Here is a 139,911-nt window from a genome sequence, read left to right on the forward strand (position 1 = left end):
AAGGTTACGTTTGGGTATCAGAGCTAAGCAATGCTTTAAAATGCATGCTCCTACCTGTTATTACAGCAATGTTATCCCAACCCCTCTCCCTCACCATTTAAAAAATATATAAATAAGAAATCTAGAACGAGTGTGCTATTCCTCTTACATCCACTGGGGGCAGAGTGTTGCTCGGGGTGTGTGCAGATGTACAAAAGACCTCGTGAAAGGGCAGGGCCCTGCCTGTAAACAGTATTGTTTTGGGGTGTTTTTGCAGTGGTTGGCAGGGATGGGGTTAATTTCCTGTGAGAATGTGACTGGAGCTGATTGAATAATTGATGATAATTAAGCTCCAGCTGATATAAAACTGAGGTACAGGGAGAGGGGAGAGAGAGGCTCTGCCACACAAAGAGAATGAAACACACTCTCAACACGATCACAGGGAGACGCACCCGACACTTAGAAACACATTATAAGAGACCCCCAGCACAGCACAGAGTAACTGATATAAAACTGAGGTACAGGGAGAGGGGAGAGAGAGGCTCTGCCACACAAAGAGAATGAAACACACTCTCAACACGATCACAGGGAGACGCACCCGACACTTAGAAACATGTCATAAGTCATTAACCCTGAACAAACCCTGATATGAATGCACTCGAGCTGTTTGTGTAGATGTTGCTGTGGTTGAACCATTTCGAATGCTTTGTGGTTGACTCTCCGAGTGCCAGATCTGCACTCTCAGCGGGCACAGGATTTGAGGACCTAGCTGGGTTCTGAATTGCAGCCGAGATCCTGTTTATAAATGTTATCCTGTGCCTAAAACACGCAGCACAGTTACAAAGTAAAAAAAACAAACAAACAAAAAAATATTACATTCATCCGTTTAGAAGCAGTAGTTCCTAAATACCGGTTTTTAACCATTCATATAGAACAAGTTTATTTTGGTGTTTCTAAATTTAACTCTGTTTGAGTGTTTTTCAGTTACCAGTGTATTTTGAGCCAGGAGGAGAAGAGAGAAGAGTTATATTTAAAAAAAAAAAAAAGCCATAAAAACTTCAAACCGAGAGGAAAAAGTTACTCCACGTTTTATAAAGTGTTTTAATATATTTTTTTAATGCTGCCATTAAACAATAATGAAGCTGGGTAATAGTTTCTCTATGAGAAAAGAGGCTTGGACTGTCAAAAAACCACACAGTGGAATACGAAGCACTTTGAGCTAAAAATACTGTTTTACTAACAGCTCATCCCTGGAGCAGTGTGATACAGCACAGTGTGATACAGCACCGTGAAAGCATGGTACAGCATAGGCAAGCATTATAAAGCCCAGAGAGGTATGGTAAAGCATTGTAAAGCACAGAAAGGCCTGGTAAAGCATAGAGAAGCATTGTAAAGCACAGAGAGGTCTGGTAAAGCATAGGGAAGCATTGTAAAGCACAAAGAGGTCTAGTAAAGCACAGGGAAGCATTGTAAAGCACAGAGAGGTGTGGTAAATCATAGGGAAGCATTGTAAAGCACAGAGAGGTCTGGTAAAGCATAGGGAAGCATTGTAAAGCACAGAGAGGTCTGGTAAAGCATAGAGAAGCATTGTAAAGCACAGAGAGGTCTGGTAAAGCATAGGGAAGCATTGTAAAGCACAGAGAGGTATGGTAAAGCATAGAGAAGCATTGTAAAGCACAGAGAGGTCTGGTAAAGCATAGGGAAGCATTGTAAAGCACAAAGAGGTCTGGTAAAGCACAGGGAAGCATTGTAAAGCACAGAGAGGTCTGGTAAAGCATAGGGAAGCATTGTAAAGCACAGAGAGGTCTGGTAAAGCATAGGGAAGCATTGTAAAGCACAGAGAGGTCTGGTAAAGCATAGAGAAGCATTGTAAAGCACAGAGAGGTCTGGTAAAGCATAGGGAAGCATTGTAAAGCACAGAGAGGTATGGTAAAGCATAGGGAAGCATTGTACGGTACAGAGAGTTCTAGTAAAGCATAGGAAAGCATTGTCAAGCACAGAGAGGTCTGGTAAAGCGTGTTTAAAATACAGGGTAAACTACAGTAAATGCACAGTATAACCATAGTTAAAGAGCTGCCCCCTACTTCCAGCTGCCTATCCCAGTCTGACAGGATGAGAAGCAGACCTCTCTCTCTCTCTCTCTCTCTCTCTCTCTCTCTCTCTCTCTCTCTCTCTCTCTCTCTCTCTCTCTCTCTCTCTCTCAATCTCTCCCCTCCTCTCAAGTGGCTCTCTCTCTCTTGCAGGGCGTTTAGTTTGAGAGTTTGGATGTCTCTTCGAAGCCATTCATCTCCACAGTGTTTATGTGAAACATACTTAACCCCAAGAGATCTTTAAACATTCAAATACCGAACAGTCCCGCCAGCGCCCACAGGTACTAGAGTTCTGCCAGGCTCTATTAAACTGGGACCCAAGTCACTTTTCATCCTAAAAATTGACCACAGATATTCTTGCATTGTAATTGTATAGATTTATCATGCTTTTTCCCATAGTTTTACCAGCCACTGACTCGCTGTGTGTGTGTAACCCTGAGCAAGTCACTTCACCTCCTTGTGCTCCGTCCCGCAGCTGAACGAGGTCCTATTGGAAGTGACTCTGCAAAGCAGCAGTTGTTGACGATGTAGAGTTCACCCCCCTGGTCTCTGTAAGTTGCTTTGGATAAAAGCGTCTGCTAAATTACTAATTAATAAAAATAATAATATACTGTGCATTTCTTGTAGTTTACCACGATAGTTAATCATGCTAGTCTATCCTCAAGTGTAGATCTGCCAGCCATCGATCGGGCAACAATGTAACCTCAACCTGCCATGGATACCAACCACATGGAAGCAACCCGCCTCCCACACTTCAAAGAGTGCTCCATTCTTTTTGGAAGAAAACGTAAACCACGAAACCACACAGCACAGGATAGTTAAACCACGTAAGTAAACAAAGAAGGTGTGAATTCCCCACCCCCCCCCCCCCCACCCCCCCCCCCCCCCCACCCCCCCCCCCCCCCCCCCCCCCCCCCCCCCCCCCCCCCCCCCCCCCCCCCCCAACCTAGCCCTCAGTGTGCCTCAGATCAGTGCTGCAGATCCTGGGGGTCTAGCTGGCTAGAAGGCTGGATTTTGGGATCTAAGTGGGTGGTAAAGACTGGAAGTGTCTTGAGAAACGGCAGTTGCGTTAAGTTTGGTGTCAGTTTGCCCGTGACTCATGAAAGAGAGGGTGGGGGGTGCTGGTTATGTAAATATGACCTCAGTGAGGCTGTCAAAGTTACAAATGCCAGAACTCCATTGTCTCCCCCTTATAAATGACTGCCATGACAGTTTTACGGTTATACTCTGCATTTACAATAGGTTATCCTGGTATGCCATGTTTTTAATATACTTTACCAGACCTCTATGTGCTGTACAATGCTTCCCTATGCTTTACTAGACCTCTCTGTGCTTTACAATGCTTCCCTATGCTTTACCAGACCTCTCTATGCTTTACAATGCTTCCCTATGCTTTACTAGACCTCTCTGTGCTTTACAATGCTTCCCTATGCTTTACCAGACCTCTCTGTGCTTTACAATGCTTCCCTATGCTTTACCAGACCTCTCTGTGCTTTACAATGCTTCCCTATGCTTTACCAGACCTCTCTGTGCTTTACAATGCCTCCCTATGCTTTACCAGACCTCTCTGTGCTTTACAATGCTTCCCTATGCTTTACCAGACCTCTCTGTGCTTTACAATGCTTCCCTATGCTTTACCAGACCTCTCTGTGCTTTACAATGCTTCCCTGTGCTTTACCAGACCTCTCTGTGCTTTACAATGCTTCCCTATGCTTTACCATATATGCAAATACAGGTTTTATTTTACTTGTTTACATTTTTTTGGTATGGTATAGGGTTGTCTATTCTGGTCTGTTCGTTTAAGCCATAGTGATTGTTGGTAAGCCTGCTGTGTATTTTGAACCACAAACACCTTTTTGTGCTTCTTCAAGTTTCTCCAATCAGCAGAGACGCACACACAGCTTGTCATTATGACTCAGCACAGCTATTATTTCTGCTCATGCCAAACACAGGAAAGAGGGACAGTTAGTTCAAGACACCAGAACAGGAAAACTATTCTGAGAGGGCAGTAAAAAAAAAAAAAGCGCGAAAGCATTTCAAACAGACGTCTACAATTCGTAAAAGCCGTTCCAAGAATTACTAACGTCAAGAGATATGTGAACTTGTCAAACACATGCTGAACTTGTCAACAACTCTACATCTGTATTGCAATTGTGTAATCACATGAGCTTCTGACCAAGCATAGATCTGTTTGCTCAATAAAGCCTACATCTGTGGTCATAAGCTTTGCATCATCCTGTAGAATTCAGTAAATTTTGCTTCATAAAGTCGAATGAAAGCTGCTGAATGATGTCACGTTAACATATTGAATTGCACACCGCTTGGTGGTTTTCCCATAGACTTAACAAAAAAAAAAACATTGACATTTCGAAATCAAACATTAAATGCTACTGTGCTGCTATTATGGCTTCCAGTAGACTTTTGCGACATCGTTTTGTAGTTTCTTTGATTACATGATGTTGAATAAAAAATATCTAAATTATGTTCATATAGTTCATATATAGGTTTAAAAGTTGTATTTGTGCTTCCTCAATAAATTCTATCCCATGAAAAGATTTGGACCTGGTCTTCATTGAAAGGGAATGGGAAGTTGGAAAAGAGCTCTTCTATAATCTCTGCCCCCCCAGCCCCCCTCCCAGCCCCACCTCTGTGCAGTTTACCGACAGGGTTTGATCCTGTCTCCCTGTCTGGATCATTCCAGCCACATTACAGGCAAACTCTGAATTGTCTTTCTTTTTTTCTTCTTTTTTTTTTTTTTTTAAAACTCAGTCGAACAGGAAATGAATAAAATAATGTTTGTCCACCACAACAAGAAGCCGACTCAGAGGCAGGGCTGGGTCCAGAAACCAGGCTGGGGGGCTGAGATGGCGGGAGGCTGTTCGGGGGGGTGGATGAAAAGGGATTTCAGGGCTATCTTTGAAAGTCATCTCCCACAATTGCCAGTCCCATCAGCACTGGAAACTATTAGCACCAATGACATTTCTAATGTACAGCTCTCTGTGCTTCACCAGACCTCTCTGTGCTTTACAATGCTTCTCTATGCTTTACCACACCTCTCTGTGCTTTACAATGCTTCCCTATGCTTTACCAGACCTCTCTGTGCTTTACAATGCTTCCCTATGCTTTACCATACCTCTCTGTGCTTTACAATGCTTCCCTATGCTTTACCAGACCTCTCTGTGCTTCACAATGCTTCCCTATGCTTTACTAGACCTCTCTGTGCTTTACAATGCTTCCCTATGCTTTACTAGACCTCTCTGTGCTTTACAATGCTTCCCTATGCTTTACCAGACCTCTCTGTGCTTTACAATGCTTCCCTATGCTTTACCAGACCTCTCTGTGCTTTACAATGCTTCCCTGTGCTTTACCAGACCTCTCTGTGCTTTACAATGCTTCCCTATGCTTTACCAGACCTCTCTGTGCTTTACAATGCTTCCCTATGCTTTACCAGACCTCTCTGTGCTTTACAATGCTTCCCTATGCTTTACCATACCTCTCTGTGCTTTACAATGCTTCCCTGTGCTTTACCATACCTCTCTGTGCTTTACAATGCTTCCCTATGCTTTACCAGACCTCTCTGTGCTTTACAATGCTTCCCTATGCTTTACCAGACCTCTCTGTGCTTTACAATGCTTCCCTATGCTTTACCAGACCTCTCTGTGCTTTACAATGCTTCCCTATGCTTTACCACACCTCTCTGTGCTTTACAATGCTTCCCTATGCTTTAGCAGACCTCTCTGTGCTTTACAATGCTTGCCTATGCTTTACCATACCTCTCTGTGCTTTACAATGCTTCCCTATGCTTTACCAGACCTCTCTGTGCTTTACAATGCTTCCCTATGCTTTACCATACCTCTCTGTGCTTTACAATGCTTCCCTATGCTTTACCAGACCTCTCTGTGCTTTACAATGCTTCCCTATGCTTTACCAGACCTCTCTGTGCTTTACAATGCTTCCCTATGCTTTACCAGACCTCTCTGTGCTTTACAATGCTTCCCTATGCTTTACCAGACCTCTCTGTGCTTTACAATGCTTCCCTATGCTTTACCAGACCTCTCTGTGCTTTACAATGCTTCCCTATGCTTTACCATACCTCTCTGTGCTTTACAATGCTTCCCTATGCTTTACCAGACCTCTCTGTGCTTTACAATGCTTCCCTATGCTTTACCAGACCTCTCTGTGCTTTACAATGCTTCCCTATGCTTTACCAGACCTCTCTGTGCTTTACAATGCTTCCCTATGCTTTACCAGACCTCTCTGTGCTTTACAATGCTTCCCTATGCTTTACCAGACCTCTCTGTGCTTTACAATGCTTCCCTATGCTTTACCAGACCTCTCTGTGCTTTACAATGCTTCCCTATGCTTTACCAGACCTCTCTGTGCTTTACAATGCTTCCCTATGCTTTACCAGACCTCTCTGTGCTTTACAATGCTTCCTTTATGCTTTATGCTTCCCTAGACCTCTCTGTGCTTTACAATGCTTCCCTATGCTTTACCAGACCTCTCTGTGCTTTACAATGCTTCCCTATGCTTTACCATACCTCTATGTGCTTTACAATGCTTCCCTATGCTTTACCACACTTCTCTGTGGTTTACAATGCTTCCCTATGCTTTACCAGACCTCTCTGTGCTTTACAATGCTTCCCTATGCTTTACCAGACCTCTCTGTGCTTTACAATGCTTCCCTATGCTTTACCATACCTCTCTGTGCTTTACAATGCTTCCCTATGCTTTACCAGACCTCTCTGTGCTTTACAATGCTTCCCTATGCTTTACCAGACCTCTCTGTGCTTTACAATGCTTCCCTATGCTTTACCAGACCTCTCTGTGCTTTACAATGCTTCCCTATGCTTTACCATACCTCTCTGTGCTTTACAATGCTTCCCTATGCTTTACCATACCTCTCTGTGCTTTACAATGCTTCCCTATGCTTTACCAGACCTCTCTGTGCTTTACAATGCTTCCCTATGCTTTACCAGACCTCTCTGTGCTTTACAATGCTTCCCTATGCTTTACCAGACCTCTCTGTGCTTTACAATGCTTCCCTATGCTTTACCAGACCTCTCTGTGCTTTACAATGCTTCCCTATGCTTTACCAGACCCCTCTGTGCTTTACAATGCTTGCCTATGCTTTACCAGACCTCTTTGTGCTTTACAATGCTTCCCTATGCTTTAACATGCTTTCACTGTGTTGTATCACACTGTTCTTTGCTGTGCTTTTACTATGGGACACTTTTATAAGCTTACACTCAGTATTTCTGGGCTGTGTGTTTGCTCATGACTCACCCCAGCGCTGAGTCACCTCTTTGCACTGACAAGCTGGTCTCTGACACGCACTGCTGTCCCATGAATCACTATGTGTCCAGACCCCATATTAAAAAAAAATAAAAACATAGTAAACTAACCCTTATAAAAGTGTCCCATAGTAAAAGCATAGCAAAGTGTAATACAGCACAGTGAAAGCATGGTAAAGTATAGACGAGCATTGTAATGCACAGAGAGGTATGGTGAAGCATTGTAAAGCACAGAGAGGTCTGGTAAAGCGTAGGGAAGCATTGTAAAGCACAGAGAGTTCTGGTAAAGCATAGGAAAGCATTGTAAAGCACAGATAGGTCTGGTAAAGCATAGGGAAGCATTGTAAAGCACAGAGAGGTCTGGTAAAGCATAGGGAAGCATTGTAAAGCACAGAGAGGTCTGGTAAAGCATAGGGAAGCATTGTAAAGCACAGAGAGGTCTGGTAAAGCATAGGAAAGCATTGTAAAGCACAGAGAGGTCTGGTAAAGCATAGGGAAGCATTGTAAAGCACAGAGAGGTCTGGTAAAGCATAGGGAAGCATTGTAAAGCACAGAGAGGTCTGGTAAAGCATAGGGAAGCATTGTAAAGCACAGAGAGGTCTGGTAAAGTATAGGGAAGCATTGTAAAGCACAGAGAGGTCTGGTAAAGCATAGGGAAGCATTGTAAAGCACAGAGAGGTCTGGTAAAGCATAGGGAAGCATTGTAAAGCACAGAGAGGTCTGGTAAAGCATAGGGAAGCATTGTAAAGCACAGAGAGGTCTGGTAAAGCATAGAGAAGCATTGTAAAGCACAGAGAGGTCTGGTAAAGCATAGGGAAGCATTGTAGAGCACAGAGAGGTCTGGTAAAGCATAGGGAAGCATTGTAAAGCACAGAGAGGTTTGGTAATGCATAGGAAAGCATTGTAAAGCACAGAGGGTAAGCATATTAAAAAACAAACCCTGATAAACTAACTTTGGAAATAGGAGGAAACACTTCCCTGGGAAAGAACACAGAAATAAGTTCACAGAGAAATAAAATAAACAGAAAACAGACAGATAAATATGAATAAATAAATATATAAATATAAATGAATGAATAAATGAATTAAAAATAGCTATGCGAGATCATGGCTTTGGTAGGCATACTGGAACTATATCTGGGCGTTTCTCCAACCGGGGAGACAAAACAGAAATATATTAGAGCATCAGACAAGAGGAAATGAAGACAAGCACTCAAACATAGTGGTTAGAGCTGAGGAGGGACTAGGATGGAGGGAAGCAGTGTGGCTCTAGTGGAGCTGAGGAGGGACTGGGAGGGAAGCAGTGTGGCTCTAGTGGAGCTGAGGAGGGACTGGGAGGGAGGGAAGCAGTGTGGCTCTAGTGGAGCTGAGGAGGGACTGGGAGGGAGGGAAGCAGTGTGGCTCTAGTGGAGCTGAGGAGGGACTGGGAGGGAGGGAAGCAGTGTGGCTCTAGTGGAGCTGAGGAGGGACTGGGGAGGGAAGCAGTGTGGCTCTAGTGGAGCTGAGGAGGGACTGGGAGGGAGGGAAGCAGTGTGGCTCTAGTGGAGCTGAGGAGGGACTGGGAGGGAGGGAAGGAGTGTGGCTCTAGTGGAGCTGAGGAGGGACTGGGAGGGAAAGCAGTGTGGCTCTAGTGGAGCTGAGGAGGGACTGGGAGGGAGGGAAGCAGTGTGGCTCTAGTGGAGCTGAGGAGGGACTGGGAGGGAGGGAAGCAGTGTGGCTCTAGTGGAGCTGAGGAGGGACTGGGAGAGAGGGAAGCAGTGTGGCTCTAGTGGTTAGAGGCACACCGTTGCTAACAGGAAGTGACATGTTATTTGGTGAACAGGAAGGCTAGCAATCACACGATAAAAACAGGAAGTACCTACGACACAGCATCCTGTTTACAACCTGTGTCTTTTCTGTTTCCTGATGTATTTTTCCCAAAAGAGAGTTTCAATTAAACTTTTTTTTTTTAATTTTGTACTAGACTGTATTAGCTGCTCTCAGATCCCCAGTACAGCACTGAGTTCTCTACACTAGACTGTATTGAATTAGCTGCTCTCAGATCCCCAGTACAGCATTGAGTTCTCTACACTAGACTGTATTGAATTAGCTGCTCTCAGATCCCCAGTACAGCACTGAGTTCTCTACACTAGACTGTATTGAATTAGCTGCTCTCAGATCCCCAGTACAGCACTGAGTTCTCTACACTAGACTGTATTGAATTAGCTGCTCTCAGATCCCCAGTACAGCACTGAGTTCTCTATACTAGACTGTATTGAATTAGCTGCTCTCAGATCCCCAGTACAGCACTGAGTTCTCTACACTAGACTGTATTGAATTAGCTGCTCTCAGATCCCCAGTACAGCACTGAGTTCTCTACACTAGACTGTATTGAATTAGCTGCTCTCAGATCCCCAGTACAGCACTGAGTTCTCTACACTAGACTGTATTGAATTAGCTGCTCTCAGATCCCCAGTACAGCACTGAGTTCTCTATACTAGACTGTATTGAATTAGCTGCTCTCAGATCCCCAGTACAGCACTGAGTTCTCTACACTAGACTGTATTGAATTAGCTGCTCTCAGATCCCCAGTACAGCACTGAGTTCTCTATACTAGACTGTATTGAATTAGCTGCTCTCAGATCCCCAGTACAGCACTGAGTTCTCTATACTAGACTGTATTGAATTAGCTGCTCTCAGATCCCCAGTACAGCACTGAGTTCTCTACACTAGACTGTATTGAATTAGCTGCTCTCAGATCCCCAGTACAGCACTGAGTTCTCTACACTAGACTGTATTGAATTAGCTGCTCTCAGATCCTCAGTACAGCACTGAGTTCTCTACATTAGACTGTATTGAATTTTGATGTCTCTTTGTGAGGAAGAGAGGGGGGGAGGGGAGAGAGGGAGAGGGGAGGAGGAGGGAGAGAAAAGAGAGCAGGGTAAGAGGTAGGAGAATAGGGAGACTTTAAAAACACAAGACAGAGAGACGAGAGAAAGAACAGGAGAGAGAAGAGAAAGACAAGGGGAAGGGATGGGCAGGAAGAGAAGAGGGAGAAGAAAGAGAGCGATAGAAACAAGCAAAATAAGGGGAGAGGGAAGCAGAGAGAGAGAGAGAGAGAGGGAGAGGGAGACAGAGCGAGAAAAAGAGTGAGTGAGTAAGACCGACATTAAAGACTTAATGACTCTCCTTCGTTATTGAGTAGATATTTGGCCTGCAGTTTACAGCTGCAAGTATGTTGTGCTGAACCCAGGAGCGCCGTTCGTTTAGTGTGGAGTGATTGGGGGCATTCCCGGATTATGGAAGGGGGGGGTAGGGGGGGGGTGGATACAGTTATTGCCACTATGAACCTGTTAGCAGCAACTACATTTCGCAAAAAACCTTTATCACTTTCACAAAGTCTTGACTAGACTATTATAATCATACACTTAAAAAAACTAAATAAATAAAAACAAACAAAAAAAAAACAACACAGGTATATTTCCCCTGTGCTTGCAGAAAGCACCTGATCATTGTGTCGGTTCTTAAAGCCAAAAGCTTCATTTTTATTCAACTAAAAATAACAATGACTGCCTCTCCCATGGAGAGAGGACATCTTGACACAGCTAAATTAATCCTTAAAAAAGCAAAAAAAAAAAAAAATATATATATATATATATATATATATATATATATATATATATATATATATATATACATACATACATACAGTGGGGTTTAATACAGCTAACATTGGCAGATTTGATTATTTTTGTGCTTCTTTTATTATTATGAAAACTTAAAACTGCAGCCAGCGCTTTTCTAGAGAAGATACAGGGAGAGTATGTAGGCAGAGTTTATCAAATGGTCTTATACAAGTTTCCCACAGTAAAAGCACAGCCAAGTGTAATAAGCACATAGAGGTAAAGCATAGGGAAGCACAGAGAGGTCTGGTAAAGCATAGGGAAGCATTGTAAAGCACAGAGAGGTCTGGTAAAGCATAGGGAAGCATTGTAAAGCACAGAGAGGTCTGGTAAAGCATAGGGAAGCATTGTAAAGCACAGAGAGGTCTGGTAAAGCATAGGGAAGCATTGTAAAGCACAGAGAGGTCTGGTAAAGCATAGGGAAGCATTGTAAAGCACAGAGAGGTCTGGTAAAGCATAGGGAAGCACTGTGAAGCACAGAGAGGTCTGGTAAAGCATAAGGAAGCACAGAGAGGTATGGTACAGCATTGTAAAGCACAGAGAGGTCTGCTGCAGCCGCTAATTGCTTTCAAATGAGGGTGTGACTTTATACTTGTTATGTTTCTGTGTATTCTTTACCCGGAGAGCAGGTGTGGGGTCTTTCGATTCCAGGCCTCATTGTCTGAGCTGCAGGTGTGACTGTCCTGCAGGTAGGGAGGGAGGGAGCATCAACAAAGTGCCAGCACAGCTGAACAAAAGAGGAGAAAAGCACCTTAGAAAAGAGCAGAAAACAAAAGGACAAGATAGCGATCTTGACTGTCCCAGAGAGAGAGAGAGAGATGAAAGGGGGAGAGGGATAGGGGTGGGATGAAACTGGCAGGGTCTCCTAACTTCAAAAGCTGAGCCCCAAACCCAACATCTACCCTGATAATGTTGCGTTTCCCATAGTTCAGCATTGTTTGTCATATTTATTGACATGCTTGTACTTTGCTGTGTTTTTACTGTGAGAAACTTTTATAAGGGTTAGTTTACTATGGTTTATGTTTTTAATATGCTTTACAACTCCTCTCTGTGCTTTACAATGCTTCCCTACGCTTTACCAGACCTCTCTGTGCTTTACAATGCTTCCCTATGCTTTACCAGACCTCTCTGTGCTTTACAATGCTTCCCTATGCTCTACCAGACCTCTCTGTACTTTACAATGCTTCCCTATGCTCTACCAGACCTCTCTGTGCTTTACAATGCTTCCCTGTGCTTTACCAGACCTCTCTGTGCTTTACAATGCTTCCCTATGCTTTACCAGACCTCTCTGTGCTTTACAATGCTTCTCTATGCTCTACCAGACCTCTCTGTGCTTTACAATGCTTCCCTGTGCTTTACCAGACCTCTCTGTGCTTTACAATGCTTCCCTATGCTCTACCAGACCTCTCTGTGCTTTACAATGCTTCCCTATGCTCTACCAGACCTCTCTGTGCTTTACAATGCTTCTCTATGCTTTCATTGTGCTGCGTCACTGTTACTGAGGGGGAGTTACTTGATTCATCCTCTTTGCTTCTTTAAACACCAAAAATGGAAACCAAAAGAATGTTGCATCCGAGATGTGAATCTATGCAAAGGGAAGCGCTTTGATTCTGAAAGTAAACAAACACAAACAGCCGTCCCGGAGAGGCAGGGAGTATCTCAGAATCTCAGCGCTGATCCAGGGAGGGGAATCCCGAATAGCACGGCCCGGAATTCTGCTCCTCCAATTCTGCTATCTCTTCCGTATAAACAGAGCGCCAGCCATGTGCCAACGCGATGACCTCATGCTGGGGGGGCGGGGGGGGGGGGCAAGACATGCCAAGGTTAACAGCCATAGTCCCCTTGGAAAAGTTTCCCTCAGTAAAAGCACAGCAAAATGTAGTACAGCACAGTGAAAGCATGGTGAACCACAGAGAGGTCTGGTAAAGCATAGGGAAGCATTGTAAAGCACAGAGAGGTCTGCTAAAGCATAGGGAGGCATTGTAAAGCACAGAGAGGTCTGGTAAAGCATAGGGAAGCATTGTAAAGCACAGAGAGGTCTGGTAAAGCATAGGGAAGCATTGTAAAGCACAGAGAGGTCTGGTAAAGCATAGGGAAGCATTGTAAAGCACAGAGAGGTCTGGTAAAGCATAGGGAAGCATTGTAAAGCACAGAGAGGTCTGGTAAAGCATAGGGAAGCATTGTAAAGCACAGAGAGGTCTGGTAAAGCATAGGGAAGCATTGTAAAGCACAGAGAGGTCTGGTAAAGCATAGGGAAGCATTGTAAAGCACAGAGAGGTCTGGCAAAGCATAGGGAAGCATTGTAAAGCACAGAGAGGTCTGGTAAAGCATAGGGAAGCATTGTAAAGCACAGAGAGGTCTGGTAAAGCATAGGGAAGCATTGTAAAGCACAGAGAGGTCTGGTAAAGCATAGGGAAGCATTGGAAAGCACAGAGAGGTCTGGTAAAGCATAGGGGATCATTGTAAAGCACAGAGAGGTCTGGTAAAGCATAGGGAAGCATTGTAAAGCACAGAGAGGTCTAGTACATGGTAAACTAACCCTTATAAAAGTCTCCCACAGTAAAAGCACAGCAAAGTGTATGCAGTATAACTGATCGATTCCAGTTCACTTATACATTTCTTTGTCATTGTTCTTGTTTTTGCAACCACTCTGTGACCCCATTTGTTTGAAAAATTAGTTCTGTTGTATGTTTTTGTATATTTCCCTGTGATTGATTATTGCTTGGTTATTTAGAACAGACACTGTAAACATGCTGATGGGGGTGCTTTCCCTGAGTCAGATCTGTGCCGAGTTCTTCACAAAACAGGAACGAGTCTGACCCCCCCTCCCCCTCCCCCTCTACCCAGCCAGTTAACATGAAAACCAGACTATAAATAGAAGCTATACAGAGACAAGGACATCTGGGTGCCTGCACTAATCGCTTCCCTTTCTGAGCACTAGTCGAACACAGTCCTATCTCAGCTCTCCAGCACTGTTATTACTCATAACATTAATAATAATGAGCTCTAGTCTACACACTCCACTCTCAGCTCATTAATAATAATGAGCGCTAGTCTACGCACGCCGCTCTCGGCTCATTAATAATAATGAGCGCTAGTCTACGCACGCCGCTCTCGGCTCATTAATAATAATGAGCTCTAGTCTACACACTCCACTCTCAGCTCATTAATAATAATGAGCTCTAGTCTACGCACTCCACTCTCGGCTCATTAATAATAATGAGCGCTAGTCTACACACTCCGCTCTCGGCTCATTAATAATAATGAGCTCTAGTCTACACACTCCACTCTCAGCTCATTAATAATAATGAGCGCTAGTCTACACACTCCACTCTCAGCTCATTAATAATAATGAGCGCTAGTCTACACACGCCACTCTCGGCTCATTAATAATAATGAGCTCTAGTCTACACACTCCACTCTCAGCTCATTAATAATAATGAGCGCTAGTCTACACACTCCACTCTCAGCTCATTAATAATAATGAGCGCTAGTCTACACACTCCGCTCTCGGCTCATTAATAATAATGAGCGCTAGTCTACACACGCCACTCTCGGCTCATTAATAATAATGAGCGCTAGTCTACACACTCCACTCTCGGCTCATTAATAATAATGAGCGCTAGTCTACACACTCCACTCTCAGCTCATTAATAATAATGAGCGCTAGTCTACACACTCCACTCTCTGCTCATTAATAATAATGAGCGCTAGTCTACGCACGCCGCTCTCGGCTCATTAATAATAATGAGCTAGTCTAGTCTGAGCGCTGGTCTACACACTCCACTCTCAGCTCATTAATAATAATGAGCGCTAGTCTACACACTCCACTCTCGGCTCATTAATAATAATGAGCGCTAGTCTACGCACGCCGCTCTCGGCTCATTAATAATAATGAGCGCTAGTCTACGCACGCCTCTCTCGGCTCATTAATAATAATGAGCGCTAGTCTACGCACGCCTCTCTCGGCTCATTAATAATAATGAGCGCTAGTCTACACACTCCTCTCTCGGCTCATTAATAATAATGAGCGCTAGTCTACACACGCCACTCTCGGCTCATTAATAATAATGAGCGCTAGTCTACGCACGCCGCTCTCGGCTCATTAATAATAATGAGCGCTAGTCTACACACTCCGCTCTCGGCTCATTAATAATAATGAGCGCTAGTCTACACACTCCACTCTCAGCTCATTAATAATAATGAGCGCTAGTCTACGCACTCCGCTCTCGGCTCATTAATAATAATGAGCGCTAGTCTACACACTCCGCTCTCGGCTCATTAATAATAATGAGCTCTAGTCTACGCACTCCACTCTCAGCTCATTAATAATAATGAGCGCTAGTCTACACACTCCACATTAATAATAATGAGCGCTAGTCTACGCACGCCTCTCTCGGCTCATTAATAATAATGAGCGCTAGTCTACGCACGCCTCTCTCGGCTCATTAATAATAATGAGCGCTAGTCTACGCACGCCTCTCTCGGCTCATTAATAATAATGAGCGCTAGTCTACGCACGCCTCTCTCGGCTCATTAATAATAATGAGCGCTAGTCTACGCACGCCTCTCTCGGCTCATTAATAATAATGAGCGCTAGTCTACGCACTCCACTCTCGGCTCATTAATAATAATGAGCGCTAGTCTACACATTAATAATAATGAGCGCTAGTCTACACATTCCACTCTCGGCTCATTAATAATAATGAGCGCTAGTCTACACACTCCACTCTCGGCTCATTAATAATAATGAGCGCTAGTCTACACTCTCTGCTCATTAATAATAATGAGCGCTAGTCTACACATTCCACTCTCTGCTCATTAATAATAATGAGCGCTAGTCTACACATTCCACTCTCTGCTCATTAATAATAATGAGCGCTAGTCTACACACGCCACTCTTGCTGTTCAGTGCTGTAACCTGAGCGCCGGCCCCCAGCGCAGCATTTTCATTTAAAAACAACTTTGATAAGCCTGACAGTTCACTTTCCCTCGAATGCCCGCGGTTTCGTGCAGCAGCACTGACCTCCCTGTCACCCCCCCACCCCACCCCCCTCACTGTGCAGATGGAACATTGTGATAGGAGAGCAGTAAATGCATGCTTTGTTAACTACCTGAGCCTCTGTCCAGCCCTGTATGGAAACAACTTCTCCTACATCATTGCAGCAAATATAACTCCCTTCGGAAAATGCAGGCTGCTATTTCAGTATCAGAAAGATATGCTAAGAAATGCTTGTCAGCTTGACTCTACTTTCAATAACACTGATGAAGGCACTAGAGCCCAAACACTGGTCTGGTTGACTCAGTTAATTTTAATAACACTGCTGAAGGCAGCAACAACAATAAATAATAATTCGTACTGTCAGGAGATCTAATTTGCTTTCTTGGAGACTGTGTTTTGATGACATTGTCCTTTCCAGCAGCCCTAAAACCAAGGTGTCTCATTATTATACCAAACTCTCTTCAAAGAGACTGGCCTGAATACAGTGGAGGAACCAGGGTGTTTGCATGGACAGGCCAGCCCTTCATTAAAGCAATTACACTCCAAAACTCAAATTGCTCTGCTCTTGGGTCAGGACTGAACTTGATCCTTCTCTGGGATGATGACTCACCTAGCGTCAGGTAAGAGAGTTTTGCTGTGGCCATAAGAATGTCGGGGAGGAAGAAGGCAAACAGACCGGGTTTGAAACTCCTGCAAAGAGTCCTGCTGCTGCACCTAGTCCTGGGGTTCAGAGCTCCCCTCAATGAAGCCTATCATTATTAATATTGAAATGATCAGGAGCCAGGAGTTTGAGCAGGGTTAGAAACTCACACTAGCCCTGCTGCTGCTGTACCCAGTCCTGGGGTTCAGAGCTCCCCTCAATGAAGTCTATTATTATTAATGTTGAAATGATCAGGAGGCAGGAGTTTGAGCAGGGTTAGAAACTCACACTAGCCCTGCTGCTGCTGCTGCACCCAGTCCTGGGGTTCAGAACTCCCCTCAATGAAGCCTATTATTATTAATATTGCAATGATCAGGAGGCAGGAGTTTGAGCAGGGTTAGAAACTCACACTAGCCCTGCTGCTGCTGCTGCACCCAGTCCTGGGGTTCAGAACTCCCCTCAATGAAGTCTATTATTATTAATATTGCAATGATCAGGAGCCAGGAGTTTGAGCAGGGTTAGAAACTCACACTAGCCCTGCTGCTGCTGCACCCAGTCCTGGGGTTCAGAGCTCCCCTCAATGAAGTCTATTATTATTAATATTGCAATGATCAGGAGCCAGGAGTTTGAGCAGGGTTAGAAACTCACACTAGCCCTGCTACTGCTGCTGCACCCAGTCCTGGGGTTCAGAGCTCCCCTCAATGAAGTCTATTATTATTAATATTGAAATGATCAGGAGGCAGGAGTTTCAGCAGGGTTAGAAACTCACTATCCCTGCTGCTGCTGCTGCACCCAGTCCTGGGGTTCAGAGCCCCCCTCAATGAAGTCTAGTATTATTAATATTGAAATGATCAGGAGCCAGGAGTTTGAGCAGGGTTAGAAACTCACACTAGCCCTGCTGCTGCTGCACCCAGTCCTGGGGTTCAGAGCTCCCCTCAATGAAGCCTATCATTATTAATATTGAATAAATGAGATAATGAACTACTTCAGGGTTTGGATGGAGGTTTAATTGGTTCAGAACTGGCCACCCCACCCCTGGTCTGCAGTCTTGATTTTGCAGCGATTGTCACCAGACATTTTACCAGAGTCCTCGCCCCCTGCAGATGTTTCTGACTTCGCTGGGCTACCATGCAATACATTTCACACCAATATTTGTAACCTTGCAGATACTGAGCGATTACAATTACACGACTATGAGGGCCCTGTGAGTGTGCCTGCTCTGGATATCATGCAGAATCCCATCTGGTACTGTGCAATAACAATGGGCGTATGTCTAGTGTCTCTACCTGCACAGAGTTAATAAGGCTGGTGGTGTGCAACAAAAGGTAGGCTATAGAGTCATACAATGAAACAATAGCACCTGTAATACAATACAGCAGTAACAGAGGACAGGTTACACCAGACGTGCATTTTAACACAGGTCCTGTAATCAAATGCAGCTCTCCGACTTCGTTCTTTATTTCAGGGATGGAAATGAGACTCCCGTTGCATTGTGGTTTGATCCGTTCCTGGTTTGGTAAGACTCACACACTGGGGCTGATCAAGCTCGTAGTAAAACCTGGAGTGGGTGAAATTGCTATGCAACAGGAGTCTTAAGCTGAGGGAACACAAAGTCACTTTGTGGCTTGGGACTTGGTTTCAGGTCACTGCACGGCACACCAGGGGATACTTGGGGTTTGATACAGCAACCTCAAACTAGGTCTCCCGGTGGTCTCCTGGAACCAGCTTTCAAGCCCATGTGGTTTCGTGTTCCCTCAGCTTTACTTCCATCCCTAGATTACTGAATGTGCAAAAGCTGCATTCCAGGCTGTAAGCAAACAGACCACAAGCACAGTGTTGAAAAATTCCCTTGTATTTCCTAATGGAAGCAGCAGTCAAATTAGCAATGAGGGTGAATAATAATCAAGCCAGCTGGAATGTTTTAAAAATAACGTTTTGTTTTACAATAACAATCTGAAACAACTAGGAATGTAATAATAAACTAATGTTATGATGCAGTGTCTGTCACGACACATGCAATGGTCTTGTATGAGGTACAATAAGATCAAGTTATCATTTTGTTAACCTGACAAAAATTAAGTGTGGATTCACACCAGCTGTAAAACGCACTTCATTCGATAACCGCTGTGTGAACTACAGAGAGCCGTGATCCTGTGTCACAATACACACCTCTATTAGAAATATGTAAAGAAGGCATCGCGACTCATCAATACAGTGAAACAATACACTCCTAGTTAGAACTACAGTTCCCAGCATGCCTGCTCACTGGCTGGCAATGGTGAGGCATGATGGGAGCTGTAGTTCTTTAGCAACAGCAATCTGTGCTGCTGTGGTCTAGCATCACAATACAAATGACAGAGACCCTTATTACAAAAAAAGCACCACATCAATGAATTAATTAATTAATTAATTTATTAATTAATTAATCAATCAAATAATTTGTATATAGCATCTTTCACGGCAAAGCCCTCTCAAAGCGCTTCACAATCAAATGCCAATTCAGAAACCGTCAATCCAGCCACATGCCTGCTGGATACCCACAGCTTCATCCGATAACAAATAATTAGGAAAAAACTAAACAAACCTTTCTTAAAAAAAAAAAAAAAGTGTTTATTTAAACATTACAAGTGAAAAAAACAACAGCAACAGAGACTTTTACATCAACTACCCCCACCAGCAGTATACAAGCAGTTCATCATGAAGTAATAAAATCTAATAATAATAATAAGAAGAAGAAGAAGAAGAAGAATACAAACATTAACAACGTGGTTTTGTTTTGACAGGGGAAAAAATGATGTTACACCACAATGACAGGTGCCTTGACAACAAGAAAGCCCTGACCTGTTCCCTCCCTCTCCCTTTCCCCTCTCCTCCCTGCATGTGTAGAAGGAGACACCATCATACCTCTCCCGTCCCTTCTCGGCACTGCCAGTTCACAGCCTCACTGCGTCAGTAAAAACATCAACGCCCCGGATGACAGGATAATCCGCTTCCAAATCAGCTTTTAAAACTCTCAGTGCTAAGTTAATTGCCATTGAGTAGGACCATTGTAAAGGTAAGTGGAGGACAGCTTTTCTTGTTTGGAAGTCCACACATTAACTTATTTAATACCTTCTGATAAAACACTTCTTAAAAAGGCAAATACAAGTATCAGAACACCTGTGGCCAACAGTTTTGCATCCCCCTAGAGAAAGAACTGATTTTCCGTCATTAAATTCGAATGAAACCTGCTGAAAAATGTTACATTGACATATTGAATTACACACCGCTTTGGAGTTTTCTCATATACTTAGAGAGAAAAAATTGAACAATGTGACATTTCGAAATCTAACAAGATAGCTGTTTTTTTTTTTTTTTTATAATTTTTTTTCTATTGTTTTTACTAAGCTTGTGCGGTTTCAGAACTCGTGGGATAAAGTCTTGCAGTCTCGCTGGGTCCGTCTGAAATCCTTCCACGTGCTTGCCCTCCGCTCCGGGTGGTTCACAGTGGTTCACCTTCGCTTTAATCCACGACATCAGTGAGAGTTATAAGATTCAGTGTCAGGATTATTAAATAGCTGGCATGTTGAAGTTCAGATCCTGCAGAAATAAGACTCTCACTGCATAGCGATTTGATCAATTCCTGGTTTTACTGTGTATTTAATAGTAAGTCACACCCAAGCTGGTTTCCTACACTCAATGCACCCCGCATCTTGGTTTTGCTGGGCAAAATAAAATGCACAGTTTAAAGGAACAGCGGGACACAGTGGTTCAACTGGCTGGGAGGAAATTTGTGGACTAAAAGTTAGCTCACACACACACACACAGACCCGTGGTAACATATCCAACAACAAACAAGACTTCTATTTAAACAAAACAAAACAAAAAACAAGTTTGACATCTGCTTTTGAGAAAAGCCATTCAGTCAGCCACTCAAGTTAAACCAAGTCAAGTCCACCGAATCACTAAATTGCAGGTTTGCAAACTTGAGTCCAGGCGTACCTGCAATGAAATCAATGGACCCATTTTTTCTCATGTTTTTTATAAATAAATAAGGATGCTAAATCTAGCCACCCCCTGCCCCGTGCAGTCTTTGGGGTGGGGTGTCCAGGGAGGGATTGGGGGGGAGGGGTTGCGGGTTCGAGCCCCCACTCTGTCGCTCTCTCAGCTGCACTTGCAAGACTTGACGACCATGTTAGACAGCTGCTCCACCTTGTGCTGTCTCCCCACGTAGTAGAGGATGGGGAGGGGCTCTAGGACCTGGGGGACGCAGCAGGGCTGGGCGGACGCTCCTGGGTTGTGATGGTTATAGAGAGACAGGATCTGGTGGGAGGAGAGAGAGAGGGGCGAGGTCACAGTCAGCACTCAGATCAGTGTCAGGATTCACTGATCAAACAGTACGATTGCACACGGCCTGTTGCAGTATGGATCTAATCTATCTATCTATCTATCTATCTATCTATCTATCTATCTATCTATCTATCTATCTATCTATCTATCTATCTAATGTATTATGCATTGTTTTGTTATTTTACTGTATCTTGTAAAGCACTTTGTGATGGTGGTCCACTATGAAAGGTGCTATATAAAATATAAAATAAATTATATATATATATATATATAATATATATACTTAGCACGTCCTGAACGCTAAATCCTCGCTCACGTGACTTAGCGATTTAACTGCTGCTCGACCGTCCTCAGTGAACGTTATCTTGAACACAAAAATGTTAGAGTACCTTTGTTAAATATATATATATATATATATATATATATATAGAGAGAGAGAGAGAGAGAGAGAGAGAGAGAGAGAGAGAGAGAGAGAGAGAGAGAGAGAGAGAGAGAGAGAAAGATAGATGGGCTTCAGTGAGTTACAGGAAAATAATTCCATCTAGGGTTCCTGGGATGTCATAAACTCCGAGAGCGAAGGCGGAGTCTCTAAACTGTCACAGAATCGTGAGATGGAATTGTTTTCCTGTAACTCACTGAAGAGCCCCGTCTGTTATTTTTTATAATCCACGGACACCCTTGTGATGCTGATATTAAAGAAGGCGAGGTTCAGCGGTACAGTTGGGTGTTTTTTTAAACATCGTGTTTCAGGGCTGTACAGACGTTCTGTCTCGTTATCTCTTAGCTCTTCAGCTTTATTTGGATGATTGCCTTTACCTTGTTTTAATTTCCCGTTCCTCTCCGGTTTCTCCGAGATACGAATGTACCAGCTTTACATCATTTTTTTTTTTTTTTTTTTTTTTTTTTTTTAACATATTCTCATTTTGTTGATCATTAATGAACATTTCTGCACTGCGGGTGTTTGCTGAGTGATTGCAAACGAGACATTTTGTGTTTGAATTGAAAGCGATGGTCTCGGAGTTGAATGGGTCACAGTTCAAGTATATTTTCCTCTAGAGGAATTATCACTTTGTGACATCACTACTGTGGCATAAATGGCTCTTATATATTCTGCATCGCAGTGTATCCTGAGTGACAGCATGGGAAGCCCCAGTGTGCTCTGTACAATCCTGCCCTACTGGGAATGCAAATTTTAATAGCAAATGAAACATTCTGGAAACTCCCCAAGTTACCAGCTAATGGATCAAGTTTTTTTTTTTTTTTTTTTTTTTTTTAAATATAAATATGAGTGGCATAGGGCGTCCCACGTGAACTCCTACAGTCCAGCATGGATTGATGTCTTTATCTTTATTTCTTTATACAGTAAAAGTTTCCCACAGTAAAGCACAGCAAAGTGTAATAAAGCACATGGAGGTAAAGCATAGGCAAGCATTGTAAAGCACAGAGAGGTCTGGTAAAGCATAGGGAAGCATTGTAAAGCACAGAGAGGTCTGGTAAAGCATAGGGAAGCATTGTAAAGCACAGAGAGGTCTGGTAAAGCATAGGGAAGCATTGTAAAGCACAGAGAGGTCTGGTAAAGAAGCATTGTAAAGCACAGAGAGGTCTGGTAAAGCATAGGGAAGCATTGTAAAGCACAGAGAGGTCTGGTAAAGCATAGGGAAGCATTGTAAAGCACAGAGAGGTCATGCTAAAGCACAGAGAGGTCTGGTAAAGCATAGGCAAGCATTGTAAAGCACAGAGAGGTCTGGTAAAGCATAGGGAAGCATTGTAAAGCACAGAGAGGTCTGGTAAAGCATAGGGAAGCATTGTAAAGCACAGAGAGGCCTGGTAAAGCATAGGGAAGCATTGTAAAGCACAGAGAGGTCTGGTAAAGCATAGGCAAGCATTGTAAAGCACAGAGAGGTCTGGTAAAGCATAGAGAAGCATTGTAAAGCACAGAGAGGTCTGGTAAAGCATAGGGAAGCATTGTAAAGCACAGAAAGTTATGCACTAGATAACAGACCACATGAGATAACATCTGTTATTGAGTAAGAGACACCCGACGTATTGATTTATGCATCAAGCTTCACCTCTGAGTCTCTGTACACACACGCATATACTGTACACACAAACATGTATTTACAGTATAATCTGGACCCTGCCCCTGTTACCTGTGAGTATCTGTTATCTGCGTTCCAGATGAAGGTACAGGGCCCCATGCAGAAGTTGGCGTAGTATCCTTTGGGCTCGTGAATCCACTTCCAGCCCAGATCCTTGCGGAAGTCGATGTAAAGAGGTTGCACACAGCAATTCTTCTCTGTGGAGCTGTGGGGGCAGACAGGAGTAAGTTTATATTGTGCATTTCCCAGGGTTCAACATGTCTTTGTTTTTTAATATGCTTTACCATACCTCTCTGTGCTTTACAATGCTTCCCTATGCTTTACCATGCCTCTTTGTGCTTTACAATGCTTCCCTATGCTTTACCATACCTCTCTGTGCTTTACAATGCTTCCCTATGCTTTACCAGACCTCTCTGTGCTTTACAATGCTTCCCTATGCTTTACCAGACCTCTCTGTGCTTTACAATGCTTCCCTATGCTTTACTAGTCCTCTCTGTGCTTTACCATGCCTCTGTGCTTTACAATGCTTCCCTATGCTTTACCATGCCTCTTTGTGCTTTACAATGCTTCCCTATGCTTTCCAAGACCTCTCTGTGCTTTACAATGCTTCCCTATGCTTTAGCATGCTGTCACTGTGCTGTATCACACTGTGCTGTATTACACTGTGCTGTGCTTTTACTGTGGGAAACGTTGAGAAGGGGTTACCCCAGGCAGGACTGTGACGCCACGTCTCGTTTGCTCCGGGACGATCCTGGTGATTCGGACCGATCCTGCGGGACTGACATGAGCAGGATGTGGGGGGTCTTATAATTCTGAATGGCGGCGATCGAGCGGCGGTCCCCGCGTACATTTTCAAGACCTGCGGAAAAATGTAACATCATATAAAAATAAAAAAGGGTCCTGCTTCAGTTCATCTCCATGACAAAGCCTCTTTATACCCAGGAACTCGAGAGTGGATGCCAGCGAGCTGTCGGCTTCTGGAGGACAAAGGCCAGCCCTGCAGGTGTCTGCTTTTGCGCTCACTGGGCAAGAACAGGAGAAACAGTCCTGAGAGTTTTGCCTCCCTAATCCCAGCTCCAGAGCTAATGCTCCCTGTGGAATCCCCAGCGAAGATCGCCGACTTCCTACAGACAGGGCGTGAACCAGCCATGACTGTGTGACTCCCCCTGCACACCACGCGCCTGTGCCTTTACAGTGGAGACCCTCGGGGACCCCTGCGCTGCCCTGACTGTGTGACTCCCTGTAAATAATAAAATCTAGAAATAGTGAAAGAAATACACAATAGAACTCACTGTAAAATGTGACTTTAAAGGTCTCAGCTTGAGCCCCACAAGGGCAGTGCAGTTTGAGCTCAAAGCCCTGCTCCTCCTCTGCAGGATGAACGAGAAACAAAGGTTACATTATTGGATGGCAGGAGACACATTATTGCATGACAAGAGATACATTATTGCATGGCAAGAGACACACTATTGCATGACAAGAGATACATTATTGCATGGCAAGAGACACACTATTGCATGACAAGAGACACACTATTGCATGACAAGAGATACATTATTGCATGACAAGAGATACATTATTGCATGGCAAGAGACACACTATTGCATGGCAAGTAACTGCAGCTAACAAAACAGTAACGCCGCTCACCGCTGCTCTGCATCCACTCCTTGACGGCTTTCGTCACATCGAAAGAAATCCACGAACTCAGGTCCTGCTGCGATACAAACCGAGAGTCAGGTACATCGCCCTCGATGCCCTGTGCACGGACCCTCGAGGGAGGGGGAGGGGGAGGGGGGGGGGGGGGGGGGGGGGGGGGGGGGGATACGAATTTTAAGTCCCTCCCAGTGCTATATATGCAGGTCGCGATACAATGTGTATCACGATAAATGTGACGGTTCTGACTGGCTACTTCTTCTATGATGCAAAATAAGATTATTATTTTTAATGACGGGGCTATTTTGTTAAAAGACAAACATTTTATGAGAGGGAGAGTTTGTATTCATATTATAAAACATGCTTTATTCAAGAACCGCTCTGTGAACTACAGTGAGCTGTGATCCTGTGTCACAAGACACACCTCTATTAGAAATATGTAAAGAAGGCACCACGACTCCTCAACACACAGTGAAACAATACTCTCCTAGCTAGAACTACAGTTCCCAGCATGCCCGCTCACCTGCTGGCAATGGTGAGGGATGATGGGAGCTGTAGTTCTTGTATCACAATACAAATGCTACAGACCTCTATTAGAGTCGGTACACTGCTAGTCAACACTGGCTTCAACAAGGCAGGGTCTAAAGTTTATAAAGTTATAAAAGTTTGGTCAGAGTGCTTGTTACACTTTACTGTGCTTTCATGTGACAATGTGACCTCTCAACTCTGGCAGCCCTGCCTCCTTTCTCTCTGTGGAAATACCGTGCAGGCTGGGCTGGCAGTGTTGGTATTGTAGTCGCATGTTTGTTGTCACAGAGAAATGGATTTTCCTTGCTGCTTAATACTTTTTCCACCCCCTCCCCCTCTGTTTATTATGAAGTTGTGTTGAAAATACCCCATCATTTAAGTAACACAAGCCAGTAGTTTTAAGGGGACAAATGCAAGTGGAAGGAAAATTGGAAGCAGATGTTATTCCACGGAGTGGAACAGTAATGTCACTTTTTGACCTCACTAAAGTGAATACACAAAGGCCTGGCTTCCCATTACAGCACAGGGGGTGTTCGACACAGTGTATGGTTTCAAATTGCAGCTGTTTTTCTCTTAGTCCCGGTCTCTTCTTAACCCTCCCAGTACCCCATTCTCCCCCACTCTCTACCCATTCTGTACCCCATTCTCCCCTTCTCTCTACCCCATTCTCCCCCACTCTCTACCCATTCTGTACCCCATTCTCCCCTTCTCTCTACCCCATTCTCCCCCACTCTCTACCCATTCTGTACCCCATTCTCCCCCACTCTCTACCCATTCTGTACCCCATTCTCCCCCACTCTCTACCCATTCTGTACCCCATTCTCCCCCACTCTCTACCCATTCTGTACCCCATTCTCCCCCACTCTCTACCCGTTCTGTACCCCATTCTCCCCCACTCTCTACCCATTCTGTACCCCATTCTCCCCCACTCTCTACCCATTCTGTACCCCATTCTCCCCTACTCTCTCCCATTTCCCCCACCCTCTCAAAATCAATCCCACTCTCTCAGTCCATTTTAGTCTCTCACACCCTCCCCCAAACCTGCTCAGCATTTCCCATTATCCCCCCTACTCGCCCCCATTCTTTCCCAGTCCCTCCCATTCTCTCCCAGTCTCCTCACCTTGTACAGCTCTATTCTCTGCTCCTTCTCAGGCTGCAAGGTGGACTGCTTCACGAACAGCCTCAGCTCTGCGTAGTGAATCAGGGCCTCGCTAGAGATGTTCCTCCTCATCTGAGACATGTTGAAGAATATCTGCTTGCAGACATCCAGATTCAACTGGTCTTCATGAACACTGACACCTAAACAGACACAACCGTAAAAACTGTGTTACTGAAACTAAACTGCGTCAAGCAGACCAGCATTTGGGCTCTAGTGCCTTCATTAGTGTTACTGAAACTAAACTGAGTCAAGCAGACCAGCGTTTGGGCTCTAGTGCCTTCATCAGTGTTACTGAAACTAAACTGAGTCGAGCAGACCAGCGTTTGGGCTCTAGTGCCTTCATTAGTGTTACTGAAACTAAACTGAGTCAAGCAGACCAGCGTTTGGGCTCTAGTGCCTTCATCAGTGTTACTGAAACTAAACTGAGTCAAGCAGACCAGCGTTTGGGCTCTAGTGCCTTCATCAGTGTTACTGAAACTAAACTGAGTCAAGCAGACCAGCGTTTGGGCTCTAGTGCCTTCATCAGTGTTATTGAAACTAAACTGAGTCAAGCAGACCAGCGTTTGGGCTCTAGTGCCTTCATCAGTGTTACTGAAACTAAACTGAGTCAAGCAGAGCAGCGTTTGGGCTCTAGTGCCTTCATCAGTGTTACTGAAACTAAACTGAGTCAAGCAGAGCAGCGTTTGGGCTCTAGTGCCTTCATCAGTGTTACTGAAACTAAACTGAGTCAAGCAGACCAGCGTTTGGGCTCTAGTGCCTTCATCAGTTTTACTGAAACTAAACTGAGTCAAGCAGAGCAGCGTTTGGGCTCTTCCACTTCTAATATTGGGCTGCACATTTTGATGCGACCTCGGTGCTGTTGTGAAGTTTTCACGGAGTAGTCAAAATGAAAGTTCGTCTCGTCTCCCAACCCGAGAAGGTGCAATGATTATAACCCGGACGGTGGTTAAAACTACGCTGAGCCACGACAGCACTTCCAAGTGGTCAAACTAAGTAAGTACTAACCCTCCTAGTCGTCGTGTGAACGTGGTCACGACATAAAGTACATATCTTCTTGGGACCTGACTAAGAGACATGATTGACACATTTTACTTCTCCCACGTGGTCGAGAGGAGTCCACAGTGGGTGTACAGGAGGGGGAAGAGCGGGGGGGGGGGGCAGGGGGTAGGGGGGAGGCTGGGTGTGTGCGCTTACAGAGCGGAATGTAAGATGACATTACGACCCCCATGGAGTTTCCTCTAATAAACTTATTGGAAGACAGAAAAAGAAAAAACAAGCAATGCCACACTTTTTTTTCTTTCTTCCTGGACTATAAAACTCGCAGTGGCCAATTATCTCTTATGTTGACAAGAGTAAAAACACAGCAAAGTGTAATAAAGCACAGTGAAAGCATTATAAAGCATGGAGAGATCTGGTAAAACATAGGGAAGCATTGTAAAGCACAGAGAGGTCTGGTAAAGCACAGATAAGCATTGTAAAGCACAGAGAGGTCTGGTAAAGCATAGGGAAGCATTGTAAAGCACAGAGAGGTCTGGTAAAGCATAGGGAAGCATTGTAAAGCACAGAGAGGTCTGGTAAAGCACAGGTAAGCATTGTAAAGCACAGAGAGGTCTGGTAAAGCATAGGAAAGCATTGTAAAGCACAGAGAGGTCTGGTAAAGCACACATAAGCATTGTAAAGCACAGAGAGGTCTGGTAAAGCATAGGGAAGCATTGTAAAGCACAGAGAGGTCTGATAAAGCACAGGTAAGCATTGTAAAGCACAGAGAGGTCTGGTAAAGCATAGGGAAGCATTGTAAAGCCCCTCAACATGTATTTGTGTGCTCCAGCCAGTGTGAAATTTTACTGGTCTGATTAAGGGCACATCTAACTTGACTGTCCTGAAAATTGGATGTTGGGAATATATGTTATAAATATGTCACTTTACACTTCTAAAAGATTGAATACTTTCAGAATGGTAGCACATTGATTTAGAATGTCTCAAATAAAAAGAAAAATACATTTTCTACTTAATGGGTTAAAAAAAAACAAAAAAAAACCCACAGCCAGCAGCCTGTAACTAAACCACCTCGAGTGACTTTTTTCAAAAAGGGAGAATCTTCCAAGCTATTTATGAAGTAAAACAATCCATGTTACTGTGTTTCAGACTGTGCTTTAAAAAAATAAAAAAATAAAAATAGAATGATTACATGTAATGGTTTGTTTTCTTTAATTACACTTGAATCTTGGCAACACTTCATAGACTGGAAAGAGGGAGTGGGAGAGGGGGAGGGAGAGAGGGAGACAGAGAGAAAGAGGGGGAGAGAACGAGAGGAGCGAGAGAGAGAGAGAGGGGTGTACAGAACACAAAACTTTTCTCTTTCTCTGTGATGCTGCGTTCCCAGACACTCTCCTCTGTGTTTACTGTTTCTGCTGTTAATCGCACATGGAGGGTGCAGCTGGTAAATTACACACAGAGAGAGGGAGGGCTGGGGAGCTAGGAGAGGGGATGAGGGGAGCAGGGAACGAGGGGAGTAGGGAAGGAGGGGAGCAGGGAACGAGGGGAGCAGGGAATGAGGGGAACAGGGAATAAGGAGAGTAGGGAGGCAGGGCAGCATGGAGGGAGGGGAGCGGGGAGGGAGGGGAGCAGGGAACGAGGGGAACAGGGAGGGAGGGGAGCTAGGAGAGGGGGTCAGGGGAGCAGAGAGGGCTGGGGAGCAGGAAGGGAGGGAGTAGGGAGGGCTGGAGTGCAGGAAGGGAGGGAAGCAGGGGGTGTGGAGTGGAAGTGGGGTACAAAAAAGGGCCTCCAGCCCTTATAAAAGTGTCTGATAGTAACAGCACAGCAAAGTGTAATACAGTACAGTGAAAGCATGGTAAAGGATAGGCAAACATTGTAAAGCACAGAGAGGTCTGGTAAAGGACAGGCAAGCATTGTAAAACACAGAGAGGTCTGGTAAAGCATAGGGAAGCATTGTAAAGCACAGAGAGGTCTGGTAAAGCATAGGGAAGCATTGTAAAGCACAGACAGGTCTGGTAAAGCTCATTTAAATTTTTTTTTTTAAATACATGGTAAACTACCCCTTGTAAATGTTTCCCATAGTAAAAGCATACCAAAGTGTAACAGAGCACAGTGAAAGCATGGTAACGCATAGGGAAGCATTGTGTGGTCGGACAGCCCTGCACACACACGCTTTCCAAGGCGTTTCCTCGCTTACATTAATTTCCACCTACATGTTCTCTCTGCCCTTACAGTGAAACAATGAATCTAGAAGCTCTTGTTGCAACAGGCAGGCAGGCAGGCAGGCAGGGCTATCATTTAATTGCAGGGAGGAGAGAGATCTGAATTCCTGGCGGTTTCTAAAACGCAGCGCTGTTATACCTATTGCGATCCCAGAGTCTCCAACATGATACGATATGTATCTATCACGATACGATATGTATCTATCACGATACGTGAGATGGTCCTGATGTACGAGGCACAGTAAGATCAACCAAGCACTTAACGACAACAACAAGCACTTTTCTTAAAACACCAGCTATATAAAGCACACTTCATTCAAGAACCGCTCGGTGAACTACAGAACTGAACTGTGAGGAATCGAATATTCAACTCGAATTTTTTATTCCCCCCCACCCCCCCCCCATGTCTTTTCCAGTGTCTTTTCTGTGCGTGAAAGGGTTAATCTCTGTGCAGTGTGTGCGTGAATCATTGGATTCAACAGAACAACGAGGGAAACGCAACTGTGTGTTAAACAGGACATTTTGAGACACAGCCAAGCCTTACAGCTGTGACAAAAAGTTTTGCATCACCTATAACTTTAGGGATTGAGACCTCATTAAAAAAATATATATATATATATATATATATATATATATATATATATATATATATATATATATATATATATATATATAATATTTTATTTAACATTGTGTAAACAATGTAAACCGAAAGAAAATGATGTCGCAAGTGTCTACCGGAAACCATACTAGCAGTAAAGTAGTACTTCATGTTAGATTTCGAAATGTCACATTTTTGTCAGTTTGTCAGTGTATGGAAAACTCCAAAGCGACGGTGTGTAGATCAATATGTTACCATGACATTATTCAACAGCTTTCATTCGACTTCATGAACCCAAATGGGCTATTTCGACAGGGGGGGGCTAAACTTTTAGCCAGAGCTGTGCAGCGTGCAGGAAATGAATCAGATGTAAGCTTAGCTGAACTTGCCCGCCATGAAACAACCAATGCAGGGCTGGATGACAGAGAGACCAACCATATATAAATCTAGGGTATGGGGATCTGAAAAGCCAGCTACAACAGATAAAAGTACCAGACCTCTCTGTGCTTTACAATGCTTCCCTGTGCTTTACCAGACCTCTCTGTGCTTTACAATGCTTCCCTATGCTTTACCAGACCTCTCTGTGCTTTACAATGCTTCCCTGTGCTTTACCAGACCTCTCTGTGCTTTACAATGCTTCCCTATGCTTTACCAGACCTCTCTGTGCTTCACAATGCTTCCCTATGCTTTACCATACCTCCCTATGCTTTACCAGACCTCTCTGTGCTTTACAATGCTTCCCTATGCTTTACCAGACCTCTCTGTGCTTTACAATGCTTCCCTATGCTTTACCAGACCTCTCTGTGCTTTACAATGCTTCCCTATGCTTTACCAGACCTCTCTGTGCTTTACAATGCTTGCCTATGCTTTACCAGACCTCTCTGTGCTTTACAATGCTTCCCTATGCTTTACCAGACCTCTCTGTGCTTTACAATGCTTCCCTATGCTTTACCAAGCTTTCGCTGTCCTTTATTACGTTTTGCTGTGCATTCACTGTGGGATGTTTTTATAATCAATCAATCTTTATTTTTATATAGCACCTTTCATAGTGGACCACCATCACAAAGCCCTTTACAAGATACGAGATTATAAGGTACCCTGGTTACAGACAACTATGTTAAGCAGGAAGTCCATGTGCCTGCATTTCATTTCAGCATACAAGGAAGGAAGGAGTGAATTCATTTTTAAAAGGGGAGATAACAGGACCATAAATAGCTACACAAACAAAACCCACCAGGGATTTTCTGTTGAGGTTAAAACGTTTTCCGCTCTTGCCTTGATCAGTGTTTTGCAGAAAGCAGAGACGACTGATAAATTCACAGTGAGGCACAATGCTTGGGAATTACATAATTACTGTGCAAAATTACCAGGGGAAACTTTGATGAAGGAATCGATGTGGCTCAGTTTCACAAACCTCTGGTAGCATTGGGCAGTGATATATAGATATATATAATTTAATAATTAACTAAGTAACAGGGGTAGAAACTAGCTCTGCTGCACCCAGTCCTGGGGTTCAGAACTCCCCTTAATGAAGTCTATTATTAATATTGAAATGATCAGGACCCAGGAGTTTGAGCAGGGTTAGAAATTTTCCCTGTGCTTTACAATGCTTCCATATGCTTTAACAGACCTCTCTGTGCTTTACAATGCTTCCCTATGCTTTACCAGACCTCTCTGTGCTTTACAATGCTTCCCTATGCTTTACCATACCTCTTTGTGCTTTACAAGGCTGTACCATGCTAGCATTGTGCTTTATTACACTTTGCTGTGCTTGTACTATGGGACACCTGTATAAGGGTACATACAAATACTAACCAAATAACTACATAAATTAAACAGAATAAGCAAACAAACTATTATCGTCTATTACAGTTTCAGCAGGGTTAAGAACAGAGAGAGAGACACAGAGAGACAGCGCACTTACCTCACACTAACTAATGCAGAGCTAGGTGTGTGTGTGATGAAATGAACTGATTTAAATCAAGCTTAGCATTCAAATTCTTTCTACACCCTATGCCACTGAAACGATCCGGGCGAGAGACTTACTTCTGGTCATGACGAACTTGTGCAGCTCCTTTGCAAAGTACTCCTCCTGGGGGTTCTCTCGAAAGGCGCTCTCCGTCTGTTCCCGGGCGCTCTCCTGCACCATGTCCAGGGTGCTGTTGTAGAGAGAGACGATCTCCTGGGGCACAGCTGGCTCCTCACTCTCGCTCCCGGGCTCCTTGGAGAACTTCAGCTTGCTGAGGATCTGGCCCCTGATCGCTTCTATCCTCTTCTTGCGCACCAGCTCCATGTCCAGGGTCTTGCAGGTGGACATGCAGAGAGTCCAGGGCAGGAACTGGAGGAGAGCCGAGCACAGGAGCAGAAAGCTCTTCAGCTCCATCTCTCTCTCTGTCTGTGTCTCTCCACTGGGTGTGTGTGTGTGTGTGTGTGTTTGTGTGTGTGGTGGGGAACGGAGATCACACAACTACTTAACCACTTGCTTCCTTAAGTTTTACAAGTTTTTACTTTTTGCAGTTCTAAGAAAACTGTCAAGACAGCTCCTTCCTTCCTTCCTTCCTTCCTTCCTTCCTTGTCTTAAAAAATGGATGGGATTCTAATAATGATGACGACGACAATGAGAACTGCTAAACCAAGTTTGAAAAATGTTTCTTTCGCCGTCCTCAAGTTGTATCTTTTCTTAGAAAAATAACGTGAGAAAATAATCAAGTGCCTTCGTGATATACAGAGAATTCTAATAATAATGATAATTACGAACAAAACAAAGCAGCAGACAGATTTCTTGAAATGATATGTATCCGTGGATTAAAACAAAACAAACACTACATACAGTTTTTATAATATATATTTATGTATTATTTTAATTCTATTCCCCCACCATCTAGAATAAGATTAATTAATAAAAAATGTATTATTAAAAGATGAAACACAAAATAGTCTTTTAAACTCTCCAAAACTAAACAGGTTACTGGATGTTGGAGCGATTGGGTATTCCTTCCAACAGCGTTCATTCATTCAGTGATCGCTGCCCAGCGCTGCAGAAACACCAAAATATTTAAAAGAAAAACACCAGAACGCAAATTAAAAAAAAGAAAGACTGATTCGTCTCTTACAGTAAAGTAAAAGCAGAACTGAATGGAAAAACAGAAGCTTGCAGCGTGATGTCTTCTGTTTCTACTTCCTCAGCCGCTAGCGTGTCCACAGACTGCAGCCTTTTCTTGTTTAAAGAAACAAACCACCCCCCCCCAAAAAAAACTCAATAACAAAATTAATGTAAATGAAAAGATAAAATTCACTTTTATAATCCCCTATTTCATAAATCTCATTTCATCCCAGATTTTCATTTACAAAGTTATAAAGTACACACACACACACACACACACACAGCATGTAATAATAAAAATAATAATAATAATAATACATAAATTCTGGTCCTTTAGTTTCTCTCTCTCTGTATAATTGTCAATTTTTAGAAGAAGAAAAAAAAGCTGCAAGCTAGAAAGTTTTTGAAACAGATCTCCATACACTCTCTCCAGTCTCTGAGACTGAAACGAACTTCCGAGTTTTATTGTGGTTTGGTTGTTAGCTAGCGAGCTAACTCCCTCCCTCTCCCTCCCTCTCTCTTGTTTCAGCTTGCTTCACTAACCCAAGGAGTCCTGTGTCCTCCTCCGCCTCCTGTGTGTGTGCGTGTGTGTGTGTGTGTTTTTCCAGCTCCTGTCCGTTTCGCCAGCTTGCTACATCTAACTGACAGGAACCAGGGGATGTTGATAGAACGATCAAACGGTCGTTCTTATCAGCAGCTACATTTTCAACAGCCCTTGAAACCTACTCACTGCCTGCCTGCCTGCCTGCCTGCCTGCCTGCCTGCTCTGTTTCTGTCAGTGGAACTTGTTATATCCTATTTCATGTTGTATTTCTACAATATTATTATGTGCACTTGCTGTAAACTACAGTGTTTTTAAATATCAATCTTGCATTGTAACCCTGTACTGCCCTGTGACACCTGCAAGTCGCCTTGGATAAAGCGGTCTGATAAACAGATAAGAAATCAAATGTAGAAATGTTGAACGCAGAAGGGAAGTAGGGAGGGATGATTAAGCATGAGGGAGGGGGAAAGGGAGTTAAGTTAAAAGCACTGGAATTTAAGAGTGCAGAATGTTTTTTTTTTTTTTTTTTTTTTTTAAATATGCAAGTTGTAAAATTGGGAAATATTTGAAATGCCATAGATCAAAGCAAACTGACGTTGAGGGGGGGTGGGTGGGGGGGGGGGGGGGGGGGGGGGGGGGGGGTGGGAGCTGTGACGTCTTTTATGGCATGCGAAAATCTACTTTGATAAGAGGGAAGAGAACAACGTCGCCTTCAGCCATTTTGGGGTTAGAGTTTTATGAGGACAGCTGTTTTTTGCTTTTTTTTTTTCTTTACAGATGAGTTAGACCATTATTGTTGCTTTTTCCGTAGATACGTTGTAATTATAACCAATGGGGGGCACTGGGTAATCTTTGTATCTGTACGAGAAACACATTTCCTTGTCAGGTTTATGGGTTTTTGTGGGTTTTTTTAAGGCGATTTGAAGTGCTTCAGGCTTAAAGCGCTTTTTTTTTTTTTCAAACACAGGTGTTGCTACAGTTATATCATGTGTAATTCTGCTCGCACAGCCCTGCAATTTTAAGTACAAAGCAGACTCCTCTAAGCTAGTTAAAGTGATGTTTATTAAGCATTCAGAAAATACTATCCACCAAAAATAGAAACTAAGCAAAACAGCAATTGTGTGAATGCCACATTGCCGTAGTATTTGTCTGGGAAACCACTGAATTAGAGATTTTTAAAAAATCAGCTAAGTGTCTTTCTGTCGCTATCTCTTTTATTACTTCTGTGACAGGATCGCAATCACTAGATTCTTTTTACAATCTAAACTATTTTAGTGTGAACTGTTCAGTGTTTCTTTTTATTGCCTACTTCTAAATACATAAATACTAAAAGTTAATAAATTCAACGGCAAGAAAACATTTCCACTAGAAGTCTTTCTCAGTGTCTTCAGTGTAAATTCAATGACTAACGTTTCGACTGGAAGTCTTTCTCAATATCTTCCTGCAACTAGCGTACACAATGCAATATTAAGGGAAAAACCAAGGGGGAAATTAATTCGATTTATGCAGTTAGAGCCATGTCCTAGACACACAGGATACCCATCTACACACACTCCCTCTACTGTGTGCTTAACAGTGAGGTAGAGAGATACAGATCTGATTTCAAAGGGGGGTTTGCAATAGGAGAGTACAGTTACAGTGGTACATTATTTATACCAAAAACTTAAAACTGAACAGCGTTTCCCTTGGGTTTTATTTTACATTAAACTGCAGCAGGATAATCCCAACGTAATGAATTGAAGTGTATACTGAGCTTCAAATGTCATCCTGACTTACTTGAAAAAGATACATTCAGACATCTTTTGTATTCCACGCACAAAGAGATACACAGTGAGAGCGGAGTTTAATACAAGGGCATTCCAAGTTCTTTACAGACGGACTGTAAAATTAGGCACACTTGTCATGAATTAAGAACACTTACTCCATGCTTAACACAAATATATATAATTTTTTTAATAAACACAGTACAAAAGTTGTACTTTTATACAAAAAAAAAAACACACACACACACACACACACACACACATAGGAATGTACAAAATGCTGATTCCTTTACAAACTAAGGAACACAAAGATAAATATAGCAAGCTTGTGAAATGTGCTACGCATCAATGTGTAACAGTAAAAAAACAAACATTATTTACATCATGAACTGGTAAAAAAAAACAACCTAGATTTGCATTGTCTTATAGGCCGTAGTGTTTGTACACTCTATCGAAACAGTGGCTAAAAACACTGACATTGTTTCAATATTAAATTATTTAATTTGCAGTATGCTTCCAAGTGTTGGGTGCATCTCCCTGTGATCGTGTTGGGAGTGTGTTTCATTCTCTTTGTGTGACAGAGCCTCTCTCTCCCCTCTCCCTGTACCTCAGTTTTATATCAGCTAATCTGTGCTGTGTTGGGGGTCTCTTATAATGTGTTTCTAAGTGTCGGGTGCATCTCCCTGTGATCGTGTTGAGAGTGTGTTTCATTCTCTTGCACTCTTTGCTGTGTCCGGGGGGGGGTTCTGTCATACAAAGAGAACGAAACACACTCTCAACACAATCACAGCAAGACACACCCGACACTTAGAAGAGACACCAGATCTGCTGTGGTTTAACCGTTTCGAATGCTTTATGGTTGACGCCCTGAGTGCCAGATCTGCACTCTCAACAAGATTATAATCCTAGCAGCTGCTAACTCGTTCCAGCGACGACCAGACTGGCTTCTGAAGTGCACCTGAGATCCTGTGCCTAAGTTACTTTTACAGACACACTGAAGGGTCTCGCTCACACACGTAGACGCTGTTAAGAGGCGACGGCTTTCTAGATGCTACTTTTTTTTAAGGGCTTGCCACTGTTTGGATGAAACGAACAGACCCTAGTAACTGTGACGTCAGTAAAAACAAAGCTGGGCTCAGACTGCCCTCTGCTGGTTCTGCGATGAAACTACAGCAGAATCCAAACAAGCATGTCACAAAACTGGGTCATTATTTTTCTGTACTATATTGTGCATTCTGTTGAGATTATATACATATATAATCACAATCATCAATAAAAATAACTATAATAATAATGAAGTTACCTATACACACTGGAGCTAATCAAGTTGGTAGTAAAACCTGGAATGGGTGAAGCTGCTGTGCAACAGGAGTCTTATTTCCAGCCCTGCGCTATCACACTGAATAGGGCTGGTCTATGCATGGCTCTGTCTCTCTACAGGGATGGAAATAAGTCTCCTGTTACAAAGCAGTGTGATCCACTCCTGGTTTTGCTAGGAGTTTAGTAACACACACCTGAGCTTGTTGGATTGAGACATCATTTTAAAAAAAAAAAAAAAAAAAAAAAAACAGTTTTTCGTTAAGTAGCTGGAAAACTCCAAAGCGGTGTGCAATTCAATATATTAACGTGACATTATTCAGCAGGTTTCACTCAACTTCATGAAGCAAAATGAGTTTATTCTACAGGGACACTCAAAACTTTTGGCCAGAGCTATAGACACACTGTGGCTAATCAAGCTGGTAGTAAAACCAGGACTGGGTGACGCAGCTGTGGAGTAGGAGTCTGATTCCCCTCCCTGCGCTGTCAGCACTCCACTCCGTACCTGTCAAAGTGCCTGAGAATGACCCCGAGCTGCAGGTGCACTATGCCCATGGCGGAGGTGTGCAGTCGGTAGCGGTCGGCCCCGCTGTAGATCAGGTCGTTGGTCTTGAGCTGGGGCCCCCCCCCGATGAAGAGCTGGGAGAGCTGGTCCTGCCACGTGCCCACGGGCCGCCACGTGACACACTGCAGCTCGTGGAGCCCCGGGCTGGACGGCACGTGGCAGAAGCCGTAGCCGTAGAGCTCACAGCGACCGAACGAGTCCTGGTGCCAAACCTGCAGGTGAAGCTTGGGCCAGCCTGGGGGAGACAGTGAGGGAGGGAAGCAAAGAGGAAGGAGCGGGACAGAGGGATAATTAATAAAGGCAAATATAAATTACTCTAGCAGCAGTGTCAAGGGCAGCGAGGAAAGGGCAGTAATTCGGGGACCCCTGCGCTCCCCTGACTGTCCGACTCCCCCTGCGCACCATGCGGCCGTGCCTTTACCAGGGGACACCCTCGGGGACCCCTGCCTCCCCTGTCTGTATGACTCACCCTGCACACCACACGGCCGTGCCTTTACCAGGGGAGAGCGTCGGGGACCCCAGCGTCTCCCCACCCAAAACACGGTAATTAAGGAGTACATAAGCACTGCCGACCTTGCAGTCCCTTGGTAGCGAAGTGGATGTCGATGGGGTGAGACCAGGAGGCCATCTCCTCGTTCTGGGGGTTATCTACCTGGGTCTGCCCCTCCCTCAGCCCCGACAGCAGCTTCCACGCGCCCCCTGGTGAGGAGAAAGAGCAACAACAAAGAGAAAAGTTTACAGGGCATAGAGGAGGGAGGGGGCGCACTGCAGGGATGGGAAAAGTCAGATAGAAAAGTGTCTGTAGTTAGTTTACCTGTGTGGACTCCCCACTTGCAGAAGAGACTGTGCTGAGGAAACCCGCTGGCTCCCACAATCTGCCCAATGACGTGAACCTCGGCCATCACCCTGCAATACAGACCACGAGAGAACACCACAACATTCACGAGTGAGAGGAAACCGAGCGGCCCATCTTCTTGCAGCTGACTGATGTCAGAACTTCAAGTCGGGTCTCAAAGGATCCCAGCGATTCAGCATCAACAACCCCTGGGAGCCCATGCCACCCCCTCCCCAGTTTCTCTGTGAAAAAGAGGTGTCTCCTTCCCCCTCTCTCCACTTCATTTCCACACTGCGTCCCCTCTAGTTCTGATTTCTGTGTCATGATTAGTATTGACTAGATGTTACTGAAAACTGATTAAAGCATATTGTGTAACATACTGCCCCACAGTACGTTATACAATACAGTAGAACAGTGCTTGCACCTTTATAAAAGTTGAACATGTCCCCAAGTGTTGCACATGCTTTCCCCATGCTTATATGCGAAGCATTCGTTTACTATGCTTCAGCTTTACCATGCTTTCACTGTGCTGTGCTTTTATGATGGCACCTGTTTTTTTACTATAACTATCTGTGCTTTACTATGCTTCCCTATACTTTACCATACCTCTCTGTGCTTTACAATGCTTCCCTATGCTTTACCAGACCTCTCTGTGCTTTACAATGCTTCCCTATGCTTTACCATACCTCTGTGCTTTACAATGCTTCCCTATGCTTTACCAGACCTCTCTGTGCTTTACAATGCTTCCCTATGCTTTACCAGACCTCTCTGTGCTTTACAATGCTTCCCTATGCTTTACCAGACCTCTCTGTGCTTTACAATGCTTCCCTATGCTTTACCACACCTCTCTGCTTTACCATGCTTCCCTATGCTTTACCAGACCTCTGTGCTTTACAATGCTATGCTTTACCTACCTCTCTGTGCTTTTATGCTTCCCATGCTTTACCACACCTCTCTGTGCTTTACAATGCTTCCAATACCAGCTTCTGTGCCAATGCTTCCCTATGCTTTCTGTGCTTTTACTGTGGAAAACGTTAAGGGGTTAAGGTTTGTATATACATATAATCTTTCAGTGGTAACGAATCATTAATATGTGGTTATAAAAATAAATAAAAAGCACACAAAAGCCGTTTTACGTAAATACATGTTTACATATAAACATATAAAACCCGACATCTACCCAAAATAAACGTGTACTCATTCTATCTGTAATGTGTAATTACAAATAATTACAATTTAAACTGCCCTGGCGTTCAAATAAACAGTCGTGTTCATTCCTACCTTCGATTTTTGTTTTTTCTAGTCAAAATAACACGTCTTTAATTTATTTAAAAGAAGTAAACAAACAAATTAAACAAAACGTCTTGCTCAGAACAGACGGTTGCTCCAGCGCCACTTCCTTAGCAACCCGACACCTCGCGATCCCATTGGCCGAGAGGAGTCACATGACCCAGGCTGCTTAAGGATTCTTAATCAGAACAGTAAACTAAAATTTGTATAGAATTTTTTTCCACACAAAATCACTGCACTTTAAACGAGTTTTCTCCAAATACTAAACTGGTGTTCATGTTAAATTATCCAGTTAATGGATTTACAATACTGTAACGTAATTTTGCGGTTAGGGTCTAATGTACTGAATACAGACTATTTCCAGTTTTTTCTGCAAAGCGTCTCAAACAGATGCATACTGATTCTCTCTCTCTCTCTCTGAAATTCAAATTTAAACAATGCTTTATTGGCGTGACATGTTCATTATAGTGTTGCCAAAGCTTTTACATTAAAAAAAAAACAAAAAAAAAAAAAAAACATACATACAATTCCATCGTTATAGCAATATTATAGGATAGAACTATAACTTTTTAATTTCTGTATATAATATCTATATATATATATATATATATATATATATATATATATATATATAGATATATATATATATATATATATTTCTGTCATTTTGTGATTCTCACGTTGTGACATGCAGTTATATATTGGGCAGCCAGTGTGGTACCAGAAAATGAGGCTTTCAAATTAAAACACGCACCCTTTCGAAACTGCACATTCCAAACACATGTTATGACTGGAAGGAATGTCTGTGGCCCTGTACGGTTAGCTGGAAGTAAAAGAAGGTCTCAACTTCGATAGAGGCTTTATATATATATTAATCTAGATGAATGCTGTAATTGTATTGTGCCTAAGCCCCATTTCTTCTCTTTCCAGACGCCTAGTCAATATGGCAGCTGGGTGCGCTCTCTCAGCATTATTCCACACCGCTGCAGCGGAGAGAGCATTTAAAATCCAATCCAATCAAATCAAAAACACGGTCAGACCTACGTTGCACTTTCAGCCTGCAATGCCCTGGTTTAAACCTTCCTGAGTCCTCAAATGCATTCTGAAAGCCTTTGTAAACACTAAATGCCTTTGTAATTACAGACCTTCGTTTAAACAGATATACGCAGGGGTGGACATAAGAATCCTGCTGCCTAGCAGTTTAATCCAGTCCTGGTTTCACTAGGAGTTTAATATTAAGACACACCTGAGCTTGTTAGCTAGACACACTGGGGCTGATCAAGCTGGTAGTAAAACCTGGACTGGGTGACACTGGGTGCAACAGGAGCCTTATATCCAGCCCCTCTGTGTCACAGTGAATAGGGCTGGTTTATGTGTGTCTCTGTGTCTCTCTACAGGGATGGGAATAAGACCCCTACCCCCCAAAAAAGGCCTCACTGTTAAGGACTGTTCTAGAGGAACATTTTACGAACATTAAGGACTGTTCTAGAAGAACGTTTGGCGAACGCTAAGGTCTGTTTTCTAGATATAATCGAATCCCCTTTTCAACAGTATTGTCAATAACTTTTTAACCAGAGAGAATGTTTTAAAACAGGCTTTAAAGTGAATCAATAAACTCAGTAATAAAATATTCATTACACCACATGTCCTGTCTGTGTATTTATTTTATAATGCGTAGATGTCCCCCCCCCCCCCCCCCCCCCCCCCCCCCCCCCCCCCCCCCCACAGTTTTCAAATTTCAAACCTGAACTCAGCAAGAAACTGAAACTTTTTAAAAATTATATTAATAGAAAATACATTTTTGAAATGGTAGGGCTGGGAGGTATTGACAAATAAATTATTAATAATAATAATAATAATAATAATAATAAATAATAATAATAATATTCACCAACAATCTGCATTCAACACTGCAATGCCTTGGCGTCTCAGCCCATTGGATGGCATGGAGAGGCAAGGGTTGGACCACACTCCCTGTGGCTCTGTAGTCAAGAGGTGACGTTATTTATAGTTTCCACTGCCAGGGTCTAGGAGAACAGGATCCTGCGCTGAGGGGTATAACCAGCCTGGCTGCTCCGTTCATCACTGAGATTCATCTTCAAATGATGAGGTTCAAATGTTTTGACTTTTATTTAACATCATATAATCACAGAAACTACAAAACGTTATCGCAGAAATCTGCCAGGATATTAGTGGTACAGTATTCCGAAATGACACATTATTCCATGCTAAGTCAGCTTGTCTTTAAGAAGATAGAAAACTATAAAGCGGTATATTCCTCAGCAAAACCTCAAGTTATCTTAATTGTTAAATTACCTCTAGTTGTACTTATCATCACCCTGTAGAATGAACTCATTTTGCTTCATGAAGTCGAATGAAAGCTGCTGAATGATGTCATGTTAACATATTGAATTGCACACCGCTTTGGAGTTTTCCAGAATCAAATTGAAAAATGTGACATTTCGAAATCTAACATGAAACACTGCACTACTATTAATGAGAAATAATTTTAAAAAATGAATGAATCAGCAGTACAGCACTTCACCAGTCAAGGACGTGAAATCGATGATTAGATTAATTAGTATTAGAACAGCTAAAATTAGACAATGCGACATATAGAAGAAGAAAAGAAAGTAAATGGACAAAATAGACTGACTCAACCAACAGAAAAGAATGAACTAATTAACTATAAATCTATAACGTTTAAATAAATAGATAAACAATTCAAAAGCTGTGCATGCCGATGCACTGGGGAGGCCAAATCAAGACTGATCCTCAGAGCCAGCATGATAATAGAAACACAAGTTTATATAAACTAATGTGAATTAGAATGAATACAGATTTAAAGATTGAAGTAAAAGTGATGTCACAGTATATAGATATAAATATATTTTAATGATGTCTCAATCCTAAAATTATAGGTGATGCTCCACTTTTGGACACAGCTGCAAATTTAAAGAAAGTTGGAGAACCCTTGCCCTAGAAGACAAAGCCCCCATAATCGAAGCTGCTGTCAAAGTCCTGCCCCCCCCCAGCGCTGGCCCCTCCCTCGAACTCAAAGCTGCTGTGCTGCTGGATGTCTGGCTCCTGGGTGCTCATGGCTGGATGGTACCCCAGTTCTTTGAAGTCGGGGGGCTGTATTCCGGAGGGCTGCCCCACACAGGCGGTGGCCGAGGTGATCGTGTACCCCAGAGTGGACCCCACTGCAGCGCCCCCCATCATCAGACACATGGCCTCAACGGCTCGCTGGGGGGCTGGAGGGCCGTGACAGAGGCAGTTAAATGAGGGCTTCCCTGCTTTGCCCCTGCGCTGAATCCCAGCTGTTGAGAGAGAGAGAGAGAGAGAGAGAGAGAGAGAGAGAGGAGGGGGTTGAAGCAGTGATTGATCTATCCAATTACCCCCCCCCCCCCCACCCGATGAGAGGAAAATTCACTTCCAATCAGCTTTTAAAACTCTCAGCACAGAAGTTAATTGCTGTTGGTTGGTAGTCGGTTGTAAAGGTGAGGGAAGGACAGCTTTTCTAGTTTTTAAATCCACACATTAATAAATGGATTTCTTGAATACCTGCTGACAAATGCTTCTGAAAACCAATTCTCCTAATTTGAAGCTAGTTTGAGGGATGCGATTTGAGGGGTGTATCTGGTACCTTCCTCCTGGTTGACTTTCTCTGGTGTTGGGGTCTCCCTCTGTCCGCGGCTGGGGGTTTGGGGCGCAGGTGTAAGGTGACGTTTGCAGCATCTCAGCGGGGCACATTGAGTGGCGCTCTGCAGAAGCAAAGAAGAATGAAAACAGCAATAAAGGAACAAGAAGACACTGAAACTGAAAAATAAACTACGGCAAACCAGTGTTTTTTAAACAGCACTGTCCACTGGAGACTCTTCAAAGCAGCTATACTTACAATGTCTCTGAGGGTGTAGACCTGCACTCAATGACATTAGTGATGCTTCTATACAAGCAGATCAAGAGAAGAAACAAACAACAACAACAACAACAACAAAAACAGACAAATAAAAGAAATGAAGAGCCATTGTGAAAATCTCACCTCTTTGACTTTGCGAAGCACGCTGAGCCACTGACTGAAATGAAAGACAAAACAAACCATCTTAGAGCAGCTCTCTAACTGAATAATCTGTCTCTCCCCTCTCCCCCTCTCCACTGTCCTCTCCCCCTCCCTCTTCTACTCCCCTCCCCCTCTCCCCTCTCCCCTCTCTTCACTCTCCCTCTCTCTCTCTCCCCTCCGCTCCCTCTCTCCTCTCATCTCCTCTCCCCTCTCCTCCCTCTCTCCCCTACCTCCTCACTCCCCTCTCCCCTCCCTACTCCCCTCTCCCCTCTTCCCTCTCTCCTCTCACCTGCACTGCTCCTTGTCTGTAGCTAGCAGCAGGAGGTACTCCCCCTCTCTCAGTATGAGAGCCAAGCAACTCTCTCTCTCTGCTCCCAGGGGCAGCCTGGGCAGGTCTATGATCTCTGTGCCCCTCAGAATGGCCTCACAGCTGGAGTGCAGCGGCACCTGGAAGTCTGGAGGAGACTCTGCATCCCGGCACACCAGCAGAGTGCCCTCTGCTGTCAGCAAAAGGAACTTCTCCTTCCACTTCTTAAACAGGAAGCCACCTGCAGGGGCCCAGAGAGCGGTTGAGAGACTTTTTTTTTATTTTATTTTTCATTTTTATTTAAAATCTAGTCAAATATGCAAGTAAAGTAATAACAGAAGCCACAAGACAGTGCAATTAAAAACATTAAAACAGCAGGATGATCTCATTATTATGTAATTCCTGACCAAAACTAAAACAAAACAGACAACGGTGGCATTTTGCCTTGCGTCTCTAATTACTGTGTATTTACTAGTAGTTACTTAGTAAATACATGTGTACTTACACATAATCACAAAGTTATTATGCACAGTTACAATGTAATATTTGTATCAGAAAAGGGTTAGGGTTAGGGTTAGAGTTTAGATTATTTACATATAGAGAAAGACTTTTTTGATGTTTAGAAGCTCTTTATTAAGAAATATATTAATACAGGCAAGTACCATCGAAACAAAATAGGGAAGCATTGTAAAGCACAGAGAGGTCTGGTAAAGCATAGGGAAGCACTGTAAAGCACAGAGAGGTCTGGTAAAGCATAGGGAAGCATTGTAAAGCACAGAGGCCTGGTAAAGCATAGGGAAGCATTGTAAAGCACAGAGAGGTCTGGTAAAGCATAGGGAAGCATTGTAAAGCACAGAGAGGTCTGGTAAAGCATAGGGAAGCATTGTAAAGCACAGAGAGGTCTGGTAAAGCATAGGGAAGCATTGTAAAGCACAGAGAGGTCTGGTAAAGCATAGGGAAGCATTGTAAAGCACAGAGAGGTCTGGTAAAGCACAGGGAAGCATTGTAAAGCACAGAGAGGTCTGGTAAAGCACAGGGAAGCATTGTAAAGCACAGAGAGGTCTGGTAAAGCATAGGGAAGCATTGTAAAGCACAGAGGTCTGGTAAAGCATAGGGAAGCATTGTAAAGCACAGAGAGGTCTGGTAAAGCATAGGGAAGCATTGTAAAGCACAGAGAGGTCTGGTAAAGCATAGGGAAGCATTGTAAAGCACAGAGAGGTCTGGTAAAGCATAGGGAAGCATTGTAAAGCACAGAGAGGTCTGGTAAAGCATAGGGAAGCATTGTAAAGCACAGAGAGGTCTGGTAAAGCATAGGGAAGCATTGTAAAGCACAGAGAGGTCTGGTAAAGCATAGGGAAGCATTGTAAAGCACAGAGAGGTCTGGTAAAGCATAGGGAAGCATTGTAAAGCACAGAGAGGTCTGGTAAAGCATAGGGAAGCATTGTAAAGCCCAGAGAGGGATGGTAAAGCATTTTTGTAGTAAATTAATAGTTTTTATAAAACTTGTGACAGAGAATGCACAAAGCTGCCCTGAATCCCTGGTTTGTGCAGAACAGAGCAGTGCTGTGCAGGTTACAGATATTCACAGGGAAAGGGGTTGAATGATCTTTTTTCCGAAGCTCAGTTCATCCTACCGTATTTCCTGAGGTAGCCTCTGTGTATTCCCGTGACATTCATGTTGCTGCCTGACTGCTGATGTGCAAAATGAGTGAGCTGGACAGGAGCGCTGAGTGAGAGGAGACGAGAGGAGAGGAGAGGAGAGCTGAGTGAGAGGAGACGAGAGGAGAGGAGAGGAGAGCTGAGTGAGAGGAGCGCTGAGTGAGAGGAGAGGAGAGGAGAGGAGAGGAGAGGCTGAGGAGAGGAGAGGAGAGGAGAGGATATGAGAGGAAGAGGATGAGGAGCTGAGTGAGAGGAGAGGAGAGGAGAGGAGAGGAGAGGAGAGGAGAGGAGAGGAGAGGAGAGCTGAGTGAGAGGAGAGAGAGGAGAGGAGAGGAGAGGGAGGAAGTATATGATAGGAGAGATAGGCTGCTGAGTGAGAGGATTGCTGATTGAGAGGAGTGCTGAGTGGAAGAGAGAGGAGGAGGAGAGGAGCTGAGCGATCTGAGTGCTGAGTGAGCGCTGTGAGTAAGAGGAGAGGAGAGGAAGGCGAGCTGACCTGAGAGGAGCGCTGGAGAGGAGAGGAGAGGAGAGGCTGAGTTGAGAGGATAGAAGTGAGAGGAGAGCTGAGTGAGAGGAGATCAGGCTGATCCTGAGTGAGAGGAGAGCTGAGTAGCTGAGTGAGAGGAGAGCTGAGTGAGAGGAGAGCTGAGTGAGAGGAGAGCTGAGTGAGAGGAGAGCTGAGTGAGAGGAGAGCTGAGTGAGAGGAGAGCTGAGTGAGAGGAGAGCTGAGTGAGAGGAAAGGAGAGTTGAGTGAGTGGACAGGAGAGCTGAGTGCTTCAGAGAGCGGGGGTTGGGGGGGGGGCATTATAACAATGATGAACAACCGTTAATCCACTAGCATCAGGAGGGGAAGAAATTACTGATCACACAAACACACTGAGACACACACGCACAGACACGCACACACAGCGAGACACAGACATGCACACACACACAGCACACTGTATAAAAATACAAAAAGCTACATGAAATTATATCAGGATTAAAATAATAATAACAACAATCATCATATTTCAAGGACACAGTGTTCAGATGGCAGCAGCACCCTCCCCCAGGCTGCTGGAAGAGATTTACTGGGTCTGATTTGGTTTTTAAATCTCTGATTATGTTTTCAACCCAAAAGCTGGTTTGGTCAATTGAGATAAAATATAAGGTTAACATGGCTTTCATTTGAAACATGGTTTATATATATATTTTTTCTCAATGTCGGATTATTGTATTAGTTATTGTTGTTGCAGGGAAAAGTCAGTGAGAGAGGGCAGGGGGTGTTAGATTTGTTATAGTTAATGTATCAGGCTGTGCAATGCTGTATAGGAAAGAGAACTCCACTCTCAACACTGCAGAGCTGTATAGAGGTCTATAGGAAAGAGAGCTCCACTCTCAACACTGCAGAACTGTATAGAGGTCTATAGGAAAGAGAACTCCACTCTCAACACTGCAGAGCTGTATAGAGGTCCATAGGAAAGAGAACTCTACTCTCAACACTGCAGAGCTGTATAGAGGTCTATAGGAAAGAGATCTCCACTCTCAACACTGCAGAGCTGTATAGAGGTCTATAGGAAAGAGATCTCCACTCTCAACACTGCAGAGCTGTATAGAGGTCTATAGGAAAGAGATCTCCACTCTCAACACTGCAGAGCTGTATAGAGGTCTATAGGAAAGAGATCTCCACTCTCAACACTGCAGAGCTGTATAGAGGTCTATAGGAAAGAGATCTCCACTCTCAACACTGCAGAGCTGTATAGAGGTCTATAGGAAAGAGAACTCCACTCTCAACACTGCAGAGCTGTATAGAGGTCTATAGGAAAGAGATCTCCACTCTCAACACTGCAGAGCTGTATAGAGGTCTATAGGAAAGAGATCTCCACTCTCAACACTGCAGAGCTGTATAGAGGTCTATAGGAAAGAGATCTCCACTCTCAACACTGCAGAGCTGTATAGAGGTCTATAGGAAAGAGAACTCCACTCTCAACACTGCAGAGCTGTATAGAGGTCTATAGGAAAGAGAACTCCACTCTCAACACTGCAGAGCTGTATAGAGGTCTATAGGAAAGAGAACTCCACTCTCAACACTGCAGAGCTGTATAGAGGTCTATAGGAAAGAGATCTCCACTCTCAACACTGCAGAGCTGTATAGAGGTCTATAGGAAAGAGATCTCCACTCTCAACACTGCAGAGCTGTATAGAGGTCTATAGGAAAGAGATCTCCACTCTCAACACTGCAGAGCTGTATAGAGGTCTATAGGAAAGAGATCTCCACTCTCAACACTGCAGAGCTGTATAGAGGTCTATAGGAAAGAGATCTCCACTCTCAACACTGCAGAGCTGTATAGAGGTCTATAGGAAAGAGATCTCCACTCTCAACACTGCAGAGCTGTATAGAGGTCTATAGGAAAGAGATCTCCACTCTCAACACTAGATGGAGCTAATTACTCAGTAACTAACCACAACGGTCCTTACAGACTTAGAGTATCCCCTCCAATCAAGTTGGTGTAACCGTTTCGAATGTTTTGTGTTTGAAGCAGCTGCTAACTCGTTCCAGCGAGGACAGGACATCGCATCTTGATCTCCTTTCCCTCTCTGTCGTTTCACACAGAATGCAACACACTTACTGGAGCGAGGCTGCGCTAATGATTCATAATCACGCTTGCGTTTCCATGGATTCACTGGGTGGGGGTCCCCAGCTCAGAAGCAGGGTGTAATGGGGAGAGGGAGGGGGCCCCAGTTGCTTGGGACTGTGCGCAGACACCCTGTCTCTCAGAAGCATGTCTGAAACAAGGGGGCCAGTGAGGAGTCAGGCTAAGAGAGGAGATAAGGGGGTTACAAGTTATCTGCAGTGTGAGAGAGAGGAACACACAAAGATTACTAGAGCTGCCCTGAGCTCTCCCAACCCTTCCTTGTTCATTCTCTCTCCCTCCCCCTTATTCTCTCCCTCTCCCCTCTCATGTGTGTGTGTGTGTGTGTGTGTGAGTGCGAGTGAGTGTGAGTCAGCCTGTGTGTCAGTGAGTCAGTGAGTCAATGGTTGCGGGTGAGTGCTGTTAGCTGCACGGTGCCTTCTCTCTGACTCACCGCATGCACCTGACTCCACCCCTCTCAGCTGACTTAACTCAATGAACACTTGCATAAAACACTTGGAGTTCATTAAAGTGTCCCATGAGATTAAGTGTCCTGCAGAAAGCAGCTTAACACTTTCAAGTGTCAAGATCCTAGTTAAGAGAAAATGCATCCTTCAATGTTATACTTCAATGTAATGCCTAAGGGATTCACAAAATCACAATGCCACTTAACCCCCAAGAAGACTCTGATATTGATGCAATTACAAACTCATCAGTGTTAATCGTCTGACAGGGGGTAGCATTCCTGCACAGGTGATGCATTCCTGAGGAATCGCTCAGCGTGACTCCCCGCCTTTCATCCACAATCCTGTCCAGTGAGTTTTTCCACCAACAGAACGCATTCAAACCCTTTCTAGTTTTCTAGATGAAGGTACTACAGCTGGTCTGCTTGACTCAGTTTAGTTTCAGTAACACTGATGAAGGCACTAGAGCCCAAACGCTGGTCTGCTTGCTAGTTTAAAAAGTCTCTCTTCTAGTCTTCATATATACGCAAATGCATGATGACCTCATATGAGCTGGATGCCATGTATTCCCTCATTTAAAGCAATGGGAAAAAATTGAGTACAGTTTCAATTAAAAATATATTTACTATGCATCCAAAACCAGCTATAGTCAATGTCATGCATGCAACATGTCATGCATGAAAGGGTTAAGCTTCACAGGAAAAATGAGTGTGTGGAATATACAAGTTCTGTGCAAGACACACACGCACCCTTGTGTTGGATTTCTAAAGTCTTGATGAGTCTCTCCTGATCCCCTTGTGTATTGATGTGTAATTAGTCTCTGCAACTGGCTTGGCTGCTCAGCCCATTAATGAGAAGAAAAGAGAGCCAGAAGCACAATGGGGACCATTTAAAATCTTCTCAAACACACACAGAGCTGGAATGCTACATGGGAACTGCAGCGATGGTCCTTGAGCCTGTCAGAGCAGCCTTGTGTAGACCAGCAGGGAGAAGGACTGCTCTGGTCTGATCACAACTCACTGACAGCCTGTCAAACTCTGTGTCAGCCGGGGCTCCCCAGAGACACCCCAGGCAGAGTGACGCTACGTGCAGCGAGATGTCTGAGGGAAGTTACAGTACATCTTGTAGTCCCCTGCACCCCTCTGCTATGCATTTTCCATGGTTCATGGTTTACCATGCTTTTGAATATAGTTTTCCATTCATCGTGGACTTTACAGAGCTTGCCTAATACACTTTGCTGGGCTTTCACAACGGGAAACTTTTATAAGGGTTTGTTTACTATGATTTACTGGCCTATGCTTTACCAGACCCCTCTGTGCTTTACAATGCTTCCCTATACTTTACCAGACCTCTCTGTGCTTTACAATGCTTCCCTATGCTTTACCAGACCTCTCTGTGCTTTACAATGCTTCCCTATGCTTTACCAGACCTCTCTGTGCTTTACAATGCTTCCCTATGCTTTACCAGACCTCTCTGTGCTTTACAATGCTTCCCTATGCTTTACCATACCTCTCTGTGCTTTACAATGCTTCCCTATGCTTTACCAGACCTCTCTGTGCTTTGTTTTACAATGCTTCCCTATGCTTTACCAGACCTCTCTGTGCTTTACAATGCTTCCCTATGCTTTACCAGACCTCTCTGTGCTTTACAATGCTTCCCTATGCTTTACCAGACCTCTCTGTGCTTTACAATGCTTCCCTATGCTTTACCAGACCTCTCTGTGCTTTACAATGCTTCCCTATGCTTTACCAGACCTCTCTGTGCTTTACAATGCTTCCCTATGCTTTACCTTCACCACGCTTTCACTATGCTCTATTACACTGCACTGTACTTTAATCATATTTAAATAGTGGCAGATCTATACAGCAACAGTCTTTACTAGAACAAAGAGGTGAAGTCACACACAGGGAGTCAGTGGCTAAGCTGGGATTTGAACAGATTTGAACAGAGGACCTCCTGGTTACAAGCCCGTTTCTTTAACCACTGGACGGACGGACGGACGGACGGACACACACACACACACACACACACACACACACACGGTTGTGGTGGTGGATGTTTTGGTACACACACACACACACACACACACACACACACACACACACACACACACACACACACCACACACACACACACACACACACACACACACACACACCTTGAGCGACAGTATTGCTTTAAATTTATACAAACGGTATTGAACTGCTGCGATTGTATTGTAATTGTGCTGGGCGCCTGTCTCTTTAAATAATCTTATTAACTCCGTGCATTCCGCGATAGCGAGAGGGAGGGAGAGAATGGAAGTACACTTGGGGTGGTATAATTGCCACCCCCGTGTGTAAAAAAAAAAAAAAAAACACTCATTTTAAAAGAGTGAGTGGTTGTGGCGGGGTTAAACCTCGCCTACCATGGACAGCACCCGCCCCCAATTTGGATGATGGTACGTTGTCTTGAAGCTACGGGATACAAGACAACCCTGCACCAGAACAGCGAGACTGTTGGAAACAGTTTTGAAAAAAAAAAAATTGAAGTTTTAGAAAGTTGAAGACGACGCGCTTTTTTGCTGCCGCCAAAAAAGAGTAAAACGACTTTTTTTTTAAAAAAATATAAAATTATATATTTTTTTTTTTTTTAAATTGAGAAAAAAGGTGTCTTTGAAAACTATAAACTTTTGATTTAAGTTTTCTTTATCGACTTCAAATAAATAAATAAAAAAAGAATAACAACAGAACGTAGTTTTCAATTCTGGAAAACGATTAAAAAAAAAAAAAAAAAAGAAAAGTTATCTAACATGGGAAGAAACGTGGGATACCTCGCCCTGACCGTTTTGCTTACCTGCACCTTTGTTTTGGGAAAAACTCTCGCCCAAAAAGGTAAGCGCTGTGTGTTTGGAAACACCGGGGTTTGAACGGTAAACTGCACAGTGTGCAGAATGCAATGCACATTGAATCTCGTTCCTTCTTTGAAAAAGCAACTCAGTTACACGAGCCTAGTCGGGACGCATCTGCTAGACAATTTACTGCAAGTTTGTGAGAAACGAGCGAATACCGTCACGGAAATACGCATTGGCTTTATGTAAATGTAGCGGTTAATATATAATCTATAGTTACCGCATTTCTGAGATAATTCCTGTGTATTGATTAAGTGTTCTGTTGCAAGAACTTCTGTTAGGTGTTAAAAGACATTAATCTGAAACCTTTTGAAGTATTGTTGATTTAATTATTAAGCAAAGGCAGTAGTTCTAGTAAGTGGAGAATGCAGTTCATTATTATTATTATTATTATTTATATTATTATTATTATGTCCATTTAATATGTGTCTTCTTTACCAATGAAAAACAAAAACACCTATATTTTCTTTGTAGTAGCCTACAAGCAGAACGAGCGAGTTGGATTATTCTGAATAGTCTATGGTTCATTGTGTGGTGTTTGGGTTCATTTTTCCTAGAGAGAAAATGCTTTAGCAGACCTCTCTGTGCATTGCTCCCCTATGCTTTACCAGACCTCTCTGTGCTTTACAATGCTTCCCTGTGCTTTACCAGACCTCTCTGTGCTTTACAATGCTTCCCTATGCTTTACCAGACCTCTCTGTGCTTTACAATGCTTCCCTATGCTTTACCAGACCTCTCTGTGCTTTACAATGCTTGCCTATGCTTTACCAGACCTCTCTGTGCTTTACCATGCCTCTCTGTGCTTTACAATGCTTCCCTGTGCTATGCTTTACCAGACCTCTCTGTGCTTTGCAATGCTTCCCTGTGCTTTACCAGACCTCTCTGTGCTTTACAATGCTTCCCTATGCTTTACCAGATCTCTCTGTGCTTTACAATGCTTCCCTGTGCTTTACCAGACCTCTCTGTGCTTTACAGTGCTTCCCTATGCTTTACCAGACCTCTCTGTGCTGCTAATACAATAATAATAATAATAATAATAATAATAATAATAATAATAATAATAATAAATCATTATAATATGTTATAAATCAGTGGGAACACAAACTCTGATCTGCTGACATTCTTTCTCAAAGAAAGTGTATTGAGTTGATCAGTCTGGGCGCTTTCTGAGAGAGAGAGCGAGAGAGAGAGAGAGAGATAGTCTGTGTTTCCGTTCGTATTTTCAAACATAATAAAGCCTGCGTGTTTGGTTCATGACCCCGCTTTCAAGTTCGTTCTCCTTTCGCGGGTTACCCCCCCCCCCCCCCCCCCCCCCCCCCCCCGAGTCCCGGCACACAAAGGTATCTTCAGTTATAACAGACAATTGAAAAACCTTCTGTGAGAAAGGATGGGGGGAGGAGAGAGAGAGAGAGAGAGTGAAGGGAAGGGGAGAGGGCGATAGACGGAGCAAAATAGGGGTCTGGGAGGGGAGTCATGCTTTTTTGCTCCAGTCTGGTGTTGACAATCTCACAGGGTGTGTCTGAATGCCGTTTGCAAGGGAATAATAACGTCAGGCTTTCAAAATGCTATTTTCTTTCAAAGTGTTATTGTCTTTAGAAGTGCTAAAAGTACCTTAATATATTTAATTACAAAAAAAATAACAGACATTGAGACACCAGCGTGGTTAAACACTCCATACTCCCGGAGGCCCTAAGAGGTGAGATAGATTCAGCGACAAGCGTTTCCACTAGAAGTGTTTCTCGGTGTCCTCAACGGAAACGCTCTCTTTTAAAAAGACTGAAAGAAAACAGAACAGACTTGGTTACAAAGGTTTCCACTGAAACTAAGAAACAGTGAATCCAACGAATTAAAAATCAGACTATTTGTTTTTGTCAGTAAAAAAGCAAGTTCATCCAGCCAGCCAGCAGTGAAACAATCAAAACTCAATAAAGAAAGACGTTGAATGGGATTTGAAGCCCTACCCTTTCAGTATGGATTTGACATCAAAAAAGGGGGCTAGGATGGGTTAGCTGGGGGCCACAGCGTGAGAAACAGAGCAGTCATTTCAGAAATGCAGCCCTCTCCCTCCGTGCCCCACCCCTCGCTGTGAGAGGGGGAGTGTGGGAGAGTTCTGCTCCCTTCTCCCATGGCGAGGAGCTAAAAACTGTACAAAAGTACTGATATTTGACGACGGGAGGAAACGTAAACAATTAAAAAATGAGTTTGTTGAGGTCAGTGCCTATCGGCTGTGTTAAGGAGCCCCCCTCGGTTGGTGTCCCGCAGGCTGGCAGTTCGTGGAGAGCCCTGGGAATGTGACCTCGTCTCTGGGGAAGCCCGTGAGACTGCGCTGCGGGATCCGGGGTTTCGGGGAGCCCCCAGAGATCATCTGGACGAGAGACGGGGAGCCCCTGGAAATGTCCGACACCAACCAGTTGACCCTGCACCTGGGGGAGGAGGAGGAGAAGATAATGTCAGTCAGCGAGCTGCGGTGCTGCCAGCCCCGAAAAGAGAAATCTGTCCAGTTCAGCGAGCTCTTGAAGTTTCGACCGAGAATGTGAGACAAAGAACCACGTTTTTCAACAAGAAGTGTTTGGCAAACAAGTTCAGTATGTTTTTACAATGCTTCCGTATGCTTTACCAGACCTCTCTGTGCTTTACAATGCTTCCCTATGCTTTACCAGACCTCTCTGTGCTTTACAATGCTTCCCTATGCTTTACCAGACCTCTCTGTGCTTTACAATGCTTCCCTATGCTTTACCACACCTCTCTGTGCTTTACAATGCTTCGCTATGCTTTACCATACCTTTCTGTGCTTTACAATTATTCCCTATACTTTACCAGGCCTCTCTATGTTTTACAATGCTTGCCCTTTCATTACCAGACCTCTCTGTGCTTTACAATGCTTCCCTATGCTTTACCAGACGTCTCTGTGCTTTACAATGTGCTTTACCAGACCTCTCTGTGCTTTACAATGCTTCCCTATGCTTTACCAGACCTCTCTGTGCTTTACAATGCTTCCCTATGCTTTACCAGACCTCTCTGTGCTTTACAATGCTTCCCTATGCATTGCCAGACCTCTCTGTGCTTTACAATGCTTCCCTATGCTTTACCAGACATCTCTGTGCTTTACCATGCTTCCCTATGCTTTACCATGCTTTCACTGTGTTTTATTACACTGTGCTGTGCATAGGAAAGTTTGTTCTCTTGTTGTTGTTCATTGCTTTCCTCTCCTTCCCAGGATCTCATCTGTCCAACTGTCTGACATGGGGGGGTACCGCTGTGCCCTGACAGAGGAGGAGGGAGAGCTCCTCTCTGAAGAGGGCTACCTGGAGCTGGAAGGTAGGGACCCCCAGCAGGACTCTCCTGTGATTCAGACACCCAAGAATTGGGTTTAAATATTTAAATGTTATCAGAGACATGAAGGCCAGTGGCAATTGCTCTAAAAGATTCCCCTTTTAAAAGCACAGCAAAGTGTAATAAAGCACAGTGAAAGCATTGTAAAGCACAGAGAGGTCTGGTAAAGCATAGGGAAGCATTGTAAAGCACAGAGAGGTCTGGTAAAGCATAGGGAAGCATTGTAAAGCACAGAGAGGTCTGGTAAAGCATTTATAGTAACACAGCAAACCAGGGTAAACTATGATAAACATACAGTGGGAGAACTGCAAAAATACAGGGGTCACTTTTTTATAAGGCTCCGAACTATCCTCTCTGTTTAAAGGATTACAGTTGCCTCCATGTGTGCAACAGACTCCCATTTACCTTAAAACAGTGTAGTTCCGCAAGCCCTCAGTATGGAAGTGTTGTGCTGCAGTATTCCATATAGGGAAGTGACTGGCTGCAGATGAAGAGGTGAACAGCGCCCCTCTCATTGGGCTGTTCTGTTTAGTCTGCCCGCGGCACAGAGAAGCAGTGGGAATAGGGGTCCGGTCAGGGAAAAAAAGTCCTGGCGGAAGTTTTGGAAAAGCATTCTTAGAAATTCTCAGTTGCAGTCTCCTTTATAAAAGTGTGCTGCAGTGATGAAGGCACGACAAATAACTAGCTTGGCTATACTTCTTGCTGTGGTTTAGAGTGTATATAATCAGGGTCTAGTGCTGTATATTATAAAGACATTTCACAGGGCTGGATCTCATCAATATCAGGGTCTACTGCTGTATATTATAAAGACATTTCAGAGGGCTGGGTCTCATCAATATCAGGGTCTAGTGCTGTATATTATAAAGACATTTCAGAGGGCTGGATCTCATCAATATCAGGGTCTACTGCTGTATATTATAAAGACATTTCAGAGGGCTGGATCTCATCAATATCAGGGTCTAGTGCTGTATATTATAAAGACTTTTCAGAGGTGCTGTGTCTCATCAATATCATGGTCTAGTGCTGTGTATTATAAAGAGGGCTGTGTCTCATCAATATCAGGGTCTAGTGCTGTATATTATAAAGACATTTCAGAGGGCTGGATCTCATCAATATCAGGGTCTAGTGCTGTATATTATAAAGACATTTCAGAGGGCTGTGTCTCATCAATATCAGGGTCTAGTGCTGTATATTATAAAGACATTTCAGAGGGCTGGATCTCATCAATATCAGGGTCTAGTGCTGTATATTATAAAGACATTTCAGAGGGCTGGGTCTCATCAATATCAGGGTCTAGTGCTGTATATTATAAAGACATTTCAGAGGGCTGTGTCTCATCAATATCAGGGTCTAGTGCTGTATATTATAAAGACATTTCAGAGGGCTGGATCTCATCAATATCAGGGTCTAGTGCTGTATATTATAAAGACATTTCAGAGGGCTGGATCTCATCAATATCAGGGTCTAGTGCTGTATATTATAAAGACATTTCAGAGGGATGGATCTCATCAATATCAGGGTCATACGTGCTGTATATTACACAGACATTTCAGAGGGCTGGACTCTCACAGATGGGGGGCTGATCTCCCAGAACGGGGTCATATCGAATGGCGCAGATAGCAAACTTGAAAGCGCGACAGACATAGGGCTGGATTCTTCCCAAATCTAGGGTGCCCAGGGCTATCCGAGAGCCACCTGATTTCCAGTGGTGGCTGGTGAACAAACACCTATCACTCATTGGACTGCCGAGCGTCGACACAGCCACTGTCGGAGCCATGTGAAACTGATCTGGCGCTGGCTGTCTCCCCGGGGGGCCCCCCAACCACCCCCACAGCCCGCACATTCTCCGAAACAGTTGTGTGACCCTGCGGACTCGCCCTGACAGGGTGACCTCAAACGCGCTCTCACTCAGGAGAGGTAACGACAGTCCTCCAATCTGTAAGACGCCCATTCCATCAGTTATAGAGATCGGGAGAAAGACATTCAGAGGGACTGTGGCCTCATCAAAAGATCCATAGTCCACTGAGTTCATAGCTCTACCACATTTATACTTGCTAAATTCTCCCGACACTGTCTGAGTAGGTAGTCCAAGCACGACATATAGGGCATGGATCTCACAGGGGGAATAGTAAGTTAACATCCAGATTGACGAAGTATTATTATAAATGCGGTGATCAGTCTCCCGGGCCTCAGTATGGTCTAGAAATCGACATATCAGTGATCTTCGGGACCTGTAGCTCTATATTCAGATCAATCGGCCATATAAGAGAGGATCTCAACTGGATCTCATCAATATCCAGGTCTAGTGCTGTATATTATAAAGACATTTCAGAGGGCTGTGTCTCATCAATCTCAGGGTTTAGTGCTGTATATTACAAAGACATTTCAGAGGGCTGGATCTCATCGATATCAGGGTCTGGTGCTGTATATTATAAAGACATTTCAGAGGGCTGGATCTCATCAATATCATGGTCTAATATGATAAAGTCTCCCGACCAAGATAGTTATAGGTCCGCAGATTCACTGATCATATAATATTAAACATGTAAAGTCTCGTGACTCGAGAGTAGTTATAGTCCCCAGATCACAGGAACTCTAATTATCTCGAGTCCAGACCAATTAGTGTATAGTCTTCATCATTTCAGAGGGCTGGATCTCATCAATATCAGGGTCTAGTGCTGTGTATTATAAAGACATTTCAGAGGGCTGGATCTCATCAATATCAGGGTCTAGTGCTGTATATTATAAAGACATTTCAGAGGGCTGTGTCTCATCAATATCAGGGTCTAGTGCTGTATATTATAAAGACATTTCAGAGGGCTGGATCTCATCAATATCAGGGTCTAGTGCTGTATATTATAAAGACATTTCAGAGGGCTGGATCTCATCAATATCAGTGTCTAGTGCTGTATATTATAAAGACATTTCAGAGGGCTGGATCTCATCAATATCATGGTCTAGTGCTGTATATTATAAAGACATTTCAGAGGGCTGGGTCTCATCAATATCAGGGTCTAATGCTGTATATTATAAAGACATTTCAGAGGGCGGGCTGTATTAAACATTATTAATGAAGGACAAAATAATACTCATCAAAACAATATAATCATATCTATATTCATACATAATGTCGGGATGTATAAAATAATCATAATAATTTAAATGTTACAGTAACTGGCAAAAACATCACTGTGAATCAGAACTCTTGAAATTAATACTTTTTTTTAAAAGATTTTTAATTGGAGGACGGTTTTTGATAAAGGATGATGCTTTTGTTGTTACTGAAATCAAGCAGTCAGATTTGTTAATTTATATAACTATATTATATATATCTCGGTGGCACTATATATATATATGATATACTATAGTAGTGTGTGTGTTTTAGAGAGGGTTTAAAGTTTTATTATTCAAGAGCTTTTACAGGAAAACAAAAAAACCCACCTTCCTTTTATAATGCCCAAAAGTTTTGCAAAAGTTTGTGATATTTCATAAGCATGTGTGTACAGTACAGTACCCCCCACCCTCCCCCTTCAGCGCCTGTAAATAAACAATACAAATCCTTATGAATAAGGATTCTAAAAAGGAGGACTAAGGGTTAGATTCAGCTTTAAAAAAAATAACATCCTGTCCCCTTCGTCAGCAGGCTTGCATCCTGAGCCATCTGCTTTCAATTCCAAACTTCAGGAAGAAAGAAAAGCTGGGTTTCTTTTCAAAAAAAAATATTGAACTTAAACAGTAACAGCACTTGTTCAGTTAGAGGAACTTCTGTGGTTTCAGTTTCCGTTGTGTTATTTAAACATACTTAAAACAAACGTCATATATTCAGTGATAGGCTTTTCCACTGGAAATCTTTCTCAAAGTCTCCAATAGAAACACAAAAGAAACTCCATGAATTCACATTCTTTAATAAAGCAGTTCTTAAAAAACAGTCCTTAGGGTTTTGTGAACAGGGTTCCTGAACTGAACTGAAGACTGCTTTAATATTGAGAGAGTGACTTGCTGTCTTTCGTCCTGTCCTGTTGTCTGTCTGTCTGCCTGTCTGACAGGGCTCAACAGGAGCAGTTCGTTCTCGTGTGAAGCTCACAACAGGAAAGGGGTGGCTACGTCCACGACGGGCACAGTCACAGGTAGGGTCCCTAACTTCTTGCTCTGCCAAGCTAGGGGCTCCCCAGAATTCAAGGGGCACACAGGGAAGGAAAGGCAATCTTACCCTTATGAAGGTGTCTCTGTAAAAGTACAGCAAAGTGTAATAAAGCTTTGGGAAGCATTGTAAAGCATAGAGAGGTCTGGTAAAGCATTGTAAAGCACAGAGGGGTCTGGTAAAGTATATTAATATACATGGTAGACCAGGGTAACCTATAGTAAATGCAGAGTATAACCGTGGGATGAGCACAGGGTAAAACCTGAAATTTGCGTGTGTTTTTGATTGTTCTTATTTTTTATGTCTGGAAGTTATCCCAGACAAACCTCAGAAACTCAAGCTACACTCAAGAACCAACCAGTCACTGGAGATCTCGTGGGAGCCTGGATTCGGAGGGGTGTACCCCATTACTGTGTACTCCATACAGGTAGGGCATCCTTCAGCACAGCTCTCAGTGTAGCGGGGCACAACAGCGACCGGCCTCTGTGTGTGTGTGTGTGTGTGTGTGTCTGTTTCTCTTTCTCCCTCCATCCCTTATGAATCCCTCGTTCTCTCTCTGTTTCTCTTTCTCTCGTTCTCTATCTTTTTCGCTCTCTCTTTCTCTGGCTCTGTTTCTCCATTTCTTTCTGTTTCTCTGTTCCTCTGGTTTTTTCCTCAAGCACTCTCCAGTACGTCTCCCAGTCTGTAGAGCAAAAAATAGGAACGGAGAGGATAGATGGTCTGGAGTAGCACACCTTGGTGTTTCGAGTGGTGTCTTCCTATGGGGAAGCTGGGCCTCGGGTTTAACCCTTCACAAGCCTGCCTGCTATTCTAATTCACTGCTGCAAAATGCTTTTTTTTTTTTTTGAAAGGTTAAAAAAAAAAAAAACTGTCATTTAAAAAAAAAAAAAAAAATTTGGAGAATATTTTTTAAATAAAAGTCCTTGCATAATATCTGCAAAAATCATCTACTCAAAAAATACTACTTGCATTTTTTCTCTTTACAATGCTTCCCTATGCTTTACCAGACCTCTCTGTGCTTTACAATGCCTCCCTATTCTTTACCAGACCTCTCTGTGCTTTACAATGCTTCCCTATGCTTTACCAGACCTCTCTGTGCTTTACAATGCTTCCCTATGCTTTACCAGACCTCTCTGTGCTTTACAATGCTTCCCTATGCTTTACCAGACCTCTCTGTGCTTTACAATGCTTGCCTATGCTTTACCAGACCTCTCTGTGCTTTACATTGCTTCCCTGTGCTGTGTTACACTTTGATGTGCTTTTACTGTTGGGAACTTTTACAAGGGGTTTTAAAAGCGTTTTACCTCGGAAATGAGCAATCCCTTTGGTACTGAACACCCAGCCCTTCATGCATCATGATCTCATTCATCAAACATCTCTGTTCTCTCTGTTCGGTTTCTTATGAAAAACAAAATGCCAGATTTGTGAGTCGCGCTGCTCTGGTCAGTGTTATGGGACGTCTTTGTTTCCTGAAGGTCGTGAGTCACTGTGCTTCTAAACTTTCAGGCACGCTGCAGTCACCTCTCCTTACACAAGTCTACCACAGTATAAGCACAGCAAAGCGTGTTGAAGCTCAATGAAATCATTGTAAAGAATAGGCAAGCATTGTAAAGCACAGAGAGGTCTGGTAAAGCATAGGGAAGCATTGTAAAGCACAGAGAGGTCTAGTAAAGCATAGGGAAGCATTGTAAAGCACAGAGGTCTGGTAAAGCATAGGGAAGCATTGTAAAGCACAGAGAGGTCTGGTAAAGCATAGGGAAGCATTGTAAAGCACAGAGAGGTCTGGTAAAGCATAGGGAAGCATTGTAAAGCACAGAGAGGTCGGGTAAAGCACAGGGAAGCATTGAAAGTATCTTTCTTCTTTTTTTTCCTCCTCCACAAAACCAAAACTTTTGCTACAAAAGATTTTTCCTCTAATTTCCGGTGGGTTTTAGATGAACAACGATTTTTTCTGTGTGTGTGTTTGAAACTGTGTTGTTAAATGCTTGAACCCCATACCTCTGTCCAAAACTGATTGATATTTTTCCACTGTCTCTCTCCTCTCTCTCTCCTCTCCTCTCTCTTAACAAAGCTTGGTTATTGGGGATCACACCTCTATAGGTCCACATAGGACACAATGGGCACACACACACACACACACACACACCACACACACACACACACACACACACACACACACACAGAGTCAGAATTTTTTACTGTTTGTCCGTTTCAACAGGAGTCTCTTTACCATCCCTGGTGTCTTAAAGGGTTACTTGTTCCTGAAATGTCACATCTAAACTAATCTCTTTATATTTTTGTAGATTAGACTCACTTTGTATAGCGTTTTCATAGACCTATGTACACCAGGGTGTAACCAATAACCTGACCCCCCTGCAACAATCTCCCCACTTGTAGTTTGGACACTTTGATTCACACAATGCTGCTGAGAGACAAGTGAGAGTTAAAGTCTGGCTGAGAAGTCATGCTGTTAAAGATTCATTCTGCATGTGCTGTTATTCATTGCTAACTCTGACTTCCACCTCTGGAAAACGTGACTCACGAACCAAAAACAGAAGTGAAACAACACTGTCTTTTTATTTTTTCTGCTTTGCTGGGAGATGAGGGCTGGCTGTGATCCAGAAGACACTCTGTTCAAATGCTCACAGCCCCCTTCCTCTTTTTCTCCTGCCACAGGCCTCCGAGCTATCGGCAGGTCACGTGATCTACAATCAGAACATCAAGGCCCCGCCCCCGCGTCACGTGATCCCGGGCCTGGTTCCGTTCACGGAGTACCGCGTCCGTCTGTCCTGCCTCAGCAGCGAGGGGGTCTCGGATTGGACAGACTGGGTGACCATGGCAACGCTGGAAGGAGGTGTGTCTTTTCTGCACGTTTGGAAGAAATAAAATGCAGAGAGAATTTGCCCTCTAGCTGATAATTTGCCCTCTAGTTGCATGTTGAACTTTGCCTCGCCATGTTGGAAGCTAAGGTTTGAACAGCAGCAGGACGTCTGATCTGCTTTTGGGGTGCAAAAATACCCCAGTCATTTTCTAACTTGCAGACATTGCATCCTAAAATATATAGTTTTCAGTAAGTTTTCGTCGTTCAGTTCATGGAAGAAGAAAGACTCTTTTTTTTTTTTTATTGTATAAAGAAATATGTTCAATTCTCGCCTGTTAGACAAAAAGATGCCGGATCTGAGCTCCGTGCCGATCCAATACAAGTCGATTCTTCATTCATCCTGAATCTCGGTTTCTTAGTGTCGGGTTACTCCTATTACAAATACATGTTAGAAATACATTTGAAGAAAAACAACAAAAAAAAGAATCTACCCTGAATGTTATGTGTTCCTTTGATAAAAGCCTCAGTTTAACTGCCTCCTGCCCCCTGACTCAGTTAGACTGTCTTTCCAATCCCCCAGCCCTCTCCAAATAAACAAGCAGACAAATACGCAAGCTCTCTGTGGGAACGGGAACTCAGGGGAGCTTCAAATTTAATATATATGTATTTTATATTCCCAGATCCTAGCCAGAGTTCTCAAGTTTTTTCCAAGCGGATACCCGTGTATGCGTGTATGGCTGGGGGGGGGGTGTGGGGGGGGGGGTGGGGTTGGGGATTGCCAAGGAATATCGCTACGGTCCTCCTAGTGTAAAGCGCACTTGACTTGGACAGTTTTCTCGGGGCGTCTGGTGAACAGAACCTCGTCTGTTTAACCGGTCCAGACGACTTGAAACTCCTCTAAGGCAGAAGGTCTCTCTCTCTCTCTCTATCTCTCTCTCTCTCTCTCTCTCTCTCTCTCTCTCTCTCTGTTGGAATAATCAGAAGAGGGTTTGCTTGAGTGGAGATGAAGGGGCGAGGTTCGTTGGATCAGACGCATGTGGAAACAGTTGAAGCCCAAACACTTCCTGATGTCATCGTCGCTAGCTGGAACACACGAGAAAGAGAAGGGGGGGGGGGGGGGGGGGGGGGGGGGGGGTATTATCTTTCATTTCTACCAGCGAAAACGTTGTCCGCTTTTGCACTCCCTTCTGACGGAAATCTCAATCTGTTTGTGAAATGTACAAAGATTCCTGCAGATTAGTGCGCATCGCGACACAAGCTCAGTATTCAAATTCTTTCAACTGAGCCTTCGTGTCTCTCTCTCTCTCTCTCTCTCTCTCTCTCTCGTGCTCGCTCATGTTAAGTTTGTTCACGCTCAAGCGAGGGCGGTTACAGTCGCACCCAAGTATGCCCGAGTTTCGCTCCCGCCAATGTCAGCGTGGAGTTCAACGGCAGCCTCGCTCTGGTGAAGTGGGAGGAGCCAGTGGGCCGGTTGAACGGAATTCTGAGAGGATATCGGCTGGCCTATTGGAGCCAGGAACCAGGAGAGGTGAGTTGCTGACTGTGAGAGCGCCTCTCTCCCTCTCGCTCTCCCTTCTCCTCTGCCATCTCCCTCTCTCCCTCAATCCTCTCACTCTCTACTCCTCATTCCTCTCTCTCTCGCTCTCTCTCCTCCTCCTTTCTCTCTCTCTCCCCCTCACTCCTCTCTTAGAGATAGCTCCTCATCTGGGGTCTCCGGTAGAGTCACTCCTCTCGCACGCTCTCTCTCTCCCTCTCTCACTTTCCCGACTGCCTCTAACTCCTACTGTGTACCATTTGCTAACGCCTCACTGAGATGACAGGGGCGCGGCTGGTGAAGGGCCTTCCCGGAGAGACACGCCCTCTCCCCACACGAGGGAGGCCTCTCTGTGCGGGTGTGTGCGGACCCCGTGGGCGGGAGTCCGCAGGAGGGCACTGGGCACCCACCGCCAGGGCCTCCTCCTCCCTCCAGCCATGTGAGTGGGCGCCATTCGGAGAGACTGAAAAAATGGTCGAATACCGTCACCCTCGTACAAGCTTCCTGTAATAAAAGCGACCAGGCGTCAGACAATGAAATCACAGACAACTGTTCTCTCTCTCTTTTTTTGTTCAAGCAGAGATGGGGGAGCTACAGTCTGGCGGTAAGAGCCCCCTAAGCCTCCCTCCTTTCTTTCTTTCTTTCTTTCTTTCTATAGATAGATGATGGCTCTTCACTACAAAGTATAACCAGGTCACTACTATGTTTCTGTGCTGCTTCACTTCTGCAGTTCAGCAGCACAATAAGCTGGCATTATGAAACACATCAGCGAGGGAGAATCGAGGTTTCTGAAACATCTTTTTATAAATGAACCTGCAGCACTAAAGTCACTCATACGTACGTTTGGGTATAGTGTTTGTGGGGACTTTGCGTTGACTCTCACTATATTTTTTAATTACTATGCCTAACTCCAGGGTGAAAGTCGACAACAAACAAATTTGGCCACTGTTTTAATTTGTTTTAAAAAAATAATAGACTGTTTAATGTGTTAAGGGACTCCTGTATCCTCATAAGATAGGTATAAATCTGCCCACACACATAGAGATATAAGAACACACACACACTGACATAACAGAACACACAGACACACAGAGACATGATAAAGGGGTTTCAGTTGCTAATTCAAGCTCTCTCGCTCTCTCCCCTTTCTCTCGCTCTCTCCCCTCTCTCTCTCTCTCTCTCTCTCTCTCCCCTTCTCTCTCTCTCTGACTGGGCCGACTCTGTAATGAGGTGCAGGATCTCTTTCTGTGAATCTGTTTTTCTGAGTCATTATTTTGTCGAGTGCTCTGTAATGATGTTTGCCTGCTTGTAAACTGAGTTTAGCTGATGTTTACAAGATGGTGAATACATTCTTTGAAGTTTTACTGAAGCCAAAAGCTTGAAAGGGAAAAAACTAAATACAGTTGCCTACTTTTCATCTATATATAGTGTCTTTACTTATTTATTTGTGTGTGTAAATATATATATATATATATATATATAATATATGTACAGCTGTGGTCATAATCTTATCATCCCTCTATAGAATGAACTCATTTTGCTTCATGAAGTCGAAAGAAAACTGCTGATTGATGTCACGTTAACATACTGAATTGCACACTGCTTTGGAGTTTTCCAGTTACTTAACAAAAAACTGACAATTATAAAAGGTGACATTTCGAAATCTGACAGGACATGTACTTTGCTGCATGACGTGACGATTCCCGAAGTCCTCCGAAGGACGTTATCATTTTGTACGTTTCTTTGGTTACACAATGTTAAATAAAAGATCTAAATTATGCTCATGCAGTTTTTTTTTTTTTTTAAATCCTATAATTCTAGGTGATGTGAAATGTTTGGCCAAGGTTGTGTGTGTGTGTCTATCTCTGTCTGTCTGTCTATGACATGTGTCTGTCTGTCTATCTCTATCTAATATTTCTTTCAATCTCATAACTTCTATCATTCTCTCTTGTACTTCAATCCCTTCCTCCTCTCTCTCACACTCTCTCTATCACTCTCTCATGTCACAGGGTTGCCAGTATCCCCGGGTGAGTTCTCCTGGCACTGGTGGTACGTTGTCATGGCTGTTTCCGTGGCGATCGCCTGCACGGTCATGGTCGCCGTGTACATTGCCCGACTCCACAAGAAAGAGGCGCAATACAAGTGAGTCCTAAAATCCAGACCCTGCACCCCTCGTAAACATCAACCACAGTAACAGCTCGGTGTGATGCAGTGAAAGCATTGTAAAGCACAGAGAGATGTGATGAATTACATTGCATATAGAAATAATTCGAATTAATTGAATTGAATTACATTGCATATAGAAATTATTTGAATGAATTACATTGCATGTAGAAATTACCTGAATTGAATAGAATTGCATTGCATGTAGAAGTGATTTGAATTGACCACGTCCTTCATGAATTAAACTGTCCTAAGACTGTCTCCTGACTCCCTGTGTCCCGTCTCTGTTCTCAGGGAAGCGTTCGAGCCGATGACGGAGAGAGGGGAGCTGGTGGTGCGCTACCGAGCGCGGCGTTCCTACAGCCGCAGAACCACAGAAGCCACGCGTGAGTACCGCTGGCAGAGCGGTCCAGACTTGCCTCCGCGCACTTCTCTGTGCTGTCACTAGGGGGAACCCCAGTACATCTTCGCAGGGATACCTCGTTTTGCACGATATAACCGGAAGAGCAAACCTAAACCGGACCGTGTTTTCTGATACAATTGTGTATTATTTTTATATATAACTGAAAAAAAGTCTTGCATTGTAATTGTGTACAGTCAGACAGTCATTATTACTGTCGGCGATACAGGCTGTACATTTTTTAAAAATGATTATTTATTTATTTATTTATTTATTTATTTATTTATTTATTTGTATGAAGGCTTGATTTGAACTCCGTTACGTTTTTAGCTTGGTTCCAAACCAGCTGAATGGATAGACTCTTCATTCACACTGCTTTAAGACGAGGGTTGCCATGCCGACCCACATTGAGACCCACCCCCCCCGTTTGCACATCACAAGGATTCTGGCAGGTCACCCATACCCCCCCCCCTTTACAGACAAGCTGTAACAATCCTGCATGTTAATTACAACTCATTAGATGGAGAGAGGCTTTGTTGCTTTTAGTTTCATGCAGTGGTTGGTTTGGAAATAAAACATTACCAGGCATTATGAGGGAAGAGGGATAGCATGTTTTTGTTGGAAGATCTTTTTTTTTTTTTTTTTACTAAGTAAATTTTCTAAGAAAGTAAGGTCATAGGGTTATTATGGAGGCAGACACAATGCCGTATCAGATTTTTAGAAACACACACACCCCCACTCGGAGAACGCTGTTCCAGAATGAACTCCTACAGCTGGAAACACTCGGATCCCTCCAGACGGCTACATGCGTTACTGTCTCCCTCTGGAGGCTATCGTGTAGTACTGCAACCTCTAGAGCCTGTGGTGAGATGCCGAGTCTGTATTTCTGTTGGGTGCTTGTGAGTTTCATGGGGTCAGCAGCAGGAACATCTACCCCTCAGTGTGGAACTGTAAAGGGTGAGGTTTTCTTGCTCTCCTTCCTTCCCTCTTCTTGTTTCTCTCTCCCTTCTCTCTTCCCTCTCCTATCTGTTTCTTCTCTCCCCATCCCTGTTCCCTCTCTCCCTTCTCTCCTCTCCCATCTCTCTCCTCTCCTTATCTCTCTTCCCTCTCTCCTTTTCCCTCTATCCTCTTCTCTCCCCATCTCTCTTATCTCTCTCTCTTTCACTGCAGCTGAGCTGAGTTTTTCTTTGTTTTTGTTGGCCGTGGCTCTGTGGAAAATGCGACTCAGATTTAAGAGAGGTCTGCGTTCCTGCTGATGTCACTCAGCTGGAGGAAAAGAAATAATGAGAGGGTTTGAGGCTCAGCAATGCTGGTGCAGATCCAAGTACACAGGCAATGACAATTCAACTGCTCCAATCACACAGGCAATGACAATTCAACTGCTCCAATCACACAGGCAATGACAATTCAACTGCTCCAATCACACAGGCAATGACAATTCAACTGCTCCAATCACACAGGCAATGACAATTCAACTGCTCCAATCACACAGGCAATGACAATTCAACTGCTCCAATCACACAGGCAATGACAATTCAACTGCTCCAATCACACAGGCAATGACAATTCAACTGCTCCAATCACACAGGCAATGACAATTCAACTGCTCCAATCACACAGGCAATGACAATTCAACTGCTCCAATCACACAGGCAATGACAATTCAGCTGGATTTTAAATGTTTTAGACTTTTTAAAATTATTCTATTTTTTTTTTTTTTTTTTTTTTTTTGAATTTTCACTGATTTCGCTGTCAGTTTACAGCCTCTCTACAGAGAAGTGGAAAATTCGCTTCTGATCAGCTTTTAAAACTAGGAAATGGATTGTCTGGTAAAGCATAGGGAAGCATTGTAAAGCACAGAGAGGTCTGGTAAAGCATAGGGAAACATTGTAAAGCACAGAGAGGTCTGGTAAAGCATATGGAAGCATTGTAAAGCACAGAGAGGTCTGGTAAAGCATAGGGAAACATTGTAAAGCACAGAGAGGTCTGGTACCTTGTAAACTAAAACCACCTTGTGTCCTTCGTCCCCAGACCATTTCGTATATTGTAACATTTCCATTGGGAACATTTTCAGTACTAACCCTTGTAAAAGTTTCCCACAGTAAAAACCCAGCTCTTTGTAATGTGACAGTGTATTCAGTGCTAACACTGTGTTCTCCTCCCTGTCTCGTCCTGGCTGCTGCAGTGAACACTCTGGGCATCAGCGATGACCTCAAAGAGAAGGTACTGCACGCTCCCTCCATCCCTCCCTCCCTCCATCCCTCTGAAACTCACACCAGCAGAGACTCTGGGAGAAGGTACTGCACGCTCCCTCCGTCCCTCCCTCCCTCCTGAAACTCACCACAGAGACTCTTGAGAATGTACTGCAACTCTCCCGTCTCCTCAGACTCCCTCCCTCTCTCTGAAACCTCACACACAGCAGAGACTCTGGAGTAAGTATGTGACACTCTCCATCCCATCCCTCCCCTCCAAGGTACTTGCAACTCGCTCCCTCCCTCCCTCTCTTCACAAGTACCCACCCAGCAGAGACTCTGGGAGAAGGTACTGCACGCTCCCTCCCTCCCTCTGAAACTCACACCAGCAGAGACTCTGGGAGAAGGTACTGCACGCTCCCTCCCTCCCTCTGAAACTCACACCAGCAGAGACTCTGGGAGAAGGTACTGCATGCTCCCTCCCTCCCTCTGAAACTCACACCAGCAGAGACTCTGGGAGAAGGTACTGCACGCTCCCTCCCTCCCTCTGAAACTCACACCAGCAGAGACTCTGGGAGAAGGTACTGCACGCTCCCTCCCTCGCCCTTGTTTCAAGAGTGTGTTCATAGTTTCTGTCGTTCTTTTTTTAGGAGAGTTTGGCTCTGTGATGGAAGGGCAGCTCAGTCAGGAGGACTACGTCCTCAAAGTTGCCGTGAAGACCATGAAAAGTGAGGAAGCATCAGCACTGCTGTAGTGTCTCTGTCTCTCTGTGTGTCTCTGTCTCTCTGTGTCTCTTTACAGCTGTGGCCAAAAGTTTAGCATCACCTATATATATATATATATATATATATATATATATATACTTGCACCATGTGTAGTTTATTAGGTGTGTGATGTCTCTCTCTCTCGCTGTCTCTCACTTTGTCTCTCTCTGCAGTAGTGAGTGTGTGATGTTAGTGTCTCGCTTTGTCTCTCTCTGCAGTAGTGAGTGTGTGATGTTAGTGTCTCGCTTTGTCTCTCTCTGCAGTAGTGAGTGTGTGATGTTAGTGTCTCGCTTTGTCTCTCTCTGCAGTAGTGAGTGTGTGATGTTATTGTCTCGCTTTGTCTCTCTCTGCAGTAGTGAGTGTGTGATGTTATTGTCTCGCTTTGTCTCTCTCTGCAGTAGTGAGTGTGTGATGTTAGTGTCTCGCTTTGTCTCTCTCTGCAGTAGTGAGTGTGTGATGTTAGTGTCTCGCTTTGTCTCTCTCTGCAGTAGTGAGTGTGTGATGTTAGTGTCTCACTTTGTCCCTCTCTCTGCAGTAGCTATCTGCACACACAGTGAGATGGAGGATTTTCTTCGGGAAGCTGCCTGCATGAAGGAGTTTGATCATAGCAACGTCATGAGACTGATCGGTGAGGGTGACCCTTCATTCTACAGCTGTGTGTCCAAGTGTGTGTTCAGAGAAGATAATGAACTAGCCCCTTCTCAAAGTGAAGCACAGAGAGGATAATGAACCAGCCCCTTCTCAAAGTGTAGTAAAGCACAGAGAAGAAAATGAACCAGTCCCCTTCTCAAAGTGAAGCACAGAGAAGATAATGAACCAGCCCCTTCTCAAAGTTGACTGCTTTGGTATCCCCCTGGTAAAAGCACAGCACAGTGTGGTAAAGCTGAATTTGAAGATGTCCCTTGTGGAATTTGTCAGGAATCTCATTAGAGAGTTGAACTGTGCATGTTAGAGCATGTATAGGCATGAGAATGGCCGCTCTAGAGCACTGAGAGCGTCGGGATTATCGCCTGCATTGTTAGCGATAACGATCCGTGATGTGGAACAGAACAGAAAAGCCAGAAAATCCCTTTTCCTGCAGTGATTTTAGAGGACGGATCTCAAACCAAGAGCACTAGAGCAGACATTTTCAAAAGAGCTCTGAAACAGACTTTAACGTCACAAGTGTAAAAAGTTATCAGGATTTTAACGGTGAAAAGAAAAACGACAGCAGGTCATTTAAACAGTTGTAGCAACGCGTGGGCAGCTCTGTATTTTTCAGAACCCACTACATGCTCTGTCATGAGCAGACAAACACCTGTAGTAGTGATGAGGCTACAGACAGGCATGGCTAAGCAAAGTCAAGGGTAATAATTCTGATAAAGGAGACAGACAGACTTCTCTTTGTAATACAGAGCTGGGTTAAATTGAAATAGGGAATTGAGACTGGGAACGAAGTCCAAGAGTGGAACCCCCCCTCTTACATCACTGCTTCCCAGAATAGGGAGGGGGGGGGGATGATGTAACAACATTTTTGCATCATTGCAAATTGCTAGTAAGAAGCAGAAATATTGGAATTAACAGAATTTGTTTGAAAAATTGCATAACTGCATCGATAAGGGCTTTTATAGCTATTCAATATCATGTCACGTGATGTATGTGTGTGTGTGTGTGTGTGTGTGTGTGTGTGTGTGTATATATATATATATATATTATATAATAATATTATATATCTGATATATATATATATATATTTATATACATATATATAAATGTGTGTATACATGGATGAAGGTTATATTTCATCCTGAGGCATTCGAAAAAAAGCCATTTATGCCACAGTAGTGATGTCACAAAGTGATAATTCCTCTAGAGGAAAATATACTTGAACTGTGACCCATTCGACTCCGAGACCATCGCTTTCAATTAAAAAAACAAAATGCCTCCTTTTCAATCACTCAGCAAACACCCGCAGTGCAGAAATGTTCATTAATGATCAACAAAATGAGAATATGTTTAAAAAAAAAAAAAAAAAAAAAAAAAAAATGTAGAGCTATATGTGTGTTTTTTTGTGTTTCCTATTGAGAGGAAAGATATATATTTTTTAGACTGACTGTGAGGAAGCAGAACTGCTGTCTGTGTCGCTGTCTCTCTCTCTGTCTGTGTCACTGTCTGTCTCTGTCTCTGTCTGTCTATGTGTCTCTGTCTCTCAGTTCTGTTTAAGCTCTGGGTACATTTTGGTTTTATTTCTAGTACCAGCTATACAAGCTCATTATTGTATTCCACCTCTCTCCCCTCTCCTCTCCTCCCTCCCCCTCTCCTCTCTCACATCACCCTCTCTCCCCCTCTTCTCTCCCATCTCTCACCCTTCTCTCTATCCCATCTCTCCTCTCCCCTCTCCTCTCCTCCCTCTCCCTCTCTCTCTCCCCTCTCTCATCCCTCTCCCCCCAGGCGTGTGTCTGCAGAGTGTGGAGAGTGAGGGGTACCCCTCCCCGGTGGTGATCCTGCCCTTCATGAAGCACGGAGACCTGCACAGCTACCTGCTCTACTCCCGGCTCGGGGACAGCCCTGTGGTGCGTATCGGGACTTGCTATAGGGGCAGGGTGTAGAGGGGGCTGACTATAGGGGCTGGGTTATAAGGGAAATAGGAACTGGAGTTTTAAGGAAGCAAGCCATAGGAGACTGTATATAGGAGCTGGGAGTATATATGGGGCGGTCTATAGGATCTGGGGTGAGTAGCATACTGTATATAGGGGACATTCTATTTGGGATGATGCTGTATACAGAGGGCTGTCTATAGAAGTCTTGTACTGAGGCAAGCAGCGGTTCAGTGTGCTTCATCCAGGGTCATGGTTAAAGCTGACCCCCGTGTGAAATCCTGCTTCATACGTTCTAGGGAGATTTCTGTTGCTGTGCTGATCTGAGGCAGCGTGGTCACTAGAGCTGTGTGTGTGTGTGTCAGTCTGACTTTGCTGCTGTCCTCCCTCCCTTCTCCCCTCAGTACCTGCCTGTGCCAATGCTTGTGAAGTTCATGACGGACATCGCTCGAGGGATGGAGTATCTGAGCAACAAGAACTTTATTCACCGTGACCTGGCTGCTCGGAACTGCATGTGAGTGACCCGCGCACATATACACACGCATGCATGCATGCACACACACACACACACACAAAAACGCACGCACGCTCCCCCCCAATAAAAACAATGGGTGATATGAAACAAAAAAATATGTCATGAAAGCCATCCAAGAGTTTGATTTAAATAATAAAAAAGAATCATTATTTGTGTTTAGAATTGCTGCATCTGTTTTAATATGCTTTACCATACCTCTCTATGCTTTACAATGCTTCCCTATGCTTTACCAGACCTCTCTGTGCTTTACAATGCTTCCCTATGCTTTACCAGACCTCTCTGTGCTTTACAATGCTTCCCTATGCTTTACCAGACCTCTCTGTGCTTTACAATGCTTGTCTATGCTGTATCATGCTTTCACTGTGCTTTGGTAATCTACTGTGCTTTTACTGTGAGACACTTTTTTATAAGGCAGTGTTGGCTCCTGTCTGACTCAGCGCCTCCCCCTGCAGGTTGAATGAGAACATGACGGTGTGCGTGGCTGACTTCGGGCTCTCTAAGAAGATCTACAATGGGGATTACTACCGGCAGGGACGGATCTCCAAGATGCCGGTGAAGTGGATTGCCATCGAGAGCCTGGCCGACCGGGTCTATACGAGCAAGAGCGACGTGGTGAGTTCGGACTGGGCTCCGGGGGTGTCCCGTAGAACCAGCCCGAGATCCGGGGGCGCGAGCCGAGACTTTGACAAGAACAAAACCCAGTTTACTACTTTACCTTCTGTCTGCTGTGTAGAGGGGTGCCCAGCTGTCTGTGTGTCGCACACAGCCTGTAAAACACCAGCTCTCTCTCTCTCTGTGTTTTGTCTCGCACGTCACTTCCAAACTCATCTCTCCTTTTCTCTCTAGTTTCTATCTGTTCTCACACGTGAGTTTTACACTCTTCCTCCCTCTCTCTCCCTCCCCCTTTCTCTCGTTTCTCCCTCTTCTCACATACTCCCTACTCCCTCCTCCTGTCTCTCTCCCCCTCCCTCTCTTTCACATTCTCAACCTCTCTCCCACGCTCTCCCTCTCTCTCAGTGGTCGTTCGGGGTGACGATGTGGGAGATTTCTACCCGGGGTCAGACCCCCTACCCAGGCGTTGAGAACAGTGAGATCTACGACTACCTACGGCAAGGGAACCGACTGAAGCAGCCGCCAGATTGCCTGGACTCCATGTAGGTCACCTCTCCCTTCAGCTGCAGCTCCGGGCAAACGCTCAGCATCTCCCTGTAGAATTACACTGCTGCTTCATAAAGCTTTTCCGTATACTTAACAGGGAAAACTAAACTAACAACAATTGAAAGATGTGACATTTCGAAATCTAACATGAAATACTACTGCACTGCTATTGTGGTTTCTGGTAGACTTTTTTGCGAAATCTTTTTGTACTTTCTTTGATTTACAGGATGTTAAATAGAAGATCTAATTGATGTTCATATATATATATCTCATTTTAAATGATGTCTCAATCTGCCCTTGCAGCTACACCTTGATGTTCTCCTGCTGGCTGCTGAGCCCCAAGGAGCGGCCCAGGTTTGAGTCGCTGCGCTGCGAGCTCGAGAAAGCCCTGGAGGAGCTCCCCAGTCTCCAGGAAGGAGAGGAGATCCTGTACGTGAACATGGAGGAGCCCATGGGGGGGCCTCAGGGCCGGGGGAGGGACGGGGCCCCGGAGCTGGGGGCCGTGGGGGGCCAAGACCCCTCCGACTGCCTCAAGGGGCCCCCCTTCTCCCTCCTGGGCCCCCCTCTCAAGGGAGGCTCCTGCGTCACCGCCGTTGATGTGCACCACAGGTCGGGGAGGTATGTGCTGTGCCCGGCCCAGCAGGAGAGCACCAGGATGCTGAGGGCAGAGTCTAGGGAGAGCCTGGAGCTGAGAGAGGAGGGGGAAGGGGCAGAGGAGGGCCCCCAGCCACCTCCTTCCACACCTCCGCTGGGAGGCCACACACCAGGCAGCTGCAAACCCAAAGCCCCATGGCAGTGACGGGCACTGAGCTGGGAGCTGTGGAGCCTGAACTGGTGTTGGAGGGGATTGTGCGATAACCCGACAACTGCTTTATCCTTTGAGGAGCACTGATCTACTGGGACTGACCACCACACACATAACCTCTCGGCTTTTGTAATCGCTGGGAGAGAATTGATCGAGGAATGTGGGACTGATCGTTAGACCAGTAGAAGTCCTCTGCTTTTTGAAATACTAAAAAGAACTTTTGTAGATTAAATGACAGACGTGTCCACGAGAAGTCCTTCTCGGTGTCTTCACTGCCACCCTTTTCTCAGTCGCTGGGGGGACAAAGAACTGGGACTGACCAGACCAGTAACTTCACTGCTTTCCTTCCACAGTCACTGGGAGAGAACTGAGACAATATGAGACTGATTACTAAACCAGCAACTTCAACGACAGACAGGTATCTGGGACTGACCATTGACTCTAAAAACAAGCTCAGCAAAGTCAAGGACAAACGTTTTGACTGGAAGTCTTTCTCAATGTCTTCGCTGCACAGGAGAGAACTGTTTTGACAATATACTGGTACTGACCAGCTGACCAATACTCCTGTCCTTCACGATCACCGAGACACACGATGAGAACGTCGGTAGGAATCTGTGCATTTCCATGAGGGGAAAAAACCACAGTGCAGACTCTCGCAGCTCCCCAGTACAATCCCACTGAAAAATGAGTACAGTCCCCTATCCAGTCTCCCAGTAGCAGGGATTGAAACAAGACTCCCATTGCATAGCAGTTTGATCCATTCTCTGTTTTTACTAGGAGTTTAATAGCAAGACGCACCCGAGCTTGTTGCCTAGACACACTGGGGCTGATCAAGCTGGTAGTAAAACCTGGACTGGGTGACACTGCTGTGCAGTAGGATTCGTAATTCCATCCCTACAGTTCACACCCACTTATCAGTAATGTCCCAGAAAACCAGTACAGTTCCCTTTACAGGCTCCCAGTACAGACCGCCAGTTTGCCAGTACAAATACTTTTGAAACAAAATTCAGGGTTTTCAGACTTTTCCAGTCATATAAAGCCTGAGGGTTTTTTTGGAATAAAGGTACTTAAATAAATAAATAAAACAACACATCAGAACCATAGAAATTTCTGCAAGAGTCGTGGCCAAAAGTTTTTTTTTTTTATTGTTTTTAATCAGGTGATGAGGATTGAGGTGTGGCTGCCCTTATTAAGATGGCCATCTCTCGAGCCGTAAGGTCAGTTCCATCTTGAGGAGGGCACAAAAGTTAGTCTCAGTAGCGCCTCCATCTGTCTGGAGGCCGAACTTCACTCCTCACCCTGTCACAGGCTCTAAGAGAAGGTTTCATGTGTTCGAAAGCATGCAGTTCAGCTTTAGGCTGGCTCATCTTTCTGTGCCTGCGGCCGGAGAATTATTCGCTTTATCACTGCCAGACACACGATACATGAGCCTAGGAAGCTTGCAAAGCGCCTTTTTTTTTTTCTTTTGTCTCTCTTGAGCTTAACAATTTAAAAGAAAAAAACGAATGATTAAAAGCACAGTGTTAATGTTTTTTTTCTTCAAATGTATAAATGTTTAAATAATATATATATGAATATGAATGTCGCATCACAAGGTAATAGCCAGGTAGCAGTAACACTTTACATTGTCTTGTAATTGCTGTGTATTTTCATAGTAGATCTTTTACTATCACTACAATGTTAAGGGTTAGGTTTCTAATGTTCACATCTAAGTACACTGTAACTATGCTTGATAACATTGTAGTCATGTGTGAGCACACATGTATTTACTAAGTAGCTACTATATAAATACACAGTAATGAGAGACACTTCATGTAAAGGGTTACCCAGTTAGCTTTGTGCTTGAAATAGGTACGCAGATTTTTTTTCTCAGACTGGGATTAACCAGTAGATTAAAACAAAGAGGTGCTGTGCCTTTAAGATCTAGAGCCTTTCTAATTAGTAACTTTTCAAGTGCCTTTGCAAACTAATGCATTTATTTTTTTTTGTTCTTGCAATTTGTATATCTGATCACAGAAGAGAATATACTTCTTTATTGTTGTTGACTGTAGTTGTTTTCCACGCTTTATGAATTGTGAACAGAAGTGTGTGTGTGTGTGTGTGGACAGGGTGTTTGTTTATAAGCGCACGCGTGTGTGTCAGTGTTTGTCTGCTGCATGCATATGTAACACTCAGGGTGTGCACCTTTGTTGTGTGTGTGTGTGTGTAATATATATATATATATATATATGTAAATACACGAAAACTTCTTTTGAATAAAGCTTTTCAAAAAACCTGAAAAATACAAATGTTTGCATTTCTTTTACCCAACATCTCTCCCGCGCCAAGCAAACTCAAATAAACGGACAGAGAAACAGACGCACACACACACTGGCATTTTGACAGATTGCATGGAGGACTGTATTTTTATTTAAATTGGGGCAGATTTTATTTAAACATCTTTTAAAAGAACTCCCATCTCTTTGGGGGGGGGGGGGGCACACATTTGGAGAGAAGCCCAAACGGAACGCAAGGTGGCGCTGTGCAGATTATTCTTCACGGAGCGCTTCTGTTATTTTGAGGGCTGTGGTTTTGATCAGTGCTTGGGTTGCTTACACTGGAATCCACATAATATCCTCTATATCCCCAACATAATACAATGCTTCCCTATGCTTTACCAGACCTCTCTGTTCTTTACAATGCTTGCCTATGCTTTCACTGGGCTGTAGTACACTTTGCTGTGCTTTTACTGTGGGAAACTTTTCTAAGGGGAGGGTCAGAGATGGGAGGCCTGGGGACTGGGGTTATTAAAACTGGACGTAGGACAGCTGCACGTCTCCTTGCACCTCGATGGTGTCCACCTGCTGGAACTCCATGAACCTGTGGTTGAAGTTGCACAGGTGCTGACCGTTCACAAACACCTTGAAACGCTGGTTACCACAGCGAACTGAGATCTGAGAGACAGAGCGAGAGAGAGAGAGAGGTGAGCTTCACCGTGTTCACTCTACAATTCAAATGCAGCGGACTGAGATCTGAGAGACACAGCGAGAGAGAGAGAGAGAGAGGTGAGCTTCACCGTGTCCACTCTCTAATACAAACACAGTGGACTGAGATCTGAGAGAGAGAGAGAGAGAGAGGTGAGCTTCACCGTGTCCACTCTGTAATACAAACACAGCGGACTGAGATCTGAGAGAGAGAGAGAGAGAGAGAGAGAGGTGAGCTTCACTGTGTCCACTCTGTAATACAAACACAGCGGACTGAGATCTGAGAGAGAGAGAGAGAGAGAGAGAGAGAGAGAGAGAGGTGAGCTTCACCGTGTCCACTCTGTAATACAAACACTAAAAGTACCTTGCAAATCCACTGACACATGCTTCCCACTAGAAGTCTTTCTCAGTGTCCCCCAATAGAAACAATACAAGAAACTCAATAAATTCAAAATCCCAAGCATTTCTGAAGTTTCTTTTTGGTGTTCCTGTTGAAGGCGCTGCGAAAGGCTGCCAGCGGAAATGCTTGTCGTTGAGCGCACTGTGTTTCTATCGTCTCGTAGTAATGGATGAACAGAGAGGTTGCTGTACTCACATCAAAGTACTGTCCTGCCTGGAAGGGGTTAAACTCGAGCTCCCTCTCCTCCTGCCCCCAGCTGCCCCCGATGAAGCTGTTCCGCACAACGATGTTCTCCGAGATCCGCGGGTTCAGATGGAACACGATGTCACGCGAGTAGCCCACCATGAAGTTAATATTGAACCTGCAGCCAGGAGAGACCGTCAGCATAGAGACCCAGAGGTCTTCCTTCTTTAATACAGCATAGGCAAGCATTGTAAAGCACAGAGAGGTGTGGTAAAGCATAGGGAAGCATTGTAAAGCACAGAGAGGTGTGGTAAAGCATAGGCAAGCATTGTAAAGCACAGAGAGGTCTGGTAAAGCATAGGGAAGCATTGTAAAGCACAGAGAGGTGTGGTAAAGCATAGGGAAGCATTGTAAAGCACAGAGAGGTCTGGTAAAGCATAGGGAAGCATTGTAAAGCACAGAGAGGTGTGGTAAAGCATAGGGAAGCATTGTAAAGCACAGAGAGGTCTGGTAAAGCATAGGCAAGCATTGTAAAGCACAGAGAGGTGTGGTAAAGCATAGGGAAGCATTGTAAAGCACAGAGAGGTCTGGAAAAGCATAGGGAAGCATTGTAAAGCACAGAGAGGTCTGGTAAAGCATAGGGAAGCATTGTAAAGCACAGAGAGGTCTGGTAAAGCATAGGGAAGCATTGTAAAGCACAGAGAGGTCTGGTAAAGCATAGAGAAGCATTGTAAAGCACAGAGAGGTCTGGTAAAGCATAGGGAAGCATTGTAAAGCACAGAAAGGTCTGGTAAAGCATAGGGAAGCATTGTAAAGCAGAGAACGGTCTGGTAAAGCATATTTAAAATAAAAAAGAAACATAGTAAATTAACCTTTAAGAGCTAAACTAAACACGTACATGGCATTAGCTGAACGGTCTCAAAAAGGAGACTGAATATCAAAGCAACATTCAACCAATGCGTGCTGAATCGCTTCTATCTAGACCGACTGCAGAGAGACTTGCACTGTGGTGCCGACTCTCCGTGCCCTCTCTCGTCCCCAGACTCCTGTTTCGAGCGCCCGTGTGTTCGGCATTCTTACCTGTTGCCTCCTGGCAGGACCATCCCTCGAATAATTATAGTCCTCTTGGAAGTCAGACCTCCTGGGATCATATTGAAGTAGGGAACAACCTGGAGAAGTACAGTTTTCCATGAAATCCTAAATTTATCATTATGCATATATATATGTATATTTTTCCGGGGAGGGACCATACCACTAGTTTCGGTAGTGTGGGGTGTGAGCCATGTTACCTAGACGCCCCCCCCCCCCATGAGAGTAGTGGCCCGTTCTCTTCTCTGTGTGTGAGGGGAATGATAGAGCCAAAGCCTGTGTGTGGAATAGAGTGAGCGAGACAGAAAGGAAGTGAGTTTTTAAGATACAGACAGGAGGAATTAATAATTGTTTTTGTGGTGTGGTCCTGACCCAAAACACGAACGCTGTTTAATTAATAAAGTCGTTTTGTTAGCACCTGCATCCCATCTCCGTCTCCTGCTTTGAGCCTCAACACCAGGGGTCTTTACAATATTCTATGCATGTATACTAGCCACAAAAGTCAGGTATACTAGCCAGGGAAAATACCAGTAGGACAGATTTCATCTTGAAGTTAGCCACAGTGCCTCGGCAGAAACATTTCGAGCAGCTGCGTTTGGGTTCAGTGCTGTACCGAGTGACACATGCAAGAGCTAACACATGCTACTTTCGTTCTTAATAAAAAAACTACTTTTGTTATTAGTTTTGTATGTACATATACCTGTTTACACGTGCCGGTTCTGGTCTTAACTTGGTGTATATAATTCTATAAAAAATACGCGATTGTGTGGAACGAGGCTATGATGTCACTGACCGTTAATGAATTACAGGCCAGGGCAGTGACATCATCACCCAGTCAGAATTCTAAACAAACTCAAGATTTCTAGCTGTCAGCGAGGCTGGGGTGGACACTTATTTAGGGACAACACCACAAAGGAAAACATAAATTAAAAAAACATGCTTCAGCTTTATGATGAATGTTTGTTAAAATGCATTTCTCCAGCTTTACAATGTTTGTGTGTTCGGTCGATTACAGCTCTCCATATATAATAAAGCATTCTAGGTCAGCATGTTTGATGTCCTCGAAGTTGTTCATAGGCTCGCACACACTATTAATAGGATTACAGCCTCAAATACTAGCAGTAACAGAGAGGGTGTTTAGTCTACTTACTGGGTTATAGACAGCTGGCCCTCCCATGATCTGAAACGAAAAACAAATGAAATACATTAATACATAAATACATAAATATGTAACACACACAGGATGTTTAGAAATGAAGTCCTTGTTGTGGCTTCGTGCTCAATTTCAACAAACAAGTCAGCTACTGTAGTGTCGCTCTGACAAATTAACATGACGAATTACACAGTTTTCAGTTAAAGGAAAAAAAGAAACTGAAAAAAATGTGAAATTTGGAAATCTAACAAGAAGCACCGTGCTGCTAGTATGGCTTCCGATAGACTTTTGCGACATCAGCTGTTTTGGGGTTTTTTTCACTCCTTTTTAAATAAAGGAATTGATTGATTGGTTGGTTGATTAATTGGTTGGTTGATTGATTGATTGATTGGTTGATTGGTTGATTGATTGACTCACTGGTAGATTCCCTCCTGGATATCCCTCCATCCCTCCCTGCAGAAATACATGAAAACAAATTACAATCCATCCTAAAGCCTTACCGGTTTGTGTGTGTGTGTGTGTGTGTGTGTGTGTGTGTGTGTGTGTGTGTGTGTGTGTGTCTTTGTCAGTGGGTGTGTGTGTGTGTGTCTGTGTGTGTCTTTGTCAATGTGTGTGTGTGTGTGTGTCTTTGTCAATGTGTGTGTGTGTGTGTGTGTGTCTGTGTGTGTCTTTGTCAATGTGTGTGTGTGTGTGTGTTTCTTTGTCAGTGGGTGTGTGTCTGTGTGTGTCTTTGTCAATGTGTGTGTGTGTCTTTGTCAATGTGTGTGTGTGTGTGTGTGTGTCTGTGTGTGTCTTTGTCAATGTGTGTGTATGTGATGACTATACGTCTGGTTTTAACCCTCCCTGCAGTACCTCCCCCACCAGCAGAGGGCAGTGTGTGTGTAGGGCGTGTTTCCTGTGTGATACTCACCGGTCCCCCATATACTGGCATCCCTCCACCTTGTTGCTTCGAGAGAAACACGAAAGAGACACAGGTGTTAAAATTACAGCACACTGAAACACCCCCTTTCATACAATCTTTCATAAATACAGACATTTTGGCAAGTAATACATTTCAAGTCGTGTTTGCTAGAATGTCCAGGGATGAGACTAAGACTCCTATTGCATAGCAGTGTGATCCAGTCCAGGTTTTACTACCAGCTTGATCAGCCCCAGCGTGTCTAGCTAACAAGCTCAGGTGTGTCTTAATACTAAACTCATAGCGAAACCAGAAATGGATCAAACAGAGAGACATACAGGAGAATTACAGCACATAGAAAACAGTTAGAACACAGGAATGAAGTGGGAGAGGCAAGTGACGCAGAGAGTGAACCAAAGTCTCAGTGACTCTGAATTCGTGGGCATTTTTAAATCTCACCTTTGTTTAAATTGGCTTGGTTTTGTTAATGGATTTAACGTTTGCTATTTTTTCATTGGCTGTTTTGATTTGTGTTCTTATGTACAGCACTTTGTGATGACTTGTCATGAAAGGTGCTTTGTAAAATAAATATTATTGTTATTATTATCATAATAATGAGTTATTATAGTAAGCATTGTTCTCAAAGGCACCAGTCAGTACTGCACCGCGGTGACCCAAAGGATCAGTCCAAACTCACCGGCATGAATCCTCCTCCATAACCTGGCATACCACCTTGAAGCTGAGAGGAAAACACAAGAGAACATGAACCTAAAATATCTGTCTGTCTATCTATCTATCTATCTATCTATCTATCTATCTATCTATCTATCTGTCTGTCTGTCTGTCTGTCTGTCTGTCTGTCTGTCTGTCTGTCTATCTCTGTCTGTCTGTCTGTCTGTCTGTCTATCTATATATGTCTGTCTGTCTGTCTGTCTGTCTGTCTGTCTGTCTATCTATCTATCTATCTATCTATCTATCTATCTATCTATCTATCTGTCTGTCTGTCTGTCTGTCTGTCTACCTATCTATCTATCTATCTGTCTACCTATCCATCTTTCTATGTCTGTCTGTCTGTCTATCTACCTATCTACTTATCTATCTATCTACCTATCCATCTTTCTATGTCTGTCTGTCTGTCTGTCTATCTAGCTAGCTACACTAATAACACAGTTCATAGTTAATGCAATAGTTAAGTTGTGGAATGCTGTGTTTTTATCTGAGCGGGTCCGTGATTTCCCTGCTCCCCTGCCGTGTGACTCATCGCGGCTCCCCCGATGACGTTGAGGGTCTGGATGATGTGTGACTCACCACGGCCCCCCCGATGACGTTGAGGATCTGGATGATGTGTGACTCACCACGGCCCCCCCGATGACGTTGAGGGTCTGGATGATGACGTCACCCCCGATCTCCAGCGTGTCGACTCGCTCGCAGGGCATGCGGTGCTGGAACAGGTGGAACTCCCGTCCATTCACATTGATCTGAGGAGAGGACAGGGAGGGGTTAACAGGGGCAGCTCCACCGCCTCCTCTCACTCATTACCTGGCAGCTCAAATCTCTCCCTCCCCTGACTCCCCTCTCCCTTCTCCCCCTCTCCATGCTGTCTCCCCTATCTCCCCTCTCCTCTCCCCCCTCTGCCCTGTCTCTCCTCTCACCCCTCTCCCCTCGCTACCCTATCTCCCCTTCCCTGTCTCCCCTCTCTCCGCTATCCCTTGTCTCCTCGCTCCCCTAACTCCCCTTCCCTGTCTCCCCTGTTTCTCCTCTCCCGTCTCCCATCTTTCCTCTCCCGTCTCCCCTCTCTCCTCTCCCCTGTCTCCCCTCTCTCCTCTCCCATCTCCCGTCTCCCCTCTCTCCTCTCCTGTCTCCCCTCTCTCCTCTCCCGTCTCCCCTCTCCCCTCTCTCATCTCCCGTCTCCTCTCCCCTGTCTCCCCTATCTCCCCTGTCTCTCCTCTCCCCTCTCCCCTCACCTGGTACCCCTCCTGGTTCACGATGATGATCAGCTCGAAGGTCTCCCCCTTCCTGAATGGCATCTCTCTCTTCTTCTCCTCCCTCTCCCAGCTCCCGTTCTGGAAGGCGTTGAATACCACCTTGTCCCAGCCGTCGAAGCGCGGGTTGAAGTGAAGGGCCACATCACAGCCCTCGTAGTTTCCGCACTGCAGGTTCACTTGAAACCTGGGGGGGGGGGGGGGGGGCCGTAGAGGTGAGTCGGAACGCACTGCAAGCACCGTTAACGCAGACTGGTGTGTCCTTTAAGGGGGGGGGGGGGGGGGGACGTAGAGGATGAGAGCGGAACGTCACTGCATCACCGTTAACGCAGACTGGATGTCTTTATCTTCGGAGAACGAAACTTTTAAAACAGTCGCACAGGCGGAAGTTGATCGCCGTTGACTGGCACTCGATTGTAAAGGCGAGGGAAGGGCAGCTGTTCTTGTTTTGAAATCAACACATTAACGAACGGATTTGGTCGACACACGTGCTCAACCAGCATGCACCTTTGGTAAACTGTGACGAAGGTGTCAACAACAACTCAAAGTTCAAAGATATTAAGTGAGAAGGCAAGATAACGTTATCAGCGCTAATGGATTCAGCTGCCCGATAAGTCAATATTGCACATCAGAAACAATAATAGGAAATAAAGATAAGAGGGGTTTTTTGGGGGGGGTGGGGGGTTGCTTTTCTGATTGGTTTGTGTTTTTTTACCTGGTGATTTCGTGCGGGATTTCTCCGTGGATATACACAGACATTCCGGGTCGCAGATTGCCATAGATGGGTCCGATGTATGGAACGGTCTGTGGAGAGGGGAGGGGAGGAGGGAAGAACAGCTTCAAACATACAGCTCTGCTCCAGAGTTTTGCACCCCCCCCCCTCTATATAGAATGAACTAATTTTGCTTCATAAAGTCGAATGAAACCTGCTGAATAATGTTGTTAATATATTAAACTGCACTCCGCCCCTTTATATAGTTTTCCAGATACTTCACAGAAAACTTACAATAATGCATGATAGCCTCATATGCCCCCAATATAAAACAATGTCAAGAAATGTCAATGAAAAACATCTATGTGTCATAAACATTTTGACTTTGAGCTTTCAAGGCGGAGAGACGCCTGCACAACAATTCTCTCAGCGATGGTACTCACAGGGTTGTAGATGGGCTGGTATCCTGGAGGAGGAACGAAATTCATGTTGAATCCAGGTGAAGACAGGACAGGTGAGTCAGACACACTGCGGGCCAGCTCTTATAGCCCCAGAGTCTGGGAGGGGCCCCTGGCTTGGCCAGGTTCGGAGGAGGTAGGGTCGCGTAACTGGTGGGTGCTTAACTCTGTGCGCAAGCTTGTTGAGGTGTGGCCATTGCTGCAACACTGCGGGCCAGCTCTTATAGCCCCAGAGTCTGGGAGGGGCCCCTGGCTACCGGGGGGGCGGGAGGGGGGGTGGGTGCGTAACTCGGTCGCTAGCTGGTTGAGGATGTGGCCAGTTGCTGCAGGTACCGTTGCTATAGTTACAGCACAAAGCCTTTTTAAACCTGTTTGCTATTTAATAGGCTTTTTAATTTTTTTTAATTATTTTTTAAAATCTTAACTCTTATTATCTTTAGAAAAGTTGACCAAAGTGCTTTTTTGTTTTCCCCTCATGATTACACTGTGAATTTAGTTGACCCTGGTTTGACATGTTTATTAATATGCTTTACTACTCTTTCACTTTGCTGTATTACATTTTGCCGTGCTTTTCCTGTGGGACGCGTTTATAAGGGTTTGTTTACCCTGGTTTGTTTTTTGAATATGCTTTACGACACCTCTCTGTGCTTTTCAATGCTTCCCTATGCTTTACCACACCTCTCTGGGCTTTACAATGCTTCCCTATGCTTTACCACACCTCTCTGTGCTTTACAATGCTTCCCTATGCTTTACCACACCTCTCTGTGCTTTACAATGCTTCCCTATGCTTTACCAGACCTCTCTGTGCTTTACAATGCTTCCCTATGATTTACCAGACCTCTCTGTCCTTTATGATGCTTCCCTATGCTTTACCAGACCTCTCTGTGCTTTACAGTGCTTCCCTATGCTTTATTACAACTGTCTGCTTTATAATGAAATTTAAAAACAAACCATGGTAAACTAACCCTTATAAGTGTCCCACAGAAAAAGCACGGCAAAGTGTAATATAGTATGGTGACTGCATGGTAAAGAATAGGGAAGGGGGGTCCCGAGTGGCGCGTCCAGTAAAGGCGCGCCGCGTGGAGTGAGGACGCAGGTTCAAATGTCATTGCCGACCATGATTGGGGGTTCGTAGGGGGTGGCACACAATTGGTCTAGTGCCGCCCGGGTAGGGAGGGCTTGGGTCGGCAGGGGAATCCATGGTTCACCGCACACCAGCGCCCCCCAAGGGTCTGCAGTGGAGTCATTCAGATCTGTGTTGTTCTCCAGCACGATGGGTCTGGTGGCCTCGCTGTGGATCCACAGTGCCGATTGGCAGGAGCACGTTTCGGAGGACGCGTGTTCCAGCCTCCGTTTCCCCGAGTCGCCCGAGGTGGGGGGTTGCAGCGGAGAACTGGGACACAAATAACAATTGGGCATTCCAAACTGGGGAGAAACCCAGGGTAAACACCATTGACCATTAAAAAAAACAACATAGTATGGTAGATGCATAGTATAAACCACTGGAAAACTCACTGTGCCAATTAATTAAGCTACATTTTTATAATGGGTGTACAAACTGCTTTAAATTCGCTGCAGGAAACAGATCACACCCAGGCTTAATGTGTTTGCCAAGAGGGCGAGAAACAGTTTTATCAGCACAGAGGAGGAGAGAGGGAGCGAGAAGGGCGGAAAGAAGAGAGAGAGGGAGGGAGGCAAAGCGCACTCAGCAAAGCTGCCCAAATTCACAAAGCTTTTAACCTTTTCTTGTTTGGGAAAGTCTTATAAACAACTTCAAACAGTTGTGATAAGATTATCCCTAAAACATCCCTCAGTCCTAATCACAGCAGTTTAGATATTTTATTTGAAACTTGCAAGGGGAGAAGGCACACCCTGTAAAGCATTGTCCTGGAGGGGGGCGTGGGGGTGGAGGGCAGGGTGTGTTCCCTCAATACGAAATACTCCTTCCACAAATACACAGGTCAGCACAGAAAGCCATGGAACCAGCGATAACAGAACCAAAAACCTTTTCCCCACATCATGCGATAAGAACGTCTAAGGGTTAACTGCAGCAAAAGAAATACTGAACACATGAGGAAACAGCTTTTAAAAAAAGTCAGATAAATAAAAGCTGTGTGGCAATGCAGGGGCGGTGTGTGGAGAAGCCAGGAATGCAGCGCTCTTAATTTTTCGTGCAGGGATTATTGACAGCATGACTTGAAAAGGCTGAACTGTCCTTGTGCATGTGGTGTCCTGTAGCAACCCCAGCTAAAATGCTAAGAAGCCCTTCTCACTGTCACTGCCCCTCCGACACGCCCTTCTCACTGCCCCTCCGACACGCCCTTCTCACTGTCACTGCCCCTCCGACACGCCCTTCTCACTGTCACTGCCCCTCCGACACGCCCTTCTCACTGTCACTGCCCCTCCGACACGCCCTTCTCACTGTCACTGCCCCTCCGACACGCCCTTCTCACTGTCACTGCCCCTCTGACACGCCCTTCCCACTGTCACTGCCCCTCCGACACGCCCTTCTCACTGTCACTGCCCCTCCGACACGCCCTTCTCACTGCCCCTCCGACACGCCCTTCTCACTGTCACTGCCCCTCTGACACGCCCTTCTCACTGTCACTGCCCCTCCGACACGCCCTTCTCACTGTCACTGCCCCTCCGACACGCCCTTCTCACTGTCACTGCCCCTCCGACACGCCCTTCTCACTGCCCCTCCGACACGCCCTTCTCACTGTCACTGCCCCTCCGACACGCCCTTCTCACTGTCACTGCCCCTCTGACATGCCCTTCTCACTGTCACTGCCCCTCCGACACGCCCTTCTCACTGCCCCTCCAACACGCCCTTCTCACAGTCACTGCCCCTACAACACGTCATTCTCACTGTGGCTCCGTGATGCCCGGCCCGTGGCTGAGGTTCTGGCTTGACGCGGCTCCGTGGTAGTTACAGGAGCCGTCGGAATCCCAATCCAATGGCTGATCATTGTTTCGCTATTGTAATGACTGAAGGAGCGAGATCGCTGGAGAGAGAAGTGTGTTCCATGAACACCTAGAAGGATAGTTTACTCACTTCTTTTTATCTGTTATTAGGATAAAATTTCTCCCAGTTTGCAATGCTGAGCTGCTTTTCCCCTCAGGACTCAGGAGACCTGAAGATTCAGTGGGCTTCAGCCAGCTTCCTTTTTCAACCGGGAACTGGCTGACTGACTCTCTGACTGACTCACTGGCTGATTGACTGGCTCGCTGACTCACTGCTTGCTCACTGATTGTAATCCCTGTGACCTGAGTCCTGTTCAAGATGAACAAAAGGACAAAGACAAAAAAAAAAACACAACAGTTTTTTCTTTACAGCAATGCTTAAACGGTTTTATTTGAAGCTAACTGACATGGTTTGTCTTCTTGCAGAAGTGAAGCGAGCGACACCAATACAACTCCCTGAAAACATATGCTTTAATTGAATGTATTATTATTATTATTATTATTATTATTATTGCAAGGACAATGGGTGACCGAAGCAATAAGTCAAAACCAGTTACAGAACAGGACAGTTATTGCCGTCGGTGATCAATAAATAAAAGAGAAAGAAAAGAATGAACAAGAACAACAAAAGAATAACACAATAATCAATAATCAATAATCAACTTCTGATTTAAAATAAACTGCCATCGTGTTTTTTTTTCATCATCTTTGTAAAATGACAGTCTCAAGACTTGAATGCGCTTGATAATTATTGTTTGCTGTGTATGTATATATATATATATATATATGCGCGCTCATGGGTTTACTTGGATAACACTATGGTATCATTAATAATGTTCATTCAGTGCTATTCAATGATTCAAAGCACTCCCAGCTTGAGGTTTGAGGGGGAGGGAAATTCAACTCAAAAACTCCTCTCTTCATATAAACAGTCAAAAGAAAACTGAATTAAATTAAATTAAAATAAAAGATACAAAGAAAGTAGTTTAGACTCTTACTTGCAGATGCCCGGATGGCAACAAGAAGCGAGAAAGGAAAAAAAAACTAACAAAAAAAACCTTCCAACAAGCGACACGAAAGCAAGCGTACAATTTTCATTTGGCAGCTGGGGTTTGTTAGCGGAGAAGGCAGTGAGGGGGGGTTTGCCCCCCCCCAGGTCATGTCAGATATCTCTATATAGAATACAACGACGATGGCAGCGCAGAAATCCGATAACTTAGCACTTTATGGAAGTTAAGAAAACTTTTTAATTTAGTAAAACTCATAAGCACCTGTCAGGCTTAGGGGGCCCTAGTATTATCATTATAATTACATTAGCTTTCTATTATCCCCTTGCTGCTGCATGGTGTTTGCAATCAGGTGTGCGTGCGTGTGTACAAAATCAAGCTAAACTCAAAGCCAGCTGAAAGCAGGATTAGATAATACAGCTCAGCACTGGATAAGCAGGACTCAGAAGTACTTGGAGTGATTGAAGCACACACTGTATTAAAACACAAGAGAAACATTAATGAAGCCTGAAGCTTCCTAGCTTTCTGCTGCATGACATCAAAGCTCCTGGCCAACCTACCAGGCTTGTTGAGATAAGGCACATCATAGTTCAAAACAATATCACTTCCTATTTATCTACTGGTTTACTATACTGGGTTTATTGACTTTTTTTTTTTTTAACATTTTCTTTTTTGGTTACCAGATTTCCTAACCCTTGCATTTTTTCTATGCTTTACAATGCTTCCCTATGCTTTACCAGACCTCTCTATGCTTTACAATGCTTCCCTATGCTTTACCAGACCTCTCTATGCTTTACAATGCTTCCCTATGCTTTACCAGACTTCTCTGTGCTTTACAATGCTTCCCTATGCTTTACCAGATCTCTCTATGCTTCCCTATGCTTTACCAGATCTCTCTGTGCTTTACACTTTACCATGCTTTTACCATGGTGGTTTCTGGATCACACAGACTGGTTCTTCCTCCACTAAACCCAGTGCTCCTGCAAGCGTAGATGACAGTGGGGCTTAGCAGAGACGGTACCATTTCTTTTTTCTCTTGGGTAACGCAAGGAAAACAAACAATGCAGTTTTCCAATTTTTTTTGGAGGGGGGGGGGGGCGATCAGTATTTATAATTTGTATTAGCGCTCTCTCTCTCTCTCTCTCTGTATTCTCTGGCACTGTGGGGTAGGAGGGCAATGTGTGTGTGTTTGGTTGTTTGTTTGTTTGTTCGTGTGTCAAGCGTCCTTCATCCTTCCCAGTATTTATTATTTTTTTTATCCCAGTAGATCCTCATACTGCTTCCGGAAACAATCTCCGGCCGGGAAGAAATCCCAACAGCGTTCCTGATACAACTTCCACACGTAGGACTCCTGAGAGACAGAGAGAGGGAGAGCAGGAGAGTGAGAGAAAGAGAGGAGAGAGAAACAGGCAAGTGAGAGAACAGCAAGGGCACTGAGGGAGAAAAAGGAGGAGAGAAGGAGAAAAGAGGAGGATAGAGAGGAGAGGGCAGAGAGGAAGAGAAAGGAGAGGAGGAGAAGAGAGGGGGATAGAGACGAGGGGAGTGAGGGAAAGAAAGGGAGCGAGGAGGAGAGAAGAGGATAGAGAGTAGAGGGGAGTGAGGGAGAGAAAGCAGAAAGAAGGAGGAGAGGCGGATAGAGAGGTGAGGGCAGCGAGGAAGAGAAAGGAGAGAAGGAGGAGGAGAGAGGGGGATAGAGATGAGGGGAGTGAGGGAAAGAAAGGGAGCGAGGAGGAGAGAAGAGGCTAGAGAGTAGAGGGGAGTGAGGGAGAGAAATGGAGAGAAGGAGAGGGGGATAGAGAGGAGAGGGGAGTGAGGGAGAGAAATGGAGAGAAGGAGAGGGGGACAGAGAGGAGAGGGGAGTGAGGGAGAGAAATGGAGAGAAGGAGAGGGGGATAGAGAGGAGAGGGGAGTGAGGGAGAGAAATGGAGAGAAGGAGGAGAGGGGGATAGAGAGGAGAGGGGAGTGAGGGAGAGAAATGGAGAGAAGGAAAGCAGAGGGGAGTGAGGGAGAGAAATGGAGAGAAGGAGGAGAGAGTAGAGAGGATGGGGGAGAGAAAGGGGGAGAGGAGAGGGGGAGACAGAAGAGAGTGAAAAGCAGATCTTGCTGCCCAGCATGAGAAAGAGAAGAGAAACAGTCTAGACACCCTGCATGGGGACCAGACATGACTGTTCATGGGTGACACTGTGAATACGGAGAGGAGTGGGGTGGTAACGAGGGGGGGGGGCTCTAGAAGGAGGGAGGGAAGGGCAAAAGGAAGGGGGGGAATGAGGGGGTAGACAAAGACAGAAAGGAGTGGGAGCGAGAGACGAAGGGCGATAGAGCAGTCGCTTCCGAACTCACCTGCCCTGTGTGTTCTGTGTCATCCTTATTAATTAAATACATCAGAAAGAACCTGATAAGCAAAGAAAAAAAATTTAATGAAAGAAAGAAAAGATTACAATGACCTAAAAAGAATTTATTTGAAGGTACCAGTTCCGATAAGGATTGCTGTTTTGTTTTTGATGCATTGCAACATGGAGTCACATAACCCTATCACTACTAGTGATTACATAAGACTACTGATAACCCTACAGTGGTCCCCTTTATAGCGCTATGTGTTCAGCCTTCGAATGAGAATGCAGGCACAGCTCTGGCCAAAAATTTATGAACATAATGTAGATCTTTTATTTAATATCATGTAATAAAAATAACTACAAAAAAAACGATAGCGCAAAAGTCTACCGGAAGCCAAAACAACGGTACAGCGGTATTCCAGGTTAGATTTCGAAATCTCGCGCTATTCAAATTTTCGTTAGTGTCTCTGTGAAGCATCTGGAAAACTACAAAGCAGTGTGCAATTCAATACGTGAACATTATTTCAGCAGGCTTCATTTCACTTCATCAAGCAGAATGAGTTCATTGTGCAGGGCGGTGCAAAGCTGCAGGTCGTAGCTGCGTGTGTGGCTGGCGTGAGACTCACATGTAGTTGGCCAGATTGTGCTCCTCCAGCGTGTGGGTCTCAAAGCCGTGCGGAGTCGTGTCGAAGTAATCGCTCCCGATCCCGCAGATGAAGCACTTAGTCTGAGGAGAGCAAAGAGAGATGGGGTCAGCCCGCCGGACCCACGCAGAGAGGCGGACAATCGGACAAGGGTCGCTGGTGTCCACCCTTCAGAGTGAAAGGAGAGAAGAGGCATCTGCCCGGGTTTGTGCTGATTGCTGCTTTTCTGAGACTCTGTGGAGGAGAACAGCGACCCACACGAACCCAGGCGGCTGTTTCTGCTTCACTCTGAAAGGTGTGGAGAGCACTCGCCTAGAAGTCTCTCTGAGTGTCTTCAATAGAAACACTGAAAGAAACGGAACAAATTCAATGACAGATGTTTCCACTAGAAGTCTTTCTCAGCGTCTTCAACAGATCTGTTACAAAACACACTTATATAAAATCTGTCCGATTGCCAGTGTAAACCCCAAATTGAACCCCACATATGTATATTTGTCACCCTATAGAGTTCTATAATAACAGCTTGTCTGATTCTGTCTAAACGTTTCCAGGTACTGGCAGATACACGATAGGGAGCGAGGAGGTCAGAGTGCATCACTGCTCAGTGCAATCAAAGGCTTCTGTTTCAGTGCGTCGATGCTGGCTCTGAGAACACCCAGCCCTGCTGCTCCCTATAGAAGAGACTCACCTCCATGTCCTCCTTCACCTGCTCCTGCTGGTCTCTCAGCTCTCCACCGCGGTGACAATTGCTCTTCTAGGTTGCTAAAGACGGAACAGAACGACAAGAACAGATCACATACATGCCCCACAGGAGTTATTTTCTTGAGTGGGCCTGTCATGACAACAACTGTCGGCTTTGGGCCGCTTTTCCTTATATAGCGAAACCCGCGGCCGGCCTGTTTCTTGCTTCCCCATCTGAAAAGGTGGGGGGGAGAGCACTACGCCTAGAAGGCTCCCTCCTGAGTCACTCTGAAAACCAAATTCAAATCAACAAGAAATTGTTCCCCACTGAAGTCTTTTCTGTTCTTCCTCCATCATCCCTGTGCGCCCCGAATTCGCCAGTGTAAACCCCAAATTGGAACACCCCACCATCTGGGGGGAATCTCTCTGCCCTCCAGCTGGCAACCTTCCAATCCAACTCCAGCTCGGCCCTCCCCGACTGAAACCCACCCAGCCCCTCTCTATCTTAACGGTCACCCTGTCTTTCATGCTGTGGTCATCCTCAGCACTCGGGTGCATCCACAGGGGGGGGGGGTAAGCACACCCATTTAAAGCTCTTCAGTTAGTCTGTGGCAATGGCCTTCTGTATTGCATGCATGGGGTGAAAGTGGTTCTTCCTTCACACTCCTTCTTTACTTTATTTCTGCTTCCAGGAGACTTTTCAAGCTAACTGTGGTCAAGGTTTTTTTCAATCAGTTTTCACTAGATGGGTTATAATTGTCCTGTAAGCGACTGTGCTGGTCAGTGAAGAAGGCAAGAGAATTGTGAGGGTCTGGAATCAACTCCCCAGTAATGTTGTTGAAGCTGACACCCTGGGATCCTTCAAGAAGCTGCTTGATGAGATTTTGGGATCAATAAGCTACTAACAACCAAACGAGCAAGATGGGCCGAATGGCCTCCTCTCGTTTGTAAACTTTCTTATGTTCTTATGTTCTAAGGCAAGACTGTGTGTCCAGACTGTGTCCAGACAAAGGTAAGGCAGATTTCAAAGACAGTACAGGCAGTTTTACTCGAAATGACTGAGCAAGCGGCGCAAACACATTTTGTTTAAAATAAAATGAAACCCACATTTTCCTGGACTTTAGAATCTGTGTTTTTGCTATGGTTACCCCCCCTGTGTCTCACCCTGGATGATGGCCAGCAGGATGACGATGACGAAGAAGAAGAAGGTGATGTCGAAGACCACCCTGTACAGCTCGTACTCGTCCCCCGCGGGATCCTCTATCTCGTCCCCGATACCCCCGCCCGCCCGCACCCCCACGTACATGTGGAAGAGATAGCACTGCGGGGAGAGAGAGAGAGAGAGAGATAAAGGAGGGGCGAGGGGAAACACGGAAAACACACACACACGCGCGCACGTGCACTCACACACACACACACACGCACACGCACACGCACACACGCACACACCCAGTTCCTGGGACTCACAGTCATCATGTCGTCGCACTTCATGTCTGGCTCGTCCTCGTCCTCGCTCTTGTTGTAGAACTTGCGGAAGAAGTTGAATGCGATGACGGTGTAGAGGTACACCACCACTGCCAACAGCCCCACAGTCATCATGAGCTGCAGGAGAGACAGCAAATCATCTCCCATAGAAACACTCACGTTTCCACTACAAGTCTATCTCAATGCTTTCAACAGAAACACTAGGAAACTCAACAAATTCAATGCTAAATGTTTCGACTGGTAGTGTTCCCGGAAGCTCGCTGGCGCCCCCTACCTGCTTCCCGTTGTGTGTCACGGAGGACAGGATGGTGCGGAGCGTCTTCACGCCCATGGCGATGTCCAGAAGGTGACAGGCGTAGAAGAAGTTGTTGTAGTGACCGAGCATCGACATGACCATGTACCAAACCAAGTAGAGAAAGGACTAGAATGGAGAGATGAGACAGAGAGAGAGGGGAGAGAGGAGAGACAGAGGAGAGGAGAGAGAGTTGAGAGGAGAGACAGAGAGAGGAGAGATAGAGAGGAGAGAGGAGAGAGTTGAGAGGAGAGACAGATAGGAGATAGAGAGAGAAGAGAGAGGAGAGACAGAGAGGAGTGAGGAGAGAGAGAGGAGAAATAAAGAGAGGAGGAGAAGGAGGGAAACAACAGACACACATTGCAATAAATTGCAATATCATTTTGCAGTTTCTTTGATTACATGATGACAAAAAAAATTATGTCTCAATCCTAAAATTCTAGGTGATGCAAAACTTTGGCCATAACTGTATACATTTATTTATACTAATTTACATACATAAAACACCGTGTGTTATAAAGCGCTACTCACATTATTGGTGAAGACCACTCCATTCTTCCAGATCTGGTACTTGATGTCGACTGAAGTGATCCTGTGGAAAGACAAATCCTTCAATAATCATCGTGGCTTTCTCTCTCTCTCCTGTGTCAGGAGATCTTCATCCCTCACCCCCCATTCCATGTACCCATAATGAGGAGAGGAGAGGAGAGGGGAGGAGGAAGGAGAGGAGAGGAGAGGAGAGGTGAGGGGCGAGAGGAGAAGAGAGGTAAGGAGAGGAGAGGAGACAGGAGAGAGGAAGGAGAGTATAGGAGAGGAGAGGAGACAGCAGCAGGGAGGAGAGAGGAGGAAAGGAGGAGAGATGAGGAGAGGAGAGGAGAGGAGGAGGTAGAGGAGAGGGGAGCCTTCATTATCTCTCCCTGTACAGAAGCGATGGAAGACTCACCAGGACAATATGGAGCTGTCGGGCTCCTGCTTCTTCTCGTGTTGTGAGCTGATATCCAGAGAGGCCAGGTCCATCCCGAGCAGCTCCGCAATCCTCTCCCTGCCGTAGATATCACCGTACTTCTCCAGAACCTGCGGGCAGAAAGGCAGGGCATGTGGGGTCAAGAGAGCACTGTCCCTCCCAGTCCCTCCTCAGCTCCACTAGAGCCACACTGCTTCCCTCCCAGTCCCTCCTCAGCTCCACTAGAGCCACACTGCTTCCCTCCCTCCCAGTCCCTCCTCAGCTCCACTAGAGCCACATTGCTTCCCTCCCAGTCCCTCCTCAGCTCCACTAGATCCACACTGCTTCCCTCCCTCCCAGTCCCTCCTCAGCTCCACTAGATCCACACTGCTTCCCTCCCTCCCAGTCCCTCATCAGCTCCACTAGAGCCACACTGCTTCCCTCTCTCCCAGTCCCTCCTCAGCTCCACTAGAGCCACACTGCTTCCCTCCCAGTCCCTTCTCAGCACACACACACACACACACACACACACACACACACACACACACACAGACAGCTCACCTTTCTTTTCACAAACTTGTCCCAGTAGTTGCTTGGGAAAGAGCTGCAGACGTATTATATATATATATACAAAAAAAAAAAAAAAAAAGTCAATTACTATTATTAGTACACTTATTATTATTTCAAACCTGTATCCCCCCCCCCTGCCTCAGTCCTCCCCGGTCCCTTACGGTGTGTTGAGGACCAGCCTGTCCCACTGTCCCTTGATGTCATCGTCCTCGGGCTGTTCAGTGATGTAGAGACCATCAAACTCCAGCTTCCTGGCCAGTTCCTTCTCTCTCTTGAAGATGACCAGCGGAACCTGTTTGCAGAAAGGGACTGTGGCTCTGAGACTCAACACTGCTTTACAGAGACTCAGCCCTGCTTAAAGGGTACATTTTATTTTATTTTAATTGTATTACATGTTCCCATGTGTTGCTACAACTGTATAAGTAAGGTGTGTGTATTGTTTTATTTATTTATTTTTTTGTACCCGCACAGACCTCTCAGAACTACATTTCCCATCATCCTCCTGCTCACACATGTAACTGAGATGGATTTACCAGCAAGCAGGAGGATGACAGGAAATGTAGTTCCTAACTTCCATTAAGACACAGGCACTGAAGACACACCTGTCATTGAATTCACGAAGACTCTTAACAGGGAAATGGCTCTTGATGGGATAAGCCAGTCACCTGGCACGCTTAATCAGTATTATTAAATGAGTCTTTTAGCAGACACTTAGACCAAAGTGACTTACAGAGACTCGGGGGGTGAACTATGCATCATCAACAACTGCTGTCACAGAGTCACTTGCAATAGGACATGGTTTTCTCATCCGAAGCACAAGGAGGTGAAGTGACTTGCTCAGGGTCACGCACAGCGAGTCAGTGGCTGGGATTAGAACCGGGAACCTCCTGGGATGAAGCCCGTTTCCTTAACCCCCAAGCCCTCGACGGACAAGCACCCCCGCACTCTTACCTTGAGGCAGTTGTATCCGATGATGCAGAGGAAGGAGATGAGAGTGTGGAGGATGGAGAGGAAAGAGAGGGTGGGCTGCATGTATCCCGTACTCTCCTCCAGGAAGAAATAGACCACGGCGCCCTCCTCATCCTCGTCCCCTCCTTCCTCGAACCCAGATCCTTCCATCTCCTGCTCGAACAGACCCGAGCCTTCTAAATCATCGTCACCAGCAGGAGACTCTGAAACCTTTAAAAAAGAAAAAAGTTGAAAGCTCTATAACCCACGAACGCAGACAAGTCCGGCTCTTTTGCATAGAGGTTAAGGCCGTCGCTCGCGGAATCCGGAGACGGACGGTTCACGCCCAGCCTCTGCCCCCTCCCCCCTGGTCAGTCAGACCAATAAAGCGATGCCTCTGCATGCGCGGTGTGTGTTCTGGCTGACCGTAGCCCTGGCGTGGAGCTGTACCTTGTAAAACAGCAAGATGAAGTTGAGAGCGAACGACACAAACAGGGCCAGGAAGCGCAGGTTATAGAAATTTCTGGAGAGGTAGTTCTGAAAAGGAAGAAAAAGAAAAATGTTGATATTTTGTTGTTTTTGGGTCCAAAACGCCTTTCGAGCCAACAGTACACCCCTTATAAAAGTTTGCTGTGTTTTTACCAGTGCTTCAGCATGCTTTCACTGTGCTTAATTACTCTGCTTTGCTTTTACTGTGGGAAACGTCTAGAATGGAGTTTCTTTCACATATTCAACAGCTTAACAAAAAAACATGAACTACTATTAACAAATAAAAAATGCTTTTTTTTTAGAAATGTTCTTATAACAAATTATACAAAACAAATGATTATATTCTACGCCTGGGGTGCTAGCCTGTGAGAGCTGAGGATGAATTAGCTAACACTTTCTGATTTGTGATTTCTGTATCGTCGGACTCTTACCAGGAACTTGATCCTCTGAATCTCCACCTCGCTCCAGAAGTCGAACCCAGCTTCGGAATCTGCCGGCTTCTTCTCTCTCTTTGTCTTCTTCCTGCGTGCCACTTTCTCCTTCTCTTCTTCCTCTTCTCCTTCCTCCGCCTGCCTGCCCCCTTCCTTCGCTGCCTTCTCTCCATTCTCCACACTGCGAGGGAGAGCGAGAGAGAGTGAGAATAAGCGGAGGAGAGAGGGATAGGGGGTATGTGAGGATGAGGAGGAGAGAGGGGGCAGGGAATGTGAAACAGAAGGGAGCGGGAGAAGGAGAGCGAGAAAGGGCAGAGAAAACGAGTGTGTGTGTGTGTGTGTGAGCGATCGAGACGCAGGGAGAGAGCAGGTGTCCATGAGAGAGAGGGAACAAGATAGGGAGGATAGTGTGTAGAAAAAGAGAGAGATCCTCACTCTGCTTTTTCCAGCTCCGGTAGGGGCTCCTCGATCACTTTGGTTTCTTGTGTCTCATGGTCCGGTTGCTTGAATAAATAAATAGAGATTAATGTGGGCTTCAGAGTAGCTGCACACACACACAACCAGAAAGAGACTCAGCGTAAATCACCTGAGTTCCACAGAACTCAGGTGATTTACCATTCCAAGCGAATGTCAAGCTTGGGCCTGTGTGGATTGGACAGAGTCTAGTCCCAGTGAAAAGTGAAAAGTTCCCAGTGTTTTCCACCACCTGGTAGGCTATTCCATGCATTTACAGCATTTGCTATGCTTTTGCTATGGTAAACTTGTATATAAGGGATTACTAAATGCCAGTGTCATCCAGCCATCGGTACCGAGTTTTCCCAAAACCCCGCAAATCGCTACAGAAGCTACCTGGACGGCCGCTGTTCTCTGCCTTCATAGACTACCTTGGTTAACAAAAAACAGCGACTCAAAAAACCAAAGAGATCTCACCACTTTCCTCATGGCTATCGGGGTTCCTTCGGGGGTGGGGGGCTCGACGGTGGTGGGCTCCCCCATATCTCCCAGCCCCCCGGGGGGTCCCAGCTCCTTCCTCTCCATCCCGTACATGTCAGCTGAGTCGTCGGTGGTCTCCTCCCCCTTCGAGGGGTCCAGCAAATCCACTGTCCCTGCAGCCTCCTGCTCCTCCTTGCTCCCCCCCTCGCTGGGCAGGTCCCCGTGGACCTCGTCCTGGGTCGGGTCGGGCATGCTGGCCAGGATCTCCGTCACGGTGATGTTCTTGGCTCCCTCGACCAGCCCTCCCCCGAAGAGGGTGGTCCAGACCAGCAGGAAGAAGCCCTTGCAGAAGCTGCAGACGAACTGCAGAATGCCCAACAGCAGAGCCCAGAAGATGGACCAAAGCCCAACCACTATCTCCTTCAGGGTCATCCTCTTGAGCCTGCGGAACTGCCTGCGTAGGTTCCGGAACGTGAACATTCCCAGGAACTCCAGGAGTCCGTTGACGAACTCCGAGAAGGCAGACCCGGGCTCGGTGGCATCGCCTCCTCCTTCCCCGTCCCCTCCTCCTTCCTCTCCTCCTCCTCCTCCTCCTCCTCCTCCTGTTCTTCCTCCTGCTCCCTCCTCCTCGTCGCTCTCCTCCTTCCCTTCCTGCTCCTCGCACTCCGAGATCTGCGAGGCGATCTGCATCTCGAAGATGGTGTCCTCGCAGAAGTTCACGAACATCTCCATCTTCTCTGACTCGCCGCCCTCGTTCACCACGTCGAAGATGAACTGCCGCTTGGACTCCTTCACCTGAGGCATCTCCCACTGGGCGCGGTTGGTCTCGCTGATCTCAAAGTAGATGCGCTCGATCCTCTTGCTGGGACCCATCACCTCGATCCGCCCCAGGAAAGGCTGGAAGTACCCCAGGATGCTCTCCGCCTGCACCAGGAAACTCCGGAGCCGCGTGTCGTGGGGGACGTGCTCGGAGAGGTTGGTCAGCAGCACGGCGATGTTGAAGCCGATGTCCTTGGCGGGCTCCTGGAAGCGGTTGGCGAACTCCTCGTAGTTGATCATCTCGTTCTCGTCAGCCTCGGAGCAGGAGAGGAGGAACTGGACCTCCGAGGGGGAGTACTGCTTCTGGCTGTCCATGGCTTTCTGGAAGTCCTTCTTGGAGATCAGCCCCCGGGGGTCGGTCACGTAATCCTTGAAAGCGTCGGAAGCCACGATGTCCTTCAGCTTCAGGAACATGTCGAAGAACTTGAGGATCATCTCCACGTTGCTGGAGGACTCCACCAGCATGTCCACCATCTGACGGGCGATGGTCCCGTTCACAACGTTACCTGGTGAGGGAAGAAGGGTTATCAAATGATGGGTCTACTTTCATTATTTTAAGGTACAAGGGAGATGACCCCACAAATCAAAATTATGGTAACTTTCTTATTTTTGCCACGAGGTGCACGAAACAGGGCTACAAATTTGCTGACAGGTTGGATCCAGTCATCCAAATTGTCAGTTTCCTCCTTGTGGTACTCGAGTCGCTCTCAAGAAACTATCTGAACAACAAGCGCTCGACTCCTTGTGTTCCAGGAAGGGGTTACAAATCCCTAAATTGAGATTAAATATGGGATCAGGCATGGCATCTCATCTTTGGAAAGCACTGCCTTCACAAAGCCCTTTTAAAATAAATAAATAAATCACTCAGAAATATTAATTTTTGAAAATCTGACCGGGGTTGCAATGCCTGTCAACACTGAGTGGTCAGTGACCAAGACTTTTTTTTTTTTTTTTTTTTTTTTTAAATTAACCTGTCATGTTTGTATTTGGTATCACTGTCTACCTTCCAGCAGGGACAGCAGCATGACCACCATGTCTTTCTGCAGGTCCAGCAGCTCCTTCAGTAAACCGATCTGGCTCGAGTCCTGCAACAGAAACAACAAGGATACAGTGAGGGAGGGTGGGGGCACAGCCCAGCACCCCAGAACAAGCGAGGCCACACAGCAGACTGCCTCAAAACACTGCAGTAAAACCCAAAGAGCGATCCAACAGTCCCGTACATCTTCTTCTGTTATTCGCGGTATAAGATGACATTCGAGGTCCTTTACCAGAGATTGGAGACCCCGTAAAGATTCAAGCCTTTGCTTCGTGCCCTTTGCAAACATTCGAGGTCCTTCCCCCCCCCTCTCTCCCCTCTCTCTCTCTCTCTCTCTCTCTCTCTCTCTCTCTCTCTCTCTCTCTCTCTCTCTCTCCCACCTTCCTCTGTCCTGATAAAACCGCCTTTGAGAATCCAGCCATGGTCACAGTTCATACTGAAATGCTACCATGTTTTAAAGAGACAGTGACATTAAGATTCGACACACTCATTATAATGAAGCAAAGCTGACCGATTGCTTTATAGAAGTGAATGGGTCTCTTCATGGGATGTAGCAGTGCCGGTGGAATGGACTGCCTGTGATGGCTGGTGCCGTACATGACCGTGGGATGAGTCTGTGACGCCATGACTGACGTTCTCAGTCTGACAGCTCGCTCTCTCTCGCTCTCTCTCTCGCTCGCTCTCTCTCTCTCTCTCTCTCTCTCTCTCTCTCTTGGACTTACCTCACAGTGAGTTCTAGTCCAAAAGTGGTCCTTGTGTGCATTCCAATAACAAATACAGAGTAAAAAAGACAGATACAACAAGTGTGCATGTGTGTGTGCGCATGCGTTTGCACGTGTCTGTGTGTGTGTGTGTGTGTACAGTACATGCAAACCCCCATGTACTTGCTTGTAAATTGTAGCAAAATGGGCTTTGTTCATTTAATTGATAGTAACCCTAAAGCTTTGACACACTTTTTAGACTTTCTCAATGACCTGGTTTATATAAACAATCAAATTTAATTCCAGCTACCTGTACCAAAATAACCATGTTTACCATAGATGACCTCTCTGTGCTTTACAATGCTTCCCTATGCTTTACCAGATCTCTCTGTGCTTTACAATGCTTCCCTATGCTTTACCAGATCTCTCTGTGCTTTACAATGCTTCCCTATGCTTTACCATACCTCTCTGTGCTTTACAATGCTTCCCTATGCTTTACCAGACCTCTCTGTGCTTTACAATGCTTCCCTATGCTTTACCAGACCTCTCTGTGCTTTACAATGCTTCCCTATGCTTTACCAGATCTCTCTGTGCTTTACAATGCTTCCCTATGCTTTACCAGACCTCTCTGTGCTTTACAATGCTTCCCTATGCTTTACCAGACCTCTCTGTGCTTTACAATGCTTCCCTATGCTTTACCAGACCTCTCTGTGCTTTACAATGCTTCCCTATGCTTTACCAGACCTCTCTGTGCTTTACAATGCTTCCCTATGCTTTACCAGATCTCTACTATAGTTAAGGATGAACGATCATTCTGTTATATTGATTTGCAAAGCATTTTTCCTGTTTGTCATTAATCTGTTATGTAAGAGGCTGTGAATGTAAGCGGGTTCACAACATTATTATTATTATTATTATTATAATTATTAAAATGAATATTATTATTATGAATAAGGGTACAAAATTATTAGTTCCCATGGTGATGTCAAGAGCTGTCACTCTACCACTAACAGTTTATTCTCCGCAGTTTGCATGACATCAAAAAGATAACTACAATTTTTTTCAGGACCTGAAAATATAGATATCGAAAAGTTCCAACATATATGTATACATATAATATAATTATTTGTTCTATTGCAGATTGACAGCCCCTCTAGTTTATAATCCAGTTTTATATATATTAACAGAACCTACGTTCAAAGTTTTTGCTGACTTAGTGAAGCCCCTCTAGTTTATAATCCAGCACATAGTGGGCATTGTGTGTGGATGGCAAGTTAGAAAAAGAATGAATGACAGATATATAAATGCCCAGTGACAAACACACACGCCACCTCTGACAAACCCCCGCCCTTCAGCCCCTATCTATTGGGCAGCAGTGTGTTTCTCCTCTACAAAGTGATTGGTGGTGTAGTTACATTAAAAAAAATAAAAATGAAAATACATGAGTAAATAAAGCAATGAAGTTGCGGTGACAGAGCTGTACAGAATGTGTTTGCCGTCCTCCAGCAAGCAGGCAAAGTCAACCGTCTCTGTTGAGACACTAAACTGCATAATTGCACCCAAGCTGTTCGCATTCAGAGCGCGGATAGACACCCCCCCACTCCCCCCCTCCCCCCCCCCAGCGCTGCATTGCGTGAGACTATGCATGAGATGGCAGCTGCATGACAGAAAGGGTCTTACGCCATTCCGGGATCCGGCTGGGTGGGGCATCTGTTACACATCGGAATCAAAATGTTAGTTAGAAACATTTTTCAAATCATTTTTGCATTTGCGTCTCTCCAAGTCAGGGAATGTTGAGAACTCCACAAGATCTGTATAAAAGCTCTACAGTCTGGATGAATCGCTTAGAAAAGTTTTGCACTGTATTTTCACAATATTTTCCAGCTAGCAATCACTCGTTTTTTTTCCCTTTTCTTTTGCTCTTTTGATACTGAGATACTGACACTGCGACAGGGAGAGAGACCTCTTTATTTTTCAAGCAGACAGTTTTGTACCGTCCAGCTCTGGTCAAACGTTTTGCATCACCCTCCCTCTAGAAAGTCGAACGAAACCTGCTGAATAATGGTACTCTAACATATTGAATTACACACTCTATATGCCTGACCGCATCTCTCACAATACAAGTCAGTACATGCTAGTCCAGTCTACTGTGGGCTGTAATGCAGCTTGCCAGAGATTGGTAGCCTTTTACAGAGTCAGTCAATCCAGGTTAGTGACCATCGACAAATGCCACTGGCTTGCTAGGAAGTGTAAAGCCATTCATCCACTGAGCTGTGATCTGCAGTGAGAAACCAGCTCTGCTTTTAGTAGAAGGTGTGTAGCTACAGACTCATGTCCCAATGCACAAGGCGTGACGCACAATCAACACATTTGATGGACAGGGTGATTTACTTGTATGTTCAAAACAAGATCAAATGACCATTTAACAATGGACCACTGTCATTACTAACATTAAAAATGTTAATTTAACAAGTGCAGAGAGAGTATGCATGCATACTAACTATAAAACATTATTATAATTATTATTATTATTATTATTATTATGAATTTTATTATTATTTATTATTATTATTATTATTATGATGATGATATCATCATTATTAATATTATTATCTTTTTCATGATTCTCATTATCAGTCAGCCTGTGGCCCTGGCTGTCTGAAGGACTGTGTGGATGGATGGTGGTGTGTAAGGAGCTAGTGATGGACCCGCTCGAAGTAGTAGTACACTCGCTTCTGGGCACGTCCTTTGGTTGGTGACGAAGGGTGTCGGACGACACTCGGTCTCTGACGGGACTGTCTGGTCACGACTCCCCGGGACCTCTCTCCCCCCCCCCCCACCCCAGTCCCTCCTTTATGGTGTCCCAGGGAGGAATACACTGGTTAAAGTGACCATAAATCTAGACCACTTTCACTTTTAAATTGCAGCCTCTCTGGCTGTTTCTATGACAGCTCCAAGATGGCCTCGCATGTAGAAGTCCGTGCAGGTCCATGCGAAGCCACATTGGAGGCAGTGGAATGCAATTAAAATTTTAAAAAGTGGTCAAAATGTAAAAATAATTAATTAAAACAATGCACACCCCTTTACTTAAACAGTTGTAGCGACACATGGGAACATTTAACACAATAAAATAGAAAGGTCCTCATATACCCTTTAAACACTAAAACAGCAACCTTGAAACGGGTTGCTCTAGTCTCTGTGAACCCTTTCAGTCATAAACAGGATTTGCTTCTGACTGGTACATGGCATGTTTAAATCTGCACAGAACGAATGGGACTTGCTCTGGTAGTGAGCTGATCAGCTGACTGATCGACTGACAGACAGAACGAACGGCAGCTTGATTACTCGACCGATCAGTTGACTGACTGACTGATTGATTGACTGATGGATTGGTTGATCTATGGATGGACTGGCTGACTGATCGATGGATTGGTTGACTGATGGACTGGCTGATTGATTGATTGATCAGTTGATTGATTGATTGATCGATGGATGGATCTGGCTGATTGATCGATGGATTGGTTGACAGATGGATTGGTTGATCGATGGATGGATCTGGCTGATTGATCGATGGATTGGTTGACAGATGGATTGGTTGATCGATGGATGGATCTGGCTGATTGATCGATGGATTGGTTGACAGATGGATTGGTTGATCGATGGATGGATCTGGCTGATTGATCGATGGATTGGTTGACAGATGGATTGGTTGATCGATGGATGGATCTGGCTGATTGATCGATGGATTGGTTGACAGATGGATTGGTTGATCGATGGATGGATCTGGCTTATTGATCGATGGATTGGTTGACAGATGGATTGGTTGATCGATGGATGGATCTGGCTGATTGATCGATGGATTGGTTGACAGATGGATTGGTTGATCGATGGATGGATCTGGCTGATTGATCGATGGATTGGTTGACAGATGGATTGGTTGATCGATGGATGGATCTGGCTGATTGATCGATGGATTGGTTGACAGATGGATTGGTTGATCGATGGATGGATCTGGCTGATTGATCGATGGATTGGTTGACAGATGGATTGGTTGATCGATGGATGGATCTGGCTGATTGATCGATGGATTGGTTGACCCGTCAGTCTCACCTGGATGTACTCAGTCAGGCTGTTGAAGACCTGCTTGGCGACGGTCATTGCTTTGGAGAAGTTTTTCTTGCCCTGCTCGTCAATGAGGTCTTTCCCAGAGTAATACCAATAGAAATCACTGATGGACTCCTGGGTGGGATAGAAGGGAGAATGCATACAGAATATAAAAGGACTTCCAAGTTACATGAAAGCATAGTGAAATGATTAGGGGATATATATATATATATATATATATATATATATATAATATATATATATATATATAATGTCTCTGCAGAGTCAGAAAATAGTTAGCAGCAATGACATATAAACTGCGTAGAGGAGGGGTTGGTCGCGCACTCCAAAAATCTCTTCTCCTTTTAGACTTGGACTCTAGTAATTTTATTTAAGGTAAGACGAATCTAATGCATGTCCTTATTAGCGGTCAAGTCTAAAAAGAAGACGAGATATTTGTCTGTGCCAGTTTTGGGTTAAACCAGGCTGTCTGTACCTGGAGTCGGAGCAGGTAATCCACAGTGCAGATGATGATGTTGATCGTGGTAGTGTTACCTGTCTGAGTCCTCAGGTAGTTCTGGAAATCTGAAGGGAGAAAAATCAAACGTCGTTCCTGCAGGACTCCCGTGGGCGAAGGGCAAAACTTGCAAACGTGTTTATCAGCATACACTGACAGGTTCACCACTGACTATAACGCTTACTACCTGTATATACTTATTAATTGTCTATTATAGATAGATAGATAAGCAGGCGCTGTGAAAGATGACTCTCAGGAGAGCCTCACCGTTGTTGTGTCCCTCACAGAGCAGCTGCAGCAATCTGAAAAGGTCGCAGGTAAATTCATCGTCCGCCATCACCTTCTCACCTGTACGGAGAGCGACAGGGGGCAAGTTAGCTGGAGATTTGAATATCACCCCCTTAACTGCTATACAAAAGACCAAGGCTCCTTTGCTGGAGTGGTTGCAGAGCTTTCAACCCACGACAGGGGTCAGAAACTGCAAGGGCAGTGCATCCCAGAGTATTGCCTGCGCAGGACGGCAGGACGGGCAAAATAAACTTCCTATGCTTTTTTTTAATTTGTTTGCTCACTTACCCGTCCCCTCCTCGGTCACCATGCCCAGCCCCTCTGCTTTGTTCTGTCTCTCGAAGGCATTCAGATCCAGCACGCTGCAAACACACACACAGGAACACGGTTTCTGCAGCTGCTCCACAGATCACAGCTCCCCTAAAAACTACACAAAACTGATCAGCGGAGGTCGGAGAGCTGCCAGCTCCTGGAGGACAAAGGCAAGCCCTGCAGGCGTCACCTTGAGGTCCGCAAGAGCTCCTTTTTGAAGATCTTCATCAGAGATGTTGTTACTTGCAGAGAAAATGAGTCTCAAGTAACCTCTGCCTTGCAGAGATTTGTATAACCCTCGTTTATAAACATCTCTCCAGACAGGTGCAGCCATTTCCAGACATAATAATAATAATAATAATAATAATAATAATAATTTATTAGCCTTAGTAGTAGTTTTCGAACATCTCTAAACATATTGGAACAAATATTTGTAGAGAATAAATATCTCCAGACAGGTGCAGCCATTTCCAGACATAATAATAATAATAATAATAATAATAATAATAATAATAATAATAATAATAATAATAATAATAATAATCATCATCAAGCCTTGTAAAGATTTGTATAACCCTCGTTTAGACCAGTTCTAAAAAACATGTTTAAAAAAAAAAACATCTCAGACGTTCTTATTTTCTGTTAATAATTTCCCCGACCTAGAAAATGTCAAAAAATATTACAGGATAACAAAATGGAAACCATCGTGTGGGGTCACATGGACCCGAAATGCAATCAGAGGATGAATCAGAGCTGCACTTTTGAAATCATGCTGCGGCAGGGCTTGGTTGCTGTGAAACCCTCACCTGCAGGTTTGCATCAGAGTCTGGGTGCTCTGAAAAAACCCCACCTCCTTCTTCTCCTTCAGGTAATCCAGCATTTTCTGAGAGAGAGAGTGAGACACAGACAGAGATACAGGGGATCACAATTATGCTCAATGTATGAATTCCACACATTAAATGTGTCACTGGCTGTCTGTCTGCAGTTCCGTTGTAGTGCTGCTGTCTGTCTGTCTGTCTGCATTGCCATTGCTGTGCCCCTGTCTGTCTGCACTGCCATTGCATTACCATGCAGTGTTTCTGTCTGTATGTCTGCCTTGTCCCTGTGTGCCTCCCTTGCCCCTGTGTGCCTGCCTTGCCCCTGCGCCCCTGCAGATGGTTTCCCTGGTAAAGGCAGCGCTGTCCCGGACTGGCTCACCTGCTGCACCTCACAGTTGCCCCCGTTGAGGAGGGAGATTCCCAGTTTCAGAGTGGAGGCAACCATGGAGCCCGTCTCACCTGGGGGAGGGGGGGGGAGCGACACGCACAAATGAGTTTACAGCTGATGCAGGCAGAAAGGGTCACCCAAAACAATTTTCCAATGGTTTTACTGTGGTTTAATTACACATTTACCATTTACCACTTTTTAAAATATGCTTTACCACACCTCTCTGTGCTTTACAATGCTTCCCTATGCTTTACCAGACCTCTCTGTGCTTTGCAATGCTTCCCTATGCTTTACTACTCCTCTCTGTGCTTTACAATGCTTCCCTATGCTTTACCAGACCTCTCTATGCTTTGTAATGCCTCCCTATGCTTTACCAGACCTCTTTGTGCTTTACAATGCTTGCCTATGCTTTACCATGCTTTCACTGTGCTGTATCACACTGTGCTGTGCTTTCAGTATAGGTTACAGTGAAGCAGCATGTTTTGTTTAGTTCTGCTAGACTTTTCCGGTATCTGGGTGACCAGCAGCAGCCCTACCTTTACAGGCACTGATCATCTGCAGGACCATCTCAGCAGCTCCGCGATTGTGCAGCCTGGCCTGCTGGTAGAGGAGACGCTGCTTCTCCATCTCCTTCTCCTGCAGAGAGAGAGAGAGAGAGAGAGAGAGAGAGAGAGAGAGAGAGAGAGAGAGAGAGAGAGAGAGAGAGAGAGAGGGAGGGAAGAGGCCTCCGCCTCCACAACATGGTCCACGCTCTTACGGAGAGAGAGGAGAGGTGAGGGGGAGAGAAACAACAACATGGTCACGCAATGGGCAAGGGTGACAAAATAAAGAAATAAATACGTCTGCTAAGGAAACTAGCTTCTGAGCTAGCCTGAAACAGCTAGGTTTTAAAATACCTCTTTACCATGCACCCCCCCCCCCTCCACCCCTTCCATTCCTCTCTCTCCTCCCTCACCTCGAAGGACATCTCCTCTCCCTCTTCACCCCCCTCCCCTTCATCCTCCCCGCTGTGGCAGCTCTGAAAATGAGAAAAAGAAAGAAAAAACATGTTTTAATACATTTTGGAGACGTACAGTGTAAACTTGCAGCAGTACCAACCCTGTTTCAAAAGGCATTCTGCCAAACATTTACAAAGGGAGGTCTCTCTCTCCACACACACACACACACACCTACTCACCTTAGCCATGATGTCAGAATATGCCATGTATAGATAGTCTTCATCCAGTTTGCTGCAATGAGAGAGATCAGTGATGTCATAGTTTAGTGATATCACAGCTCACAGACAAGCTGTCTATTAATGGTTTATGCACCTTACTTGACATATATAATACCTAATTTACAGTAATTATATATATATATATATATATACCCTACTGTCTACCTTTTCCTTTCCCCATTCCTTTTCTCTCCTCATCTTCTTTCTCACCTCCCTTACCTCTCCTACTTCCTCTCTTCTCCCCTCCCCCCTCTCTCTCCTCTCCCTCTCCCCCTCCTCTCCTCTCTCCTCTCACCTCTTCTCTGTCAGTGCAGTCCTGCTGAAGTGCAGGATGAGCTGATGAAGGGGGTCGGGCTTCTTCTCAGTGGGTTCCTCTTCCTCTTCCTCTTCCTCTCCAGATTTCTGTCCATCACAAAAAACAGCACACTTAGAAAAACTTAGACATGACCCCTCCCTCCCAGTCCCTCCCCAGCTCTAACCAATAGAGCCACACTTCTTCCCTCCCTTCCCTCTCAGTCCCTCCTATTCCTTCCTCAACTCCCACTAGAGCCACATTGCTTCCCTCCCTCTCTCCCCGTCCCTCCTCAGGTGCACTAGAGCCACACTGCTTCCCTCCCTCCCTCCCAATCCCTCCTCAGTTCGACTAGAGCCACACTGCTTCCCTCCCTCCCAGTCCCTCCTCAGCTCCACTAGAGCCACACTGCTTCTCTCCCTCCCTCCCAGTCCCTCTCCAGCTCTAACCACTAGAGCCACACTGCTTCCCTCCTCCCTCAAAGCACTCTGAATCAGTAAACACTGCAGTAAAAGATTTAACACTCCAATCTACATGTACACAGCGGTCTGAGATTAGTACAGCTGTGTTTGCAGAATAGTTATTTAGGACAGGGTCTAAAGTAAGGGGGTGGGGGGGAGGGGGGTGCAAACAGGGTTTGGGATGATTGAGGTGAGACCCCTCTCTCCAGGGGACAGGAGACATTAACCCTTCGTGTCCTTTCAAAGTAACTGTTAAAACTCAACAGCGCTGAGTTGAGAAACGCTAAAAGAAATGTAATAAATTCAATGGCAAACGATTTGACTGAAGACACTGTGAAAGGCGTCCGGTCGAATCCTTTTGACTGCGTACCTCGTTTCAATTAGCTAAAAAAATTTTATTTAGTAAATCGGCAATTGATTTTACCCCGTTTGAAATGTCCAACTGTATTTTAGGCTCAGCTCACCGCTACCAGCGCCATGCTGACTCGGGAGCAGCGAAGACGAACACGCGCTGTCCTCCGAAGCGTGTGTCGTCAGCCGCCCGCCTCACGCTGAGCTACAGCGTCGGAGGAGAGCTCTGGGCAGCTTACAGGCAAGCCCGCAGGCACCCAGCCAGACCACAGGGGGGCGCTGGTGCGTGGTGAGCTGAGGACACCCTGCCCAACCTAACCCTCCTTCCCCCCCGGGCGGCGCCACACCCTGGGAGCTCCCGTCCACAGCCGGTAGATACATAGATAGATATTTTACCTTTAAATTAACAAATAAACGCACACATCACTTCAAAAGGCACTGTAATCGAAATACTGAGGGGCTAATCTCTCCACAAAAGCAACGCACTGCACTTACCCACAGTACAGTACACATTCCCACAGTGGACAGAGGCAGGCCGACTTTTAAACTCCCCTGAATCGCAAACATCTTTCACCTGCCACTCCCTCTCTTCTCCCCTCCCCTTTCCTCCCCCTCCCCCTCAAAATCCAACTTTCTCTCTACCTTGACAGAGAGTGGGGAGGGTATGGAACAGGTTACCTAGCAACGTTGCTGCTGCTGAATCACTGGGATCCTTTAAGACCAGACTAGCTATTAAAACAACTCGTGAAAAATCTTGATAGACGAACAGAATTTTTTTTTTTGGCCAGCACAGCGCCAGGACTAGCCCTGACCCGGAAGTGGTTTCGCCTGTCGTTTAGGATGGGAACTTACTGCCAGGTCGTTGATCATTCTGTCCTCAAACAAGTAGCCCTCCGTCCCAATCCAAGAGCAAAGTTGAGGGGGGGGGGGGGGGGCGGGGAAGGGGTGCGATCTATGGGGCAGGAAACGCCTCCCTTCTTTTGTACATCTTCGAGCTCTGTCCTGGGGGGGGAGGGGTGGGGGGGTGTTTGGGGGGGAAGATGAGATCGAAGGGGGGAGCAGGAAGGTAGGAGGAGGGAGGAGCGCAAAACCAGTTAAAACCAGTTAAAACGTTATCACAACCCCGGTTCCCTAAAAGAGAAATGTAACCATTATCGTATGGGTATCTACCGCCTAAAGACAGACGGTAATGGTTACAAATTTGGAAGGGAACGTAGAGAGGCTGGGTTACAGTCTAGAGCCAGCAGGTATTATGTCCTGTTAGTGAGAGGAATTACGACCAAAAAAAAAAAAAGAAAAAAAATCTTTGTACAATTTCAGCCTCCCTGATTGGTCAGAAGATGCTGCAGACTCTCCCGGAGGCGTGGTCAGGAGGCGGGGCAATGGATGGGGCTGACCAATCAGGATGCACTGTGACTGTACAGAGAATGAGGTCGCCAGCGGGGTTAAGCAGCGGTTGGCCCAGGGGGGCCTTTCCAGGGCTACTTTACCGTCAGGACGCGAACTAAGGGCTCGAAATCTGTCTCCTCGAAGGATTTTGTCAGCCAGTTCAGTCGGTAGGAGTCCAGGTAGAAATAGCTACACTTGGCTCTACAAGAAGGAGCAGAACAGTGGGAGGGCAGTTCAACGTCTTGGGAACATTTAAAAAGACAAATTACCAGGGATAGAAATAAAGACTCCTATCGCACAGCAGTTTCATCCATTCCAGGTTTTACTACCAGCTTTATTAGCCCCCTACCCCCCCACCTCCCCCACACCTGGGTCTTATAAAACTTGTAGTGAAACCAGGACTGGATCAAACCGCTGTGCGACAGGAGTCTTATTTCTGTCCCCAGTTTTGCAGGTGTTGCTGAGAAGTTGTACAATCTGCATGACCAGCTGTATGTATGTTTGTTCAATAAAAAGGATTGGACCTGGAACTGGGAATTGATTTTAAAATTGGAAAACGGGATTGGAATTGAAGAAAAGGAATGGACTCCGACCCTGGAAGGAATCCCGTAACGCGAGGACAGTTGGGAATGCTAATCTCAATGCAATGCTAATTTCAATGCAATGCTAATCTCAATGCAGTGCTAATCTCAATGCAATGCTAATCTCAATGCACACTTTGGCGGATGCAGACGTAAACTGGAATATTTCATAAAGACACAAGTCTCTGCGTTTCTCATCCTTACCTCCTGTTAAGCGTCCTGATAAAAGTTTACAAAAAGACATATAGTGATAAATTTACAATACACTGACTGGATTTACAATGGGTTTCACCAAGCGGTACACTTTGAGAAGGGGCTGGTTCATTATCTTCTCTGTGCTTTACTACACTTTGAGAAGGGGGCTGGTTCATTATCTTCTCTGTGCTTTACTACACTTTGAGAAGGGGGCTGGTTCATTCTCTTCTCTGTGCTTTACTACACTTTGAGAAGGGGCTGGTTCATTCTCTTCTCTGTGCTTTACTACACTTTGAGAAGGGGGCTGGTTCATTCTCTTCTCTGTGCTTTCTCTTCTCTGTGCTTTCACACTTGAGAAGGGGGCTGGTTCATTCTCTTCTCTGTGCTTTACTACACTTTGAGAAGGGGCTGGTAGATGAGCTCCTCTACTCTGTGCTGTTCGTGGGGATAGTGAATGAGGCAGGTTACCTGGGCAGGTTGTAGAGCGGGGTCATTCTGAAACACGCCACCACCGCCCGTCTCCGCTGCTTCGACAGCAGCTTGTGCCAGACTGCCTTCTTCGACTTGAAGGGGTGCTCCGTCTAGGGAACAGGGGCGTGGAGGAGGGGGAGGAGGGGGCACAGGGTACAGCATTAACTAAAAAGACAGACTTTTAGAAAAAAAAAAAATTGCAATACTTGCGATCGAATCGCACTTCCGCAGTGTCATGGATGTTATAAATGAAACGGCATCGTTTGAGATCCGGGATACATCTCGCTTCACCAAGAGGTGAACTGTTCCCGGTTGGTACACTTTATCTAAAATATCTCTGCGTTTTCCTCAGCCAGCACAATCCTCTGATCTCAATCCAGTCGAGAATACAAAAAACACCACCTTCCAGCCCCTTGTGGAGTCTATGCCACGTCAAGGCTGTGATCAGGGCAAATGTGGCCAGACTCAATATTAGGTACAGGTCAAGGGTGCAAATTTGGCACTAGATTCTAGCGCCAGGGTTGCTCACATAACGCCATTAAATTCTGGCGCCATTAACAAAAAAAAAGAAAAATGTTTTCCTTGGCAACCATAGCTACAGCCTCTCATTGGTCCATTAATAACATAGCTTAACTGAGGTAAATAGATCATTTGAATATAACTGTTACATAATCCTCACAGAAGCAGCTGCAGTCATTTTTGCTGCCAGCGGTTAGAGAAAGGGTCTGGACCCCAGCAGATTCAACTCCAAGCTCAGCCACTGACTCGCCTTGTGTGGGACCCTGAGCAATTCACTCAACCTCCTTGTGCTCCGTCCTTCAGACGAGACGTAAAAAAACGAGGTCCGATTGCAAGCGACTCTGCAGCAGCAGCTGTTGATGATGCAGAGTTCACCCCCCCTAGTCTCTGCAAGTCGCTTTGGATAAAAGCGTCTGCTGAATGACTAATTCATAATAATGATAATACTAATAATACTGTAGCAGGCCACTCACCAGCTCAATGTGATAGAGCACCGCGGACACCTCCTGTACTCTCTTCACCACTTTCTCAGGATCCTCTGAGTCCTCTGCCTTCCCGGACAGCTCCTTATAGAGAGCCATCTGCCAGCGAATGGAGGAGTTCTCAACCTGGGGAGAAAGAAGGGGTTGGGGGGTTAGTTACTGGGGTTACAGCCTACTGGACGTTTTCACAGAGTTTGAAGTGTGATGTGTGGTTAGGATTCACCTTGCCCTGCAGGTGCATGTTGTTAGTCAGGAACTCCCTCACCTCCTCGTCAGTGTCTTTCTGCCGGACAGAAATAAGGAGACAGAAAAATAATAAATTAGGTCTGTGGGTATAAGATTTAGACTTAAATTAACAGGTCCCCTTATATATAACAACAACAACAACAACAATAATAATAATAATAGGGCCTATACACTTCCTGCCTATACACACTAATTAGGAGGCAGTGCGGTCCACTGGTTAAAGTCCAGGGCTTGTAACCAGAAGGACCCTGGTTCAAATCCCACCTCTGCCACTGACTGACACACAGTGTGTGACCCTGAGCAAGTCGCTTCACCTCCTTGTGCTCCGTCCTGCAGACGAGCGATGGCGATGGTGGTCCACTGTGAAAGGCGCTATATAAAACTAAAGATATTATTATTATAATCAAGCTCGTAGTAAAACTTTGGCAAATGGGTGAAGCTGCTGTGCAATGGGAGTCCTATTCCCCTCCCCGGTCCCAGACGGGCAGACACACTGACCAGCGAGTAGCGCAGCTTGGCCAGGTTGATGAGCTCCTGGTCGGCCGGGGAGCACATGTTCAGTCCGATGGGCAGCATCTTCTTGAGAGCGGCCACAATGAGGGATGTCTGCACAGAGTAGCGGTCCCCCCGCCGCTGCTTCTTGGTACGTTCCTGGTCAGAGCCTCCAGACTGTAGTGGGAAGGGGGTAGGAGACGCCAAGAGGAGTAGGGGGGGTGAGACAAGGTGGTCAGGAGATACCAAGAGTAGTACGGAGGAGGGGGGAAGAGACAAAGGACATCAGAAGATACCAAGAGGAGGGGGAGGGGACGGGGGAGTTTCACTGTTAATTATGTAAGGGTTACCTTTTCTTTTTATTGATTAATTTAGTAGACGCCAATGTTTTTTTTCTTACCCTGGTTTTCTACCCAATTTGGAATACGCAATTGTTATTTGTATCCCCCTTGCAACCCCCTGGCAAATGGAGGCTGGAACAGGCATTATGCGAAACGCGCTCCTTCCAATCCATCATTTTTCCCACTGCGGCGCCACAGCGAAGCCACCTGACCTATAGTGCCGGAGGACAACACAGATCTGAATGGCTCCACTGCAGAGCCACCCTATAAGCCACAGGGGGTCGCTGGTGCGCGCTGAACCTTGGATTGCCCTGCCGACCTAAGCCCTCCCTATCTTGGCGGTGCTCGACCAATTGTGTGCCGCCCCCTGGGAACCCCCTGATCGCGGTCGGCTATGACATAGCCTGGATTCGAACCTGCGATCTCCAGGCTATAGGGCGCATCCTGCACTCCACGCGGAGCGCCTTTACTGGATACGCCGCTCGGGAGCTGGGGGTTACCAGAAAAAAATCAGTTATCTGTTAATTATCTTTACTTCTGTTTGGAAACACTGGATATCACATTATTTAGCAGTTCCCTATAAGATAGCTATTACTGATAATACAGCCCTTACTATCATTCTCACAATCCTTCGTCTTCATTCAGGGGTTCATCTATTTCTTATTGGGGGGGGGGGGGGGGGGGGGGTGCAAAATAAAACAGTCTAATAAACATTCAGGCAGTCGGCAAGCATTTCCACTGCAAATTCAGCAGGATTGTTTAGTTTTAAAAAACTAAGAACACACAGGCAATCAAGATAAAGTTATTAGTTGCATGTGACATTCAGAGAAACACATTTGTATATGATATACAGCACTAGACCCTGATATTGATGAGATCCAGCCCTCTGAAATGTCTTTATAATATACAGCACTAGACCCTGATATTGATGAGAACCAGCCCTCTGAAATGTCTTTATAATATACAGCACTAAACCCTGATATTGATGAGACCCAGCCCTCTGAAATGTCTTTATAATATACAGCACTAGACCCTGATATTGATGAGATCCAGCCCTCTGAAATGTCTTTATAATATACAGCACTAGACCCTGATATTGATGAGATCCAGCCCTCTGAAATGTCTTTATAATATACAGCACTAGACCCTGATATTGATGAGATCCAGCCCTCTGAAATGTCTTTATAATATACAGCACTAGACCCTGATATTGATGAGATCCAGCCCTCTGAAATGTCTTTATAATATACAGCACTAGACCCTGATATTGATGAGATCCAGCCCTCTGAAATGTCTTTATAATATACAGCACTAGACCCTGATATTGATGAGATCCAGCCCTCTGAAATGTCTTTATAATATACAGCACTAGACCCTGATATTGATGAGATCCAGCCCTCTGAAATGTCTTTATAATATACAGCACTAGACCCTGATATTGATGAGATCCAGCCCTCTGAAATGTCTTTATAATATACAGCACTAGACCCTGATATTGATGAGATCCAGCCCTCTGAAATGTCTTTATAATATACAGCACTAGACCCTGATATTGATGAGATCCAGCCCTCTGAAATGTCTTTATAATATACAGCACTAGACCCTGATATTGATGAGATCCAGCCCTCTGAAATGTCTTTATAATATACAGCACTAGACCCTGATATTGATGAGACACAGCCCTCTGAAATGACTTTATAATATATTTGCAGCGATGCCAAGATCAAAATACCCAAACCAGTGAGATTTGATCAAATAAAAAAAAAAAAAAAACAGGAATGAGATTTGATTCCTGACACCAAAATAATTCCTAAAATAAGCGAGGCTTGACGCGACGTGCGGTTCAGTTATGATCAGCGCTTACAGTCAGGCACAGAGAGGCGAGGGGGTGGGGGAGGGATAAGAGACAGAAGTTAGGGGGAACAGGAAAGGATGGGTAATAAATTAGGACTTGGGACTAGCAAGGAGCGACCCCACCCCTGCCCACCCCCTCTAAAAGAAAGAACTAATAAGCCATAATAAAAAAAAAAAATCTCACTTCTCCGCATCAAACAGAGTGGCCGATAAGAGAGAACACCCGAGTTTAAAAAAAATGAAATTTTTTGGAGGCTGATTTGAAATGTCAAGGGTGTTCAGTGCCATGGGCCAGTATAGTGTGAAGAGGCACATTCACCAACCTTACTCAGTATAGTGTAAGAGGCACATTCACCAACCATACTCCCACGCCCCCCCCCCCCCCCCCCCCACACCCACTGAGATAATACTTTTAACTTTTAAGCACATAATTGTAGGTCTCATATCTATATTGTAAAATGCTGTGGATTTTTGGTGTTTTGTTTTGCTGTAAAAGTTAATACTTCACTACTTTAAATAAAGTAATTAATCAAATTAAAAATGCTGGACAGCCCCTTTAAAGGAGGCGCTGGTGCTGAGAGGTTGATGAAGAAGCGCCAATAAGAGGCGCTGCCATGCTAGCTGCATAGCTGGGTGCAGCATCCAATCGCAGTCTCTAACCTGTCCATTCCCAGCCTAGAATTACACCGAGACCCCACCAATCAGGAGACAAAGAAAAGACACGTGATCAGAGCACAACACAACAGTCAACATAAAGGACCATGGAATTAATTGCACGGTCCTTTTTGCTGTCCGCAAAATACAAAATAATAATAATAATAATAATCTGAAGTTTTCCTATTCTGTTGTTATTAACACAGTTTAGGGGTTCCAGTTTAAATTTCTTCGTTCGAAGTAAAAGTAATTACAGAAGCCCCCCCCCCCCCCCCCCCGTTTTGAGACAATCCTTTAAGCCAAATAACAGCAAAATAACTTCTATTTTTTTAGAATATAGATTATATATACAGTATATACTGGCAACCACCATTCTTCTAGAAAGGGATCTACCAGGTCAATAACGCTACCATTTTCCTGACGCCATTACAGTGGGAAACCGTGTTAAGAAAAAAAGTGTTAAAATTAGTCAGAAACGACTATCATGAGGGGAAGTGGGGTGTTGGGTTAGAGATTGGGGCTCAGTGGATAGACCCCGAGTACCCCCCCCCCCACCCCCCCTCGAACCCCAGTCCCACCCATAGGGAGGCCGTTTTTGGTCCTCCTCCCCAAACCCCTGTCCTCTCACCTTGCTCATCTTGCTCTTGCTGTCGGCTGTCAGAAATGACATGTTGTTTATCTCGTTCATCACCACGAAGTTCTGCTCTTCCCGCTTGAAGTTCTGTTGGGGGGGGGGGGGGGGGGGGGATCAGGGAATCATACAGTCCTAAATTGTCGTGTTCACCCACTCCCCCACCCCCCCTACCAATGGGCAAAATCACAAGCCAGTTGACTCATCCTTAGTAAAGTAAAATTGGCCCGCAATTTCGACAGGCACTGATAAAGACCTGTGCTTGACAGCTGAGTGTGTGTGTCTTACAAACAGCTAACTGCGCAAAAATAAACCACAAAGAAAGAAATACCTATATTAACAAATAACTACAGAGATAAATAACAATCTGGAACTAATTCATTTCTCCCCACACCCTTTTACGAAGGTCCAAAGACTTTTTCAAATCAACCCAACAAAGTTTTCATAGAGAACGGACATCACAAATCCACCAATACAATAAAACACCGTATACAAACTGATCAAGAAATGAAAGCATCTGAATGAACGAACGCGTGAAGGAATGGACAGATAAAGCCTGCACACTCACGTGAGACTTGGACCAGAATATAAAGACCTCTCCCACCATCCTGAAAAGTTCCTCAGCGTCAGGGTCTGGGCAGGTCAGCCACGTCGCCCTGAGAATCGAGGGAGAGCAACACCTCAAACTGAGAATACTTTTAATGTTTTAAAACCAAAAAGTTACAACGGGAAACTTCAAAAGAGCGATGTTGAGCGGCGCGTCCGGGATAGCTTGGAGATCGCTGGTTCGAATCCTGGCTGTGCCTCTGCTGACCGTGGATGGGAGTTCCCAGGGGGCGCAGCGTAACTGGCCAAGCGCCGCCCGGGCTAGGGGTTAGGTCGGCTGGGGAGTCATTCGCTCACATCAGCGACCCCTGTGGCTGGCCGGGGGCCTATGTAGGCAATTCAGGACTGCGTGGTCCTCCGATGCTCTAAGGTCTGGATATGGCTGCACGGGGGGGCTTGCAGAGCAAAAAAAAGTAGACAGATGATGGTGCTGGATTCGGAGGACCCAAGTGCGAGTGTGCTCCAGAGACAGGTCAGGGGTCACAGCGGTGAACCGGGTTGAGTATTAATTGGACATTCCAAATTGGGAGAAAATTGGCAAATCAATCAAAATAATTATTTAATAAAAATGAGACAGCCCTGGTCTAAACTATGATAAACACTTGGAAGTACTGACACTCCTACTCACAAATTACACTGTATTTAAATACTGGTTTTGCCCTTACCTCGCCCTTACAATCGCGCACCAATCAGTGGAGATTAGCTTCTGCATTGAGGAAAGGCTGCGTTTTGACCAATTTCAGAGACTAAATTCTTCTCAAAGTAAACTATACTGTTTTTAAATATCAATCTTGCACTGTAACCCTGTACTGCCCTGTAACACCTGCAAGTCGCCTTGGATAAAGGCGTCGGCCAGTAGAGGAGGAGAGGAGAGGGCGAGAGGGGGTGTAGGGAGACACGAGGGACTGGAGGCAGGAAGGGGCAGCATGCTAGGCAAGAACGAGGGTCTTGAATTGAACGCGAGCAGAGATAGGGAGCCAGCGGAGGACTTCACCTGTTGTTGTCGACGTAGCGGATGAGCAGAGGGTAGAGTGCGTAGAGATCCCTGCACAGCACAGAGAACTCGTCCTTGATGATCGCCTCAGCCTCGCTGGTCTCCGATTTGGCCTCCAGTCTCAGGGCGTCTTCCTCGGCCACCACCTTCCCACAGCGCTTCTTCAGCTTCTCCATCGTGGGGATGAAGTGGGACTTCAGCATCTCAGACTTGGCCCGGCTCACGATGGGCTGGGCGAACACTGCGGTGGGGGAAGGGGATGGTAGGCTAGCACCAAAACCTGACGATACACCTCAAAACATGCTCTTACGATAAACAGCAACGTTTTCACAGAAACAGACATCAGTGCGACAAGGGAATCGGGTAATCTGTCTCACAGTGTGTTTCTATGGAGATCAGGGGTGCAATCGGCAGACAGTTTCCTAATGGAATATCAGACAGGTAATAATAATCGTTAATAAAACACAAATAAAATACCTAACCAAACACTTTAATAAGTGATCAATAACTAACAATGTAATTTTGTAGAAAGATGTGATGATTTCATTGCAACTGGCAAGGGTTGCTCCTCTCCTCTCGTTTCCTCTCCTCCCTCTTTTCTCCTCTCCTCTCCTTTGCTCTCCTCTCTCCTCCCTCTCCTCTCCTCCACTCCTTTCCTCTCTCCTCCCTCTCCTCTCCTCTCTGCTCCACTCCTCTCCTCTCTCCTCTCCTCTCTCTCCACTTCTCTCCTCTCTCCTCCCTCTCCTCTCCTCTTCTCTCCTCTCTCTCTTTCCCTCTCATCTCTTTCTCTCTCTCCTCTCCTCTCCTCTCCACTCCACTCCTCTCTCTTCTCCTAACCCCTCTCCTCTCTCCTATGCTCTACTCTCCTTTGCTCTCCTCTCCTCTCCTTTGCTCTCCTTCCTCTCCTCTCCTCTCCTCTCTGCTCCTCTCCTCCCTCCCCTCTCCTCTCCTCTCTCTCATCTCCGCTCCTCTCTCCTCTCCCCTATGCTCTACTCTCCTTTGCTCTCCTCTCCTCTCCTCTCTGCTCCTCTCTCCACTCCTCTCCTCTCTCCTCCCTCTCCTCTCCTCTCTGCTCCCCTTCTCTCCTCTCCCCTCCCTCTCCTCTCCTCTTTCTCCTCTCCGCTCCTCTCTCCTCTCCCCTATGCTCTACTCTCCTTTGCTCTCCTCTCCGCTCCTCCCCTATCTCTCTCTCTCTCCTCTCTCTCTCCTCCTCTCTCCTCTCCTCCCCTCCTCCTCTCCTCTCTCCTCTCCTCTCTCCACTCCTCTCCTCTCCTCTCACCGGCCAGCCTCTTCATCCAGGACGCCTCCTCGATGCCCAGGTTGTTGACTACGATCTTCATGATGTTTCCCAGCAGCATGTTGAGGTGCTCCGAGGTCACCTCTGTGCAGCTCAGCCCCTCTGTCTCGGGGCAGTTCTCTGGCCCTCGCTCCCACCAGCGGGGCAGGTAGCTGCACAGCATGGGCAGCGTGATCTCGATGACGTGAGGCATCTCGGTGTAGCGCGCCCCCGACTCTGCCAGGTCCCCGATCTCCTTCATCAGGATGTCGAGCGGTGGGATGTCTGGGCACATCTCCTCCACCTGATTAGGCAGTCCCAGGACTGGGGGGGGGGGGGGCTGGGGGGGGGGGGGGGGATTAAACAACTTCCATTGTAAATGCTTCATTTCATGTCATATTCTCTTGTCATGTTTTTGCAGTGCCATTTACTTGTTGGCTGTGTCTATATACCATAAATGTTTCCGAATTTATAGCTTTTGGAAAAAAAAACTGCCAACATTTGATTAAATAATGAGACAAAGAGAAGGAGAGGTGATGCCTTTCATTGGACTAACTAAACAATAATTAACAAAATAATTATGAATCACAAGATAAAGCTCTCTACATTATCTTATAGAACAATCTGAGAGAGGGGCTGCACTCAGTCGGAGTATGAGTGCTTGGCTGCACTCAGTGTGAGTGTTTGAGTGCTGGGCTGCACTCAGTGTGAGTGTGTGAGTGCTGGGCTGCACTCAAGGTGAGTGTGTGAGTGCTGGGCTGCACTCAAGGTGAGCGTGTGAGTGCTGGGCTGCACTCAGACCGAGTGTGAGTGCTGGGCTGCACTCAGGATGTACTCACTGGCTCTCTCTCGAGGGGTCTTGGTGTTGTACACAGAGAACATGTTGTATTCGTTCAGGTGGGGCTCCAGGTAGGCGACGGGGAAGGCAGCGGCCAGGCGGGCCAGACACTCCCCCAGAGCGGGGCGCTGCCTGCAGGACACAGAGACACGGGGGTCAGAAACACTCACAGCACAGAGAAGGAAATTAGACTCCGTCGCTTTGCAATTTTTTGTTACCAGCTTGCGAGGATTTAGCAGTGCAGGCATCAATGTAACGTCTTCTGTCCTGTCGCTCGGTACATTACCATTTCTCATTTAAAATTGCCCGCGCTACTGTGAGCCAGAGAGCCTTCGGGTACAGAGGTTCAGAATACTGAACGTTCAATATTTTGGGGTCCCAAATACCAAATATCTGTCTCATATTTTTTAACATTTATTTTATTGTGAAATTACATTGAACCAATCAAGCACCAATCCAGACTCTGAAGCAGTTTTAGTCTCATTGACTGTGAATGCTGTGAAAGGCAGTGTCTCCGCGTTGGTGTAGGAAAGAGCGCGACAGCCCGTCTTTCTGCACCTGTGCCCTGAGAATTATTCACTTTATCACTGCCAGACACACGATGCATGCATTCTGCTGACTGTGCCTCGTTTAGAGAAAGTGCAGAGGGTAGACATCCCGCCCTGAATGAACTGAGGGTGCTTCTAGTCCAGTACAGTTTTAAAGCCCAGCTGCGAGACAGCGCCCACCTTTCCACGTAGGGATTCTTGGTGGTGCCCAGAGAGTAGATGCTGCACATGATGCGATAGCAAGAGACCTGCATGTCATCCACTTCAGAGAGCAAGAGGGAGGGCCAGAGAGAGGGAGGGGAGAGACATTGAGGGAATGAGAGGGTTAGAGTGAGGGAGGGAGGGGAGGAGAGAGGGTAGAGTGAAGGGGGAGAGAGAGGGAGAGGGGAGAGGATAAAGAGAGGGAGGGGGCGAGACATTGAGGGGTTAAAGAGAGAGGGAGAGAGAGAGGTAGAGAGAGGGAGAGAGAGAGAGAGTTTATCTTCTGGAGGGGATGGCGAGAGAACACAAGAGTATCCCTCACTCAGACCTCAGAGTTTCTATAAAACTCTCTATATTTGTGTTTCTAAACACATGTATCTGTTAGCCTCTCACCAGTACAATCATGTGGATACTGTCAGCGCTCAAGTTCACTACTATGACAGAAACACATGCTTTTTTTTTGTCCTTTTGTTGCCCAAAAGGAAAACAACGGGGGGGGGGGTGTGAGTATCTACTGCATAGTAGGGGGGGGGGGGGAGCGCTGCAGTGATCTACTGCAGCAGACCGAACTGGTTCTGCGTGATGTGCTCGAACAGGGAGGTGAGGATGGGCAGCAAGGCCACTGTGGTGTAGTTGATGTTCTGAGACACGCCCTTCACCTGCGTCCGGTTCTGAGACACCTTCCCCAGCTTCAGGTTCTCCACCGTCTTCTCGATGTCCTCCGCGGCGCTCTCGAAGAACGAGCGCAGGCCGGCCTTCACGATCTCGGGGCCGGACTTCATCACCGTCCTGAGAGGGAGAGAGGGAGTCAATCCTGCACTCAGACCCCCCCACACGCGCACGCACGCACACCCTTAACGATCACAGGCTCGAACTCACCGGGCGTCCAGCGAGCGAGCGAGAATATGCAGGCAGTCCACTACAGCTGGGCCATCCGTTCCTGTGCAGTGGAGAGAGGAGACACCGTTGCAATCTTTATTATTAATACATTTATTATTATTATTATTATTATTATTATTATTATTATTATTATTGACATTAATGTTATTATCATTGGGGGGGGTGAGGAAATTTCAATTCCTTTTGACCTTCATTGAAGGACTTGGAACGGGGATGAGATGGAAGGGTGGAACTGGAGCGGTTTATAAAGGATACACCACCGACATCCACAGGGTCCTGTTGTAATTCCAGAAGACGCGCGCTGAAGGCGTGACGGGGGACAGCGTGACAGTAAGCTTCACATCTGCTTTAAGCAACGTGATGTGAGACAGCGTGACGGGGGACAGCGTGATGGGAGACAGAGTGATGGGGGACAGCGTGATTCTCCCTGTCATTCGCTCCGTCGCTGGATTTCAATTACCAGTAATGCAAGATCGTTTTTTGAGGTTTTATTTCCCTCACTTCAGCTTTGTAGACACTCAAAAGCGTAAAGAAAAAAGAAACTAAGTTAAAAAAAAAACTGAAACGAGAGTAAAGAATATCAAAAGTGAAGCAGAGAGAAGCGAAGCAAGCCGAGGCAGAGACCAGTGCAGAGATGGGACATGCAGGGGGCTCGGAGGGAGTTTGGGAGTGCAGTGGGGGTGCAGTGGGGGTGTCCTTACCAAACAAAGAGACTCTGTGACGCACCAACGCTGCCAACTTACAGAAGATGCTACAAGCAAAGAGAGAGAAAGAGGGAGAAGTGAAAAGAGGGGAGCGCGGGAGAGAGAGAGAGAGAGAGACAAGAGCTACAGAACAGGAGACTGAGCAAAGAGAACGTAAAGCCCTTCTTGTAAACACTTCAAGACAGGAAAAAAAAAAAAAGGCAAAAAACAATTAAGGCAGAGAGGGGATAAGAGACAGATAGAGACAGCAATAATTTCTAAAACAACCCCTGAATGTTTTCATGAATAAAATCAAGTTTGATATTTCATGAATCTGATGAAAACCAGCAATAGTGCAGAACAGTTTCAGGAATTTCAAACTAGATTTCATTTGTAAAAAAAGAAAAAAAAGAAAAAAAAAGACTGAAAAAAACATTCTTTAAATAACTGAGTTAAAGTTTTGTGAATAGAGCCCCCTGTTTGGCAAAACTATTAAATTGTATAATGTGTCTGTATACTGGTGAGTCACCTGGTCTTCATACAGGTGAGTCACCTGGTCTTCATACAGGTGAGTCACCTGGTCTTCATACAGGTGAGTCACCTGGTCTTTATACAGGTGAGTCACCTGGTCTTCATACAGGTGAGTCACCTGGTCTTTATACAGGTGAGTCACCTGGTCTCCACACAGGTAGTGTGTATTGAGTCTCTTTACCTGGCGATCATCTCTTTCTCTTTGTTGGACGAGTGCCCACCGCTGCCCAGCACTTGAGCCGGAGTGGAGAGGAAGTACAGGCAATGGTTCTTGAAGTATTGGTTAATCAGAGGCAAAAGGATCTGAAAGGAAGAGAGAAACGGAGGGAGAAAGAGGGAGGGGGGGGAAGACAGGTAGAAAACAAGCACATATCCATAAATCACAGTTGATGCATACAAAACAGGGGGATCATTCACACATTAAAAAAATATTAGGAAACATTGTCAATTCTGTTTCAGCGGTTTTGTAAAAAATCAGCTTTTTCTCTCCCCACAAGAAGCCACTGACGTTAAATATTCCGTCAATATTCCGTTTTTTATCTCCTGTTACACTTAATGACTTTTCCTAGGTTGGGGTCTTGAACTTGTAGCAGACATAATATCTCTGTAGCTTTGTATAGATGAAGAAAATAAGAGGCTTTCTACTTGGGCTTTTATTATTATATTATTATTATTATTATTATTATTATTATTATTATTATTATTATTATTATTATTATTATGTATTCTGGAAATGGCTGCACCTGTCTGGAGAGATGTTTATGAACAAGGTTTATATAAATCTCTACGAAGCAGAGGTTCCATGAGTGCATATCAAACAAAGACATTTTAGAAGAGCTGGACAGAGACAGCGCCGTGAAAGAGGACGTGTCAGAAACTGGAGACGATACATTTCAATTTCAATTTCAATGAAGATTAGAAAATGGGATCTGGAAATATCACTGCTCACTAACGGACCGCCAAATAAGAAAAAGTTATTTGATGATTTTGGATCACTCAATGCTATGGACAGAATGATGTTATTATTAATTGTATAGTTAGCAGATGCCTTTATCCAAAGCGACTTACAGAGATTTGACTGCCAAAACGTGTTGCACGGCTCTCTAGCTGGTCCTGCACCCTCACTCACCTTTGCAAAGAATTTAATCTCCTGCTCATGAGGGGACTTCTCTACCCTCCCGCTGCTCACCACAGCTTCTGCAATGGGGGAGACAGACAGGAGAGACAGCGCGGGTTAGAGCTCAAAGCTCAACAGCTACAGCCAACAGCTTTGCATCACCCTAGCTTTGCCAGTACCCAGGTGGGCGATGAACTCCTGGGCGATGTCCATCCACTTGAGCAGCTTCTGCAGGAAGCCGTAGGCAAAGCGCTTCTCAACCGAGGACGTGTCGAGCTCCATGTCCTTCAGACCCCTGAGAGAGACAGGGACAGAGAGCAGAGGAAGGGGGAGGGAAGGAGAGGGAGGAGGGGGAGCGGGAGATATGAGTTGCAAGTACTGCTCTGTGTGTGCGTGCGTGTGCATTCGTGTGAGTGTGCGTGCGCGCGTACGTTTCTCTGTATGTACAGCTGTGGCCAAACGTTTTGCATCACCTAGAATTTTAGGATTGAGACATCACTGAAATTACAAATCGCAAAAAACATTACCACAAGCCACACTAGCAGTGCAGTAGTATTTCATGTTAGATTTCGAAATGTCACATTTTGCAATTTTTCTCAGTTTTTCGTTAAGTATGCGGAAAACTCCAAAGCTGTGTGTAATTCAATATGTTAACGTGACATTATTCAGCAGCTTTCATTCGACTTCATGAAGCAAAATTAGTTCATTCTATAGAGGGACGCAAAACTTTTGGTCACAGCTGTAGGGACTTGTGTGCGAGGCTGTCTTTCCTACTACCTGGTCACTGAGTATCCGTTGAGCTGCAGGAACCTGAGCAGCTCGTGAGCCTTCTCTCGGTCCCGCGCTTTCTCCTTCGCAGTCAGGGTGTCGTAGGGAACCAGCAGAGGGTGGGTACCGCCCCCTAGAGGACACACAAAAGTGTTACTTGCAAGCACTCCCTTACACTAGATTACAGTAAAAGCACAGCAAAATATAAATCATAGTGAAAGCATGGTAAAGCATTGGGAAGCCCTATAAAGCACAGGGAGGTCTGGTAAAGCATAGGGAAGCATTGTAAAGCACAGAGAGGTCTGGTAAAGCATAGGGAAGCATTGTAAAGCACAGAGAGGTCTGGTAAAGCATAGGGAAGCATTGTAAAGCACAGAGAGGTCTGGTAAAGCATAGGGAAGCATTGTAAAGCACAGAGAGGTCTGGTAAAGCATAGGGAAGCATTGTAAAGCACAGAGAGGCTGGTAAAGCATAGGGAAGCATTGTAAAGCACAGAGAGGTCTGGTAAAGCATAGGGAAGCATTGTAAAGCACAGAGAGGTCAGGTAAAGCATAGGGAAGCATTGTAAAGCACAGAGAGGTCAAAAATACAGTGCAAGAGGGTGGACTCTCACCTTTAGACTGCAGCTCCAGCTTCTTCTTGCGACCCCAGGTGTTGTGGTAATTCTCAGCCAGCTGCTCCGCCATCGCCTGGGAAAAATGGGGAGAAGGAAGGAGGGAGAGAGAGAGACAGAGCTAACAACAGCACAGCACGCAGCAGGACAGGTTTGCAAGGGCTGTCCAGATAATCAAGGTTTTTTTTTTTTGTTTCCGATTCATTTGCGTCACCTTTGGCAGCAGATCCCAAAACTTTGTCGAGTCTGGTCTGCAAGGGCCGGAAGTGGAAGAGAGATTGGAGAGGTGGATGAGAGAGGGAGGAGGGGGAGCGGAGGGAGCGAGTGAGTGCAAGAGAGAGGTAGATGAGGGAGGGAGTGAGGGAGTTAAAGAGAGAGGGAGAGGTGGATGAGAGAGTGAGGGAGACTCACTTGTAGCTCTCTGGAGAGGGAGCTCCCTGAGATATCAATGGGCTGGGGGTTGTAGCCATGGCTGGGGTCGTAGGTCGCCTGAGAGAGAGGAAAACGAACAGTGATTAACAACTCGAAGACAGACACCACCATCTTCATCATCCTCCTCATCATCATCACTGTAATATTAGAACTAGTTACAACAATAATAATACAACTGAGTGCCAATCAGTTGCAGTTAATGTCCACATTGAGTGCTTCAAAGTTGATTAGAAGCTACTTTTTATACACACACAAACACACGTACGCACGCACATGCACACGCACACACACACACCTGAGCGGACTGAGAGATCTTGCGAGTCTTGGTTTTCTTCTCTGTCTTCTCCTCCTCCCCCTCTCGCGCTTTCTCCAGAGTCCACTCCCACGCGATCATCGCTTTGATCGACTCCTTGATGGGCCAGCGGTAAATCTCCTTGTCCTGAAACACCAGGGTGGGGGGGGGGGGGGGGGGGGGGGGGGGGGGGGGGGGGGGGGGGGGGGGGGGGGGGGGGGGGGGGGGGGGGGGTGTTTAAAACAGAGCGCTTGGGTACAGCAAACTGGGGGTCTGTTAGAATTACAACGACAGCAGCACTGTTTGCCACTTGTTTATTCATGCAGATTTCAAAGACCCATATTCATTCCACGCTTCTTTGTAACAAACAATGTTGATTGCATGTCTAAGACTTGAATTCGTACCCTCTTACTCATCAGGGGATGAGCAGCGTGAAGTCATGCATGTCTTAGATCTACATCACGAGTCCCGTGAGTGAACAAGGGGCTGAATTCAAATGACTTCAGAACGTCGAGGAAGCGTGTGAGATATTCAGCGGTTATTCCCTGCGGGGATCAGCTGGAACTTGGGGGCCATTACTTTAAACTTTGCAGCGTTACCATAAAATCTTCATAAAACAAAAATAGAGTGTGGAAAAGTAGTATTTTTTTTTTTTTTTTGTGCGCGTGTGTGTGTTTTTTTTTGTTTTTTTTTACCTTCTCGGAGAAGGTCTTGTAGGGGCGCAGCATGGGATGAGTTTTCAAGTTCTCGTCAATCGCTTCTCCGTAACTCCAGTTGTTCTGGATCTGTGTTGGGGGGCACGACAGGAGGTTGTCAGGTCAGTGCCCTCCATTTATCAATTAAAAACAATCCTAAGACAATTACCTTAATTACCTCAAACTCCTGGCTCCTGATCATTTCAATATTAATAATAATAGACTTCATTGAGGGGAGTTCTGAACCCCAGGACTGGGTGCAGCAGCAGCAGGGCTAGTGTGAGTTTCTAACCCTGCTCAAACTCCTGGCTCCTGATCATTGCAATATTAATAATAATAGACTTCATTGAGGGGAGCTCTGAACCCCAGGACTGGGTGCAGCAGCAGCAGCAGGGCTAGTGTGAGTTTCTAACCCTGCTCAAACTCCTGGCTCCTGATCATTTCAATATTAATAATACTAGACTTCATTGAGGGGAGTTCTGAACCCCAGGACTGGGTGCAGCAGAGGCAGGGCTAGTGTGAGTTTCTAACCCTGCTCAAACTCCTGGCTCCTGATCATTTCAATATTAATAATAATAGGCTTCATTGAGGGGAGTTCTGAACCCCAGGACTGGGTGCAGCAGCAGCAGGGCTAGTGTGAGTTTCTAACCCTGCTCAAACTCCTGGCTCCAATCGTCTCAGTATCAAAGCATGGTACAGCAGCTCACCTTCTCAAAGGCCCATCTGTCGTGAGTGTATTCAGCGTACTTATTAATAAACACATCCAATTTCTCAGGGATTATAGTGCTGCAAAAACAAAGAAGACACTAAGTTATTACAGTGATAATTCGTGTTTTTCATATCAATAACACTGATGAAGGCACTAGAGCCCAAACGCTGCTCTGCTTGACTCAGTTTAGTTTCAGTAACACTGATGAAGGCACTAGAGCCCAAACGCTGCTCTGCTTGACTCAGTTTAGTTTCAATAACACTGATGAAGGCACTAGAGCCCAAACGCTGCTCTGCTTGACTCAGTTTAGTTTCAGTAACACTGATGAAGGCACTAGAGCCCAAACGCTGCTCTGCTTGACTCAGTTTAGTTTCAATAACACTGATGAAGGCACTAGAGCCCAAACGCTGCTCTGCTTGACTCAGTTTAGTTTCAGTAACACTGATGAAGGCACTAGAGCCCAAACGCTGCTCTGCTTGACTCAGTTTAGTTTCAGTAACGCTGATGAAGGCACTAGAGCCCAAACGCTGCTCTGCTTGACTCAGTTCAGTTTCAGTAACGCTGATGAAGGCAGGCGAGCCCAAACACTGGTCTGCTTGACTCAGTCTCCTCTAGTTTCACCTCAATAACAACCCCCCTGGTCCCTCTTACTTGGTGGTCTCGACGGGCTTGGGGTCAAAGTTGCCCTCGGAGTCGACGGACGCCTTCTTCTCGGTCTGGGAGGAGTAGCTTGCGTCCACGTAGTCCGGCGGGATCGCGCCGGCGATCGAGCAGAGAGTCAGCATGGATAGCTTGAACAGATCTGCGTCGAATTTCTGAAAAGCGCAGGGTTCAAATTAGGGGAGCGCAAGAAAAGCCGTCCTTCCCTCACCTTTACAACCGAGTACCACGCAATGGGAAGGTTTTCAAAAGCGGCTTGGAAAAATATTCCGTCAGCGACACCCTTTGCCAACTTCATCCAGACACTCTGAGCCTCCGACCGCATGCGGCTGCTATCCATTAAAATCCAGATTTTATACAAAGATTTTTAACCCTTCAGGTACTGTGCGATAATTACAGCTACAGACAACCGTTCAGCCTCCCCCTGTAGAATTAACTGATTTCGCTTCATGAAGTCGAACGAAACCTGCTGAATAATGTCACGTTAGCATATGGAATTGAATTCATAGGTTTCCCCATGCCTTAACAAACAAATGTGACTTTTGGAAATCTAACATGAAGTACTACTGTACTGCTATCATTGTTTTGGGTAGACTTTTGTAGCTTATTGGATCACGTAAAATAAAACATCAACATTATGTTCATATAGTTTTTATTTTTTACTGTCTCAATCCTAGCAATGTTTGGCTGCAGCTGTGCACGCAGAGGCCCTTCTCTATGTCTGTGTGCGTGCTTTATGATTTGCTGTTTGCGCCTCGGGCAGCACAGCTTGGGGACTGTGAGAGAGCCGACTGTACCTTGTGCGCTAGAGACTCGATGATGCCCCAAAACAGCTTCCGGGTCAGGTGAAGCTCTTCCTCCGAGGTCACTCCGAAGTTGGCCCAGCCGTTAGGGAGGCAGTAATATTTCCAGCAGCGTTCATAGTGATTATTCAGCAGCTGCGGGCAACAGGGACAGCACACCTTTGTGAACGTTATTATCACAGCCCCCGCTCCCCTGAAATAGCCATGCAACCATTACCGAACAGGACAGATCTCCAAACAGAGATTAGAGAAAGGGCATTCAGAACAGAAAATAGGAGGCACTTCTTTACACAGAGAATCGTGAGGGTCTGGAACCAACTCCCCAGTAATGTTGTTGAAGCCGACACCCTGGGATCCTTCAAGAAGCTGCTTGATGAGATTCTGGGATCAATAAGCTACTAACAACCAAACGAGCAAGATGGGCCAAATGGGCTCCTCTTGTCTGTAAACATGTTCTTACCAGAGTCGGTATCTATTGTTCTGTGCTTTTGAAGAATTGGGGTCGGGTTAAGTAAAATCAAACTGCTTTTTATATAGCGCCTTTCAGCACAGTACAAGACAAGGCAAAGAGCATCACAATACAGTTTCTCTGTCTAAATGTCAATTTTAAAAATCTCAACAAAAGAAGATCTTAATTAATCTCTTTGTCTTAGGCATTGAACGAGGGACATTGTATTAACACTACATCACGCGAGGCTATGGTATAGGGTTTCCCAGATCATTTGAGCGGGCCGTACTGCTGCGGTCAACCCTAGGCGATGGGTGTCTTACATCTTGAATCTTCATCATCACTGTCTTTTTATTTGAAGCAGGGTTCTGCCCTGCTGCTTGGAATCCGGGGTTCAGAATCTTCATGTTCGCTACACAAGACTCATAGGTGCAGTTTTGAAAGAAACACATATTTGTTACCCTAGACCTCATTGGTTTTTTAGTGAAAGAAACACATTTACCAAAAAAAAGACTATAGGTTGATCCAGATGTATACATCCCCTTTAGCATTAAGCAACTCCTAGCCGGCGTTTTGTTCGGCAGCGATCCTCACGACGTCTACATAAACACCAGCCGTCCTGGACCTTTCATTCCCCCGCGTTTCTGCAGCATGGGGAGGTGGCGGAGGGACCCCTGAAAGAGGGCGCCAGCGGGGGGCAACGGGGGGGGGTGGGGTGCAGGACAGTTAGACTGTGGGTCGAGTCTCTCGCTTTAAAAGTTCACCACAGTAAAAATGTTTCTACTCTCATACTGACAGAATAGTTTACCGTGGTCTGCCAAGTTTTTTTTTTTTTTTTTTTTTTTTTAAATATGCTTTACCAGACCTCTCTGTGCTTTACAATGCTTCCCTATGCTTTACCAGACCTCTCTGTGCTTTACAATGCTTCCCTATGCTTTACCAGACCTCTCTGTGCTTTACAATGCTTCCCTATGCTTTACCAGACCTCTCTGTGCTTTACAATGCTTCCCTATGCTTTACCAGACCTCTCTGTGCTTTACAATGCTTCCCTATGCTTTACCAGACCTCTCTGTGCTTTACAATGCTTCCCTATGCTTTACCAGACCTCTCTGTGCTTTACAATGCTTCCCTATGCTTTACCAGACCTCTCTGTGCTTTACAATGCTTCCCTATGCTTTACCAGACCTCTCTGTGCTTTACAATGCTTCCCTATGCTTTACCAGACCTCTCTGTGCTTTACAATGCTTCCCTATGCTTTACCAGACCTCTCTGTGCTTTACAATGCTTCCCTATGCTTTACCAGACCTCTCTGTGCTTTACAATGCTTCCCTGTGCTTTACCTACCTCTCTGTGCTTTACAATGCTTCCCTATGCTTTACCAGACCTCTCTGTGCTTTACAATGCTTCCATCTGTGCGTTTACAAGTATATGCTTTACCACCTCTCTGTGCTTTACAATGCTTCCCTACCTACCTCTCTGTGCTTTACAATGCTTCCCTATGCTTTACCAGACCTCTCTGTGCTTTACAATGCTTCCCTATGCTTTACCAGACCTCTCTGTGCTTTACAATGCTTCCCTATGCTTTAGAATACATTTCTGTGCTTTACTACACTGTGCTAGGACTTGATGCCACAAATGTATCAAGGAAGCCAAAATATTATTATTTTTAAACTGTTAAGTAATGTAATATGTTTCCGTGAGTATATCTATTCCAGCCCCGTTTCTATAGCTGTGGTTGAAGGCGTTGTGACGTCATTCAAACACGACACGGTGAGGAACTTGTTTAAGCCCCGCCCAGCTACCCAGCAAGGGCTAAGCCCCGCCCACCTGCAGAGCGACATGAGGCAATCCTCGATGACGTCGCGCTGCGCCTTGGTGAGAGAGCGCCCCCTGGAGAGCCGGTAGATGGTGTGCAGCATGGAGTCGACCATGATGGCCCTGTGCTCGGTGCCGGCGAACAGAGGAGCGCACTTAGTGAGGAGGGGCAGCACGGCGGAGCACAGGTAACGATTCAGAGCCAGAGCCATCTCAGTGGTGCTGAACGCCGCCTGGTGGAGGGAGGACAGAATTGCAATATTTTACCGCAAGAACAATATTTAAATACAGTGCAGCTGACAGTCAGTGCAAATACTTCTGTAATGCTAAACAGGTGGAGAGGGAGGGCTGTAGCGGTCAAAGAAGGGCAGCCAGACTAATCGCACCACGGCTTAAAGGACGGAGCTACAGAGACAGGCTGAGAGAGCTGGATCTGTTTATCCTGGCACACAGAAGAGTCGGATGAGTGAAGCTATGAAACTCAATGCTACTGCATGTCCTTACAAATCTGCAATCTGCAGATCAGGATAAAAGGTTTGGTTTGAACCTAGACTTTTAGGATTGAGATATAATTTTAAAAAATAAACCTAAAAAAAAAACCTATTATTTAACATTGTGTCACAAAAAATGATAATGCAGAAGTCTACCGGAAGCAATCTAATAGCACGTTAGATTTTGGAAAAAGTTCCCTTTTTTTCAGTTTTGTCAGTTTCTGGGTGTGCAATTCAAAATGTTGAAGTAGCATTACTCAGCAGGTTGCAATGCCACTTCATGAAGAGGAATGAGTTCATTCCATACAGAAACACTGCAGGCTAGCTCCGGGGTGTGATGTATGTCTGGACAGCAATGCAAAACGTTTTGAACTGACCGTGTCGAGAGAGGCCGCGGCCCTCATGTCTGGCAGGAAGCCGACCTCCAGCACGTGCAGCAGGAATTCCTGGTTCTCAATGCCGTAGACTCGGTCCAGGAACAGAACCATTGGGGCCTTGTGATCCGGGACGAAGCTTGCTGACATCTTGGGCTCAATGGGGTTCCCATCTGGGAGAGGAAGGGAAAGGAAAGGAGAAGAGGAAAGAGGAGAGGGGATGATGGGGGAGGAGAGATGAAAGGGGGGGAGGAAAGGGAACACCTTACCATTCAACTAAACAGCAGGCTCTGTAGTGGCGAGGTAGTGGTCTTATGCTGATGTCAGTGCTAGTCACTGATCGGCCACTAGGAGGAGATTCATTACAGCAGGGTAGTTTTGCTAAAAAACGAGGCGAAGGAAAGTTTCGGAAGAGATTTTTCATTCTTGATTTGTTAGAGAAAAAAGAAGAAATTTCTCGCAGCGATGGTCGCACGATTGAAGCGTGAACCAGCCTTCGGGACTGACAGAGTGAGTGAGGGAGAGTCAGTGAGAGAGGGAGTGAGGGAGAGAGCGAGTGAGAGGGGGAGAGAGAGAGAGAGAGAGAGAGAGAGAGAGAGAGAGAGAGAGAGAGAGAGAGAGAGAGATTCTCACCTTTTCCGAAGGCAGGGATCTGAACTGGGAGGCTGATCACTCCCACCAGGTCCTCAATGGGAACCAGTGAGCGCAGGATGGCTCGAATACGCAGGGCCTCGCCCTTCCCAGCCTGGATCAACTGTCGAGGTGAAAACGACAACCAGACAAGTAATTAATTAATTAATTAATTAATTAATTGATCAGTCAATCAATCAATAAATTTGTGAATCAATTGAAGAAAATGAAACGTAAATCAATTATTTGTATTTGTATTGGTAAGAGCTCATTGGGGACCTGTGGTCAGCCAGCCGGTCACTGGGGATCCCTGGTCAACCAGCACTGCCTCTGCCCCCCAACTCACGTGCATTTCCGGGGCGCAGCGTCCCAGCAAGTCGATCAGCGCAGAGTAGAACGACATGATGGCGTTCCCAAGATGCACTCTGTTCTCCTCCTGGGCCTCCTCCCCTCCGAACCTGCCGGGGAGAGGTGATTAACATCTCAGCGGGACCTTCCTGCTCACATAAAAGGTTAAAATGAAACCGTTATTAAAAATCGTCTCACATGGGGAAGCGGCGGTCCTTCTTGACGGTCGGCCCGTCCCTTGCCGGGTCCTCTGAGATCTTGATGGCCTCCTCGATGGCGGCCAGCAGTCCGTTCCCCCCCTCCCCGCGCAGGGCGGGGCCGAAGCACTCGGGCCGGCGAATAAGGAGCCTCACGACCACGTTAGCGTTCTCTTCCACGCTCTCCCCTGGGGGAGAGGAGGGGGAGGGGGGGGTAAGACGCCAGGACAGCTCAATCGCTCTGCTGTAACTAACTGGTTGCCTGATTAACAATTACATATCATAAAACAATCAGCCTGAATCATCATCATCATCATCATCATCACCATCATCACCATCATCATCATCATTACACAGACGCTGTTTTACTGCAGTTGTTTTTTGGGGTTTTTTTTGGGGGGGAGGGGGTGCTAACCGTTGACGAACACGGCAAATCGAAGGAAGTCGAGGTATCGCTCCCCACCCCCGGGGTTCCAGCCGATATCGGGGTACCCCTTCGCCAGGAGCATGGGGCAGCTCTGTAAACCTGAGCCAGCCAGGTATGTCACAACCTGGAGAAAAAAAGAGAGAGAGAGAGAGAGAGGGCGGTCACATGGATAGTCAACACAGATTCCTGTGATCTCCCAGTCTCCTCAAGCCTCTCCAGTCTCTCCCAGTCCCCCGCCTGCCCAAGTCCTTTCCCGGTCCCTCTCAGTGCTCCCAGCCCCCTCACCTTCTCCAGGTCCTGCTCCTCCAGAGCCAGTGCCAGCTCATTGTTGTCAATCACAGAGGCCGCAGCGACGTCGAGAGGCGTGGACCCCCTCATTCCTATCACAGGAGTAAACAGAGCAGTGGTTACACCACGTCTGGCATCCACGACGCTCACCCAAACTGGTCCCCCCCCACCCTCGCCCCTCCCTCTCCTCACCCAGCCCGATGCCGCTGTTCTCCAGCAGGTAGCTCAGGTGATCGAACATGGCACGCTGGTTCTGCCGGCTGATCCTGCAGAAGTAGCAGAGGAAGCGGCAGCAGTTGGTCACCATCTTGGGGAAGCGGATCTCCTTGGAGTCGCCGCCCCCCAGCACGTTCACCATCACCTCCATGACGGTCTCGTGCATGCCCAGGGCGCGCATCAGGTTGGGGTGCTGGTAGAACACCTTGTTGTTCATGATGTTCCTGGAAAGAAAACAACGAAAAATAAAGTAAAAATGCAGTGTGGTGTGATACATACTCTCCCCCTATATATTCCCTTGCACTCAACCTATCCCCTCCCTTACACTCCCCCTTATCCCCTCTCTTACACTCCCCTCTATCCCTCCTCCTACCCAATGCTCTGGATCATGAGCCTCTCCTCCTCGGGGCCCATCTGCACGATGAGCAGGGATCGGATCTGGCCCAGGCACTCCAGCAGGTCCATGGTATCCTGCACCGACACGGCGTTGATGGTGTAGGCCTTGGGCAGCGCTCGGATCAGCTCCCCAATGCCGTCGTACTGCCGGTGCAGAAGGCTGAACATCAGCCTCACCAGCTCCGGGTTCTGGATGAACGACTCCTGGGCCCAGTGGACCATGGTGTGGGAGATCAGCTCCTGGAGAGTGCCTGGGAGAGGGGAGGAAAACCAGGTAAGGAATGGAGAGAGAGGAGAGGGGATGGGGAGAAGGGGATAAATTAGAGAAGACAGAGAGGGAGGTTGTGTCATAAAGAATTTGAAATACTGAGAGAGAAACACAGATACACACACACACACACACACACAAACACACAGACAGAGACACAGAGACACACTCTCAGCCTGGCTCAGGGAGTCTCACTCACTGGGTTTGCGATCCTCCTCTAGTTCTGTCTCCTCCTCCACTTTCTTCTTGCGGAAGTTTCTGACCCACTCCACCAGGCTGAAGAGCCTTCCTCTCAGGGAGCTGTCCACCTCCTCCTCTTCCTCCTCCTCCTCGATATGCACTCCTGGAGAGAGAGAGAGAGAGAGAGAGAGAGAAAAACATCAAGGACTGTACAAAGGAAGGATTTTTTTGTTTGTTGGTTTGTTTTAAAGGACAGGGGACTCTTACCGCAGTGAGTCAGCAGATCGTTGTGGAAGTCAATCAGGTCCTCTCTGATCTCGTCCGGGACGGGGCACTCCTCCTCTTCCGGGCCGTGCTTGAAGTTCAGCAGCATGTTGACCTGCAGGACGAAGGGAGGAGCTCAGGCTACAGCACCAGCTGCACATCTTAATCGCATTGCTTTAAATAATTATTGTAACTTTCATTTTTTATTGAAAGCGCATTGAAACACTGCAGCATGAAAGGCGCTATTTAAATAAAGAAACACAGTACACCACAGGACTTTGGTTATACAAAACCTCCACCCAGACCATGATCAGTTCATGATCTCATTGCACCTGTTAAACCTGGAGAGGAAAGGCTCTCCGAGACTGGGATTATTGGACACCCCTGCTTCACATAATGAGAAGGCCTTTACCGAAAAGTATAGGATTGCCACCTGTCCCTGTTTCCCTGGAATCATCCTGGTTTTGATGTCTCAGGGATTCAATCTGCCTTCCAGGACACCAATATGCAAATCGAGCACAAGTTATTTAAATCAGATACAATATTTCTGCAATAGACGCAGAAAATTAATTTTATCGTACAGCTCTGGCCAAAAGTTTTGCATCACCCTATAGAGTTTACAAGACTTTGCTTCGTAAAAAATCTAATGAATCTAATATTATTTTTGGAAATTATGCCTCATTCCTACAATTCTCGGCGATGCAAAACTTTTGGCCCCAGCTGTAGTGATATTATCTATGTTTAATATTGGTTGAATGCAGGACTTCTAAAGGGAGTTTAAACTACTAACAATCCCCCTTCCGTTGGGAGGCGTTGACCCTGACGGTAAAGCCCTCCTGCGGGTGAGAAGGATCGTGCCTCGGGGGGCACAGTACCTGCTCCTGCGGCGGCGAGCGGAACTCCCTGGTCTTGCGCGCGGTCTCCGCGGCGCTCATGGTGAACGCCATCATGAGCTCGTTGTAGCGCTCCCTCTGATTGGCCTGGATGAGTTTGACAAAGCGGTCGGAGTACGCGATGATCCCTTCCACTCTGTGCCGCAGCTCACAGTCGCAGAAGTACTGAAGCAGGTTGCACATCTGAGAGAGAGGGGGGGCAGAGAGGGAGAGGGGGGCAGAGTTAACTAATGGATTTATGTAATACAGTACCTGCAGATAAATGTTTCTTAAAATTAATTGCAAGTCCCAATCTTGTCGCATACCCCCCTGTAGAAGGCAGCAGCCCTAGTCCTTCTCCTCCTCCTCCTCCTATCCTTCCCATCCTCCTTCTCTCTCTCCCCACCACCTTCCTACTCCTCTCTTTCCCCTCACTCCTCCTCCTCCTCCTCCTATCTCCCCTCCCCTCCCCTCCTCCTCCTCTCCTCTACTCTCCCTCCTCCCCCTCTCCTCCACCCTCTCCTCTCCCTCCTCCCCCTCACTCGTACCTGCAGCTTGACAGACTCAGGCAGCTTCATCTGCAGCAGCCCTTCCTCCAGCCCATCCTCCTCCTCCTTGGAGTCTCCTTCCCTCGCTTCCAGCAACTTCTTCTCCTCCTCCTCCTTCACCACCTCTTTCTCCTCCTCCTCCTCTTTTTCCTCCTCCTCCTCTTCCTCCCCCTCCTCCTCCTCCTCCTCCTCCTCCTCCTCCTCCTCTTCCTCCCCTTCTTCTGATGCCTCCTCTTGCTCTTTGGCCTCTTCCTCGCCCCCCTCTTCCTCGTCCCCCTCTTCCTTGGCCCCCTCCTCTCCCTCCCCCTGCCCCTCCAGTGCTCCGAAGACGTTGGGCTCGATCATCTTGAGGATGTGTTTGACGTCCTCGTCCTGGAAGATGCCCATGATGAGCAGGGTACTGATCAGCTTGAGCACTGGGACGAACTGGAACTCCACGCTGCCCCCTACTGGGTCCCGCGTGTGCTGCCCGCCGTCCTGCACAGCCTCCGTCAGCATGTTGATGGCTTTCGTCTTGAGGATCTGCGGACGGGCAAATCAATCAATCAATCAATCAATCAATCAATCAATCAAACAGATTAAAACAGCTAGCTTTGTATCGGCCAGGCAAAACGAGCGAGCGATGAGAAATCAGACATCAACCAATCAGTGAGCTCGCATCACACTGTTGGAAGAAGGGAAGGGGAGAAGACTGGACTATTGCACAGCAGTTTCATCTGCGATATATTGACCGTTCCGAAAAAGAAGGGTTTGTGCAGCTCGCTGCTTCTCTAAGCCTCTGTGGTGGAGAAGAGCGACCCCCACGAAGGCCAGCAGCTGCTTCTTCACTCATTTCACTTCACAAACAAACACACACACACACACACACACACACACACACACACAGTACCCAACCTGCCCTCTTATTGTACTAAATTGCAAAAAAAAAACAGCCCAAGGGTAAATTTTCATTAAACTGCTTTAAAACAGCACTGCACCTGCAGGGGGATGGCAGGACTCAGAGTGTAAAGGTCAGGGTTGGTGCCCACAAAGCTGGTGGGCGCGAAGTGCAGTTTGGGGCGCAGGCAGGTGCTGAGCCCCACGCCGGGCAGGCCGTGCCTCTTGCTCTCGTCGGGGAACAGCGTGATGCTCCGCGTCTCCTCCGTCATCGGCACGATGAACTCATTGTTCATCATGAGCCGCGAGCGCTTGGCGGACTCCAGGTGGATGCTGATGAGCAGGTCGTAGTACCCAGAGCGCAGGGGTCCCGGCAGGTAGGCGTTCTCGATGGTGTACAGCAGCTGGGACTCGTCCACGTGGCTGCACAGCGCGTGGGCCACGCGGTTGTTCCCCAGGGCGCACACGGCACAGTACAGCTTCAGGGTGTGGGAGTGGAACTTGAGCAGGTCCAGACGCTCCGACAGCTCCAGGATATCGATGCACCTGCCCGGGGGCATGCGTGAAATACGTTAAAGTAAGCAATACCTTGTAAAAGTTTCCCTATAGTAAATGCATTGTAAAGCACAGAGGGATCTGGTAAAGCATAGAGAAGCATTGTAAAGCACAAAGAGGTCTGGTAAAGCATAGGGAAGCATTGTAAAGCACATAGAGGTCTTGTAAAGCATAGGGAAGCATTGTAAAGCACAGGGAGGTGTGGTAAAGCATATTAATAAACATGTCCATTCTCCACTCAAACCCTTTCTCTGTCCCTTTCTGTCTCTCCCTGTTCCTCCTCCTTTCTAACCCTCGAGTCCTTCTCAGTCTCCCCCAGTCCAGCCTCCATCCCTCCCAATTGTTCCCAGTCTCTCCCAGTCCCTCCCAGTTCACCTGTTCTCCTCAGGGATGTGGAGTGCCATCATGGTGAGCGGCTGGCTGCACTCCACCATCCAGCCGTGGCGCTCAGTGACCCGGCCCGTGTCCGTGGACAGGAACTCGTTGGGCATGCGGCTCCAGACCACGGGGGTCAGCATCTGCACGTCGAGCCGCGGCGGGCACTGGGGCACGGGGTTCTTGCGCTCGCTCCGGAACATCGCCGCAGAGATCGGCATGATGTTCTAGAAAAGAGAACACAGAGCCAGCCAGACAGAGGAGTGAGGGGCAAACCCAGCAAGCAGTTCCAAGCCTTAAAACAGATTCCCATTGCGAAAGCACAGCAAAGTGTAACAAAGCACAGAGAGGTCTGGTCAAGCATAGGGAGGCATTGTAAAGCACAGAGAGGTCTGGTAAAGCATAGGGAAGCATTGTAAAGCACAGAGAGGTCTGGTAAAGCATAGGGAAGCATTGTAAAGCACAGAGAGGTCTGGTAAAGCATAGGGAAGCATTGTAAAGCACAGAGAGGTGTGGTAAAGCATAGGGAAGCATTGTAAAGCACAGAGAGGTCTGGTAAAGCATAGGGAAGCATTGTAAAGCACAGAGAGGTATGGTAAAGCATAATAAAAAACAAACCATGCTAAACTAACCCCTTATAAAAGTTTTACCACAGTAAAAGCACACACACACACACACACACACACACACACACACACACACACACACACACACACACACACGCACGTACCTTGAGCTTGCCCAGCTCAACCTGCAGCATGTTCTGGCTGGTGGGGAGCGCAAACACAGCGGGGAACAGCTTGGTGTTGGGCTCCACCTGCACACAGAGGAGACTCCGGGGATCAGGAGAAGCTATGGCACTAGATTCTAGCA

The 139,911-nt window shown here is 45.7% G+C and overlaps 6 protein-coding genes across 6 annotated transcripts in view; 1 reads left to right on the top strand and 5 right to left on the bottom strand.

Moving 5' to 3' along the window:
• Nucleotides 1-19,258: 19,258 nt before the first annotated feature.
• On the bottom strand, nt 19,259-33,836 carry LOC121304906 (transforming growth factor beta-1 proprotein-like). The gene is made up of 7 exons (XM_041236328.1): nt 32,281-33,836; nt 26,397-26,531; nt 24,743-24,851; nt 24,388-24,465; nt 23,801-23,954; nt 23,147-23,300; nt 19,259-20,969 (listed from the first exon to the last, which is right to left on the bottom strand). Exons 1-7 carry the CDS (start codon nt 32,635-32,637, stop codon nt 20,811-20,813), a joined length of 1,146 nt encoding a protein of 381 aa, XP_041092262.1. The 5' UTR covers nt 32,638-33,836; the 3' UTR covers nt 19,259-20,810.
• Nucleotides 33,837-37,377: 3,541 nt separating this feature from the next.
• Nucleotides 37,378-39,676, bottom strand: b9d2 (B9 domain containing 2). Its single transcript, XM_041236394.1, has 4 exons — nt 39,662-39,676; nt 38,361-38,451; nt 38,120-38,245; nt 37,378-37,781 (listed from the first exon to the last, which is right to left on the bottom strand). The coding sequence occupies exons 2-4, from the start codon at nt 38,446-38,448 to the stop codon at nt 37,468-37,470; spliced, it is 528 nt and encodes a 175-aa protein (XP_041092328.1). The 5' UTR covers nt 38,449-38,451; nt 39,662-39,676; the 3' UTR covers nt 37,378-37,467.
• Nucleotides 39,677-42,156: 2,480 nt separating this feature from the next.
• LOC121304835 lies at nt 42,157-48,771 on the bottom strand. Its single transcript, XM_041236245.1, has 5 exons — nt 48,767-48,771; nt 44,021-44,308; nt 43,714-43,747; nt 43,318-43,435; nt 42,157-42,991 (listed from the first exon to the last, which is right to left on the bottom strand). The coding sequence occupies exons 1-5, from the start codon at nt 48,769-48,771 to the stop codon at nt 42,651-42,653; spliced, it is 786 nt and encodes a 261-aa protein (XP_041092179.1). The 3' UTR covers nt 42,157-42,650.
• Nucleotides 48,772-51,398: 2,627 nt separating this feature from the next.
• LOC121304836 (tyrosine-protein kinase receptor UFO-like) lies at nt 51,399-74,890 on the top strand. Its single transcript, XM_041236246.1, is given in 20 exon segments — nt 51,399-51,649; nt 53,929-54,133; nt 54,884-55,034; nt 55,532-55,554; nt 56,855-56,916; nt 58,971-59,126; nt 59,452-59,567; nt 61,817-61,994; nt 63,305-63,493; nt 65,505-65,637; nt 65,953-66,044; nt 68,244-68,281; nt 68,283-68,355; nt 68,901-68,978; nt 69,550-69,642; nt 71,445-71,566; nt 71,995-72,104; nt 72,578-72,737; nt 73,143-73,279; nt 73,587-74,890. Coding segments are annotated over 20 exon segments (2,694 nt in total). The 5' UTR covers nt 51,399-51,567; the 3' UTR covers nt 74,083-74,890.
• A 1,604-nt stretch (nt 74,891-76,494) lies between these two features.
• Nucleotides 76,495-84,038, bottom strand: LOC121304955 (galectin-4-like). The gene is made up of 11 exons (XM_041236407.1): nt 83,912-84,038; nt 83,472-83,560; nt 82,739-82,943; nt 82,130-82,252; nt 81,472-81,513; nt 80,787-80,822; nt 80,294-80,329; nt 79,874-79,903; nt 78,715-78,803; nt 77,647-77,812; nt 76,495-77,021 (listed from the first exon to the last, which is right to left on the bottom strand). The coding sequence occupies exons 1-11, from the start codon at nt 83,954-83,956 to the stop codon at nt 76,875-76,877; spliced, it is 1,008 nt and encodes a 335-aa protein (XP_041092341.1). The 5' UTR covers nt 83,957-84,038; the 3' UTR covers nt 76,495-76,874.
• A 4,713-nt stretch (nt 84,039-88,751) lies between these two features.
• Nucleotides 88,752-139,911, bottom strand: part of LOC121304837 (ryanodine receptor 1-like) — a 79,910-nt gene continuing 28,750 nt past the window's right edge. The window contains exons 32-103 of the mRNA XM_041236247.1: nt 139,769-139,855; nt 139,039-139,265; nt 138,210-138,654; nt 137,233-137,754; nt 136,688-136,888; nt 135,816-135,927; nt 135,568-135,711; nt 135,078-135,351; nt 134,681-134,928; nt 134,486-134,580; nt 134,189-134,324; nt 133,775-133,961; nt 133,575-133,686; nt 133,232-133,352; nt 132,602-132,771; nt 131,670-131,966; nt 129,465-129,629; nt 128,659-128,822; nt 128,006-128,084; nt 127,299-127,388; nt 126,607-126,750; nt 126,291-126,368; nt 125,880-125,955; nt 125,276-125,399; nt 124,678-124,793; nt 124,511-124,578; nt 123,563-123,684; nt 122,869-122,918; nt 122,147-122,207; nt 121,833-122,056; nt 121,573-121,584; nt 121,247-121,328; nt 120,520-120,650; nt 119,684-120,004; nt 118,405-118,645; nt 117,373-117,460; nt 116,802-116,894; nt 113,331-113,501; nt 112,810-112,869; nt 112,578-112,712; nt 111,583-111,695; nt 110,440-110,539; nt 109,802-109,951; nt 108,141-108,247; nt 107,807-107,858; nt 107,585-107,647; nt 107,166-107,265; nt 106,621-106,700; nt 106,230-106,306; nt 105,400-105,473; nt 105,091-105,171; nt 104,803-104,891; nt 104,313-104,441; nt 100,224-100,421; nt 99,469-99,550; nt 97,644-98,971; nt 97,149-97,216; nt 96,714-96,894; nt 96,244-96,330; nt 95,797-96,024; nt 95,007-95,137; nt 94,837-94,879; nt 94,276-94,406; nt 93,864-93,924; nt 93,315-93,461; nt 93,023-93,157; nt 92,720-92,876; nt 92,218-92,221; nt 91,563-91,623; nt 90,857-90,957; nt 90,238-90,289; nt 88,752-89,248 (exon numbers count right to left, since the gene is read on the bottom strand). Of these exons, the coding sequence (XP_041092181.1) occupies nt 89,153-89,248; nt 90,238-90,289; nt 90,857-90,957; nt 91,563-91,623; nt 92,218-92,221; nt 92,720-92,876; nt 93,023-93,157; nt 93,315-93,461; nt 93,864-93,924; nt 94,276-94,406; nt 94,837-94,879; nt 95,007-95,137; nt 95,797-96,024; nt 96,244-96,330; nt 96,714-96,894; nt 97,149-97,216; nt 97,644-98,971; nt 99,469-99,550; nt 100,224-100,421; nt 104,313-104,441; nt 104,803-104,891; nt 105,091-105,171; nt 105,400-105,473; nt 106,230-106,306; nt 106,621-106,700; nt 107,166-107,265; nt 107,585-107,647; nt 107,807-107,858; nt 108,141-108,247; nt 109,802-109,951; nt 110,440-110,539; nt 111,583-111,695; nt 112,578-112,712; nt 112,810-112,869; nt 113,331-113,501; nt 116,802-116,894; nt 117,373-117,460; nt 118,405-118,645; nt 119,684-120,004; nt 120,520-120,650; nt 121,247-121,328; nt 121,573-121,584; nt 121,833-122,056; nt 122,147-122,207; nt 122,869-122,918; nt 123,563-123,684; nt 124,511-124,578; nt 124,678-124,793; nt 125,276-125,399; nt 125,880-125,955; nt 126,291-126,368; nt 126,607-126,750; nt 127,299-127,388; nt 128,006-128,084; nt 128,659-128,822; nt 129,465-129,629; nt 131,670-131,966; nt 132,602-132,771; nt 133,232-133,352; nt 133,575-133,686; nt 133,775-133,961; nt 134,189-134,324; nt 134,486-134,580; nt 134,681-134,928; nt 135,078-135,351; nt 135,568-135,711; nt 135,816-135,927; nt 136,688-136,888; nt 137,233-137,754; nt 138,210-138,654; nt 139,039-139,265; nt 139,769-139,855 (10,779 nt within the window). The 3' untranslated portion in view covers nt 88,752-89,152. The remainder of the gene's footprint in view (nt 89,249-90,237; nt 90,290-90,856; nt 90,958-91,562; nt 91,624-92,217; nt 92,222-92,719; nt 92,877-93,022; nt 93,158-93,314; nt 93,462-93,863; nt 93,925-94,275; nt 94,407-94,836; nt 94,880-95,006; nt 95,138-95,796; nt 96,025-96,243; nt 96,331-96,713; nt 96,895-97,148; nt 97,217-97,643; nt 98,972-99,468; nt 99,551-100,223; nt 100,422-104,312; nt 104,442-104,802; nt 104,892-105,090; nt 105,172-105,399; nt 105,474-106,229; nt 106,307-106,620; nt 106,701-107,165; nt 107,266-107,584; nt 107,648-107,806; nt 107,859-108,140; nt 108,248-109,801; nt 109,952-110,439; nt 110,540-111,582; nt 111,696-112,577; nt 112,713-112,809; nt 112,870-113,330; nt 113,502-116,801; nt 116,895-117,372; nt 117,461-118,404; nt 118,646-119,683; nt 120,005-120,519; nt 120,651-121,246; nt 121,329-121,572; nt 121,585-121,832; nt 122,057-122,146; nt 122,208-122,868; nt 122,919-123,562; nt 123,685-124,510; nt 124,579-124,677; nt 124,794-125,275; nt 125,400-125,879; nt 125,956-126,290; nt 126,369-126,606; nt 126,751-127,298; nt 127,389-128,005; nt 128,085-128,658; nt 128,823-129,464; nt 129,630-131,669; nt 131,967-132,601; nt 132,772-133,231; nt 133,353-133,574; nt 133,687-133,774; nt 133,962-134,188; nt 134,325-134,485; nt 134,581-134,680; nt 134,929-135,077; nt 135,352-135,567; nt 135,712-135,815; nt 135,928-136,687; nt 136,889-137,232; nt 137,755-138,209; nt 138,655-139,038; nt 139,266-139,768; nt 139,856-139,911) is intronic.

Source organism: Polyodon spathula, chromosome 40 (assembly GCF_017654505.1).
Source record: "Polyodon spathula isolate WHYD16114869_AA chromosome 40, ASM1765450v1, whole genome shotgun sequence".
Taxonomy (NCBI): Eukaryota; Metazoa; Chordata; class Actinopteri; order Acipenseriformes; family Polyodontidae; genus Polyodon; species Polyodon spathula.

Excerpts from the sequence above, each read along its gene's own strand:
- LOC121304906 (XM_041236328.1), bottom strand. The coding sequence starts at position 32,637 with ATGGAGCTGAAGAGCTTTCTGCTCCTGTGCTCGGCTCTCCTCCAGTTC. Across the intron at positions 23,955-24,387 it reads CTTTAAAGTCACATTTTACA|GTCTTGAAAATGTACGCGGG; the intron begins GTGAGTTCTATT and ends ATTTTTCCGCAG. Across the intron at positions 23,301-23,800 it reads GCGTCACAGTCCTGCCTGGG|CTCCACAGAGAAGAATTGCT; the intron begins GTAACCCCTTCT and ends CTGCCCCCACAG.
- b9d2 (XM_041236394.1), bottom strand. The coding sequence starts at position 38,448 with ATGGCCGAGGTTCACGTCATTGGGCAGATTGTGGGAGCCAGCGGGTTT. Across the intron at positions 38,246-38,360 it reads CAAGTGGGGAGTCCACACAG|GGGGCGCGTGGAAGCTGCTG; the intron begins GTAAACTAACTA and ends TCTCCTCACCAG. Across the intron at positions 37,782-38,119 it reads CGCTACCAAGGGACTGCAAG|GCTGGCCCAAGCTTCACCTG; the intron begins GTCGGCAGTGCT and ends TGTCTCCCCCAG.
- LOC121304835 (XM_041236245.1), bottom strand. Across the intron at positions 43,748-44,020 it reads ACAGACAAGGAGCAGTGCAG|TCAGTGGCTCAGCGTGCTTC; the intron begins GTGAGAGGAGAG and ends CTTTCATTTCAG. Across the intron at positions 42,992-43,317 it reads GAAAGTCAACCAGGAGGAAG|CTGGGATTCAGCGCAGGGGC; the intron begins GTACCAGATACA and ends CTCTCTCAACAG.
- LOC121304955 (XM_041236407.1), bottom strand. The coding sequence starts at position 83,956 with ATGAATTTCGTTCCTCCTCCAGGATACCAGCCCATCTACAACCCT. Across the intron at positions 82,253-82,738 it reads TGAACCAGGAGGGGTACCAG|ATCAATGTGAATGGACGGGA; the intron begins GTGAGGGGAGAG and ends TCCTCTCCTCAG. Across the intron at positions 80,823-81,471 it reads ATGGAGGAGGATTCATGCCG|CAACAAGGTGGAGGGATGCC; the intron begins GTGAGTTTGGAC and ends TTTCTCTCGAAG.